Here is a 121,896-nt window from a genome sequence, read left to right on the forward strand (position 1 = left end):
TCTCCTGCCATCCATCTCCATCCTCTGACAAACAGAGGCTAGGGACACCATTCTTTACCCATCCTGGCTAATAGCCATTTATGGACTTAGCCACCATGAATTTATCCAGTCCCCTTTTAAACATTGTTATAGTCCTAGCCTTCACAACCTCCTCAGGTAAGGAGTTCCACAAGTTGACTGTGCGCTGCGTGAAGAAGAACTTCCTTTTATTTGTTTTAAACCTGCTGCCTATTAATTTCATTTGGTGACCCCTAGTTCTTGTATTATGGGAATAAGTAAATAACTTTTCCTTATCCACTTTCTCGACATCACTCATGATTTCATATACCTCTATCATATCCCCCCTTATTCTTCTCTTTTCCAAGCTGAAGAGTCCTAGCCTCTTTAATCTTTCCTCGTATGGGACCCTCTCCAAACCCCTAATCATTTTAGTTGCCCTTTTCTGAACCTTTTCTAGTGCCAGTATATCTTTTTTGAGGTGAGGAGACCACATCTGTACACAGTATACGAGATGTGGGCGTACCATGGATTTATATAAGGGCAATAATATATTCTCAGTCTTATTCTCTATCATTGGTTACACCTCCCAGTTTCAAAGAGGTTAGACCCAACCCTTCACATTATTTATTATCCATTCAGTGTAAGTGTATTTAGGTGTGTTCCAGGGAGGAAGACATAGTCTGTGCCCCAGAAGTCTTACAAAGTTGTCACTAAGCTGAAACTGGAGAGTCCTGGGCTCACATAGTTTTGGCATAGAAGCCTATACGATCTTTTTCTGCCTGCGATCTCCTTCAAAGATAAGTTCAATTCATTTCAAGAAAAATATTGGTTGTGGAGCATATGTGATGCTGATTCCAGTGGACGGTTAGAACCTGGACGACTGTCCTTCTTCAATAGCCATCTCTTTGCAATGTGTGGATTCAGAATTTCTAAAGTCAGAACGAAGTCACCACATTACTCACACTGGCTCTGATCAACCCAGACCACAAAGTCTTAATCACACAGGTAGGTTAAGCAAGAAACAACCATAATACTAGGTGTTTTTTTAATACAATACAGTTTTCTCATATTTTCTTCTGAAGATTCTAGGAAGAAATTTGACCTGGTGCAATGGTTTTATTATCCATGAACAGTATTTAAGCAGAGGGCTGCAGAAAGTCATTTATCATATGGAAAAAGTTATAGTTTGATCTCCATGGGTGTTCAGAGCCTTTGAAAATCAGGTCATAGATATATTGTTAAATTAAGGCTCTGTAAAAAAACAAATAACTTTGCTGTATTTAAAAACAAAACAATAAAATGTCATTTAATTATGGGTGCAGCAGCTTAAAGCTTATTCTTTCTGCCTTTTTGATGTTTTACTGAAACTATTCCAAAGATTTTGCAACTATGAAGAGTAAAACTGATAAGTGGAAATAGTTCCACTTATCTGGTGACCTTTTGGCACCTAGATCCATCCTGAGTTTGTAAGAGCAGGTAAGGCACAAGTGACAAACTGAATAAAAGACTTAATTCAAAATCCATTGACGTCAATGGAAGGACAGTGAGCTTTGGATCAGGACTTAGAAGAAGGGTATTTTGCAAACGTCTGTTTTAGCACATCACAAAAAAAAATCACACTAAACCTGAACTTTTGCTTTATTGGTAATTTTAGATTTCTCAGGAAACATAAGCGTGGCCATACTGGGTCAGACCCAAAGTCCATCTAGCCCAGTATCTTGTCTTCCGACAGTGGCCAATGCCAGGTGCTTCAGAGGGAATGAACAGAACAGGTAATCATCAAGTGATCCACCCTGTCGCCCATTCCCAGCTTCTGGCAAACAGAGACTAGAGACACCATCCCTGCCCATTCTGGCTAATAGCCTTTGAGGGACCTATCCTTCAGGAACTTATCTTGTTCTTTTTTGAACTCTGTTATAGTCTTGGCCTTCACAACATGCTCTGGCCAAAAGTTTCCCAGGTTCCCCAAGTTGACTGTGCATTGTGTGAGGAAATACTTCCTTTCGTTTGTTTTAAACCTGCTGCCTATTAATTTAATGTGGTGACCCCTAGTTCTTGTGTTACGAGAAGGCATAAATAACACTTCCTATTTTACTTTCTCCTCACTAGTCATGATTTTATAGACCTCTACCATATACCCCCTTAGTCATCTCTTTTCCAAGCTGATAAGTCCCAGTCTTATTAATCTCTCCTCATATGGAAGCTGATCATCTGGTTGGATCTCCTGCATAACACAGGCCATAGAATTTCACCCTGTGATTTCTGAATCAAGCCCAGTAGCATTTGGCTGAGCTAGGACATATCCTTAAGCAAGTTACAAAATCTTGATTTAATATCTCCAAGTGATGGAGAATTCATCCTTTGGCAAGCTTGGGTACCGGTAACTCTTTGTAGAACTTCTATAACCACAAACCAAAATGAGGTTAACCCCAAACATGCCTAATTTAAGATTTACACACAGAGCAAGGAGAGCGCTCCAAATTAAGAATGAGGCAATTGTTTGATATCTAACATTTTTATTTATATAGTTGTATTTACTATATTATTTTCCTGTTGAGGGAGGGAATGTACTAGAATCACTGTCTGAAAAATACATTGACTTCCTTTTGTCTTTCATCTTCCTTAATGCACTGTTACTTCTGTTCTTTCCTTGCATCACTCTGCTTAGGAAGTCCTTATATTTGGAAAGGGGTCTGCCTGGATGGATGCTGATGCACCTGCTGAGTCTCATTAGGGATTAGGATCCAAAATAGAGGGTATCGTTATCCCAATTGCTCCATGATTTCCTTATTAAGGATAATGTCTCTTTTGTGTAACTACTAACAATAATCATCATTATGTTCAGGTTTATTTTCAGTCCAGCTGTACCTTTTTGCAATCTATGCACACGCTCCCTTACCAATCCTTAGTGGAACTATACAAGTTTCCATACATTTTCCCATGCTCTCTGTGCATCAGAGATTAGTGAATTACTCCCACATGAAATTATATATAGATTTCTACCTACGTCAATCTCTGGCAGGTATTCCTGAGAAAAGATGGAAGCAGTGGCTGAGGGGAGGAGGGCACCGCCAGTTCCTCAGGTGGTATTGAATCATAGAATCATAGAATATCAGGGTTGGAAGGGACCTCAGGAGGTCATCTAGTCCAACCGACTGCTCAAAGCAGGACCAACACCAACTAAATCATCCCAGTCAGGGCTTTGTCAAGCTTGGTCTTAAAAACCTCTAAGGAAGGAGATTCCACCACCTCCCTAATTGGCATAGCTCTTTTGACTGGCCCATTGTTTGTTTGTGTGAACCACACACTGTAGTTTAAAGAAGGCAAATTTGGCTGATTGTATTTTTCACACCCTGCCCTCCCTGTTCCCTTTGAAGCAGCTGAGACCCTAGGCTTGCCAGGATGGAGCAATCTGCAGCCATACTCAGAGGAAATAAAGGCTCTTTTTACGATCTTCTATCTGCACAATTGTACAAGGGCCAGGAACAATCAAGCCCTTAATGTATACCTGGTTCAGTGTTCACTTTTTGTCTGTCCTTTTAAGCATATTGATGAGGTCTGATGGTGTCCAGTATGTATTTCCTAGGAACTCTGTGTAACCGTTGCCGGTTCTGTGTTTGTACAGAGCCTACAACAAGAGGGTTCAGGTCCATGACTAGGGCTCCTCGGCACTAGGGCGATACACATAATAATAAAAGAGAGCTGAACACAATGTGCTTCCCTTTTAGTCAGCCTTTCCTGCAAGAGCCTGACCTTATGCCGTTCCAATGCTGCATCAATCAGAGCAAGTGACATCTTATTAAAAATCCTAATCAAAATCCAGACGTTTATTTTATAAATATTTCATTGATTGTAAACAGCTGCTCTCTGGTGGCGATGCTAATAGCATTGCCCCAGTCTGCTGGGATTCTCATTTCCCTAATGCATGTTATGAGCACCACAGCTCTCTTGTAAACTGCCTCTCACCTGCATTAATAATAAGCACCAAGGGCTGTTGTCATCCCCCGGTATAATTTTGTGTCTTGTTTCACTCATCCCCAAAGCATCTACAGAGGAGTCAAAAGGTGCGAAACCCTGGGGAATGGACTGGGGAGGGGAAATGCAACCCTAGGGTAGATTTGGATTGTGGAATCCAATCATACCACGACCAAAGGACAGGAGCAGAGGGAAAGTTTAAAGCTGAAATTTTGGTTTGGCATATGGTAAAATTTGAGGCCGTTTGCAAAGTTTGTATCTGGGTTCCATTTTCAACATCCCCTAAAGTTCAGTGCAGACCCATTGTCTGTGGCAAGAGACTGTGCCTCGGTGTGTTCTAATCTATAATTTTTGCTCTGGCCAATCTCTAATATCTAAGCACTGTCTGCAAACCACATTAATTTGTTAGCTGATAATAACTCACAGAGAGAAGAGGATTGTTTATTTTAATATTTAGATACAAATCTTCAGTTCACATCATTTGGGGCAGCATGTTTCATTTCAGACTTCATGCAGCTCACTCGGGGTAAATGAACTATGACACTAGACAAGCATTAAAATGCACCCTCCCCCCCCATGACTTCATCTCTGGGTGTATCTAAACACTAGAAGGATGGCAGAGGGAGGAGAGTGACTGCTGAGCTAAGCTCAGCTCCATCCTTGCTTTCCTTCATACCACTAGAACCTGAGCCTACTTCATGTTACATCACGAACATGACACAATGCCACTAGTTATAATTAGGGCCTGCTCCTGCTCCAATTAAAGTCTGTGGTAAAAACTGACCTTAGTGGGAGCAGGATGAGACCCTTAGGGTATGTCTACACTGGGATAAAAGTCCTGCTGCATGGCTACAGCTGGCCAGGGCTATACAAGTTCAATGTAGATGTTCAGGCTTGGGCTGGAGCCCAGGCTGTGAGACCCCTGCAAGGAGGGAGGGTCTCAGAGCCCGGTCTCCTGCCCAGGCTTGAATGTCTGCACTACAATTTGTAGCCCTGCAGCCTGAGGCCTGCAAACCTGAGTCAGCTGACCCAGGCTCTGATACTCAGTGCTGTGGAGATTTTATCACAGTGTAGACATACTCTTAGTGGGCTAAGGAATGTGAGGCAGGCCTATAACCATGAACGGATGATAAATGTAGCTGACTGAAACATGGCTGCTTAAATTTAAGGTCATGTTTGCTATTGCATTTCATATTTCTCTCATTTATTTGGCTTCTGTGTTGCTGTGGTTACTAGTTACTGTTGCTCAAAAAAATTCATTTCAGTCCATCAGGGAAATACTGTATGTAGGCAGTTAAAAAACAAAACCACAGAAATACGGCATTATTTGTAGCAAAGATCTCCAGACTGGCTCAAATCTATTAGCTGAATACTGCAGGTACTGAGGTAATTTCCCACTTGCTTTGGGCTCGTAATATAAATTATGATCTTTGCTGATTTCTCTGGAGCTATACCCATCTGTACCAGCTGAATATCTGGCCTGGTAATCGAAAAGGCAATGTAAGAATAATACTGTAATTAACCCCACTTCAGTGAGTGTTGTGAGATACTGGCCCCTCTGATATTTCGTAGCGTGCTCTGTTTATCACAAGTCATAGGTACGCACTCCAGGGAATCTCACATACTATCTATATTTTTAGGCACAAGTATTTTTCTAAAGCATCTAAGACTTTGGTTGCATCTGCCTTTCTCTCCATCTGCTAACTGTAAGTGCTGACAAACGATGCAGTAGTCCACCCACTTCTGTGTTCAGTGGAGCCGCTCTGATGGCCATGCTGTCTTTGTCCAGCCTCTGAGCTACTTCATAATTCGTCCAGGTGGCCTGAAGATGCCCCAACTTCTCACAGACGTTCTCATGCATTTGCATTGCAGCAGGCAGTGGAATGCTGCTCACAGCCATTATTAATTGGACTCAGTGCCTCCAGACAGCCATAATAAAGAATTAAAGCAGTAAAGAGCTGCACAGAGGGTGCCATTTGTGGTGCACAACAGGAAGAAATGTAATTGATCCCACAAAGCCCATGAACTACGGTACATAGTTCTTCAGAGCTACCTGCTGCCACCTTCTCTATTAACGACTTAGATATATACTGACACCTCATGTGTAAAGCACTTCTTTAGCACCCTGAGGACTAGGCTGGTCCATTCTGAGTCCAGAGGATACCTTACCTAGGGCTGCGTCAAACTAAAAAGTGCAATTTCCCTAGGCACAATTACTTCAATTACTGTAACAATAAAGATCAACCCAACAGCTCCTAAACCTGTCCTTAGGGCTGTGCAGTACTGGGGTATAAAGATATCAAAATATTTGCATTCACCTCTGCACTGTCCTCCTGCTGGGCATGAGCATTTGCCCCCATGCCTCCTGTTTGCAGGCTGTGATGTCTGCTCAGCCATGAAGGGAAGGAATGAGCTAGCTGGTTCATTACAATAATATAGGCACCATTAGCCATTCTGCTATAAAGTTCTTTGTCTCTGTTCCAGACTCTGGCTCTGCCCTGTGTAGCTGAAAGTGTGCAGGCAGCTCTTTCCCCACCTTCTAAAACAGGGGTGGGAAAACTACAGCCTGAGGGCCACATTCGGCCCACCAGATATTTTAATCTGGCCCTCGAGCTCCCACCGGAGAGCGGGGTTGAGGGCTTGTCCCGCTCAGCATGGCTCCCAGAAGCAGCAGCATGTCCCCTCTCCGACTCCTATGCATAGGGGCAGCCAGAGGGCTCTGCACACTGCCCCCGCCACAAGTGCCGCCCTTGCAGCTCCCATTGGCTGGGAACCACAGCCAATGGGAGCTGCGGGGGTGGTGTCTGTGGATGAGGAAGCACACAGAGCGGCCTGGCCGCGCCTCCCTGTAGGAGCTGGAGGAGGGACATGCTGCTGCTTCTGGGAGCAGCTTGAGGTAAGCATCCCCCAGAGCCTGCACCCCAACCCTCTCCCATGCCCCTGCCCCAGCCCTGAGCCTCCTCCCACCCTCCAAACTCCTCAGTCCCAGCCCAGAGCACCCTCCTGCACCCCCAACCTCTCATCCCCAGCCTCACCCCAGAGCCTGCAACCCCAGCTGGAGCCCTCAACCCCCTTGCACTCCAACCCCCAATTTTGTGAGCGTTCATGGCCCGCCATACAATTTCCATACCCAGATGTGGCCCTCAGGCCAAAAAGTTTGCCCACCCCTGCTCTAAAGGGTTTAAGCCAGAAGCCCAGTATTTATACTTCCTGAGCAGAAGCAGGAGGGGGGCTTATAGTAATGTCAATGATGATAGGCACTCCAAAGAGGTGATAGAGTGCGGTCCATAGCCCTCAACCCATCCACATTGGCTGGCAAGCAAGACTGATGCAGACATTACACCTCCAAAACTGTAGGCCCCATTTCTAAGCATGGTCCTTGTAGCACCCTTGAGACATTCTATCTGCCTGTGTCCTCATAGTCAGAATACCTGTGGACACTGTCAGTGGTTCAATGCTTCTCTGAAGTCAGCCTTGCAACATGGCTGAGGCTTATCCACTTGCATAATAACCCTTACAGTACAGGCTGAGTGTATCACACTGCATTGGCCCAGCAGTTGGTTTGGTTTGTTTGTTTGGTTTGTTTGTTTGGTTTGTTTGGTTGTTTGGTTTGTTTGATAAAAGTCATTATTATAGGAAGAGCACTATGCATTCTCTGTTGTGCACCATGGGGTTCCCCTTTCTATTGATAACCTCTCTTCTTAGTCAGTCTTGGGGGCTGAACTCTTAGAACATCTTAGGGTGGGTAATTGGTTAAAGTACTCCATAACTATAGCTAAGGTTACAGTACATAGTAACCCTGCGCAAACCTCTCCATGCAGCAAGTATTTACAGGCTGCCTTGTAAATGACTCTGGAGATTTAAGATGCTTGCATGACAGCTGTATGAGTTAGAGCTGAAAACCTCTCACATAGCAGTAGTGCTGATACGGCTGCTCATGAGGATAAAAATTGTATTTCTATGCGGTGCCAAAATGTTGTCTGTTACACACCAACCTTTTGTCCCGTAAGGGAACCAAATCTGTTCCTAGCATCCTGTTCGTAGTATGAAATCACCTTTTTGATAGTTCAGCAGAATGTGTTATACACAGTGACAGCTACTCTGTCTCCAAAGTGTATAATGTGATGGCAACCCTTGCAGTTCTACATCTCCGCAACAAACTATTGCCTTAATGTTACGCAATATATGGCTAACAATTATAAGGAAAAAATCTAGAAAATTACAAGGATGATCACACTCCTCTTTTTGCCCCTGGTAAATTCTGTTAAGTAATGGGTGTGATGTCATACTCAAGAGCCACCAAATTCTTCCAGTGTAAAGAGTTGCACTGACAGCTTCTGAGGCTCAGCTGCCTAATGAGTAGCCATTCCAGCAGTGCATTACCTGCACCAGTGGCACATTGAACGAGGAAGGACAAGGGTTGGTGGAAAAGGAGGGAAATAAGAAGAGGGTGTTCTTGTGTAATATCCATGGAAAGACAGGACACATTTAATTAGATTGCTAGAATTCCCTCTCAAGGTTTTAGCAGATGGACAATCTTCCTCTGCTTCAGTCTCAAGTGATACCCAGGGGAGAATTCAAATAGGAGGAAGTCAAATGGGTTGAGATAAAACAAGCAAACAAACAAGAAGAAGGCAACCCTGGAAAAGGCCACGGACTGAACTTCAGGGGATGTTAGTGTGGGCTGCGGTGGGCTACCAATAAAAGAAAGCATTTGGACAGACAGGAGTAGAATAAGAAGGGCAAGGTGTCTAAGACTCAAGCAAACTGTAGCAAGTGGCTGAAGAGGTTGTCATAGTTGATGCAATGCTGGAAGTCAGGAAGAAGGAGAGGAGAGGAGGTTCCCAGGCCAGACTGCAGAAAGAAGATTCTCTAGGAGATTCACTGAGCACAATTAGAAGGGCTCCTTTGATTCAGCGAAATGGGTAAGATGGAAATGATCAAGGGGGGTTGTTTGGGAGAGGCGGTTAGCTAAATAGGATGATTTTCTCCAAAGACTTAGTACTATGGGCCTTGGTCCTGGTCCAAAGCCCATTGAAGTCAACGAGAGTCTGTCTAGTGACTTCAATGGGTTTGAGATTAAGCCCTTGGACTGTAAACTTCCTTTAATAAATTCATGAAGTTGCTCAACTTGATCTGCTGATACAATGGTGTTTTTAAAATGAGCAGCTTAAGAAAAACGTTGTTCATTTATTCTATTTGGTTTTAGGAAAGATGTTTACTGTGTGAGCAGGTCATATGTTATTGATACTGCCTCATCAGGATCCTTGGGGTTTTGTTTTATTTTGATTTTTTGTATTGCAATTGTTTTAGGAATTTGGTTTATTTAAATTCTTCTGTTTAGTTTTAGTTTGGATTACACTTGGGACATCCTCTGACTTAATCTGGATGAGTAAAATATGGATACTTAGTAATATAAAATTGCTTCAATAAGCTAATTTTGCAGGGCACATATATTGTCTTGAGTGGCCTCTGATTGGGGCCATTGCCACGCAGGTGTATGATGCCATGAAAAGGCACTCTTGCACTGGGTTACAAAGTTTGATAATGCACAGGAGATCATTGGTGAATTTGTATGCATGGGGTTCTCAAACTGTATTAGGGCAATTAACAGGACCCAGGTACCTCTTATTTGTCACCCCTCCAACCAGAGTGCAGAATTTATAAAGAAAAGGCCTATTCCTCCATGGTGCTCCAAGGGCGGGCTGGCTGGCTACCCAGCAGGTTTACAGACATAAATGCAGGATTGTTTGCAAAGGGGCACAGTGCTAGGATCTTTCTGAACTCAAGTCTATTTACCTTAATGGAGAAAGGATTCTTTGCCCCCATGTACATTAATGGCCGGGATACTGCTCCAGTTATTGGTGTGGACATTGCTCCAGTTATCCTGGGAGATCCAGCTTATCCCCTGCTTGCCTGGTGAGTGAAGCCATTCACAGGCTGCTTGGACAGAAGGAAGGAACTGTTTAACCATTGCCTCAGTAGTTCCAGCATTTGTGGAGTGGGCATTTGGCCTTTTGAAAGGAAGATGGCCCTGTTTGTGGAATAGGTTGGAAGCAAGAGAAGAAACCGTGCCGAAGATCAGAGCAGCATGTTGGTTTTTTTGCACTGATTGTGGGAGTAAGGGAGAAAGCCATAGCGATGGGTGGGAGGCTGAGGAGCAGAGACGTGCTCAGCAGTTTGAGCAGCCAGCAGGGCATCCAAAAGGAAATGGAAACAGCTGGGGCAATACTATTGGGGATGCCTTGTGCTCCTACTGTGAGTCTCAGGGCTGAAAATGTGCAGCTATACATTCAGCCATTAACCTGTGGATTGTGAGCAATGCAGTGTTGTTTATGGGCGGTAGAAGTTGAACACTGTGGCAGCCTTTACCTTGTGTCTGTGCCTACTAGATACTTTTGTAAAGCTCTATGAGTTATTTAGAATCTATGGATTTTTCTATGTAAAATGCATTGACTCTATAAATGAATTTTCAAGAGTTTTTATTATTAAACGCTGCATTATATAGCAAACCAAAAAAAAAAAAGAACAATAGAGAAACAAACATTCAAAGTGCAAAAAAGAAAAAGAAAGAACTCAAGATTGAAAGTGACATCGTGTAGTGGAAGGCAGAACACAACAAGGGGATGGGGAATTCAGGTCACAGATGAGTATATGCCAGCCTGTGCCTCGGCCTCGTCTTGTTCTTGGCCCTTCTGACAATGAGTGGCAAGCTATTAGGGGCCTTAGATGCCACAAAAGAGCTGGGCTCCCAGGTGTAGCTGATCTCACTGTTCTGAACTTAAGTCTGTGAAGAGAATGGCTTCTGGGAACACTGCTGTAGCCGTATAGCAGGGCGGAGTTGGTGTTCCTAGTACCCTGTATTGTCTAGGGCAGTGGCTTTCAACCAGCTGTACACAGAGATCTTCCAGGGGGCACATCAACTCCTCTAGATACTTGCCTAGTTTTACAACAAGCTACATAAAAAGGACTAGCGAACTCAGTACAAACTAAAATTTCATACAATGACTTGTTTATACTTCTCTATATATCATGCACTGAGATGTAAGTACCATATTTATATTCCAGTTGGTGTATAATTATATGGTCAAAATGAAAAAGTAAGCAATTTTTCAGTAATAGTGTGGATGTGACACTTTTGTATTCTTATGTCTGATTTTATTAGCATATTGTTTTTAAGTGAGGTGAAACTTGGGGGTCCACAGACAAATCAGGCTCCTGAAAAGGGCCCCATAGTCTGGAAAGTTTGAGAGCCACTGGTCTAGGGCTGCAGAATATGGCTGGGTCCTGGTTTACAGCACGGCACTGCCTGCTGCCCTAAAGGCTGTATGTGCTGCAACCGAGCATTCTGGCTCTGTATTGTCTCTAGAGTTCCGCTCCATCCCCCTGTCTTTTTCAATGGTGTCTTCTGCCATGACTACTCTATAGTTGGCCATTGTGACGCTGTCTCTGGCCACTCCAACAATCTCTCTGGAGAGCCCCATCTTTTTCTCCCTCTCTGACCCCCAAGTTTGAGAACCACTGTTCTAAACTGAACATTCCCAGTCTTTTTAATCTCTCCTCATGTGGAACCTGTTCCTTAGTTCTTTTTGTTGCTCTTTTTTGTACTTTTTCCAATTCTAATACATCTTTTTGAGATGAGGCGACCAGAACTGAACGCAGTATTTAAGGTGTGGGCATACCATGGATTTATATAGTGGCATTATAATATTTTCTGTCTTGTTATCTATCCCTTTCCGATGGTTCCTAACATTCTCTTTGCTTTTTTTACTGCTGTTGCACATTGAGTGGATGTTTTCAGAGAACTATCCACAATGACTTGAAGATCTCTTTCTTTAGTGGTAACATTTAATCTAGACCAGTGGTTCTCAAACTTGGGCCTCTGCTTGTTCAGGGAAAGCCCCTGGCGGGCCGGGCCAGTTTGTTTACCTGCTGTGTCCGCAGGTTCGGCCAATCGCAGCTCCCACTGGCCGCAGTTCACTGCTCCAGGCCAATGGGGGCTTCAGGAAGGGTGGCCTGCCCATCCCTCGGCCTGTGCCACTTCCTGCAGCTCCCATTGGCCTGGACCAGAGAATCACAGCCAGTGGGAGCCACGATTGGCTGAACCTGCGGACATGGCAGGTAAACAAATTGGCCCAGTCCGGCAGGGGCTTTCCCTGATCAAGCGGTGGCCCAAGTTTGAGAACCACTGATCTAGACCCCATCATTTTGTATGTATAGTTGGGATTATGTTTTCCAGCGTGCTTTACTTTGCATTTATCAACACTGAATTTCATCTGCCATTTTGTTGCCCCGTCACCCAGTTTTGTGAAATCTCTTTGTAACTCTTCACAATCAGCTTTGCATTTAACTATCTTGAGTAATTTTGTATTATCTGCAAATTTTGCCACCTCACTGTTTACCCTTTTTTTCCAGATCATTTATGAACAGCACTGGTCCCAGTAGAGACCCTTAGGGGACACACTATTTTCCACTATGAAAACTGACCATTTATTCCTGCCCTTTGTTTCCTATCTTTTAACCAGTTATTGATCCATGAGAGGACCTTCCCTCTGAGCCCAGGAATGCTTACTTTGCTTAAGAGCCTTTGGTGAGAGACCTTGTCGAAGGCTTTCTGAAATTCTAAGTATGCTATATCCATTGGATTACCTTTGTCCACATGTTTGTTGACCCCCTCAAAGAATTCTAGTAGATTGATGAGGCATGATTTCCCTTTACAAAAGCCGTATTTACTCTTCCCCAACGTATCACATTAATCTACGTGTCTGATAATTCTGTCCTTTACTTTAGTTTCAACCAATTTGCTTGGTACTGAAGTCAAGCTTACTGGCCTGTACTTGCCAGGACTGCCTCTGGAGCCTTTTAAAAAAATTGACATCACATTAGCTATCCTCCAGTCATTTGGTACAGAAACTGATTTAAATCTGCAATTTCATATTTATAAGAACATAAGAACATAAGAACAGCCGTACCGGGTCAGGCCAAAGGTCCATCTAGCCCAGTATCTGTCTACCAACAGTGTCCAATGCCAGGTGCCCCAGAGGGAGTGAACCTAACAGGCAATGATCAAATGATCACTCTCCTGCCATCCATCTCCATCCTCTGACAAACAGAGGCTAGGGACACCATTCCTTACCCATCCTGGCTAATAGCCATTTATGGACTTAACCACCGTGAATTTATCCAGTTCTCTTTTAAACGCTGTTATAGTCCTAGCCTTCACAACCTTCTCAGGTAGGAAGTTCCACAAGTTGACTGTGCGCTGCATGAAGAAGGACTTCCTTTTATTTGTTTTAAACCTGCTGCCTATTAATTTCATTTGATGACCCCTAGTTCTTGTATTATGAAAATAAGTAAATAACTTTTCCTTATCCACTTTCTCCGCACTCATGATTTTATATACCTCTATCATATCCCCCCTTAGTCTCCTCTTTTCCAAGCTGAAGAGTCCTAGCCTCTTTAATCTTTCCTCATATGGGACCCTCTCCAAACCCCTAATCATTTTAGTTGCCCTTTTCTGAACTTTTTCTAGTGCCAGTATATTTTTTTTGAGGTGAGGAGACCACATCTGTACACAGTATTCAAGATGTGGGCGTACCATGGATTTATATAAGGGCAATAATATATTCTCAGTCTTATTCTCTATCCCCTTTTTAATGATTCCTAACATCCTGTTTGCTTTTTTGACCGCCTCAGCACACTGCGTGGACATCTTCAGAGAACTGTCCACGATGACTCCAAGATCTTTTTCCTGACTCGTTGTAGCTAAATTAGCCCCCATTATATTGTATGTATAGTTGGGGTTATTTTTTTCAATGTGCATTACTTTACATTTATCCACATTAAATTTCATTTGCCATTTTGTTGCCCAATCACTTAGTTTTGTGAGATCTTTTTGAAGTTCTTCACAGTCTGCTTTGGTCTTAACTATCTTGAGTAGTTTAGTATCATCTGCAAACTTTGCCACCTCACTGTTTACCCCTTTCTCCAGATCATTTATGAATAAATTGAGTAGGATTGGTCCTAGGACTGACCCTTGGGGAACACCACTAGTTACCCCTCTCCATTCAGAGAATTTACCATTAATTCCTACCCTTTGTTCCCTATCTTTTAACCAGTTCTCAATCCATGAAAGGACCTTCCCTTTTATCCCATGACAGCTTAATTTACATCACAGCCTTTAGTGAGGGACCTTGTCAAAGGCTTTCTGGAAATCTAAGTACACTATGTCCACTGGATCCCCCTTGTCCACATGTTTGTTGACCCCTTCAAAGAACTCTAATAGATTAGTAAGACACGATTTCCCTTCACAGAAACCATGTTGACTATTGCTCAACAGTTTATGTTTTTCTATGTGTCTGACAATTTTATTCTTAGCTATTGTTTCAACTAATTTGCCTGGTACCGACGTTAGACTTATCAGTCTGTAATTGCCGGGATCACCTCTAGAGCCCTTTTTAAATATTGGCGTTACATTAGCTAACTTCCAGTCACTGGGTACCGAAGCCGATTTAAAGGACAGGTTACAAATCTTAGTTAATAGTTCCGCAATTTCACATTTGAGTTCTTTCAGAACTCTTGGGTGAATGTCATCTGGTCCCGGTGACTTGTTAATGTTGAGTTTATCAATTAATTCCAAAACCTCCTCTAGTGACACTTTAATCTGTGACAGTTCCTCAGATTTGTCACCTACAAAAGCCGGCTCAGGTTTGGGAATCTCCCTAACATCCTCAGCTGTGAAGACTGAAGCAAAGAATCCATTTAGTTTCTCCGCAATGACTATATCATCTTTAAGCGCTCCTTTTGTATCTCGATCATCAAGGGGCTCCACTGGTTGTTTAGCGGGCTTACTGCTTCTGATGTACTTAAAAAACATTTTGTTATTACCTTTGGAGTTTTTGGCTAGCCGTTCTTCAAACTCCTCTTTGGCTTTTCTTATTATACTCTTGCACTTAATTTGGCAGTGTTTATGCTCCTTTCTATTTGTCTCACTAGGATTTGACTTCCACTTTTTAAAGGAAGTCTTTTTATCTCTCACTGCTTCTTTTACATGGTTGTTAAGCCATGGTGGCTCTTTTTTAGTTCTTTTACTGTGTTTCTTAATTTGGGGTATACATTGAAGTTGGGCCTCTTTTATGGTGTCTTTAAAAAGCGCCCATGCAGCTTGCAGGGCTTTCACTTTAGTCACTATACCTTTTAACTTCTGTTTAACTAACCCCCTCATTTTTGCATAGTTCTCCCTGTTGAAATTAAATGCCACAGTGTTGGGCTGTTGAGATGTTCTTCCCACCACAGGGATGCTGAATGCTATTGTATTATGATCACTATTTCCTAGCAGTCCTGCTATAGTTACCTCTTGGACCAGCTCCTGCGCTCCACTCAGGATTAAATCTAGAGTTGCCTCTCCCCTTGTGGGTTCCCGTACCAGCTGCTCTATGAAGCAGTCATTTAAAGTATCGAGAAATTTTATCTCTGCATTTCGTCCTGAAGTGAAATGTTCCCAGTCAATATGGGGATAGTTGAAATCCCCGACTATTATTGGGTTCTTAATTTTGATAGCCTCTCTAATTTCCCTTAGCATTTCATCATCACTATTACTGTCCTGGTCAGGTGGTTGATAATAGATCCCTAATGTTATATTTTTATTAGAGCATGAAATTTCTATCCATAGAGATTCTATGGAACATGTGGATTCGCTTAAGATTTTTACTTCATATTTGAGTTCCTTTAGAACTCTTGGGTGAATAACATCTGGCCCTGCTGACTTATTACTGTTTAATTTATCAAATTGTTCCAAAACCTCCTCTATTGATACCTCAATGTGGGACAGTTCCCAGATTTGTCCCTTAAAAAGAATGGCTCACGTGTGGGAATCTCCCTCACATCCTCAGCCGTGAAGATCGATGCAAAGAATTCATTTAGTTTCTCTGCAATGACCTTATTTTCCTGGAGTGCTCCTTTAGCATCTCGATTGTCCAGTCACCCCATTGGTTGTTTAGCCAGCTTCCTGTTTCTGATGTACTTAAAAATTGTTGCTTCTAGCTTTGGGTCTTTTGCTAATTGTTCTTCAAATTCCTTTTTCACCTGCCTAATTGTACCTTTACACTTGACTTACTAGAGTTTATGCTTCTTTCTATTTTCCTCAGTTGGATTTAACTTCCAATTTTTAAAATATGTCTCTTTGCCTCTTCTTCTCTTATATAGGAGGTCAGACTAGATGATCACAGTGTCCCTTCTTGCCTTGGAATCGATGAATCTGTGAACTATTACAACTTCTGGGACAAATCTTGTAGTCCTTATTCAATAAAAATGTCCATGAAAACCAAGGACTACAAGACTTGGTACATAATATTTAGATTCCAACTAGTGTATAGTAGGAGAATGAAACAGGCTATCTACAGAATTTTAAAGACCAGTATTTTGTATATTTGACTTCTAAAATATGCTATCAGTGGTTCTTGACCCTGTTTAATCTGATTTAAACAGTGATTTAAAAAAAATCATCTTATGATCAATTATATCGCACAATCCTTTGCAGCTGTAAAAGCTTATGGATCATGATAAGAAACCATAGGTGGTGGTGATGGGGGGAAATGGTGCTGAAAGACGGTAGAAGGTCCTCAGGAGGGGATAGCTAATGCTGGGGAATGATAGATCTTGGGTCAGAATGGAGATGCTATTGCAATGGTGATGGAGGGGTGCTATGGCGACAGGCGCTGACTTTTATTTTTCCTGTGGGTGCTCCACCCCCACTCTGCCCCTTCCCCTGAAGCCCCACCCTTGCTTCACCTCTTCCTGCCCCTGCTCTGTCCCCTCCCCCGAGACCCCACTCTCATTCTGCCTCTTCCCGTCCCGCTCCACCCCCTTTGCTGAGACCCCATCCCACTTGCAGATTGCTGCTCTCCTCCCTCCCCTGAGCGCCTCCTGCCAGCAGCCAAACAGCTGATTGGTGGCCCCACTGAACAGCTGTGGCTGGTGGCTTCTGAGCACCTACTATCTTTTTTCCGTGAGTGCTTGAGCCCCAGAGCACCCACAGAGTTGGTGCCTATGGCCTTGCCTGCTGAAGTGAGGAGGGGGTGGGTTGTGCTGCAAGTGCTTCTCTTCCTTCCCACTCCTCACCATACTCTGAGTACTCTGCCCAGAGGCAGCAGCACTGCTTCCCCGACCCGAGGTGAGGATCATGAGAGTGGGGCTTGAGAGGCAGAGGAGCAGCCTCAGGCTTGCATGTCAGTAGAGCTGGTCAAACAATTTTGTGCAGAAAGTTGAAACCAACATTTTTCACAGGAAAATGTCAATTCTGATTTAAAAAATTATTTTTCTCATGGAAAAGCTCAAACTAAAAGTTTCATTTGGAACTGACCTTTCTAAATGCAACAACAATTTTTCATTTTGACTTAAAATGTTGATTCCTTTTGGCTTTTCAGTTTAAAAAAATGAGGCAAAACAACGTTATGATGAAGTGTTGATTGGAAATGACAATTTTCGTTTCTTTGGTGGTGCTTTGCTCTCTCCCACTCTTTGCTTGTGGCACATGGTTAAGTCTCGTGAGGACTGAAATGTTTTGATCTAACTAAAATCTCTAGGCTCAATATGGGGGTGTCGGGGTGAAAATTAATGGTCTATGTATACAGGAGGTCAAACTAGATGATATAGTGGTCCCTTCTGGCCTCATACTCAGTTAAATTATTTTGACATAAAAAGTTATTTCTTCTTAAAACTGAAAAATGAAATGACATTCTGAGTTTAAATGAAATGAAAATTGTTGTTCTGTTTAAAAATGTTGATTCTAAACAAACATTTTCCTTACAAATTGATTCAGAACTTCCTGAAGGAAACCCAAAAAATTTTGAACCTAGATTTTTCACCTGAAGTTTCTCATGAGAAAAATGTTGGTTTTATGACTAGCTCTTGGTGGTAGCCAGAGCAGGGCTGGTGCTAAGGATGCATGCGATCGATGAGGGAGAAAGACAACTCCTTCCCTCTCCTGCCTTTGCTCTTAGTGAATGTTGGAATTTGCTATTTCTCCGTCAACCAGTGGAGTATACCCCACTGGGTGGGTCCTCACAAATCCAGTCTGTTAAAATTACTGCTGCTGCTTCCCCTCCCACCACATCACCTTGCCACTTACTCCTAAATTCCACAGGGACAGGGCCTGGCCCTGGTAGCACAGGTCAGAACCAAACAGCTAGAGAACAGAACAGAAGAGAAGGGACATCATCAAGTGGGCAGTGGTCTTTGAAACTGTAATGCCTCATGCACCGAGAGGATTTTTGAGTAGCTTCCTGAAGGAGAGAGAGGGTGAGTGGCAAACACTAAGGGCCTGCTCATGTTTCTTTTGGAGTTTATGGGAGTTTTGTTATTGACTTCAGTGGGAGCAGGGTTCGGCCCTAATTGTGAGGCTTACAGGTTTATGAGGCTACATTTATGGAGGGGAGGGATAGCTCAGTGGTTTGAGCATTAGCCTACTAAACCCAGGGTGGAGAGCTCAATCTTTGAGGGGGCCACTTAAGAATCTAGTGCAAAAATCAGTACTTGGTCCTGCTAATGAAGGCAGGGGGCTGGACTTGATGACCTTTCAAGGTCCCTTCCAGTTCTAGGAGATAGGTATATCTCCAATTATTAATACATAATGGAATCAAATGGACCAGTCAATAAATTATAAAGTACAAATACTTTATTTTATCTTATTGACACGGTGGCTTTTCAATAATGAGGTGCTGTCAGCTTAGAATGTCTTTTAATTGTCAAAGCAAATTCAGAGACCTCTTGCTGATTGTTACTATGCTGAGTCATCTAACTTGGTGGGTATTTTTATGCGCTTATACCCAGACATGGTAACTATATGCAACATACACACCCCAGTGATTTATGTACCTTACCCAACTGCTTCATGTTTACCTTTGTGTATATAGTAAGAGGTCATTTTATCAAGTGGATCTTTTGGCAATACACTTCTGTTACACTAAGAACAGAGAGTCCAAGGCCACCATTGCCCAGACACTGACACTTAAAAAAAACTATTAATGAGATTTTTATTAAGAAGTCTTAAGACAGTCTCCACTGCAACAATGAATGCAGCCTCGTTATATAAGAATTACTTGGAAAGATTGCATGGTACTTGATGTGTAGTCTAGAAAGAATTTGAGACAGACACAGCAACTTTAAATATAGACCAGAGCCTTAAGTTTGAATATGTAAGGCATGGGGAGGGAACTTTGCCAGGATGTATGTGAAATGTTAGAACAACCAAATCTGTCAAAAGAAAATCAACTGGCCAACAAAACCCAGCTTTATATTTAAAATATAATCATTTACCTCATCCTTTGCCTTCCATCCTCTTTCCCTTAGTCATTAGATGAGGTTAACTCACTAGATTAAGTATCAGAGGGGTAGCCATGTTTGTCTGGATCTGTAAAAGCAGCAAAGAGTCCTGTGGCACCTTATAGACTAACAGATGTATTGGAGCATGAGCTTTCGTGGGTGAATACCCACTTCGTCGGATGCATGCTGCTTTCACTAGATTAAATAAAGCATCCTCTTTTGCTACTGCCTTTAAGGTCTTTCACACTTCATAAAGAGCAAGGATATAGCTTAGAGAGATGGCTCAGAGGTTGACCCTATGGCGATTTTAGATTGTATACTCTAAGCTGTGGCATACATAAGTCAGAAAAAGTGCCAAACATTGCATGATTTTTTTCTTTCACAGTTCAAGTCAATGAATGTTCCCCATCTTAATAATATCTAACATGGCGCTAATTAAGCTTAAGGTCTTTTTGCAAGCCTTTTAGGTATCCTGCCAGATGGCACAAAATCTAAATGTGATACAGTAGTTTGTCTCTTCTAAAGTTACTATGGACTGTATCTGCCACTCAAAAATGTTCTTCCTTTGCCAGCTGTGTCTTGTGGTGATATAAAAAGTTCTGTCAAATGAGTTGTCTCAACGTTGTCCATTGCAGGAGGAAAAATAAATTCCTTCTATCTTGATGAACATATAAAGCAGAAAGCCCTAATTAGAGTGTTATTGAATTATATTTTGTATAGTGCCAAAAAGCATGCCTGATATGTTCTAGACAATCATATATATGGGCAAGTTCCCTGCTCTGGAAAGTTTACAATGTAAAGCCCCAATCTTGCTAGCAGGACTCCATGCAGGCATAAGCCTTGACTTGTGTGCCTCTGATTGCAGAATTGGACCTTAAAATCAGATTCTGTCAACCTTATCTGCATTGACTAGTAGTTTATTCCATAAGCAGTCCCAGCGAAAGCTCACTGAGTAAGGTCCTACACCACACAAGTAAGAGTGAAGGATCTGATCCTATTTAGACACTATAGAAATAAAGGAAGGGATGCAAAAGAAGTGGTGATGTTTAGCATGTGACTGGTTAGTTCCACATTTATAATATTGTGTGTTTCATTAACACCTGAAGGAAGAGAGGGCTAGGTTTTATAGAGATCTTAAAGGAACTGTGGTTTAAAGCAGAAAGGATGGAAGGCCAAATCAGGAAAGGAATTTCAGGCATAGTGAGCTGCACAGAAGTGGAGATGAGGGTGGTGGCTAGAGTTGCTTTTACCATCATTATGATTTTTGATGCAAAATATAGTTTCTGGCAAATAAAAATTTCAATTTCACCAAAAATTTTCAATTTCAATTTTTCCCTTTGGGAAAAACCAAAAATGAAATATTTTGTTTTGGGCTGGTTTGATGCTAATCAAAATATTTCAGTGTGTTGAAGTGACCTGAACTGTTTCATTCTGAGTCAGTTCTACATTTCTCTTTGGTGCCATGTGGAAACTGCAGCGTGGGTATCTCAAATTCCCCCATCCTCTCCTATGGGCTGGGCTGGTGGTTAGTTGTGTGACTTGGATGGAACTGTATTACTTGTTCTGAAATAATGTCAGTAAATTATGGAGTACAACCTGGAGTCAGTAGCTATTAAATGCAAAAAGTTAGTGAAACATTACGGTTATGAATTTAAATGCACAACAGTCGTATGAATTTAGAAATAATTTGCGTAATCCACAGTATGTAGTTTTTGGAAATAATTGTAAGGGACCGATTTGAATATCCTTCCTAACTTGAACCAGATGCTGATACCCTGACTCATGTTGGGTAGCTCCTTATTCAATAGTGGTTGCATTGACTTAATAGAAATATTTGTGGAGTAAGATATTCAGTGTAATTGAGGTGTCTGAATTTGGCCCAATGGAGTGAGGATGGTAGAATCTTGCCCCAATTCTGTATTATGTCACACTGTTATAGTCTCTTTCAAATGTATTTATTTGATAAAAATGCTTTTCTGTATTTTAATAATATTTTTTGTTGACGTGTGTCCATTTTTACAACTGCCAAGGAGCAAAGCTAAGGTAAGGTGGGCAATATAAGTTGGGTGGACCTCAGAGCAGTGTAATTTAGGGGGAGAAATTCCACATTTGATGAGAAAATATTTTATTGCAATTTTTTTACTGGCAACTCTTTCAAGTAGCTCAGGGGGTTAGAATGTAAGAGAAGTTCCCAGGGAAATGGGCTAATAGGCAGAGTGCAGGAGAGGCAGTTAATGGGGCATGGCTAATGCAACTGACCATGATTTTCAAATACTTTAATTTATTCCCAAATCCTTATGTCCAGTAAATATTATTTTATTTAATTACTGCATATCCAAGTGCAAAAATATTTTGCTCTAGCTGTCTCTCTGAGACTAAATGTATAAGAACATGAGAAGTTGTTGAGACTATAATAACTATGTAAGCCAGCAACAGGTGCCTGTGCTTGTAAAGTAAACGATGTAGTCTGGACTTTGTTCAGTTGCTAAAGACTGGAAAGCATCATGTACAGATCCAGAAAATGAATATGGAATATTTCAAACACCGGTTTTTACATTACGGATGAAGATCTTAACTGGTGAATTTGAAGCACAAAAGAAACGTTTGTAAAATCCAGTTGGTTCCAGTGGGTTTGCACATGTCTTTAACATTAAAGCAACTCATCAGAGGAAGAAATGAAATGGTCATATGTAAATCCATCCATATGCCCAAATGCATAAATAGCCCTAACTGAATCCTGAGGCCCAGCATAGCCTTTTTAAAATATTTAGTTGGTGATGTCATCACTTTTGTTGCCAATACACTTGTTGCTCTCCTCCCTCTGACTACTTTAGTTCCAACCCAGAGACTGGGAATCCAGACTGCACTGGGAGCTAAGCAGAAGCTGAGGAAGAAATAATATCTGATTGACCTAGGGTTCCAGAAGCTGTAATACCGTTTCATTTATCCTCTTCAGGTAAATCATGGGCTACTTTTTAGATCTACTTTTCCTTTGTACAAATAAAATATGAAGCTGACAGAGAAACATGAGGACATGGGAATTTGTATAACTGCATTACCATGTATTGAGTTTTTAATATTTCATTAGTAAACTAAGACAATGTCCAGTTAAAGCCTTCTGTCTTTATTATGGTATGATACTGAACTTGCTCTTGTTTTCATCATAGATGTTACTTTCGAATCTAGCTTCTCCTTTAAGAGTTTGTTTGCATGGCTGCATTTCTTTTTTTGCCCAGAGCTTATTTCTCTCTTTATTTTTTAAAAAAGTTTTCATTTTTATTACACAGCATACAAATAGGATTAGGCAGCAGGGTACTCGTCACAAACGTTTTCACTTCTCCATGTGTGTCCTGAGAAACATACACAAATCTGAACTTTCTGTGATTAAAGTCAATCACACAAAAACAATAGCTGATTAAAAGTTTTGGAATATATCTCAAAAGGCATTACTACTTAAGAGAACTGTAGCCACTTGAAAATGCAGGAGAGTCAGAAGAGTTCAGAGAAAATCCTATTTAATTTACTAGCATTAGCCCATGAATTTTGATGTTTTTCAGAAACAAAACTATATAACTCTGCCTCTCCCTTTTTAGTCATAACAAAAATCCTTCAAGTTGTTTTCTCTTCCAATAACTGCAAAGAAAGATTGAATTTAGTGATTCTTACAAGTTATACTTGCAGCATTAAAGTAAACCTACTATTAGGGAATGAAGAGAGAGAGAGAGAGATGTAACTATTATAGAGTTTAAGATTTGAATATCAGAGAAAAAATTGAATGCTAGTAATTTTTAATAGTAATATGTTTGCAGTAAGTATCACTTCAAAAGAATATGGCAGAAGTTTTTAAAAAAAAAATAACTGTGCAAGTCAAAGCTGACGTCCAAGGATTGCTTGTTATGTGAGATGTATTTTGGGGTGACACTGAGAACATGTTTTCTCAAATGGTGGAAATCAAAGAAGGTGATAAGCTGGTAGAGATACTCTTTGCTTTTTAACTTCTGCAGCACACACTAACTTTTAGCAATAGAAATAACATTTACTTCTAGTAATATATATATAGCTGTTAGGCTTCCTAGCTTCATGTGTCTGTTCTGTTGGTGTGTTTTTTTCAGGCGAGACTCTGTCCTGGAGGCTGATCTCAAGGACACTCTTGGCGGATTCCCTGAGGGTTTCCCTTTGCTTCAGCTGTTAGCCTCTGTGCTTCCCCTGATCATTCCTGAAAATGGACCGATCCACACAAGAGCTTTTCCTCAACTTCATGATTGTCCTCATAACTGTGCTCCTCATGTGGATTCTGGTGAAATCTTATCAGGAGTAAAAGACTGTGCCATATGCCATGAATGAGTTTAAGTTTGTGTCTGCAGAAGTATGTGACATCTGTACACCTGTGTGATTAGCTTCATGTAGCTCTAGAATGTAATCTTTTTTACTCTAAAACACCTGTTGCCTGAGATAATCTGTATGTTTTTCATGGGTCTATGATGATGTAATTATTTTATTCTTTGGCAATCCAGCTGACATGTACAAGGCAAGATCCGCAGTAGTTGTTACATATGATTGTCCCTCCAACAGTTACTGTCTCCATAAAGTGAGACAAAAGAAGCACAAAGCTACTGAAGAGCTGAAAGAGATGTGGAACCTTTTCATTTGCTCACCATTGTACTCTCCTGAATAAAGAAGAAAATGTAAGACATGTTTTGTAGTTATTTTTATCCTTTCCTTGATCTGATATGGTGTGTTTACTTGAGAACTACAAGACAACAGCCAGGAAAGTTTGGTGGCTTGATTGCCTTTAGTTAAAAAGTACAAATAAAGGTCCACTTAATTGCTACTTAGTCCCAGTGGAACTCATACTGAGTCACATGAATACCAAAGAGTTCATCACAATAGTTAGTACAGTAAAATAGCCAGAGAATTTTCATGGCTAGACCATTATTTATGCTACCAGTTCTGTGAACATAGACTTTAAAGAGCTCCTTTGCCTTACTGTTGGCAGTGCCATATAATTGCATCTTCTAGAGATGGATTTCAGATGTCACCTCTAGGGTCTAATTCTTGGATTTCATAGAATCATAGGGTTAGAAGACTGTGCAGGGGGCATCTAGTCTAGTCCCCAATCCCACAGTTTCACCAAACTGTGATTGGCACACGAGGTGGAGGGAGCAGAGGCATGGGTTGGTATCAATTATTACAGCAGCCCCAAGGCTGCTCTAACTTCAAGAATCTAAAAGGTTCCACTGCAGCAGCCAGAGATCACCAGAGCACAGAGGCACTCCAGTCGTATCTCCTTGCCCTCAGCAGCTCCCCTAAGCAAAGGGCTGCAAGGGAGTGCTGTAGCGTAAATAGGCTGGTTTTATGCTGCTTGGAGGCTTCCAGCAATAGAGGACTCATCAGTTATCTACTTTGGCCAACTTTGGGACTATTACACAACAGTGCTTAGGTTTGGACCCAGACAGGCCCTTCCAACCCTCTCATCTGTCAATCAGCAGCTAAAGTCTTCCTAAGAATTCAAACATGCCATCCTAATGGCTTCAAAAGATGCAACCTTTTAGATAAAATGAGGCTTGCATTAAGAAGTTTGGATCATTTAAATACATCTCACTGTACTTACATTGGCTCGCTTCCTGACTAGGACACTTAAAGGAATGAGTAAAGGTCAGGAGATTAGGTGTATGTTATCCAAGGATGATTTGTTTTACTTTTATTTAGAAGCATAATGATAGGCATGTTTTGGGAATCAGGTTAGTGCTTTAAAGGACAATACTGAAAATCTCAGGCTGCATGGCATTATTCCATCTGCTACAGTTATCTGTTGTTTAAAAGTTGATATTAAGTAAGTGTCATTTTTCTGTTTAGTCTGTAATTTCCACGCTCTTCTATACTTTTCCTCCTCTTCTGTTTTCTCAAAGATGATTGCAAAGCTGTTTCTGCAGTTAATAGACTATATCCTCTCCTGTAAAGAAATCCTCCTTTAGCAGGATGCTTATTAAACTATGCAGTATAGTTGTAGATATGTCGGTCCTAGGATATTAGTGAGACAGAGAGGGTGAGGTAATATCTTTTATTGAACCAGCTTCTGTTGGTGAGAGAGACAAGCTTTCAAGCTCCACAGAGCTCTTCTTCCGGTCTGGGAAAAGTACTCCATATGTCACAGCAAAATGCCAGGTGGAACAGATTGTTTAGCATAAGCTATCACATATTCCTAAGGGACCATTCAGGGTGTAGTGGCCCGTTAACCCCTCTGTAATCTTAAGACAAAAAGAGGGAGTTAGTAGGTTACAGATTGTTGTAATAAGCCATAAATCCAGTGTCTCTGTTCAAGCCATGATTTTTAGTAGCTAGCAAAGTTGTGAATTTAAGCACCCAGACTCGTCTTTCAAAAGTGCTGTGCATGTTTCCTTTGAGGATGAGAGTTGCTCGGTCAGATATAGAGTGAGCGCTTTGTGAAAAGTGTTCACCCACAGGTGACAGAGTGTTTTTGTCTTTTATCATTTTCCTGTGTGAGTTCATTTGAGAGCATAGAGATTGTCTGGTTTCACCCACATAGTTATTATTGAGGCATCTAGTGCCCTGGGTGAGGTACACCACGTGATGCTGGGAGTATCTTTCTCAGACCTGACAAAGAGCTCTCTGTGGCTCAAAAGCTTGTTAAAATGTAAGTCTTGTTTGTTCTTGGCTATGACTGAACTCTTTTCCATTCAACATCTTCAGGCAATGTCTACCCTAGAGACCTTACAGCAGCACAGCTGTACCACTGCAGGTCTCCCGTGTAGCCGCTCTATGAGAGAGAGCTCTCCCATAGGCGTAATTAAACCACCCTCAATGAGTAGCAGTAGCTATGTCATCCGGAGAGCATCTCCTGCCAACATAGCGTTATCCACACCAGTGCTTCTGTCAGTGTAGCTTATGTCAGTCAGGGATGGGTTTTTTCACACCCCTGAGTGATATAAGTTTTACCGACCAAAGTGCTAGTGTAGACATCCTCAGGGATGTGAAATTTCTTGAGAGAAATCTGAGATGGCATTAAATTAGCCTGTGCCAACAAAAGCCGCAACCTTGGGTTTTGACCCATCTGACACCAGGAGCTGCCACGATTCCACTAATTTACACAGTTTGTTTGCATTCCAAGGACACATCTGAAGGCAGCGAAGTCTAGGGAAGGACATGGAAAATCTATTTTTAAATATAGTGAATACCTGATAATTCAATATGATTCTCATCTTTCACATACTGTGCCTTTCTATCCCGGCTGGGCCTCTCGCATCCGGTATTATCAGATCTACACTGTGGCTTAAAAATAGATTTTCAGATTCTCTTGTGCATCACAGCTTAGGCCTTAGGACATTGCAGCTGTACACCCAACTCTTGCCACTTCAGGGGTGAGAAACACACTGCGCACCACTTGGGTTGGAAGACTCTTTCCTGTTGATTCGTATACTGCATAGCAACACTTTGAGTGGCATAAGATACTGACCCATCTTACACATTTGGTCTTGTCACAAGACACAGTGATAAAAAATTACTGATACTTCACTGTTGAAAGCGACAAAGACATAAGCTTTCGTGGGTGAATACCCACTTCGTCAGATGCAATGCTCCAATACGTCTGTTAGTCTATAAGGTGCCACAGGACTCTTTGTTGCTTTTTACAGATCCAGACTAACACAGCTACCCCTCTGATACTTCACTGTTGAAGAAGCTGCTAACTATTTTGGCCAGAGTTTCAGAACTGCTGAGCAACCCAACTCTCCTTGAAGTCTATGACAGTGTTAGGTGTGCAGCACCTTTGGATAAAATGGTCATTTTTTCAAAATCCAGTAGTTCAGAAAAGACCAAATGGAATATTCTCAATTTTCCAGAGTTAAAGCAGGATGTTCTAGTGGTTGACACTAGGATTCAGATCTAGAATCAGTTCTGCCAAGTCACTTAAGCTGTCTGCTCTTCATTTCCCAATGGATTATTTCTAAAACTTCTGACCTGAAATGGAAAAATACTTTCAGGAAGAAATTTGCTTTACAAACACAGTTTAGCCATTTGAAGATAAAGATGCTGTGCATGCAGATATTGGAAGCATTATATACTGAATACACTGCATGCATTTATGTCGTGTATTTGCGTTTGCCATCCTATATGAATTTGAAAACATTCAAATAAAGATAAGGCCATTTATTTGAGTCTGAAATCACAAACTGAGACATGTTCATGTGAATGCTCATCAGTTGTGTGATCCTTCAAATTTATCTAGGCCAAAATTTTCAAACTGGGCATCCAAATTTAGGGACCTAAATTGATGTGGCTAGATTTTTCTGAGAGGCGCAGAACATCTGCAGCTGCCAAGGTCAATGGGAATTTACTTTGGAAAATCAGGCCACTTTTATTTAGGTGTCTAATTGTAGACATCCAGATTTCAAAGTTTTGGTCTCAGGACCCAATTTTAAGAAGTGTTGAGCACTCATAACTTCAGCTGAAGCACACTGGAGCACAGGGTGCTCAGTGATTTTGAAAATCAAGTGACTGATTTAGGTGCCTAAATATGGCCAAACTTTAGTATTTGAAAATTTTAGCTTACAATGAAAAATTGGTTTTTGACTAAATTAATTTTTTTTTGCAAAAAATGTCTGCTTTCTGTGACAAATTTCACTTTTTCTTTGAAACACTCAACCGCTGAAAGCTGAAATATTCAGCTTTGAATATGCTGCCACAGTGCTTCATGGGAGTTATAGTTCAATTGCCTCATATCCCCCTTCTCTTCTGTTGGCTGAAACCCCCCAGCCAGAGTACATCTCCTGTGAGGCACCATAGTCAATGACTCCCATGATGAAGTATCAGAGGGGTAGCTGTGTTAGTCTGGATCTGTAAAAGCAACAAAGAATCCTGTGGCACCTTATAGACTAACAGACGTTTTGGAGCATGAGCTTTTGTGGGTGAATACCCACTTCGTCGGATGCAAGTAGTGGAAATTTCCAGGGGCAGGTATATATATGCAAGCAAGAAGCAAGCTAGAGATAACGAGGTTAGTTCAATCAGGGAGGATGAGGCCCTGTTCTAGCAGTTGAGGTGTGAAAACCAAGGGAGGAGAAACTGGTTTTGTAGTTGGCAAGCCATTCACAGTCTTTGTTTAATCCTGAGCTGATGGTGTCAAATTTGCAGATGAACTGAAGCTCAGCAGTTTCTCTTTGAAGTCTGGTCCTGAAGTTTTACAAAGGAAAAAGGACTGTAAGCTGTCTAAACTCCTACCTGCCACATGGGGCCACAACCGTGGTACCCCTAACCCACCCAGCAATATCATCAATCTATCCAACCACACACTCAGCCCAGAAGAAAAGTCTATCCTATCTCGGGGACTCTCTTTCTGCCATGCCACCCCCACAAACATGATACAGTTCTGTGGTGATCTGGAAGCCTACTTTCGCTGTCTGGCCAAACTGGACAGTCTCTACGGAAAAGGATAAATGGACACAAATCAGATATTAGGAATGGCAATATACAAAAACCTGTAGGAGAACACTTCAACCTCCCTGGCCACACAATAGCAGATCTTAAGGTGGCCATCCTGCAGCAAAAAAACTTCAGGACCAGACTTCAAAGAGAAACTGCTGAGCTTCAGTTCATCTGCAAATTTGACACCATCAGCTCAGGATTAAACAAAGACTGTGAATGGCTTGCCAACTACAAAACCAGTTTCTCCTCCCTTGGTTTTCACACCTCAACTGCTAGAACAGGGCCTCATCCTCCCTGATTGAACTAACCACATTATCTCTAGCTTGCTTCTTGCTTGCATATATATACCTGCCCCTGGAAATTTCCACTACATGCATCCGACAAAGTGGGTATTCACCCGCGAAAGCTCATGCTCCAAAACGTCTGTTAGTCTATAAGGTGCCACAGGATTCTTTGCTGCTTTCCCATGATGAACTGCTTCCCTGCTCCAAGAGAAGGAAACCATGGTGCATCATGGGAAATGTAGTCCAACCTTGGAGCCTAGCCTATAGAGAAAAAATAGGTCATGAAACATGTGGTCTTCAGCTCCTATGAGGCAGTATAGATACCTTTTGATTTTTGGCCAAAAATTTTTAATTTTCAAAGTTTCATTAAATTTTACCATGGAAAGATTAGAAAATTATTTTGTGTCTGTGTGGTTTGGCAAAATATTTCACATGGAACCCCCTCTCACCCCCAACTTTCTGACCTCTTCCACTGGACATATCAAGATAGCACTACAGTTTAGGTATATCATTTCTTTCTGGACCAAACCAAGAAAATGTTAAGTATTTTGGTCCAGCTCCCCAAAAGGATCTGGACACCTAATGTCCATTAAAGCCAATGGGAGCTAGGTACCTAAATACCTTTCAGGATCTTGACCATTTGAACTACTGTGGCACAAAACAATGCAAGCATGGTTCTATTTATACAGGTCTGTTTGCAAGTGCCTTATAGGCACTGGAACATTCTTTCAATCAGCAAACAACTTTGCATAGTAATCGATTGTTTTTACTGGGGTCAGGAGTTAAGTAAGATCAGAAGTATGACAAATGTTGACTCTCTTGGATTATATTGCAAGGGGCATTAAATCTTTCTTCACTCATACAGCTGAGATGGTTTGTCCCCTGTGCACAAGGCTTGCTCACAGGTTAGCATCTTAAAAGTCAGGACTGGAAAACCATTTGGCATTCTTCCCAAAGCCATAAAATACAGATGTGCAAGCCAATCAACTCTGACTTCACAGTTTAAAGGCTCAGCTTCTATTTTTAAAGCAGGAACAGTTTTGTGTGGCCAGTAACTTGCTACAAAACTCTCCTTTCTACTCACAATAAGTCAGATCTTTGGCTGGTGTAAATCAGCATGACTTGGAAATGAATTGAGGATACATCAACTTTACATCAGCTGCCCCTTCATATAGAATGAGTTCTCAATAGTTCTTCATTTTAAGGATTAGCATGAAGAAGAAGCTAACACTTTAGTGCTGATATAAATTTTAACTGTGGCTGCCATTATCTTTTCTCTTACTGCAGTTAGTACTTTTGCTGTCTGGGCTTTGTATACAAGAAACTCAGGAGCAAAGCTCATTTAACTTTGTGCATATTCTCCACATACATGGGCTGACCATGGGCTCAGCATGAGCCTGAGAAGAACTGTAATCTTGATCCAAAATGCCCATTTTCATTTTGTGGTATATCCCTCGCCTTTGGAAAGCAAACAACAGCTCTTCACTTTCTGCCTTGAGAGGACGAAATCAGCACATCGGCCAAGAGAAGTATGCGATCCACCTCTTTGAACTACCATGTCCCATTCACATCGCTGTACTGCTAGCCCTGCCAACTTATAATGAGGTACGGAAGGAGTGCAGCCCAGATGGCATATAGCTTGAAGTTCAGCTGTGTCATAGCAGTCGCCATTGACCCAGATATTCAGGAACTTTCTCACTTCCTTAAAAGGGGTTTACTAGTCTACAAAGTTGTGTCTAGAGCTATGTACGCCTGGAGTGCTTCCCATTGGATGCCTGTTGGAATCTGCACATTCCTTCAGACACACTATGTGACTCTGGCATTTCACTTTACTAAGACAAACTGGCCTAGGCAAACAATTCTAACAGCAGGAGTGACTCAACTTGTCAACCTAAGCTATGGAAACAGACTGAGTAATAAATATCTAGGATGGATTACTCTCTGATGAAGTATTTATACAATTTAAATTAAGTTTCTTGTCCTTATTTACTGCTTTCAGAGTGGTGACATTTTTTAATATCTGACTTGTAGTTTTGCTGATGGCTGCATAACTCTGTATGAATAATCTAAGCCTTTCAAGAGTGATGGGAAAGCTTCATTTCTATGAACTATGGGCCAGATCCTGAGCTGACTTCAGTGGAGGTACACTATTGTACACCGGCTGTGGATCTCTGCATTTGTCTTTTTGTGGTATTGCTTTATTTTCAGTGGAAGTCTATGCATGTATCAAATGAAGGAGATAGTTTGGGCTAGAATGTAGGATCAGACTTGCTGCTTTAATGCAGTGTTGAATAGACAGGATTTAACAATAGGAGCACTTATACCCTGTGTTCATTAAACTAAATTCATTAATATTTTAATGAATGGACCTACTCCTGCTGCCCTGAATCCTTCTTGAATTTCAGATCTTGGCTTATGTCATGGCAGCAATTTCTCATTCAGTTTGGATTGTTTGGTACATGTTTAGATGCTGAATAAAATGTGGCCTCTAGTGGAAGGTGTGTCACTATTTATAGTGGGAGCAGATTCAGAACTTTTAAGGCCAGAGAGGACCATTCTGATAATCTAGTTTGATCTTTTATATAACACATTCCACACACTTTCACCCAGTCATTCTTGCATCATGTCTACAACTTCTGGTTGAGCTACAGCATATCTCTTAGAAAGATATCCATTCTTGAGTGAAAGACTTCAAGTGATGAGGAATCCACCATAGCCCAAGATAAATTGTTCCAAAGGTTAATTATCTTCATTTAAAAAAAATCTCACTTGATTTCTAATATATTATGCACTTAATTATATATTATAAGATACTTTGCAGTTCTACCTTCATTACTAAGCATCCATATTAAAACATTAATCACAAATAACTCTTGGATACCAGTTCCAATACATTTCTTGCCATGGTAAGAACTTAAAATAGCATTGTAGTCATTGTTAATAAATGGCCCATTGACATTATAGATAGCATTATAGAGTTGGAAAACTACTAGATAGATTGATTTCCTAGTATTTTCTTCTTGCATTGAACAAAGAAAATATAATTTAGGGAAGCATTGTAGGAGTAAGATATTTCCCAGGGACAAACCAACCACAGCAAGTAGTATGCTGGTGAAAAAATATTTTTTTCTAGGCAGATGGTTACTATGAATAACCATGATGAAATTGTGGTGAAGTTCTCACTGCACATTGAATGGTGGTATGGATGGAAATTGTTTTATGGGTTTCTTTTTCTACCAGAATTAAATGCTTCAGAGAAGCCAATATCATAAGGACATTGGGAAATGTGTCTGGAAATTCAAAGCCTCCTTGATTCAAAGACCCCTTTAATATCTCCTTTTATGAGGAGAGATTAAAAAGACTGGGACTTTTCATCTTAGAAAAGAGATGACTAAGGGTGAGGGGATATGGTAGACGTCTATAAAATAATGAATGTATAGAAAGTGAATAAGGAAGTGTCATTTACTCCTTCACATAACACAAGAACCAGGGACCACCCAATGAAATTAATAGAAAGCAGATTTAAAACAAACAAAAGGAAGTACTTCTTCACACAACACACAGTCAACCTGTGGAACTCTTTGCCGGGGGATATTGTGAAGGCCAAAACTATAACAGGGTTCAAAAAAGAATTAGATAAGTTCATGGCTATTAGACAAGATGGTCAGGGATGCAACCCCATGCTCTGGATGTTCCTAGCCTCTTGCTGCCAGAAGCTGGGAGTGGACAATAGTGGATAGATCACTGGATGACTGCCTGTTCTGGTCATTCCCTCTGAAGCAGTTGGCTTTGGCCACGGTGGGAAGACAGGATACTGGGCTAGATTGCCCATTGGTCTGACCAAGTATGGCCATTCTTATGTACGAGGGGTGGGAAAGGGACACATTATTCTTGGAGAAAAGTCTCCCTATAAATATTGCCAGATCACCCCAGTGTAAGCTGATTACAGCCATTACAGTATTCACTGTGTTCAGAAGTAGGTAGTAAGCATAAAAAGAGGTGTTTTTGATGATCCTTTCTAGACAGCTTGTAAAGGATGAGAGCAGTTTGCTTTACTCTCACACACAAAGGATGCTATTCTGGATCAGCCTGCAGGTGCCACTGTAGCAAATAGCAAGGGTAACCCTCTCAGCTTCTTAAAAGGTCCCAGATCCCATCAACTCAGTTAGCAAGAGAGCAAGAGACAGGAATATTTGAGGCTAGGGAAGTATATGAAAGGAAAGCAGCACTGAGTGGGTTAAATCAGAGAACTGAATACTCTAATAGGATGATGAAGGATTGCAGTTTTCTTGATCGTTTGGACAAGCATTTAGCTGATTGAGAAGTCATTCTCTGCAACATCAGAAAATAATCTAATTTGACATGGCTGACTTCAATCCAAAAAGCAACCAGTCTAAGGCAGACATATTAGCTATAATAAATCTGAACATAATATGTAGTTACAAAATATTCCTTTTTGCTATGATAGGGAAAATAATCTTTAGAAATGTGGTCGTTCCACCTGCACACAGATTTCCTACCCATTAGAGATGGTGCTGCTGCTCCCATTTGCAGCAATAAGGCAGAGAGCTGGCCATGGTACTGAAACAAAGAGTACAATGGCTACCTTGTTACGGCTATTTCTGTAGTGCAATAAATAAGCATGGCACTTTTTCTGACAAGAAAACAAAATATATATCTCAGTGCGATTACAAGATATATAATTGTACAGACATGCATTAGCCATAGAAGGGGAAAAGAGGACAAGGGGTAAGATAATGTGGTTGATAAAAATGTTGATGCATGCACCGTAGAGGTGGTGTGTTACATTATTTTCCATACAAAAAATATCTTTTATTGGACCAACTTCTGTTGGTGAAAGACACAAGCTTTTGAGCTTACACCTGAAGAAGAGCTTGAAAGTTGTCTTTTTCATCAACAGAAGTTGGCCCAATATAAGCTATTGCCTCACCCACCTAATATCCTGGGACCAACACTGCTACAACACCTCTGCAAATTACTTTCCAACACATTCTTAAGTGTATGCACCCAAACACATGTTCTAAAAGCAAAAGAATAGGTTTTGGAATTCTATGAGAGGAAAATGTGTTTTAAGAAGAGTCTTATAGATTCGTAGACTCCAAGGCCATAAGGGACCTTTGCGATCATCTAGGCTGACCTGCTAGATATAATTCCTAGCTCATATATTTTAGGAAAACATTATTTTTAAAAAATGGTCAGTGAAGGAGAATCCACCATGACCCTTGGTAAATTACCCTCACTGTCATAAATGTATGCCTCATTTCCAGTCTGAATTTGTCTAATTCAGGGACATGCACAGGAATTGAAATTTGACCTCCTTTTGAAGGGGCACATTCTGTTCCCCCCCCCCCTTACCCAGGGTTTTCAGAACCCCTAACAGTGGTAACTTAACTATTTCACGCCAGGCAGTGTCAGGAATAAATCAACAGCAACTCAGCAATTCTGTCTGATCAAAGGATTAAACGAAAGTAAACATGCTCTTGTCTAACACTGCAGTTTATTAGATTTAAGCACACACAAACATAAGCAATAGGTTTAGAGCATCTCAGATATTTACCTAACATCTGGAATGGTATTGAGTAATTAACAGCAGGTTTGCAGTGGCCAGTTGCTCATCCACCGGGGAGAAAAGGTGTCAGGAAAAACATCTCTCAAGATGGCTTCAGAGGACTGCTCCAAAGTACACTTTATTAGCTAATCTTTTATAACTAATGTCTACAAACCACATAATGACCCCTACTGGATCATCAGTTTTCTAACTTTCAATAAACTTTTAATATCAGAAGTGTCTAGATTCAAGGTTTTCCAATCACCAAGGTTTTCAGTCTCCGTTGTTTACTTGTCTGTCCCCTCCTCCCATTCTGATTAGCAGAAACTGTAGCTAATTTTGAGCTTGATTCTGAAAGCCTGTCTTCAAATTAGCCCTTAACTATGTGGTGTTCTATTTCATTAATTCAAAGTGGCTGAATGCACATGATATGGTTGCAATTAGCTTGATCACATTCTGGGATATACACACCCCTCAAATCTAGGGCAGCACTCCTGCCCCAGGAGGAACTTACTCTCCCCCCACCCTGGCAGGAGCTTAATCTTCCCTCCCACTCTGCCCCCACCCCAGGAGGAGCTCACTTTTCCCTCCCCCCTCAGTCCTGGGGCCAGAGGAGTTCTGTGCCCTCAACGATTATTGGGGGTGGAGTGCCCCTTCTTGTCCCTCCTTGTGCACACCCCTGGTCTGGATCACGTTATACCTTTCTCTGCCAGCTTGAAGAGACTATTATCATATATTTGTTCTCCACATAGTTACCTATAGACTGTAATCAAGTCACCCCTTAACTTCTCTTTGTGAAGCTAAATAGATTGAGCTCTTTGAGTCTATCACTATAAGGCAGGTTTTCTAGTCCTTTAATCCTTCTTGTGGCTCAACTCTGAATCCTCTCCAATTTAGCAACATCCTTCTTGAATTATGGGCACCAGAACTGGACACAGTATTCCAGCAGTGGTCATACCAGTGCCAAATACAGAGGCAAAAACCTCTCTACTGCTACTTGAGATTCTCCTGTATGCATCCCAGGATCACATTAGCCCTTTAGCCACAGTATCACACTGGGAGCTCATGTTCAGCTATCAACCATGACTATTAACTCTTTTTCAGTGTCACTGTTTCCCAGGATAGAGTCCCCTATCATGTAAGTATGGCCTATATTCTTTGATCCTTGAAGGAGGAGAGGATGAATCAATTCAGGCAGCAAGTTCCAGGCATACAGACTACAGGGAAAAGGTGTGGCAACAAGAGTGGAAGAAAGAGACAAAGGGATAATTAGTTTATTATTTATCAGCACTCCAAGAATATGATGGACAGAAATCATAGAAAAAACATGGTCCCTGCCTGAAGGATCTTATAATCTAAATTTTAGATGTTACTCAAGGGAGGGATTCAAGATTGTTGTTGGTTTTTTTTGGAGGGGAGGGGGGGTAGAGGACATGGCCAGAATGACTGTCAAGAAAAATTATCATTTGTATCTTGTATAGACTGGCAGGGGTAACATGAGCTTTGGGGAATCCAGAGTGGAGGTGGTTACAGTAAGCAAGATAGATGATGAGTTCTACCTGCCTTACCAATGACTTTTCCAGATGATCATAAAGTGGAAATGATGGCCCTTGAAGGGAGTCCTAACCACTCTTCCTCTCCTGCAAAGGCTTTCTCATGGCTAAAGCAATCAGGAATCCTGGGCTTTAGCCCTGATTCTACCAGGGACTCCCTGTACAATGTTATGGCCAAATTAACCCATAGACTGTAGGCCACTTTTCCCTCTGCCTTCCAACTTCCCACTCTGTAAAATGCAGATGGTACTCATTGAATTAATTCCCAGCTGTAAAGCAAGGTGAAGTCCTTGGTTGAAAGATGCCATGTAAGTGCCCAGTATTATTCTTTATAAATTAACGGGCACATTTGTGTTTATTTATATTAAGAACATAAGAACGGCCATACCGGGTCAGACCAAAAGGTCCATCTAGCCCAGTATCTGTCTACCGACAGTGGCCAATGCCAGGTGCCCCAGAGGGAGTGAACCTAACAGGCAATGATCAAGTGATCACTCTCCTGCCATCCATCTCCATCCTCTGACAAACAGAGGCTAGGGGCACCATTCCTTACCCATCCTGGCTAATAGCCATTTATGGACTTAACCACCATGAATTTATCCAGTTCCCTTTTAAACGCTGTTATAGTCTTAGCCTTCACAACCTCCTCAGGTAAGGAGTTCCACAAGTTGACTGTGCGCTGCATGAAGAAGAACTTCCTTTTATTTGTTTTAAACCTGCTACCTATTAATTTCATTTGATGACCCCTAGTTCTTGTATTATGAGAATAAGTAAATAACTTTTCTTTATCCACTTTCTCCACACTCATGATTTTATATACCTCTATCATATCCCCCCTTAGTCTCCTCTTTTCCAAACTGAAGAGTCCTAGCCTCTTTACTCTTTCCTCATATGGGACCCTCTCCAAACCCCTAATCATTTTAGTTGCCCTTTTCTGAACCTTTTCTAGTGCCAGTATATCTTTTTTGAGGTGAGGAGACCACATCTGTACACAGTATACGAGATGTGGGCGTACCATGGATTTATATAAGGGCGATAATATATTTTCAGTCTTATTCTCTATCCCCTTTTTAATGATTCCTAACATCCTGTTTGCTTTTTTGACCGCCTCTGCACGCTGCGTGGACATCTTCAGAGAACTGTCTACGATGACTCCAAGATCTTTTTCCTGACTCGTTGTAGCTAAATTAGCCCCCATCATATTGTGTATAGTTGGGGTTATTTTCTCCAATGTGCATTACTTTACATTTATCCACATTAAATTTCATTTACCATTTTGTTGCCCAATCACTTAGTCTTGTGAGATCTTTTTGAAGTTCTTCACAGTCTGCTTTGGTTTTAACTATCTTGAGCAGTTTAATATCATCTGCAAACTTCGCCACCTCACTGTTTACCCCTTTCTCCAGATCATTTATGAATAAATTGAATAGGATTGGTCCTAGGACTGACCCTTGGGGAACACCACTAGTTACCCCTCTCCATTCTGAGAATATACCATTAATTCCTACCCTTTGTTCCCTGTTTTTTAACCAGTTCTCAATCCATGAAAGGACCTTCCTTTTTATCCCATGACAGCTTAATTTACATAACAGCCTTTGGTGAGGGACCTTGTCAAAGGCTTTCTGGAAATCTAAGTACACTATGTCCACTGGATCCCCCTTGTCCACATTTGTTGACCCCTTCAAAGAACTCTAATAGATTAGTAAGACACGATTTCCCTTTACAGAAACCATGTTGACTATTGCTCAACAGTTTATGTTTTCCTATGTGTCTGACAATTTTATTCTTAACTATTGTTTCGACTAATTTGCCCGGTACCGACGTTAGACTTATCGGTCTGTAATTGCCGGGATCACCTCTAGAGCCCTTTTTAAATATTGGCGTTACATTAGCTATCTTCCAGTCACTGGGTACCGAAGCCGATTTAAAGGACAGGTTACAAATCTTAGTTAATAGTTCCACAACTTCACATTTGAGTTCTTTCAGAAGAATACCATCTGGTCCCGGTGACTTGTTAATGTTGAATTTATCAATTAATTCCAAAACCTCCTCTAGTGACACTTCAATCTGTGACAGTTCCTCAGATCTGTCACCTACAAAAGCCGGCTCAGGTTTGGGAATCTCCCTAACATCCTCATCTGTGAAGACTGAAGCAAAGAATCCATTTAGTTTCTCCACAATGACTTTATCATCTTTAAGCGCTCCTTTTGTATCTTGATCATCAAGGGGCCCCACTGGTTGTTTAGCAGGCTTCCTGCATCTGATGTACTTAAAAAAACATTTTGTTATTACCTTTGGAATTTTTGGCTATCCGTTCTTCAAACTCCTCTTTGGCTTTTCTTATTATACTCTTGCACTTAATTTGGCAGTGTTTATGCTCCTTTATAATAATAATAATTGGGAGATATACCTATCTCCTAGAACTGGAAGAGACCTTGAAAGGTCATTGAGTCCAGCCCCCTGCCTTCACTAGCAGGACCAAGTACTGATTTTTGCCCCAGATCCCTAAGTGGCCCCCTCAGTGATTGAATTCACAACCCTGGGTTTAGCAGGCCAATGCTCAAACCACTGAGCTATCCCTCCCTCCGTTTCTATTTGCCTCACTAGGATTTGACTTCCACTTTTTAAAGGAAGTCTTTTTCTCTCTCACTATTTCTTTTACATGGTTGTTAAGCCACGGTGGCTCTTTTTCAGTTCTTTTACTGTGTTTCTTAATTTGGGGTATACATTGAAGTTGGGCCTCTTTTATGGTGTCTTTAAAAGCGCCCATGCAGCTTGCAGGGATTTCACTTTAGTCACTGTACCTTTTAACTTCTATTAAGTATGTTCAGTAACATATTAGCCAGGTTACTTCAAAATCCTACTTTTTTTTATTGCCAGAGGTCCCATGCATGTTTTTCTGCTGCAGGGCTTGCTGCAGGTAATTTAATAAGAAGGAAGATAATTTTCCACAATCTGTTTTGATTCTAAAAAGCAGTGAGTTGAAGTGTCCTGGAATTAATTCCTGGCAGTTCAAGGCAGGCATAGAATTGCAACTGTCACATTCAAGCATGCAGATAATACATCATCTGCCATTTCAATTTGCCTATGGATAATTCAGACCCACCTTCTTTTAAAGAGATACACACTCTGATAAACATTTACCAAAACTTCTGATCTGAACCAGATGGACATCAGACAGGGCCGCCCAGAGGATTCCGGGGGCTTGGGGTCTTCGGCGGCGGGGGGGCCCCTTACGTTCCGGGACCCGCCGCCGAAGTGCCCCGAAGACCCGCGGCGGGGCCCCCTCGCCGCCGAATTACCGCGGAAGCGGGACCCGCTGCCGAAGTGCAGCCCGGTCTTCGGTGGCGGGGGGCCCCCGCCGCAGGTCTTCGGGGCACTTCGGCAGCGGGTCCCGGAACGGAAGGGGCCCCCCCGCCGCCGAATTACCGCCGAAGACCAGGCTGCAGTTCGGCGGCAGGTCCCGCTTCCGTGGTAATTCGCGGGCTGGGGGTCCTTCCGCCCCGGAGCGGAAGGACCCCCCGCAGGCAAAGACCAGGAGCGAAGAAGCTCCTGCGCCCAGCCCCGCAAGAGTTTTCCGGGCCCCCTGGAGCGAGTGAGGGACCCCGCTCCAGGGGCCCCAAAAACTCTTGTGGGGGCCCCTGCTGGGCCCGGGGCCTGGGGCAAATTGCCCCTCTTGCCCCCCCCCTCTGGGCGGCCCTGACATCAGATACCAATGGCATACTATTATGTATGCAAGGTATGCATTGCATGGCCCAGGACTTTCTGTGCCTGCAGGATGAATCCATATGGCCTCTGAACATACATGGAGGATGCCATTTTGAAGAACAAAATTCTGCAAAATGGCATCCTTTGCACAGTTTGACTTTGCACACACTGCACATGTAAGGTCAGCAGGGGCGGCTCTAGGAATTTGGCCACCCCAAGCACGCCGGTCCCGTGGCTCCGGGGGACCTCTTGCAGACGTGCGTCCGGATGGTCCGCTGCTCCCGCGGCTCCGGTGGAGCATCCGCAGGCACGCCTGTGGGAGGTCCACCGGAGCCGTGGGACCAGCGGACCCTCCGCAATCATGCCTGCGGGAGGTCCACCGGGTCCGCTGGTCCCGCGGCTCCGGTGGACCTCCTGCAGGCATGACTGCGGAAGGTCCGCCGGAGCTGCCTGCCGCCCTGCCGGCAAAATGCCGCCCCAAGCGCGTGCTTGGCGCGCTGGGGTCTAGAGCCGGCCCTGAAGGTCAGGCTGCATGGAGAATGCCATTTTGCATGCAAGGGTACAGTTGCATGCCTGACTAAAAATGTCACAGCATGCCTCTGCTAGATGTCAATTTTATATAGGTGGTTACATTTTTAGTAGTATCAAATTATATTCCCCCAAGTAGAATAGGCTGCATTTCTTCACAGTGCCCTTCACACTTACTGCCAGTCTATCTTGGCTTTTTTTCCTATAACACCTGTCGTTTTAGTATCCAAGCGCAGTCACCATCTGTAGAATGATGAAATAGAGCACATGGAACAGAACATACTTAACAGAATACACAAGAACGGTAGATAATCATTATAGGCAGCCATACTACATTTAAGGTAATTATGTACAATGCTTCTGCTATATAATGGTGTTTCATCTGCATGTAATGTAGAAGAGGTAGCAGAGTAGGTGATAAAGATTTAGTCTCTGCACAATTCTGCAGTTCAGCCATGCGAGTGCTGTAGTTTTCCAACTGCACTGCCAAGTCTCAAGGTAATGCTCGGTTGTTTATGGAATCTGAAAGGAGTTCCGCATTCATACAGCACTGGAATTCCTACAGGATATCTGAATCACTGAATGGCTTTTCAAGGGGGAATCAAGTATTCATGAGATACTTAACTCTCATACTGCAGCTCAAAGACACTCATTTTCTAATCATAGGATGGGGAGGGGAACCTCTTCTGCTCTAGTGAGCAGATATTTGACATTTCTATCATTGCCTGGGGATGTAACTTTTCACCTGCCCGAGGGAACGAGAGTGCTGTGTTTTGAATGCTGCTCCTTAAACATATTCCTGAGCTCATGGAGCTGCAACTCCAGTTATGAGCTAAGTGACGATTACCTTGCCATCACCTGTATCTGCTGATACAAGGCCAGATCTGCACGTGGTGTGAACTGGTAGTGCTCCATTGCAGTCAGTGAAGATTTACACTAGCAGAGGAGTTGGCTCATGGACTGGAAGAATGAGTCCTCTCTTCAGCTGCTGAAAAGGGCTGATACCCCATTACTTAGGGCAGGAGGATGCTTGGGGAGGGGCAGCGCAGTACCAAGCCGTGTGTGACCACAAGTGCCACACAGCCTGCAGTGTCAGTGATGGAATCCACCTTCTCCCCAAGGGAACCTCTGAACTCCTAGAGCTGCCACTAGCCCTTGTGAAGTAGGCAGAGCAATAGGATGCACCAGCCCTGAGAGGAAGTAGAGAACAGAGAGACCAAGATAGTTGAGCTGCAGCAGCTCTTCTGCCCACACTGCAGCTGTGACCCACAGGTGGGGCTGATGCAGGGTGGGAGGGGAGAGCATCTGACAGCTCCTGCTAAGTAGCGGACCCATCTGCTTTAAAGCAACTGGTCGTTGTGGGAGCAACACAAGAGGGGATGCTGCCCAGACACCCTTTCATGTAGAACTCCTCTTTTCTGCTTCCTCATGAATACCCAGGTGCCCCTCCTCCAGAATGGCTCTCTTTGCAGAGGTTGGGTGTGAAAAAGACAACGCAGGAAAGCTTCACAGAGGAGGGCGAGGAAGCCTGGAAAGCCAGAATAGATATTGCTTCCTAGTTTATTCTTAAGAAATGGGGGACAATAGGAGAGAGAAAATGAGAAGGCAAGTGAGGGATAGTAACAACTGCACTAGGGGATGTGGCGGGGCACCAGCAGCTAACCAGTGCAGTGGCACACGCCAGCCAGTAGAGGCTGCTGATCACTGAGCTATGGCCTCTTGTCTACATCCCTTTCTGTTTCCTCCCTCCCCGCTATTAGCAATTCAGGTGAAGCTTGGTCTCTAGTGGACAGAGTGACTCAGTTTTGGAGTCCTGTGAGGTACGGGGCACATTTAACTTCCACTAACTTTCACTGCAATTGAGGGGGATTCAATAACCTTCAGAACTGGGCTCTAAGGCCTTGATCCAGCAAAGCATTGAAACAGGTGCCTACTTCTAAGCCAGTGAGCAATCCCATTTGCTTCAGTGTGACTACCCACGTGAGTCAAGTTAAGAACCTGTTGCGCTGAATTGGTCCCTTACTTTGTAAAGTGGAGATGCCTAGGGCCCTTGAGACAGCACTGAGTTACTGTATTTGATGTAAAGATTTATTTTGGTTGCTCTGTGTGCGTACTATTGATTCAGCTATGGTGGAACAGGAATGGAGAGGGGGTTTTTGAAGCTGCTTTCACGAGGACTAGGTAAGTAACATCATCCCTCCCTTTTCTTGCATCAGTGCATTGCAGTGATTCACAGCAACTGTCCCTATGGCTCGAGGCCCTGTGCTGCATTGTTTCACTGAATGTTTCATCAAGTTATTGAGCACTTATTAAAAACGCAGCCAGCCCATCACTCACTGGGCTCCCACGTTTCCACCTACCCATTGATTATGTCCTGACATTATTTCACTCCACACTCATGTCATCTCTTCTGTGCTCCCTTGTCTCTTCCCTTCCAGCTGCCCCTTCCCATTACATTCCCCCCTGCACTGCTCCCACCAGCTCCACCTCCTCATTTCCTTCCCATCTCTATTCTCCTGCCCTCATCCCATCTCTGCATCTTTCTTCCTCTCCTCTCCACCTTTGTGGCTGGTGACATCTACTACAACTCCAGCTCTCCATCCCTGACCTTACACCATCAGCTCCCCCACCCAACCTTCCCCCTGGCCATGTGGTCCCTCAGGAACGCCTCCTCCATCTCACAAAAGACCACAGATATCGATGACCTTTTAATCTCTTGCTCCCTTTGTTTCCTAGCAGTTGCTTAGGCCTAGATCCCTCCCTCACAGTCATGCTCTTTGCTGCTGCAATCGTCTACGTCTTCTTGCATGCAACCCACTGCAAGCAGTCAGCACACAGGGGTTGCGGCTGCTCTTCTAGCCCATTGAATAGCAGGTGCCAGAGAGTGGGGGAAGGGTAGGAGTGAAGATGGTTAATGGGTAAAGGAGGCTCATTGGCTTTGAGTTCAGAAGAGGGATTTCAACTCTTCCACCCACCATCACCATTCCTCAGGCTTTACAATTTGGAATAGATTTCAACCCTACTTATTTGGTGTGTGTACTGCCCTTTGGAGATGAAATACATTCCTCTACATGTTCACTGTTACAGCAACAATGCACTAGAGACCTGATTCAATTCAACGGCAGTCACTCCATTGCTATAAATAAGTTGGATAAGATTCGAGATGAGCTATTTCTATTTCTTCTCCACTGCTTGAAGGATTCTCCTATTATTAAAAGCTCAAAACCAGATCTCCATCCTCATCTTCCTTGACCTTTCACACCATTGAACACATTCTTCATGAAATCTTGTCCTCATGGGGCTTTTTTTATTCTTCTCTCTCCTTGGTCTCTTCCCATCTCTCTAATAGCTCCTTCAGAGGATCCTCCTCATCCCCTTCCTGCTGTCTCTGCTGGTGCCCCTCACACTTGGGAGGAGCTCCCCGTAAACACCCACCAAGCTACCTCAGTCTCCTCCTTCAAAACCCTGCTTAAACTCTCCTTTGCTGTGATGCCTACAAAAAACTTGACAAGGGTTTGGCCACTGGTGTACAGAGACCACAGCCTGTCATGATGACCAGTACTATCTCGTTGTTTCCTTGCATCCCCCAGCTGCTGTTTTATACTTAGATCATAAGATCACTGGGGGCAGGAGCTGTCTTTTTACAGCACCTAGAGCACAATGGGTTTCTGGTCCATGACACGGGACCCTACATGCTACCGTCATACTACTACTAAGAAAAACTAATTGTTAAGGGGAGTGGTCTGGTCTAAGCCAATTCCTATGTGTCTTGCTCTTGGGCTTTTTTGGCCAAATTTGTATTTGCTAATGACAGTTATACATTAAGAATATTTTCTCTAGTTGAATCATGTGATCATGTGATTGGTATTGAATGTAGCCAGCAGGAGAATGCACACGACCAGCCCTGGTATCTTTCTACAACACCTATTGTTGAAAAATATAAGGGAGGAGTTTTTCTAAGTCTTGTATCAACCTTGGACCATTGCAAAGGAAGGAAAATAATGACATTCATGTTCTTAACCCATATGTTTTAGGGTTGTTTTCTACCTCTGTTTAAATAATTCATATGATTTTTAGCTGCACTGAGTGGCTAAGACAGTCAGACTGAACATAAACATTCTGTATTGTTCTCACCATAGCCCAGAGGTTTCATTAGCACAAAATTCCAGCTTATATTTGGCCAAAATCGAATTTAAACTACAAATCTCAAGACACTTAGGCAGATGTAAACATGTGAAAACTGGGACAGTTCTGTGCAGCAGCATTAAACCATAGCTTGGGACAAGCAGCCAATAAAGAGTTTTCCAAAAGGGCCAGGAGAAGTCTTATTTCATCTGGTACAGAGCCAACTAGGGGCCAGGGGTTTGGGGGACAGCATTATCTCTCCCTGAAAAAAAGAATGATTTCTGATATAACTGCCTCCCACAGTCTGATGCACAGTACTCAGATCAGAGTGGCAGATAGATGTGGATGCAAGTTGGTATTTACTCTTCAGCTCACACCTAGAAATCCACAGCCTGCTGGGACAGCCACCTGTGGGTCAGCATGACAGCAGGGTTGTCATCCTTAGAGAGAGAGACATAAATAAAGCCAAAAGATCAAAACAAAATTACATTTTGAAGCAAGTGCACAGACAGAAACAATGTTAAGGATGCCCACCTTGGGCCAGAATGGAGAACACCTGACAGTGCCTCATAAAATTCATTGCCCATTGTATAATCAAATAAGAGGGCATGGGGGAAGGGAAAGGAGAAATCACGATTTTGGTGAGCTCTCAGGTGCAGCAAGAACAGTGATGCAAGATCTAGATTCGCCGATCCCAGATCACAGCCACCCAATTCACCACAGTTTATACACACACTCCATACTCCAAACACTGCAGCAATCTCAATTTACAATGTGCTGAAAATTCCTCACTAGCCAGTGTTTCCACTCCACCATCTCCCCTGCAAGGTGTCTTGGGGCAGATGGCACAGCATCTCCCATATACACCAATCACAGGGGCTCTTTAAATCAGCTGAATGCTCAAACCTATGGTAGAACAACATCCTGCACCTCCCTCCCTCCACCCTGGGCAACTCTCCCACGCAGCCCTGGTGCAGGAAGAATCCAAGGGACAGCATGTTCCAAGAGCTAAGGCGCCTTCTGGAGACAAGTATCTTTTATTTATGTATACACAAAAGTAGACTGGTGCCAGCGAATGAGTAAAAACTGCATTCCCTTGGAAAAGAAAAGCAATCAAAAAAATGTGAGAATAACTCCTCTGAGCTATTGGACAAAATAGTAACAACTTACTAGAACCCGAAGAAAGCTAGAACTCCAAATGAAAGGCTGATACCTAACAGCAATACCTCCCACTCACACGCACCATCTATGTATGGATATAAGAAAAACAAGGGCCTCACACTGTCTCAGCTCTGTAGTAGTCAATGTCCTGCAATGCTATAGGAGCCCTGACAACAGCTACAATTCAGAGCACCACAAAAGCCATTTAAGTCAAGGGCTTTATGTTGTGGCAGCTGAATTAATCTTGGCATGGTCAGAAAGATGGGAAATCCTCATGCTATTTCACACACTTAATTTAATGTGATGTCACTTATTTCCTATTACTCTTTCATTGTCTTCCATCAGTAGCTAGCTCCATGCTTCCATTTCTGCATCACACCACAGTAAACCTTTCAATGCCAGGGCAGTTTTCCCATAGCCACACCCAAAAAAGATTGGTGTTATGTAACACAAAGCAGTCTGTAATTATCTGCCAGTGCAGAGACAGAGAAAGCAGCCCTCTGGGCAGAGACTCCTTTCACAGCACTGGGGTGCTGCTGTAGAGCACTTGGCAACAACAGTCTCTGGGATCTCTCTCAGCATCCTCTTTACTCTAGCACTGGTGGCTGGATATAAAAATACATAGGACTTATTTAGCACTTGTGTTGAACTATGGCATCTAAGCTTGGGTAGCTTTTAAAGTGAGATCCTCAGTTCAGCCAGAAGTTACGGGTTGCACTGGATTAAATTCTATAGCCTGAGGTATACAGGAGGGCAGACCAGATGACCACAACAGTCCCTTAAAATCTTTTATTCAAATTGAAGGCACAAAAGCCATAGATGCCGAGAAAGATAGGATCTAAGACATCTGATAATAGTAAGTGAAATTAGCATTTCACAGCTAAGGCTTTTCTCTGCTCCAGGAGTATGTGAGATATTTTCAGCACAGCAAAATGGGCCCAATTCTGTCCCATGGAAGCCAGCAGCAAAAGATGAGACAAACCCTTTAGTTGCTTACATTCTCTGTTTTCTCTCCCTGCTTACGAGAAGCTAGCATCCGGTCAAATGTCTCCTGTAAAGAAGGTTAAACACAACAGACTAGAACACAATAGGGGAGTGCACAGAACAACAAACTTTCAGCCCCCAAAACGAAGCACCAAAGAGGTCAGAAAAATAAAAACATGAATTAATTTAAGTCTAATACAAACACCTCTCTGGAATGTTGGTGACAGACTGTGATGGAAGATGCTTCCTGGTTAGAAAGATGGTGGCTTTAAGATCTCAATATTTATCATTTATATTGTGGTAGCACCTAAAAGGGCACAAGTAGGTTAGGACCATTTGTGCACAGAGCTGTGCAAAACGTAAAATAAATGACCTCTTCTCAGCAAGCTCAGTGCAAAGACAGCTGCTGCACCATTTTCCGGGGATGGATGGAGAGGAGCAAGACTGAACTCGTTTTCTTGTGTGGCAGGCTCTGAAGTCAGTAGGAGAAAAAACACACATTCCCTGAGCCACCCTCTCCTAACAGCTCACAACCATCTTGATGGAGCCACTCTGTGCTGCAGATAGGACAAGAACGAGAAGACCAAGGGTGCTGCCCATCAAGACTGAGGAAAACGTGGACTACAAAAATACATAACTAAGTAAAATAAAATACACAAAACAAAAATAGTGGGGCTTCCTGGGTGGCAATGGGGATATGAAGGGTCTCCAAGGAAAAGGGAAATTACATGTTTAGCACCATTAAATCCATCTCTCTGCACATTACTCACTTTGTTATTGGACCAACTTCTGTTGGTGACAGATACCAACTTTTAAGCTTACACAGAGCTCTTCTTCAGGTCTGGGAAACTAACCCAGACCTGAAGAAGAGCTCTGAGTAAGCTCAAAAGTTTGTCTCTCTCATTGACCATGGTTGGTCCAATAAAAGACGTTATCTCACCCACCTTGTCACACTAATATTCTGGGACTGACACAGCTACAAAAACACTGCATACCACTCTCCGTAAGATAGCAGAAATATCACAAAAGCAACTGGGTTATCATTACACTGACACATACCTAGATGTTATTTTCTGAATGTAAAGGCAGCAGGCACCTGGAGAAAAGCCATACCATAGTTGTTAAGGTCACACAATTAGGGCTTGTCTTCTCTACTGGGGTACATCAACCGAAGTTACGCTACTCCAGCTATGTGAATAACGTAGCTTAGATTGACTTACCCTGGTGTGTTTACTGCACTTTGTTGATGGGAGATGCTCTCGTTGACTTCCCTTACTCTTCTCGGAGAGGTGGAGTACTGGGGTCGACCGGAGAGTGCTCCATCGATTTAACAGGTCTTCACTAGACCTGCTGCATCAATTGCAGCAGCGTCGATCTCACCGTAGTGAAGACCAGCCCTAGAAAGGAAACACTGACCTGGATTTTCTCTTGCAAATTCAGATTTAGAGGATCGAATGTTGTATCTTCTTTTAAGATCTCAGCAGGCTGCAACTATGTGCAAAATATTTCAGCCTGAATTTGATTGTTTTGCTCAATTAAATGTGTGGGAGGGGGGAGATAGAATTGTAAAACATCAAAAGTTATAATCCAGACCCTGTTTTAGATGCTTTTTCCAAGTTTGAGAAAGAAAAAAAAATCATTTAACTATAACGTTGCTGGCATTACATGCATTGTTCTCACCAATACTGTAAGTAATCTCTCTCCAAATCAGTGCTAACCAAGTACCAAAATAATTGAACAAATATCTTATTACTCCCATTTTCATGAACTGCCCAGAGGATTCAGGGGGCCTGGGGTCTTTGGCGGTGGGGGTCCTTCTGCTGCAGGTCTTTGGGGCACTTCAGCAGCAGGTCCCAGAGCGAGTGAAGTACTTGCTGCCAAAGACCCGGAGTGGAAGGAGCCCTCGCCACTGAAAGACCCGGAGCAGAAGGAGCCCTCGCCATCGAATTTCCACCCGGAGCGGAAAAAGCTCCGGGTCTTTGGCAGCAGGTCCTTCACTCGCTCCGGGTGTGCTCGGCGGCACTGAAGGACCTGCTGCCGAAGCCCTGCTGAAAACTCTTGTGGGGGCTCCTGTGGGGCCCAGGGCACATTGCCCCACTTGCCTCCGCCTCTGGGCAGCCCTGTGTGCAACAATGGGTATTCTGAGTTTCTCTAGTTTCTAAAGTCATTGGGTAAAAATTGCGGTCCTCAAAGTCAACCGGAGATTTGCCTATGAAAACAGAGCAGGATGTGGGTGTCTAGCCCTATGTGGGAGACGCGATCCACATGTGTATAATCTTTGCGAAGCACACGAATGACAACACCAAAATCTAGATAGTTTCCTAGAAAAGGCTAATCCCCTCCTTGTTTTCTAAGTGTCTGGTCCAAACTATAAGGAGCAATAGCTACTTTTACAACACAAATAGACTTTGGAACAGAACCTGTGAAAAGACTCCCACAGGATCCAATGGGCTTTGGATCAGGCCCATATTGCTTTTCACATTGGCCAGAGAGAAGTGCTGCTGAGATGGTTATGTTCCCTTTCACCCAATGACATCCCTGAAAGCACAGGATCATTCATTTTAATTTACATGTATGTACCTTAGAAATAAAATCCTATGCTGCTTCCCATTTGAGAATGACAGATAATGTATTCATATAATTCACATAGTTGGGCAATAGTCAAATTTAATCTCAATACTGTGACAAAGTTCCTCCTCTACCTTGTTGGGTCTTGCACTTATTGGTGGATTTGCTCGTCTCACAGATTCACCCTGTGGGTCGGGAAACAGCCCAGAGACCTTCCCCTCTGGAAGAAGCCACAGTCCAGGTCAATTCCTCCTCTGTTTGATCAGGAGTTGGGAGGAACCTGGGCCCACCCTCTACTCCGGGTTCCAGCCCAGGGCCCTGTGGACCGCAGCTGTCTAGAGTGCCTCCTGGAACAGTTGCGCGACAGCTTCAACTCCCTGGGCTACTTCCCCATGGCCTCCTCCCAACACCTTCTTTGTCCTCACCACCGGACCTTCCTCCTGATGTCTGATAACACTTGGACTTCTCAGTCCTCCAGCCGTATGCCTACTCACTCTCAGCTTCTTGCACACCTCTTGCTCCCAGTTCCATGCACGCACACACTTCCTCTCCTCTGGCTCCCCCTGGCCTGACTGAAGTGAGCCCTTTTATAGCATCAGAGGGGCCTTAATTAGAGTCAGGTGCTTAACAGCCTCACCTGACTCTTAGCAGGTTAATTGGAGTCAGGTGTTCTCATTAGTCTGGAGCAGCCCCATATCTGGTCACTCAGGGAACAGAAAACTGCTTATCCAGTGGCCAGTATATCTCCCTTCTACTACTCTGCTGTTCCCAACTGGCCTGGGTCTATTACAATATGCAAGTGGTAACACAAACTTCGACTAATAATAAAACTGATTGTTCAGAAGGTAAAAAAATACCCAGGGTATGAAATGCCATGGTAAACACTAGTCAATCATAGTGACAGACACCTTTTTTAAAGTGATCTGGGAAACTTGTGAGATTTTCCTCTAAACCTTCTAATCAATTATTTCTCACAGTTCCTGGGAATTGATTTGACAACACAAAGCAAATTTTTCAATTCTTCCAAAAAACTGCACCAAAAAAAGACTTTTTTTGCTCAACTGAACTTTCCAAGCAAAACATGATCAAATCATGCTGTAGTCAGACATGTGAAATATTAACCCCTTGTGCACAGGAATTTAGATGTGCTAGTGCAGTGGTTCTCAAACTTTTGTAGTGGTGACCCCTTTCACATAGCAAGCCTCTGAGTGCGGCCTCCCTTATAAATTAAAAACACTTTAAAATATATTTAACACCATTATAAAAGCAGGAGGCAAAGCGGGGTTTGGGGTAGAGGCTGACGGCTCACGACCCCCCATGTAATAACCTTGCAACCCCCTGAGGGGTCCCAACCCCCAGTTTGAGAACCCCTGCACTAGTGGGTGCTGGGTGGCTCTAACCCTATGCAACTTTTTGTAAAGATGGCACCTGAGGTGTTCAATCATGATGAATATATTTGCTCTTCACTATGAATGCAGCAGTCTTCAGCTCATTTTGTATTCAAGTAGCTGTGGAGTCTCATGGCAATTCTGCATATTTTAAATATATTGTTCCCACTGAAGTTTGTCTCAAATTTTCATTAATTTTTCATGAAGCATGAATGAATGCATGGAAAAAAAATTGGTCTTTAATGTGTTTTTCTGCATTAGATTAAAGTTACATACATTATCTTCTAGATGAAGTCCAAACATGTACTTTGCTTGAAATGTCAGTAGTTATCACAAAACATATCAATAAGTTAAAAGGCTTTCACAATACAAGATTCAGATAATTATTCCACATATACAAAACACAGCTAGAGAAATACAGTTCTTCAATGTCGAATTATGGGAAAAAAGGTCTAAAAAAATAGAAAACTCTTGATACCTGGACATCAATTTAGAACGTAACACTGCATAATGCCGCAATATGAGCACCCATTTAATGAGAAATCCCCTGGAAAGACAAGTGTAAGGGGATCTAATGTTTATGACAAAAAGAGATGAATACTGCACCAAAAGGCATGCATACAATCGCCATGGTCATTCAATATGTTAGTGATGATCTAAAGTGTGACCTAAGAGAAGAGTGAGGCAGTGTTCTCAAATCAAATCAAGTGAATAACTACATGTTGATTAAGCTTTCTGAGGCAGCAAAGTGAGGGCACAGAGCCATGTCTGGATTCTGGAGCTGTTTTAAAATTCGCTTGTGAAATTTCTCTCGCACACGGTTAAACTCCATTATGTCCAGTGGATCTTCTTCAATCCAGAATTTATGGAATTCATGCATCAAATAGCCTAATAAGAATTCAATATATAAAGAATTAGAACACAGGTGAAGTTGTTCCCTTTAGTCTACAGAATAGCAAGCACTGCAATCAGAAATCATAATGCACATTGTGGGGTAGGTGAAGCTAGTACTATTGAAGTGTGATGTATTACAGTATTTAATGAAGTTGTGTTAGTCATACTAAGAAATGAAGCACTACAGCATACAATATTAAAACAAGCCTCTAAGAGGCATCTTCAAATAATTAAAACAAAATAACTTATATAGATCTGCTAGCAATAGTAATGGAATTACTATAATTTACTTAACAGAAGAAAACGTACTAATTTTATGACACCAAGAGCCCCCATTGAGGAGGACACTTACTCATATGTTTTAAAGCTTTCCCAAATTGGGATGTTGTCTTGAATTAAGGCCTGAATTTAGAGAAGCACTTTTGAAAGATTACTCAATTGCCTAATGCAAACTTTAAACAAATTTTTTATTGCTACTTATATGAATGAAATGACCTAATTTTACCAATAACTAACTAAAATGAATCCATCAAATTACCAGATCTCTCCTCTCTTGATATGCAGTTACAGAATTGTTAACTTGTGCCTGGATAAACCAAGTGAAATACAAAATATATTTTAATATTAAACTGCAGGCTACAAGCATTAAGAGATGACATTATTAATAAGAATCAGTCTTTACCAAGCATCTTTTGTTTATATTCTAATTATTCTCATGCTCAAATATCTATGAAACAACACTTACTCTACATTATAAACAGCCTCTAGGGAAGTGTCTATTATAAAATATTTACTGAACAAGCCCTACACTTAAAAACCATTTAATTTATGAATTGCGAGTTAACATAACTTACAGTCTGAAAACAACTAGTTACTGGATCTTTGCCAGGAACATTCAGTCTTACACTTGTCTTTCTAAACATGAATAAAGGATTCCACCATATTGGGTTTGCACATAATCGTGGCTAGACAAATGCCAAGGGCAAGAAATAATTGGTGTTGGCAAACCCCCCTTGTGTAGGGAAAAGGCATGAGAAACATATACCCTATGATACCTGCCCTGATAAAGGCTTTTTTTTTTTTAAAGTCTTTTTTGTTTTTATTGTTTGCTCCCTCTGTGACCATCTGTGATTTCTGCATCACCTTCCCAGCAGTGGTCTGGAGGTAGAACATTGTCAACAAACAGCTGTGTCAAGAAATACTATGGGTTGTGTAGTCCAGCTCAGCAAAGCACTTAAGCATGTGCTTGAAGCCAACAGGCCTTACACATAACCTTATGTGCTTTCCTGAATAAGGACGGACTTAAGCATATGCCATGGGCTTTGCTCAATCAGGACTTATTCCAGGACACTTTTGTTATGTATTTTATTCCATCTTTGGTTTGATAAACATCTCACTCAGTCTATTCACTTCCAAAATGGTACTTTATTGCTAGACTTTACAAGCTACACTGTGGATTCCATGGTTAATTTATAAACTAAACCATTTTCATGTACTTGGGCAGACAGATACTCCTCCTAAAGCTGGAAGGTTTCTCTTTGAAGGAAAAACCTAGCTCAGCAAAATACCTTTAAAAATTATTATTAAAGGGAAATATATCCTGGTTGGGATTCTCAGACAGATCCAGGCGTTTCAAAAGTATTATTTATACAGCGTGAGAAATGGCTTGGTGTTCAGCATGTAGGGTCATTTTTATTCCATCAAAAGGAATTTCATATTAATTAATGATATAGAATTGAGTGCATTGCTTGTAGTATCAAGAGATTTCAGTACTGCCCTGGGAATAGTCAGTCAAATTCTGCACTCAGCTACACCCAGGCAAGCCCACCAAAGTTCAGGAGGACTGGATGGGTGTAGACGAGAACAGAATTTGGCCCAGTGTTTGAGAGGTCAAATCAGTACAGCTACTGTATTCTTTCACCTAGAAACAGTGCTTGCTGTGCATTGTAATTTTGACTTTCAGATTCAGACATGCAGCCTGCAGGCATTTACTGCGGCCTAATTGTGTTTCAATTTTTCTCAGCTGAATTCAATTAGTTGAAACCTAGGATGACTAAGGCCATGGGGGAAAAGTGTCAGTGTAGTGGGGAAGAATACAGAACTGTGTGAGTGAGTGAAAAAAACAATTAATAAGGCCTCCCACTTCCCAAACAATGAGACTGGCATTACAACAACATATGTTTGGGGTGGTCAGTCTGTCAGATATTTGATCATAAAGAAAGCAGCACTCCTTCTCCACATATATCCTGACTTTCTTCCCCCACACAATCCCACCATGCTGGGACTACTCCAGCCATCCTACATCGCCAGCAGCTCCACCACCTCCCCACCAGCATGGGAAGTCTTAGCCCTGTGGTTTTTATCCCACTGCAGAATTAAGCCAGGAGAGAGGGTGGTAAATGTAATTTCTTAGCCCTACTGGGCCTACTCCCAAACTATCTCCATGTCTCTCCAGGGAGCTCCCCTGTTTTTGTAGGCACACAGAGCAGGCAGTGAAATAAGATGGAATTGTAGGGTAGCAGTAAAGATGGGAGCAGAAAAAGCATCTGCGATGGGATCAACAAGCAGAACAGTGACACCTGGTGGTTGGATCTGAGCACTGGCACACAGAAAACAAGCATTCTACGCATCTGAAAAAGTGGGCTGTAGCCCACGAAAGCTTATGCTCAAATAAATGTGTTAGTCTCTAAGGTGCCACAAGTACTTCTGTTCTTTTTGCGGATACAGACTAACACGGCTGCTACTCTGAAAGAAAACAAGCAGTCACCTCCGGAAAGGCATTTCTAAAGTGTAAAAATTACTTAAAACTTTGTGGATTTCACGAGACTTTGAGGATGCAGCAACATTGGAGATGACAGACAATGTGAAAATAACATGAGCCTATCCAAAAGATCCACTCACTCATTCAAAAAACTAAGGCACACTGGCCAAGAAGGGATTTGCAGAAACTGATGACTGGACAGCGTCAATGAGAAAGACTCTCAGAGTCTTCTGAGAAAGGGCCTTTGAAATGTTGACGCATCTGTTTCTCTTTGTTTGGCAAACTACTCATTGTAAACTTACCTTAAACACACACATTCAACTGTAGTCTGCAGAGATTATAGCGGAATCTTTGTATGTCACAGGCCACACAGTAAAAATGTTAGCTCCCCTGAATTTATGCCAGCCAGCTCCAGTAAGCTATGACAGCCCAGAATCCATCACAAAACCACACGGGCTGATGCTTGCTGATGTATGGAGCTTGCCCACAGGGTAATGACTCGTCTTATACAGTAGCACAGTTTCGAAGAGAGTTAGTGAATATTTGAAGCGCTTTAAGATTTATTATTTACTGTATCTAACAGCCAGAAGCATGTTAGGCACTTCACAGACATAAAATAAGACAGGTCTCAGTGCCAAAGATCTTATTGTCATCTAACCAAACAACCTCAGAAAGGGGGAACAAGCAATACAGTTATCGACACTATTTCCATTCCATTTGTCTCTGATGATCCTACTTGACAAAAAAATTTAACACCTTCAACTTCCTCTTCTTACCAAATGCTTGCTTATATATTTTCCATTTTATTTTCAGCTACTTCTCATTCTAACCCGCTTCCCCCAACCCCTCCCATCTTCATCCATTAATTCACTCCCTTTCCTACCCTCACCCATCAGCAGCTACCGACTGCTGCCTACTAGTTAATTCTAGATCTCTCTCTTCATCATTCAGGCAGACCCTTCTCTAGTTACTTCCAGACCTCCTTTCCCAAATAGAGGGGAATGATCACATCCCTCGATCTGCTAACAATGCTCCTACTTATACAGCCCAAAATGCCTTTAGCCTTCTTGGCAACAAGGGCACGCTGTCGACTCATATCCAGCTTCTCGTCCACTGTAACCTCTAGGTCCTTTTCTGCAGAACTGCTGCCCAGCCATTCGGTCCCTAGTCTGTAGCAGTGCACGGGATTCTTTCTTCCTAAGTGCAGGACTCTGCACTTGTCCTTGCTGAACCTCATCATATTTCTTTTGTCCCAATCCTCTAATTTGTCTAGGTCTCTCTGTATCCTATCCCTCCCTCCAGCGTATATACCACTTCTCCAAGTTTAGTGTCATCGGCAAACTTGCTGAGGGTGCAATCCACACCATCCTCCAGATCATTAATAAAGATATTGAACAAAAACAGCCCCAGGACTGACACTTGGGGCACTCCGCTTGATACCGGCTGCCAGCTAGCCATGGAGCCATTGATCACTACCCGTTGAGCCCAACCATCTAGCCAGCTTTCTATCCACCTTATAAACCATTCATCCAGCCCATACCTCTTTAACTTCCTGGCAAGAATACTGTGGGAGACTGTATCAAAAGCTTTGCTAAAGTCAAGGAATAACACATCCACTGCTTTCCCCTCATCCACAGAGCCAGTTACCTGGTCATAGAAAGCAATTAGGTTAGTCAGGCATGACTTGCCCTTGGTGAATCCATGCTGACTGTTCCTGATCACTTTCCTCTCCTCTAAGTGCTTCAAAATGGATTCAGTGAGGACCTGCTCCATGATTTTTCCAGGGACTGAGGTGAGGCTGACTGGGCTGTAGTTCCCCGGATCCTCCTCCTTCCCTTTTTTAAAGATGGGCACTACATTAGCTTTTTTCCAGTCATCCGGGACCTCACCCAATCATCATGAGTTTTCAAAGATAATGGCCAATGGCTCTGCAATCACATCTGCCAACTCCTTTAGCACACTCAGATGCAGCACATCCAGCCCCATGAACTTGTGTTCGTCCAGCCTTTCTAAATAGTCCTGAACCACTTCTTTCTCCACAGAGGGCTGGTCACCTCCTCTCCATACTGTGCTGCCCAGAGCAGTAGTCTGGGAGCTGACCTTGTTCGTGAAGACAGAGGCAAAAAAAAGCATTTGTTAGCTTTTTCCACATCCTCTGACACTAGGTTGCCTCCCTCATTCAATAAGGGGCCCACTTTTTCCCTGAATGTCTTCTTGTTGCTAACATAACTGAAGAAACTCTTCTTGTTACTCTTAACATCACTTCCTAGCTGCAACTCCAAGTGTGATTTGGCCTTCCTGATTTCACTCCTGCATGCCTGAGCAATATTTTTATACTCCTCCCTGGTCGTTTGTCCAATCTTCCACATCTTGTAAGCTTCTTTTTTGCGTTTAAGATCAGCAAGGATTTCACTGTTAAGCCAAGCTGGTCGTCTGCCATATTTACTGTTCTTGCTACACATCGGGATGGTTTGTTCCTGCAACCTCAATAAGGATTCTTTAAAATACAGCCAGCTTTCCTCGACTCCTTTCCCCCTCATGTTATTTTCCCAGGGGATCCTGCTCATCAGTTCCCTGAGGGAGTCAAAGTCTGCTTTTCTCAAGTCCAGGGTCTGTATTCTGCTTCTCTCCTTTCTTCCTTGTGTCAGGCTTCTGAACTCGACCATCTCATGGTCACTGCCTCCCAGGTTCCCATCCACTTTTGCTTTCCTACTAATTCTTCCCTGTTTGTGAGCAGCAGGTCAAGAAGAGCTCTGCCCCTAGTTGGTTCCTCCAGCACTTGAACTAAGAAATTGTCCCCTACACTTTCCAAAAACTTCCTAGGATTGTCTGTGCACTGCTGTATTGCTCTCCCAGCAGATATTGGGGTGATTCAAGTCCTCCATGAGAACCAGGGCCTGTGATCTAGTAACTTCTGTTAGTTGCCTGAAGAAAGCCTCATCTACTTCATCCTCCTGGTCTGGTGGTCCATAGCAGATTCCCACCACGACATCACCCTTGTTGCTCACAGTTCTAAACTTAATCCAGAGACTTTCAGGTTTTTCTGCAGTTTCATACTGGAGCTCTGAGCAGTCATACTGCGCTCTTAAGACGTGCAACTCCCCCACCTTCTCTGCCCCGCCTGCCCTTCCTGAACAGTTTATATCCATCCATGACAGTACTCCAGTCATGTGAGTTATCACACCAAGTCTCTGTTATTCCAATCAATTATGATTCCTTTACTGTGCCAGGACTTCCAGTTCTCCCTGCTTGTTTCCCAGGCTTCTTGCATTGTGTATAGGCACTTAAGATAACTCGCTGATCATCCTGCGCCCTCAATATGAGGCACGAGTCCTCCCCTCTTGTGCTCTCCTGCTCGTGCTTCCTTCCAGTATCCCACTTCCCCACTTACCTCAGGGCTTTGGTCTCCTTCCCTCCTTCCACCTAGTTTAAAGCCCTCCTCACTAGGTTAGCCAGCTTGCTTGCGAAGATGCTCTTCCCTCTCTTCATTAGATGGAGCCCGTCTCTGCCTAGCAATCCCTCTTGGAACACCATCCTATAGTCAAAGGATCCAAAGCCTTCTCTCCGACACCACTTGTGTAGCCATTCGTTGACTTCCACAATTCGACAGGCTCTACCCGGGCCTTTTCCTTCCACAGGGAGGATGGACGAGACCACCACTTGTGCCTCAAACTCCTTTACCCTTCTTCCCAGAGCCATGTAGTCTGCAGTGATCCACTCAAGGTCATTCTTGGCAGTATTATTAGTGCCCAGGTGGAGAAGCAGGAAGGGGTAGCGATCCAAGCATTGGTGAGGCCTCGTCTGGAGTACTGTGTCCAGTTTTGGGCCCCACACTACAAGGAGGATGTGGAAAAATTGGAAAGAGTCCAGCAGAGGGCAACAAAAATGATTAGGGGGCTGAATTAATGACTTATGAGGAAAGGCTGAGGGAACTGGGATTGTTTAGTCTGCAGAAGAGAAGAACGGGGGGAGAGAAGAGGGGGGATTTGATAGCTGCTTTCAACTACCTGAAAGGGGGTTCCAAAGAAGATGGATCTAGACTGTTCTCAGTGGTACCAGATGACAGAACAAGGAGTAATGGTCCCAAGTTGCAGTGGGGGAGGTTTAGGTTGGATATTAGGAAAAACTTTTTCACTAGGAGGATGGTGAAGTACTGGAATGGGTTACCGAGGGAGGTGGTGGAATCTCCTTCCTTAGAGGTTTTTAAGGTCAGGCTTGACAAAGCCCTGGCTGGGATGATTTATATGGGGATTAGGTCCTACTTTGAGCAGAGGGTTGGACTAGATGACCTCCTGAGGTCCCTTTGAACCCTACGCTTCTGTGATTCCCTGTACCATCACCAGGACCTCCAAACCATTTACAGGATTTCTCATCCTGAAAAGCCCATTTTTGCAAGTTCAATTTTGAATTTTTCTTTAAAGCTAAAATTCAGATCCTAATCACCAGTGTGCTGCGGTAGTGGAAGGCTGTCTGAAGAGAACAGGATGACTATACCATGTGGGTGACATAAGAACTGGGAACATTCACTTCTGAACACTATACTTCTGAAAAAGGTCCAGCTGCCAATGTGTCAGTTCACCACTCCTGTTTACAGTGCTGAGTCCCTGCTCTGTAGTGTATCCCTATCACAGATGTTCTGCAAGTAAGCTTGGATAGATGGGAGAATTTCTTTTGTATTGCTCTGTCAAAAAATTTTTTTTTCTTTTTCCTGAACTTGTTCACCTGTCTGTTTTGCACACCATCATACACAGTATGCTCCGGGGTCCAAACATCACAAAGATAAAATAATAAAGTTAGGATGATGCCCATCCATGCTGCACCAACGTTGTTCCATGAAATTCACCAGTCCTGCGTGATTTTAAGAAAGGTGTTACTGGTAATGCAAACAAAAACAAAAACTTACAGAACGTCTGTTGGAAATGGGATAACGTTGGAGCCTCTGGAGCAACATTGTAGAAATGGGTCTTCAGCGCACCACTCACAAGCAGGTTGTATGCAAGGTCAGTTATGTTAATGCCAACAATAGCAAAAGAGTAGCTGGAAGAAAAGTAAAGAGTAGGATTTATAGGAAATGCTGGTGAAACTAAAAGGCTGGGGGAAGTAAATGTAGCACAGATTTTGTTTTTAAGAATAATGCTTGACTTTGGTTAATTTTCCTCTTATCTGACAAGTTCTTAGAACAAAGTAAATGAAAACAAAAGAAAATATTTATCCTCTTTTCTGTACATTTTAATGGCAGTGTTACACCTATGATATCTGCCTGTACTACACTGAAAATAATAGTTTCATCATCTTGCTAATCATTCCCACAGAAGCACCATGGAAATATTTCTGTGGAAGAGGAATAAGACCTGCTTATTAAACTCTCAGTGTTCTTGAACTTATTGTAGAAAGGGAGTACTACACATGATACAGTTTTCATTATGACAAGTAATTTATTATTACTGCCCTGCTACACTTTAAACTACCACCTGTATCGTATGTACATAGTTACCCCGACAGTTAAGAACGTCAGAAATGGACCAGCATGAGATTAACAAAATGCTGCCTAGGAGGGTATTACACAGTCTCTTTCAACATATAAAAAGAGCTGGTTGAAAAATATGCATAGGCTCCCTGCTCGTCCCAGCAGACACTGGAAATGATAAAAAGGGATAAAATATTCTTTGAATGCCCATAGGTTTACTTTGCTGTTGGGAAAAGCCAAGACAACATGTAAATAAATCTCTAGTATAGTGATTCAGTTACCTCACTGTAGATCAAAGACCTGTTTGAAATGGAAATGAATTATCTGCGTAATGGGGCAACATCCTACACAGTCATGAAAGTGAATGATCAAGGAAGATGAATTTTAGTGGGCAGTCAATATGGTCCTTGTGTTAAGAAAAAGGACATTATCCCTTGATTTGTGTTTCTCATTAAACAAAGGAAGTGATAGTCATGCCAAAATCATGGCTAAGAAATCCCACATCACTTATCCCAGGCCACTCATCCTGTTATTACAGTTGCTGGCAAGTGGCCTGTTCATAAATCACAACTTGTCTATGCCACAGTCAAAAGTGAGACCCCACCTCATGAGGTTTATTCAATCCTTGATATGTGCAGTTATACACAGTTACAAGTAAATGCTTATAATTTTAAGAAGTTCTTCCGGTTACTAGGAAGCAATTAGAAAAGTAGTACATTAGCTATAATCAATGTATGGCTAAGATAAGCATAAAATAGTAAATGGTGTTGTTAATACTGAAATTTCATTAAAAATTGAATTTAAAAAAAATTAATGAAGAGAACTGATTTTTACATGCACAACAATCAGCCAGCATAATTGTACTTATGTCAACTTATTTTTAAAGATCTTGTACTTACCCAATTGCCTTATCAAACCTTTTCTTCTCCCATTCAGCTTTGCTGAATTGGCTGAAAAAATGAATTCAGATGTTACCATACACGGCTTTCCAATTTGTTTTATACTGTAATGTTATCTAGCACAGGCTGGGGATTTTAAGTGCAGTTGAGCTGTCTAGTAGTATTTTACTTTGCTTCTATGATTTTGCCGTAGTTTGATCAAACTGGTATAATAGGTTTGAAGTGAGATTAGCTTCCTTGACTTATAGCATCATCCATGTATTGTTCTCATCAGTGCAATCTGAAAGGAGGCTGTGGCTATGCTATTCTCCCAGTCAAAATCAATTTATTCTGTATCCTCTTCAAAAAGATTGTCCACCTCAGTTAAACTTGAACAAGTGTTGAAAACTCTACATTTCTTTTAACTTTGATCAAGGATGACTTTAGCCTTTGGTGTTCTCCAAGATATATATGACATGAACCACTTGAAACAAACATGAAAAATAGTACTTCTCCAGTAGCGAATGGATAGGGGAAATGTTATCTTAAAGAATATGCTTTTTATTAATCTGAGTAAATTAGCAGCTACAGTTTAAGCAACGTTAAAAAGCAGCCATATTTAATGCCTAATTACAAGGAAGTCTAGAGCAGTTTATAGATGCTTACACATCACTCACAACAGACAATTAACAAAGGAACTTCTTTATCTTTCAGGATGTAAGATAATACAAACTAGGGTATGACAATGGAAAGACTTATAGAAAAGGTAATTTGATACCATTTACAAGTGTCAATTAACTAAGGTTTCACTGGCATAGCTGAACTGCATATGCCAAATCCCAATGACATTAATGGGAGTTTTGCTTGAATAAGCACTAAGGAGAATTTTCAGAATTTGGACCCACTATAGGGAAATATATTTGACTGCAAAAATACAGCCACATGCCATGTTTAGATTGCACCTGAATTGTGAGAACTCAGACTATATTATACAGCACACACTTCCGTGTACATATCATTTAGAATAATTTTTGCACGATTAGAAATATCCACATTTAGTCCTCCAAAAGATATTAGCAGAACAAGGATTTGTGCACACATTCATCAGTGATCTGCTTATCTTCCCAATCGCCAAAACTTTGTTTTCATCTCCTGCAATTTGGTGAAAGGCTGAAGGGGGTTTATTACTGGCCCAATGAAGGAGACACCACGTTTAAAAGTGTTCACATTTAGTCTCATATTATCATAGTGGAAGGTAGAACAGGCTCAGTGGTGTCTTCAAATGAAGGTAACGAATTGCTAAATGAAAAGATAGACCAGTAATACAATTTAATAGAAACAGAAGCAACATTCATCATCATCACATGAACACCAGCACAACCACTAAACAAACACATCAGCAAACACAAAGAGCATCACTAGAAGCATTTTACCCTCTCTGGATGCTCTGTCAAGGATGGAGCGTGCATGCTCATATACAGCATTCCAAAAGGTTTCTAAGTAACATAACATGTAAATGAAGAATACTAATGGAATTCATATTCCCTGTCTCACAAATGGGCCATTGGAATATACACAGTGCTTGCGTAGCTACGTTGGTGCAAAATTCCCTAGCCTAGAAAGGCTCATAATCCAAATTTAATTTGCCATGTAAACTAATGAAAATTGTAATTAAGATCTTTATTTTTTTTACACTGAAGGACAAAACCATTTAAAAATGAACATAAAACACCCTGTTTATTAGCAAAGACAAATTTCCTTTCATGAAGATGGTAATGTTAAAAACAAACAAACAAAAAAACTGTCCCCCATCCATAGGGTGAGCAATATAAAGATTAGGTAAAATCAACTGGAAATGAAGCAAACTCTGCTAAAAATAAAACAAACTAAACTTAATAAAGAGATTAAAAAGAAGCTGTGTACAATAATAATTGAAAGATACAAAGCTAATGTCTGTAGGAAACTGCTCTTTTCAGATTTTGCTAAGATATAAATGTCTTTGGCAACAATATAGTGTGGTCATTTTGAATCAATTTTATCTAACATTAAATATTACTACTGGCTACTATGTAATAGAAACATTTCCAAGAGAAAGCTCACATTAGGTGTAAAATATTATTTCCCTTGGGTATAATAATTGGTTCTACGTTTACAATATTGTAAATTAGGAAGTAGTTTTTTCTTTATAGAAATTATTCATAATTTATCGAAATTAACGAACAAAACAAAGCTTTCACAAACTAAGGTGGGTCAGGCCAGGGTAGTCTTTATATGGAAGACTTTTAAGGAAGGTGCTGGAGGAAGTGGTTTTGGCAATTCAATAGCAACACACACAATGAATCAATACCAAACCCATGAGCGGAAAGAAAAGCCATGGTTCAGATGAAATATAAAATTAATATCCTAACCAAATTCTCATTGAAGCAGTCACACTTTGGCTACCTAAATACCTCCTCTGCTGTCTTCACTTCCAGCCCTACACAGCTGTGCTGTGGGACAGACACTGCATTCCATCTAAAGGTGCGCAAATTATTGTCTGTGGCTTACAACACTAACAGCTGGTTTTAGCTAGGATTGCTTAGTGCAATTTTTCTGAGAACTGAAAATTATTTGCACTGCAGCACTCAAAAAGGCATGTTTGTGATAAAATTCACACTTGTTTAGTATGAAGAGCACTAAGAAGAAGTGGGGCTACCAAAAGTAGAGAGTCCGGAAAGGAGCTTTCCTACTGGTTTGATTTAATGGCTGGCTGAGAGCATGTGTTACCACTTCTGACTGGTTAATGCAGCTGACAGGCTGAGATTATTTATTATCTATTTATGATTTTATTTAAAACTTCTTGGTGATTATGGCTGACCCTGATGGTGTGGCTGATGTGATTAGGTCCTATGATGGTGTCCCTTGAATAGATATGCAGACAGAGCTGGCACTGAAGTTTGTTGCAGGGTTTGGTTCCTAGTTTGGTGTTTTTGTTGTGTGGTGTATAGTTGCTGGTGAGTATTTGCTTCAGGTTGGGGGGCTGTCTGTAAGCGACCCTGCAACAAACCCCGGTGCCAACTCTGTCCACATATCTATTCAAGGGACACCATCATAGGACCTAACCACATCAGCCACACCATCAGGGGTTCATTCACCTTCACAACTACGAATGCAATATATGCCATCATGTGGCAGCAATGCCCCTCTGCCATGTACATTGGCCAAACCAGACAGTCTCTACGCAAAAGAATAAATGGACACAAATCTGACATCAGGAATCATAACATTGAAAAATCAGTAGGAGAACACTTCAATCTCTCTGGTCATTCAATAACAGACCTAAAAGTGGCAATTCTTCAACAAAAAAACTTCAGAAACAGACTCCAACATGAAACTGCAGAACTGGAATTAATTTGCAAACTAGATACCATCAGATTAGGCCTGATTAAAGACTGGGAGTGGTTGGGTCATTACAAAATCTGAACCTATTTTCCCCAATACTAATTTCCCCCTACTGTTACTCACACCTTCTTGTCAACTGTCTGAAATGGACCACTCATTACCACTTCAAAAGTTATCTTTCCTGTCTTGGTATCCTGTTGTTAAGTGATTTATCTTATTAGACTGTCCTCACACTTGGTAAGGCAACTCCCATCCTTTCATGTATTTATACCTGCTCCTGTATGTTCCACTCCCTGCATCTGATGAAGTGGATTTTAGCCCACAAAAGCTTATGCCCAAATAAATGTGTTAGTGTCTAAGGTGCCACAAGGACTCCTCATTGTTTTTGCTGATACAGACTAACACTGCTACCACTCTGAAACCTATAACTTCTGTATGGACTCCCCCCACCCACCCACTGCTTAAATAAAAATAAATAAGATATAAAAAGACTACTGACCTAGGAGTCAGGTAGTCTCAAATCCTATTGCTGGTTCTGACAGGCCTTAATAATACTTTGTGCTTGCCTTGTATACTACACAAACATTTAGTGATGTGATGAATTAAAGGGGACACATGATAGATGTATATAAATTAAGGAACTGCATAGAGAAGTTAATTGATTGCTCCAATTTTCATATTCTCTTACTACAAGAGCAAGGAGATGTCCATTGACACAAACAAATTTAAAAATGATAACACGAAGTGATATTTTATGCAATGCATGTGGAACTCATTGCCACAAGGTATTACAGAGGCCAAGAGCTTAGCAGGACTAAAAAATGGATTCTTTTTATGGATAATGAGAACACAAGGGATAAACATTTTTGTTCTTTTGGGCAACTGCCTGCCTGAGCGTTTGGGGAGGGGCAGAAACTTTCCCTACAGATAGGCTTTTCCATTATTACCCATTAGATTAGCTTCTTGCACCTTCTTCTAATGTATCTGACTGGCCACTGGTATGGCAGTGCTAATGTAGCCAGGTGATCACAATTAAGAAATAGCAGACAGTTGATATGAACAACTTGTAAGCTTAAAACTCTTAGCCCAAACTATTCGGCAAATACTTCTGACTAGTAAGTCAGGGTCACAGAAGTCTGGAACTGTTTGCATGACCTGAGAGTTTTAATTAAAGAGCTAAATTTGTCACACATTTTATTTGCAACAAATAATTTGTCCAGTTGTAGCTGCAATATGCAGAATCTGCTTTAAATATGATGAAGCAAGGCTGACATTTGATCTTATACACATCAGCATGTTTAATTGCACCATATCCTTGTGCAGCCAGTAAGATTTGGTGACCACTGCAGCATTGAGCTAAAGAAGGGAATACATCAAGTACACTCTTGGAGAATACTTGGATAAAAATGTTGGGTTTACTCCAAATATGGTTTGATCTTTATTTACAAGTAAAATCTTACAAAACTGAAAGGAGAGAAAACAATACCTCAGCTCCTCTTTAGTGATGTCCCTTCATTGTGAAAGACGAGAGAGAATTACAGAAAAACACATAAAAAGATAAGTAGCTTAAAATTAAAAGAATATGGAATAAAATGAAAATATTTAGCAATAAAATAAACTGTCTGATTCAGTACATGAAATACATGAGTTTGTCCTCTCAATCTGATTAATTTACAGTAGCTAGCTGTTTTAATTTAGAGACAGGGCTTGCCTATAAGGACAGTTAGCATTTCAAACAGCAGTAGGTCAAAGCGCACTAGGGAACTTTTGGTACATGACAGCAGGGTCTATATGGCCAGTTAGTGAGCGGCAGGCTAGGGTGCTGTAGATTTACACCCCACTGTACCGTGCATTAACTCTCCACATAGACAGCCCCAGAGACAGCATATGGCAATACGCGAGCACACAAGTCTAACAAAAATTTATTTGAAGCCAATTTATTGTTAGCCTCAAGCATTACCTGTATTTCGGCTGAAGGGAATCGGAGAGAACTTGCTGAGCTACTGCAGCATCCCGTTCAGCAAAATATCTGTAGGTGCACACATTAAAATACTTAATGCAATTTGTGATCAAAGTCAGGAAATTCTTAATGCTGGCAAGCTATGCTCATACAATAGTCCCAGTCCTTTCAAATATTGCCAAGGGCAGTTCTTCATAGGTACGATGGTATAGAAAATGCTTTAATATATTGATAATATATTTTTAAAACGATCAGTGTGTATATATAAAGTATCCAGATATCTTTATGTACATATTAAGGAGTGCATGTTACATGTCCCACTTCTGTCCCTGATAAACACAGGATAGGAGTCTGTTACAGCCCCAGCTACAGAGCCATGGTACTTGAGCTCAAACTGTAGCAGCTCCTGCTTTTACTTCTGAAGAACCTCAGTTCAGTTCCCAAATTGTCAGCTAAGACTGTGGCCGTCACAATACCAAAATGCGAAGTAGAGCGGGAATGATTTATTTTGTGATTAAAGCTCAGAATTCAGAACCAGGAGCCGGAATTCTAAGATAAGCTCTGCCACAGATCGACATTGGCTGAGTCACTGAACCTTTCTGATTCCCACTCTGTACCATGAAATAAACATTTCCCTGACCTCACAGGGATGTTGCGAGGAGTAGTTTATTAAACAACTGTAAAATACTTAGATATCTTTAGATCGAGGGACAGGAGAAGCACAGGATTTGTGTGTTATTTAATACTGACAGATGTCAAAAATCAAATGGACAGATATTATGTTAGCAAATAACGAAAAAATAAATGGCTATTTAAAATTCACCAAAGCAATCATAGATTTTTTTTTTCAGGATCTAATTATAAGGTTGAATGTGATCTAACTACATACAGACAATAACTAACAGTGATGGCATTTTTTCAGTTCCAACCAATAAGTCAGAACAAAACTCCTCAAAGGAGCAAACATATATAGGCAGACAAACAAGTTTTTTATATTTTTTACAGAGTATATCTTTACACACTCAAAAAATACTATAAAACAAAATAAATGCTATATGCCTAACGGAAATGTTTCTGTTCTCATGTTTGTTTAATGTTTCACAAAAGTCCAAACTCAACATAAGAAACAGAATTACCACAGTAAACCATGTGCATTGTCTAAATTTCAAGATTTGTGGCTTAAGGTTTTTAAGAAATATTTCCATCTCAAGAGAAAATTGTTGTTATTTGGCACAGTTTTCTGAGATGAGTCTTTAGTGTTTCAGGAATTATGCCTATAAACTGTTAACAATATCAACATTTGTGTTATATTAGTAGAAGTAGCATTACATCTTCAAACTCAAGTATCTGTATATCTACTTACAACAGGTTATATAATCCCAGGAGGCCCATCCCTCTAAAATCTGTTTTAGGATCGTCTCCTTGGAAACCAATTTCACACCACTGCTTCGAAATCCGAGCTTCCAATGGGCAATCAGGCTTCAAACATTTCCATAACTAGGAATATTACAGAGAAGTTAATGATTAAGTTTTCCATGTACATAGTAGGTCTTTATTTTTATGAAATTCTCCATGCAACCTAAGTGCATCACTATGCATAGCATCCAGCAACAAGAGCCTGTGGCCAGGTACCAGTCCCTAAAACTTTGTCTTTAATACTGCGAACAATTCAAATACTACCCTAGGAAACCCCCTTTGACATTATACAAGAGTTGTACAAGCCCTCACAAACACTCGTTTCTTTAGACTTTATGCATCGAAATAGAAACTGCCTCCATAAGCAGAGTCAGAAATACGTTAGCATTTTGTTGTAAATAACTGACATGCCAGTAGGCAATCAGCCCTCTCAGTTCCATAAGGCTCTGCAGCAATCTTTTCTCATACATCTTTTGCAATACTCTAGAATTATGAGAAATTGAGAGTGCTGACTTGGCTAACACTGCACTGAAAATATAAAAGAGAAAAACCTAAACAGGAATGGCATAGTTCACCTTCATACTTAATTCAGGGACGAGGCCTTCACTGAGCTCACATAAAAACAACAAAAGAAAAAGTTACCATGATTTAACAAGCTGGTGTAAATCAACCCAGCTTCATTGGTCCACAGTATCTAGTTGTGGGTATGGATAGTCAGAGAGATGGGTCATTTTCATAGGCATTTTAGATGTCTTTTCTCCTACATATCTTTTTACAGAATTGGGAGGGGGAAGGGATAGCTCAGTGGTTTGAGCATTGGCCTGCTAAACCCAGGGTTGTGAGTTCAATCCTTGAGGGGGCCACTTAGGGATCAGAGGCAGAAATTGGTCCTGCTAGTGAAGGCAGGGGGCTGGACTCAATGACCTTTCAAGGTCCCTTCCAGTTCTAGGAGATTGGTATATCTCCAATTATTACCTTTATTACAGTCACCATTTTAAAGCCATTTATGAAACTACATCCACAGTGAATACCATGCCTAGATACCACAGTGATGGACACCCAATAAAATGCTTAAATTGGCAGGATTATTCAAATAAGAGGCACACAATGTACATATTTATGTACCATGGCATAAAAGAATACATTTGCTCATTCTGATCTGAATAAGACAATTGTTGTTAATCTAAAATCTACTATCACCGTATCATCAGCTCACTCATATACTCTTGACCGATGTCTCAGGGAGCACTCGTATGAAAAAGCATTCTTGAAGTGCAAAAAATCATTAAATACTAGGAGGGGAAATGAAATTCCAGAACTCATAATTTATAATATTACAGAAATTTCACATTCTAGAATTCAAAATGCATTTTAATTTTTAAAACTTTATAAAACCATTTTTTCAACTTCTGAAAAAAAAAAGCTTTATCTTTATTAACATTTCCTGTTTTATCATGGTATGCAACAGCATGTAATATTTTAAGCACATTTCCTAATTCTTGCTTATACAGCCAGCAACTGTATTCACTGCATCAATATTATTTTTCGCTAGTTCAATCACATTGGATAAATCTTTACCTTATCTCACAAAATGTCCTTCTGGTAACATGAATAAATAATAACCATTAAGAACTTGGAGAATTTCCCACTGGAGAGATCATTTAATCAGAATCTCTAGAAACAATGAGGAGGAATCAACCTAATCTTCCCTGATGTGAACTGAAAACAAATCGAAGTCCCAGACAGACCGCTATTTGGTATTCACTAACTCTTATGCTGAAAGCATGCTGTAAACTGATGCTTGATAAATGGTATGGGAGGCAAATAGTGGAGACTGGACATCAATGTCCTTATTTTAAAAACAGGAAGAACTTTACTGTTTAAAATGAAATTTGCACAAATATTTTTCTTATTACAATCAGTTTCCATCTGGCTTTAGTTCTAATTTAGGAGAATTTTTTTTCAAAAGCACCTATATGATTTAGGAGCCTACATCCCAAAGAGATTCAGGCACTTGGGGGAGGCCAGGTTTTTTAAATTGTTTAGGGACCTAAAGATGCAGATAAGTGCTTACTGGGATTTTCTAAAGCACTTAGGCACTTACCTCCCATGGATTTCAATGACTCCCAAGTGACTCCTTGAAATGACTCGCCCTAGGCTATCATTCTGCAAAGTTACAAATGATGTTGCAGATGATGGTGGTGCTATTCAGAGATACCAATTATAACTTTTAATAAAACAATCAAATGTTTGTTTTTCAAAGACTGTTCTAGTTTATTCATGATGAGAAGAGCTCTATTTCAGGAATTTGCTGGGTGAAATAGGTGTGTTAGGAGGAAATTTTTCCTTGGGGGCAGGTTATCCCCTCACCAGTTATATTGCAGAGCTTCTTGTACCTTCTCTGAAGCATCTGGTCCTGGCCATTTTCAGAGACAGGATACTGGACTACATGAAACATTGGGCTGAATCATTATGGCAATAGATACTTTCCCCATTACTCTACCCCTTCTTCAGCTCTGACTGCTACAAGGAAGGTGTCTCTGCTACCCTATCCCATCCCACAGCTTCTGTTTTTGAGCCCTGTTCTTTAGTGAATAAGGCGAGTGCCTGCTTCTGCTTAAGCACAGGGCTGTCCCCAAAGAATTGCACAGTGATTCTGATCTGATTCCTATCAGTTTCACTGCTGCCAACAATGATTCTGAAGAGCAGCACTGAAAACTCATTAGACTAGTCAGTTTTGGCTCTATGTAACCTGGAAACCAGAGCTGACTGACTGCAACATTACTTTAATTGTGTATTATTATATACGAGTTTTTAATATATATTCAACCCCCACACACCTGATTTTGAAATAATCATAGCTGGAGGTCTGCTTCTGGTGTAAGAAGTCAACACATACAGAAACAAGAGAATTTACTTTGCCTAATACTGGAGAAAAATAAACTTGGTTCTTTGCTTGAAGGAAATGTTCAGACATTCCTTCACTAGAAAAATGACAGCTCAGTTCTATTGCCAAAGGCAGCAAGAGCGTGGGATTGTCAGTCAGGTAAGTGATAGACATCTGTGGGCACGTCCAAATGGCAGAACATATTTCTAGGCTTTGTGTTGGTGACAAAAGTGGGAATTTTTGGCATGATTTTTGTGAACATGAGTCTCCCCCATCAAACTTTGCATTTTTACCTACTGGGAGCAGAGGAGTTAAAATGCTTCTCCTAGAACAAAGGTCTGACACTGGCAGACCTGGTGCCAGGCCATGCCAAGGTCCCCCGCCCTCCATTGAATACTGACAAATACACAGCTGAAATCAGTCTGGCTCACCTGTGTGTTAGTACTGTTAAAATAGGTATGAGAATTACAAGCACGTGTTCAGACTTTACTGAATGCTTGTGAGTTGCTGCATGCACTAATCTCACTTATAACATCTGTATCCCACACTAAGTGTTTTCACTGTAAGCCTCTAACTGTGTAGATCACCAGACAGGAGAGAGACATTAACTACAGTAGAAGCTCAGAGTTACGAACACCAGAGTTATGAACTGACTGGTGAACTACACACCTCATCTGGAAGCAGAAGTACACAATAAAAAGCAAACACTGAACAGCACAGTACTGTGTTAAACTACCAAAAAATAAAAATAAAGGAAAAGTTGAAAAAAAATGCGACCATGTAAGGAAACTGTTTCTGTGCTTGTTTCATTTAAATTAAGATGGTTAAAAGCAGCATTTTATTTCGGCAAAGAAAAGTTTCAAAGCTATTAAGTCAACGTTCAGTTGTGGACTTTTGAAAGAAAAAGCATAACATTTTGTTCAGAATTACGAACAATCCAGAGTTACAAACAACCTCCATCCCTGAAGTGTTCATAACTCTGAGGTTCTATTGTAGTGTGAAATGCTGGTCTCCAACAGAAGATGTTATGTCCTGCCCAAGGAGGAAGGTCCATTGACACCAGAAGGGTTACAGTGGAACATTAAAGAGGACAAAAGACTTTGTTGTTTACTCTCCCTCCCCCATGAAGATGAGTCTTGCAAGTGGATTCCTCCCATCAGCCAAGATTGCCGCTCAGAGCAGAAGGAGGGAAAAGGAATAAAAACCTCTAACAAGGAGGAACTGTGTGTTTATGCTGCTCGAACTCTAGGGAGCAAGGATTATTAGGCATAAGCAAAAGATCCCTAGTGCTTACCCTGGATTATCCCTAAAGGACATACAGAGCTTGCTTATTATAGAGAAAGCTCATGTTCCAATACCTCTGTTAGTCTATAAAGTGCTACAGGACTCTTTGCTGCTTATTATAGAAGTTTCTATTACTTTTTTTGAAACTTACGATTGGAACTCATTTGTCGTTGTATGTTTTTCAGCGTTAACCTTGTAAGTAACTCTCTAATTTCCTTTTCTTTTTATTAAATCTGTACATAGTTTATTGTAGGACTGGCTACAAGAGTTGTCTTTGGTGTGCTATCTAAGGTGCATTTGACCTGGGGAAAAAGTAGTTGATCCTTTGGGACTGGAAGTAGCCTGAATATTGCTGTGATTCATGATGTAAGGTACCATCTCTGTCACAAAGGGAAGCTTACCTGGGTGGCAAAACAGATTGGAGTACACAAGATGACAGTCTGTGACTCCATGTTAAGGTTGTTATAGTGCCCCAGGAGTTTATACTTGATGATTTGTTGGTGAAATCTAATTACAGAACCCACAACCAGTTTGGGGTTTGTAAGCTGGTTGGTAACAGGCTGCCCTGAGGTTGGCACTCACGCTCTTGAGTCACAGCATGACAGCTTGACAAGAGGAAAGGCATAAGGTGCTTGGATCATGTAGGTGTCTGGGGTGGTATGAATTCACTATCAAGAGCTGGCTGGAATCAATATATTTGAATGGAAGTTTCTACAGTAAACCGCCATGACCGAAGATTAATTCATAGGGCAAATTACTTCCTTTCCTCCACCTTTCTGAAGGGAAGCAGAGCTCAAATCCCTAGCCAGAGAACAATGGAGTGAAGGTGTCAGGGGCCTGTAACAAGTACATGGTTCTCAGACATACAGGCGCTTTCACTTGGGACTGAGAGACAAAGGGACAGTGTGAGAGTGCCAAGATGGATTCCAGAACAAGCTGGCCTAATGGAGCCCTGGCTTTAGCCAATATGAATCCTGTCTTAACCTTTCGTTCTCTGTGCTAACCTAAGGACTTCCCAACACTGTATTCCAGCTGACTATTAAAACCTACCCTGCTTTGGAAAAGATTTCCTGTTGTTGCTGGTTCTACTTACTGATGTGCACTGATCCCCAAAGGGAATGGAAAATCTCTGAACAGGAGTCTACATCAACTGGATTCACAGTTATGAGCTCATGCCAAGAAACAGGGATTGTTGGATCCCAAAGGCCAGTCTCAGAGAAGTTGAGGCCAAGTGGCCAGCCCTTCTGGAAAAGTGTGAGCCCCTGAAGGTCTGACTCTTTAAAGACTGGGGCATAGCACAGAGCCTGTAAATCCATGATAGTGTTCATAAATAAGTGCAGGGTAGCTGCATGCCTAGCAACTTACAACCTGTGTTGATGAATACTGCTGAAATATGCCATTTTAAGAGAGCATGGAGGAAGTTAAGGAGTACCTGTGGAAACTGCGTATGACGCTTTTACAAATAGGGCATGTGGAATCACCAGGAAGCAAGTGTTCTATGTCAAAGTGATTTCAGCGCTCACCTTTAGAAGCATCTCTTCATGTTGGGGATTCTCTGACTCATATGGCTCTCTGCGCAGCTTTTCAACCTCTGCAATCAGATTTCTGTACCCTACAATCTGTAGGAGACAGGCCTGAAGAGATACTCCTAACCTAAGCAAAAAGAAGTCAAACAATGAGGTAGGGTACTATACTGTACACAGACACTTAATGTATATATTTGGGCATAAGCTTTCGTGGGCTAGAACCCGCTTATGTCCAAATAAATTTGTTAGTCTCTAAGGTGCCACAAGGACTCCTCATTTTTTTTGCTGATACAGACTACCATTTAACATGGCTACCACTGAAACCTTAAATTATATGAATATCCTCAAAGAATCAAAAGCTTTAATAAGTTTAATTATGGTGGAAGAATTTTAATGGGGTCAATTCTTCTCACTAGAAAAGCTACATTTAAAGATAGGGTTACCACATAGTAACTGTGAAAAAACAGGACAGGGGGTGAGGGGTAATAGGCACCTATATAAAAAAAAGTCCCCAAAAACGGAAATGTCCCTTTAAAAACGGGACGGATGGTCACCCTATTTAAAGAGATCTTGTACATGGCACAATTTTGCCATTTACTAGCTCTCTTTAGTATTTGGACTTTCTTTGTAAGTTAATTCCACGCCCCCTGTCCCCCAAGAACAGCAGTGAAATCTCTCACGTTTGTTAACATCCCATTCTGACTGTATACAGCAGCCGTGTGGATGCCTGCTAAAAAGGACGGCATCAGATCTTTCCCTTCACGCAAACCACAGCTTCTCAAAAAAAAAAAAAAATCTGAGACCAGCGATGAACTAAAAAATTCACATTGAATTAATCACTAAAACTATGTTTTGTTTCCATGTCACAAAAGCCCACACAATACAGCAAAAAACCAGAACTAATGCGTCTTATGCAACCTTTATGGGATCTGCCCTTAGGTTGTCATTTTTTGCCTCACATGCTGAGAACTGCTATAATGGTTCTGTTTTCACTCTATTGTAAGTCAAAACATTTTAGGATTTTTATGCACCATTTAAAAGTCACTAGGTTTCTACTGCTTTAAATTACGGCAATTTATTCAAGTGTTAGGTTGGACAGTCTACAGCATTTTATTAAATGCAATTATATACTAATATTATTGAATACCAATACCTTTCGTATCGCATATGGAAACAAGCTATGAATATTTAGGCAGGTATTTAAAAAACATTTCCATAAATCTCAAATTAATATAATCCCTAACATGAGTAAGGAAAGCACAATCCCCTTAATTTCAGTGCTGTTTGCATGCCACTAAATCATAGATATCAGAGATGATAAGATCTATTAGGTCCATTTCTCTAAAAATGCAAGACTGTCCTGTTCAGTACTTCGTTTAATCTATTGTAGTATTAAATTACTTGAACATAAAAACTTCCACTTCTTATCTTTGAAGACTATTCCACTGACTGGAACTGATATTCATTAGGATATTTTTCCTTGCCTCAGTTTCATACTATGATTCCTAGTTATACACTCTTGGTCTACCCTAAACAATTCTCCTCCTCCTTTGGTGTTTATATGCTTCATTTTTATAGTACCTTCCAATCCAAAGAATGAAAACGTGCTTTAGTAAACTACATATAAATGCTTTCACCTCATTCTAAAATGCTGCCATAACTGGGCTTAACTACAGCAATGACACATCATAGTTTAGAGCAGGAAACGAAGAATACCACTGGCAGCTGAAACCGCAAGGCTAATTTAGATAGACAAAAAGTAATTATTCAAATTAGAATTACTTTTTTTTTTAATTATATTTATACAATCTTATGGGGACACTCTTTTTAAATCTGTCTGTAGTATACACACACTATATCTATCTATACATAGATGTATGGATAGATTCCAAGGTCAGAAGGGACCATAATGATTATCTAGTCTGAACTCTGGTATAGCACAGGCCATAGAACTGCCCCAAAATAATTTGTGTTTGAACTAGAGCATACCTTTAAAAAAATGCCAATCTTGATTTAAAAATTGCCAGTGATGAGAATCCACCACCATATATACAAAGTCTCCTCTTCATCCCCTCAGCCCCTTGTCCCAGTCTTCCCCCTCATCTCTCCATTCCCTGACACACACACACACACACACACACACACACACACCCCCCAGAGCTAGCTCCTCACACCTTTGCATTCCAATCAGGCTCTTTCCTCTTTCTCATCCTTGCTGCTAGGGTAAAAGCAGGGGGAGCACTGAGGGCAAAGGACCAGGAATCTTTCTTCTCTTAAGCTCCTTTTCTTGGCACCAGTAACCCCTAGCTAGCAGGAACAGCAATTGCAGGAAAAGTCCTGTTCACCTCCGCAGCCCTGGGACGGAGTACACACAGCAGAGACGGAATCTTTGGAAAAAACTTTGCCACCAAATTCTAACAAGTCTCTACTGAGTAAACGTGCAAACAGATTTTCAGATGTGCAAACTTGGCCAAATTTGAACGAATTTTTACAGAGATGGTAAAAGGCATGTATCTCCAGTGCTAGGACAAGTCCTTGCTCCAAAGCATTGGGGCACTAAAGCTTCTCAGTGATGCAGGTTTTAGATTATTTTTTTTTTTTAACATGGACAGAACAATATTTTTCCTCATCTCATTTGGAGAAATAGCTGAACAATTTTCCCTGAAATTTCCCCAACAAAATTCAGCCTGAGGTATATAGCTGGCATGTAAATTTTCAGCCCAAATGGTTAAAATTTGACAAATTTATAAGCAACTAAAAACAAGGTCTTATAACTGAAAGCGTTTGGCAACCTTAACTATAGTCCTTGCTACCTAACTAACACACACACAGTACATACGTACTCACACACTCCTCTATAAAATATGCCTGCTGTTGGAGATATTTAATCAAAGAAAAATTATGTTCACTAAGGGCTCAGACCTGCAAAGTGTGGAGCATACCCAGTTTTAATTCAGACCACATCACACAATCCATTGTCTACAGCCAAGCTCAAAGATACAACTACATAGGCTCCAATCCCTCAGACAGAGACAAACACCTAGAGGATCTTTATCAAGTGTTCTTAAAACTACAATACCCACCTGCTGAAGTGAAGAAACAGATTGACAGAGCCAGAAGGGTACCCAGGCCCAACAAAGAAAGTAACAGAACATCACCAGTGCATCATCAAGGATCTACAACCTATCCTGAAGGATGATCCCTCACTCTCACAGACTTGGGGAGACAGACCAGTCCTCGCTTACAGACAGCCCCAACCTGAAGCAAATACTCACCTGCAACTAAACACCACACAACAAAAACACTAACCCAGGAACCAAGCCCTGCAACAAACCCCAGTGCCAACTCCGTCCCCATATCTATTCAAGGGACACCATCATAGGACCTAACCACATCAGCTACACCATCAGGGGCTTGTTCATCTGCACATCTACCAATGTGATATATGCCATCATGTGCCAGCAATGCCCCTCTGCCATGTACCTTGGCCAAACCGGACAGTCTCTACGCAAAAGAATAAATGGACACAAATCAGACATCAAGATTTATAACATTCAAAAACCCAGGGCTTTGGAGCTGTGCTCCGGCTCCACTCCAGCTCCAGGCAAAAACCTGCAGCTCCCCTGCTCTGGAGCTGCTCCACGCTCCAGCTCCGGGCTCTGCTCCAAAGCCCTGCAAAAACCTGTAGGAGAACACTTCAATCTCCCTGGACACTCAATAACAGACTTAAAAGTGGCCATTCTTCAACGAAAAAAAACTTCAAAAACAGACTTCAACAGAAACTGCAGAATTTGAATTAATTTGCAAACTGGACACCACCAAATTAGGCCTGAATAAAGACTGGGAGTGGATGGGTCACTACAAAAACTAATTTCCATCTGCTGATACTCACACCTTCTTGTCAACTGTTTGAAAGGGGCCACCTTGATTGCATTGGCCTCATTAGCACTACAAAAGTGATTTTCCTTCCCTTGCTATTCACCCCCTCGTCAACTGTTGAGAATAGGCCGCTTCCACCTTAACTGAATTGGCTCGTTAGCACTGACCCCCCCCCCCCCACTTGGTAAAACAACTCCCATCTTTTCATGTGCTGTGTATTTATACCTCCCTACTGTATTTTCCACTCCATGCATCTGATGAAGTGGGTTTTAGCCCACAAAAGCTTATACCCACATAAATTTGTTAGTCTCTAAGGTGCCACAAGGACTCCTCGTTATTTTTGTCAAAACCAGGAAATCACTTAAGCATATGCTTCAAGTTAAGCACATGAGTAGCCCTGGGCAAAGTTAAAAATGTGCTTAAATGCTTTTCTAGATTGGGACCAAAGTGCTCAGTGCTTTGTAGGATGGAGCCCTGAAGCTCTGATTGATTGATCACTGCTCATCTGGACCTTGACTTTACATCTCTTCTGAAAGATGGCATCTCTAGTAGCATAGAGCCTACAACACCATGTTGCGTCTTTGCCACCAAACACCATTTCCAACTGAGCTATCCCACCAAAGTAAGCACGTGAGAAAAGTGATTTACCTGAATTGGCCTGGCTATCGTATCAGCAGTTAATCAAGCCAAACCTATCTTTCTTGTAGTATTTACACAGTCTTGTCTGACCCTTTACCATTTCGCTCCTCTGAATTTGCTCCAACATATCAAGATCTTTCAGAGATACTGAGGTGTTCTGAGCACTGCACAATACCTGAGATGTGCTCTCACCAGGCACAGACAGAAGGTGTGGCAAATGAGATAGCATCCATCAACACATCATTTTTGCTATAGATGAAGTTACTGAACTGAGGATTTTAAGGCTTTGATGCAGAGGCTGACCTGTTTCCTAACAATTATGCTAGGGGCTTCAGAGACACCCTATGGGGGACAAGGGAAAGAGAACGTTAATTTGGTTGGAGATTCACAAATCAGTCTGGGACATGAAGGGATGTCTACTTATTAATAAACAACCCAAGCAGAGGAGAAGAAAACAATCTCAACTATACAGATAAAATGATGGGGATCTTGGAGTCATTGTGGATAGTTCTCTGAAAACACCCACTCAATGTGCAGCAGCAGTCAAAAAAGCTAACAGAATGTTGGGACTCATTAGGAAAGGGATAGATAAGACAGAAAATATTATATGGCCTCTATATAAATCCATGGTATGCGCACATCTTGAATACTGCATGCAGGTGTGGTCACCCCATCGCAAAAAAAGATGTATTGGAATTAAAAAAGGTTCAGAAAAGGGCAACAAAAATGATTAGGGCTATGGAACAGCTTCCATATGAGGAGAGATTAATAAGACTGGGACTTTTCAGCTTGATAAATAGATGACTAAGGGAAGATATGACAGAGGTCTATAAAATCATGACTGGTGAGGAGAAAGTAAATAAGTCTTATTTACTCCTTTTCATAACACAAGAACTAGAGGTCAACAAATGAAATTAATAAGCAGCAGGTTTAAACAAAAGGAAGGATTTCTTCACACAACGCCGAGTTAGTATGTGGAACTTTTTTTGCCAGGGGATGTTGTGAAGGCCAAGACTATAACAGGGTTCAAAAAAGAACTAGACAAGTTCCTGGAGGATAGGTCCATCAATGGCTATTAGCCAGGAGAGGCAGGGATGGGGTCTCTAGCCTCTGTTTGCCAGAAGCTGGGAATGGGCAACAGGGGATGGATCACTTGGATTGCCCTGTTCTGTTCATTCCCTCTGGGGCACCTGGTATTGGCCATTGTCGGAAGACAGGATACTGGGCTAAATGGACCTTTGGTCTGACCCAGTATGGCCATGTGTGAGTGAGAGTGAAAGATGGGGAGAGGTGGGGAGAAAGGCAGGTAACTGTACAGTAGAAAGGAGCTTTCAAAATGGATATGGGAACACTCGAAAGGCATACAAGTGCCTGTTTACTCTGGGAAGCAGAGGTACATATAGCACTGAGCAAAACTGGAACATGCTGAGCAGTTTTGAGAACAGATTAAAGCACTGACCAACACACGACATCTGTGCAAACACTGGGGTGACTACACAGATACAAGCTAGGACTCCACAGAAAATATATTAATGCAAGCTCATACCTGCCTGTCTGAAACAGTGTGATGGCTATAACTGGCAGGGCTGAGGAGCACGGAGGGTACACATAGAGGGCAGAACACTTACTCAGTGGGAGAGCTACCAAGACACTGAACTGCTGACAGGAAGAAAGAGAAAGATCCTGATTTCATACAACACAAACAACTGAACCCTAAGGTGTAAAGTAAATACCTGCTGAAATCGCTGCGCTGTCACTGCAAGAGCTGTAAACTACAACTCACTATTAGGAGAGAGAGAATTTTACACTGATCACTGTTTATTGCATATGATTTTCTCTCACCTCTTTTCTATGAACTTTGTTTTAACTAAGATCCCTGGGGTTTAAAACCACTGGGAGTGGGAATATTCCCCATCACATGTTCCCAGAAGTAAACGGGAGATCTGGACTGTAATGTCCCTCAGGTCCCTGGTTGAAAGTATGGAGCAGAAGGTCTTGTTCCCACAGTTGATGTTGCTGCCCAGATTAGAGGGAGTGTAAGGCCTGGGGAAAGCTGAAATATGAGGGGTGAGAAGAATTTGAATGGGAAAGGGGCTATTGCCTCCCTAGTCTGGAACATGCCATCATATCACACTTATTATTACTGTAGTGCCTAGAGCCAGGGGCCCCATTGTGCTAAGCACTGTACAAACACATAGTGAGAGAGTCCCCAAACAGACAAGACAGACAAAGAGGTGGAGGCCAAAGACAGGAACGTTGAGGTTAAGTGATTTGCCCAAGATAAAGCAGCAAGTCAGTGCCATGTTTGGGAATACAAACCAAACCTCCCGAGTCCCAGCCTATTCTTTGAACCACACTGCCTCACAATGCAATCTCTCATATCTATTTGTATTAATCCTTCTCCTCAACAATTCTCAGTCTGACACTGTCTGTGAATTTTAATCCATGTTGTATTTACTACCCCTTCTAGATGATTGATAAAGATGTTTAACACCACTGGACCTAATACCAATCAGTCCCTACTAGGCATCTTCTTTCAACTGGAGTCATTGACATTTACCTTTAACCTTTGTTTATGGTCTTTTAGCCAGTTTTCAGTCCACACGGACAGTGTTAACACCCAAGCCAATTTAAATTTATTCTCTCTCTCAAATTAAGCTCCAGAGCTCAACCCCCACATCCCCAGCAATTGGTGTAGACATATTCTAATGCTGCTCTAATTATTGCTATTATTACTAACAGGATTTGAACCTATAATGTGATGAACATGATGGCATTCTTGCCTTCGAGTTCTTACTGTACCAAGTCCAGGCAACAACCCAGGGGTATTCTGCTGTTGAACACATTGACCAACATTTTTCAAAAGCGGCTAGTGATTTTTGGGTCACCTAATTTGAATCACCTTCACAGATTTTTAAAATCAGAAGGGACCATTGTGATGCTCCAGTCTGCATAACCTGCAGGCTACATCTGAGTTATACAGATGACCTGCATAACACAGACCACATTATTTCACCCAGGGATTCCTGAATCGAGTCCATCCACTTGTGGTTAACTACAGTATCTCTTCCAGGAAGCATCCAATAATTGGCTTAAAGAAAAGAATTTTCAGAAGGTGCTTGTCACTTTCTTCAAAATCAAGCCCCTGTAGGGTGTCATAAGTTGGACACCCAGAACATCGAGGTAACCCGAAAATCATTACTCTTTTTTGAAATACCATCTTTTGCATGAGAAATAAAACCAAAGTCCTGAACATTTTTGGTGAATGACATCTTGTGGCATTTAAATTAAAAAAGAGTGTTAATCACGTTGCCCCGGTCAAAATTCCAACTTGGGTAAGTTAAAGGAGAATTTTAGTTAGAAATAAGAATATTGTTTGAATTGCTTATGTATGCTTCTTTCTTCCCTGCACTAAACTGCTCTGTAATGTTGCTGTGCATTGCTAAAAAGACATCATTTTTATTGCCATGAACACCAACTACAGCTGCATTTCATCCCAGGGGGAAGAGACTACTATATAGTTTGTATATCAATTTATAAAAAAGACAGCAAGATTCAGAAAACAACCAAGTAAAGAGGCACAGGACTGTTGCAAATTATAGGCACCATAAAAGATTACTTATTTTTCAGTAGCATTATTTGAACAAGAAGCACAGAGCAGATTCACACTGAGAAATAAAACTAAGCATGAAAGCCTGATTCACAGTAAAGACAGCAACAGTTCCTAATTTTGTGATAAAGAAATAAAAACTTACTGTGGATTTATATCTGGATTAATCTTTTTCAGTTCCATGATGTCATCTATAGTTTTTTCAATGGCATCTGGATGAATACTTACTGAAGTTTGCAGCAGCTGGAAATATGTTTTAACATAAATTAACTACTATCTGATGACATTTAGTGGATACTCATTGTGGTGGAATATGATGCACATGAGAACTTCTAGATTGACAGCCCGGGAAACCCAACCTTTCTATCTGCACACAGAACAAATACACTCTGTGCAGCCCCTCCAATGTGTTTAATCTCTCACCTTGATCCTGATCATCCTCCCTCCTAGTGAGAAGCCAGTTTACTTTCCCAGGCTCACTCAATCCTGTACATCTCTATGGCGGCTGCCAACTGTGAAGATGTTTTGTATTGTGGACTTTTGTCTAATAGGAACTAAACTGAAACCACTAATTCAGAAAAATATATCTGCATTTCTGGCCTCCATTTGGTATAAAAGTACCAAAGTACATAGTATATTGGAGTGTTGTGTAAGGTAAACTGACACACTGGGCATATAGCAACTGAGCAAGAATTTTTTTTTTCATGTATTCCAAGTGATCCCACTACAAAGATTAGAGATGCACAATCTCTAGAGTGAATTAATAGGAAAGAACCTCTGAACCATCAAATGATCAAAATCTAGCAAGAACTCAGAGAAGATCAAAATGAATTGAATCTTTTGAGAATTTGCTCTGGCAACCTCATTTGTCACTTGCACGTATGTAGGTATTCAGTATGTAGAACAGAATGACAGAAACATAGGTCTGGAAGGAACCTCAAGAGGTCATCTAGTCCAGCCCTGATAGCATCCAAGCTGTTCTTAAAATCCTCCAAGGATGGGGATTCCACAATCTCCCTAGGTAACTTAAAACTATCCTTACAGTTAGAAAGTTTTTCCTAACACCTAACCTAAGTCTCCCTTGCTTCAAGCTAAGACCATTATTTCCTGTCCTACCATTGGTGGATTTGGAGAAAAATTTATCACTGGTCTTCTTTATAACAACCTTTCACATATCTGAAGACTTATTACATCCGCCTCAGTCTTCTCTTCTCTGGACTGAACATGCCTAATTCTTTCAAGCTTTCCTCATAGGTCATATTTTCTAAATGTAGAGCCATACTTTCCATTTCCATTAGTGGCATAGTAATATGTATAAAGTAGATGCCATTTAGTTTATTTTGTGAAATTTTTTTAAAATGCAGATATAAATAGCATGCTTTCCAATGACACTGGATTTCCCTTCCCAGACAGAAGTGTATAGTTTAAAAATATAGTTTTTATGTTCTCCTGCTCTTCGTTTTAACTTGTGCAATGTATTCTGAAGAAAAGGACCTAGGGGTTACGGTGGACGAAAAGCTGAATATGAGTCAACAGTGTGCCCTTGTTGCCAAGAAGGCTAATGGCATTTTGGGTTGTATAAGTAGGGGCATTTCCAGCAGATCAAGGGATGTGATCATTCCCCTCTACTCAGCACTGGTGAGGCCTCATTTGGAGTACTGTGTCCAGTTTTGGGCCCCACACTACAAGAAGGATGTGGATAAATTGGAGAGAGTCCAGCGGAGGGCAACAAAAATGATTAGGGGGCTGGAGCACATGACTTATGAGGAGAGGCTGAGGGAACTGGGATTGTTTAGTCTGCAGAAGAGAAGAATGAGGGGGGATTTGATAGCTGCTTTCAACTACCTGAAAGGGGGTTCCAAAGAGGATGGATCTAGACTGTTCTCAGTGGTAGAAGATGACAGAACAAGGAGTAATGGTCTCAAGTTGCAGAGGGGGAGGTTTAGGTTGGATATTAGGAAAAACTTTTTCACTAGTAGGGTGGTGAAGAACTGGAATGGGTTACCTAGGGAGGTAGTGGAATCTCCTTCCTTAGAGGTTTTTAAGGTCAGGCTTGACAAAGCCCTGGCTGGGATGATTTAGTTGGGTTTGGTCCTGCTTTGAGCAGGGGGTTGGACTAGATGACCTCCTGAGGTCCCTTCCAACCCTGAGATTCTATGATTCTATGATTTAGGATAATAGAATTATAATTTTACAGTTTGAGGAGAAAAGACTGAGAGGCTGTTTTTAATATTTTTATGAACATTCATGGAAGTGAGGGACAAAAAACACACTGCCCAGGTACTTCTACATGTCCCCCAATCACCATTAGGTACAAAAGTAATAATCCCATTTTTACAGATAGGGAAACTGAGGCACAGGGTGATTCAATGAATTGCCCCTGGTCACACAAGAAGTCTTTGGCAAAATCAGGAACAGAACCAAGGACTCCTAAGTCTTAGTCCAGTGCCTTAACCACAAGATCATCCTTTCTCCCTTTTCTTATTTGTCTCCATTACTGCCTACAATGTACTAAGCATTGTATAAACACAAACAGTTTCCCAATATAATTTTGTTGAACAACTCAACCTTATCTTGCAAAACCACCTGCTACTCTAGCCACAGACTTCTCCTGAGGAGAGGCTGCTATTTATGCTAACGTGTCAGTCTTTATATAGGTTTTGTGAGGTGGGAAAACTACTGTGCTAATTTTGACAAGTGAACACTGTGATGGGGTGCCTACCCCACACAGGCATAGAAGGGGTTAATCATGCCCTGCCCCGGAAGGAGCAAGGGAGGTGAGTCCTCCAAGCAGCCCAGAGAGGCTGTGTGAAGCACAGCCAATCAGAGAGTAGTTGCAAAGAGCACCCAATCTGGGCCCAGCAGGCTGAGATAAAAGGGAGCTGCAGGGTCAGTTGCTGCTGGCAGCTCAGGGAGTAAGGACTGTGTCCCTGGAGGGCTGAGAGAATGAAGCATCTTGGACAGAGCAGCTGCCAGAAGGGACTGGGGGAGGGAGAGGGACTCCTGGCTGGCTGCTGGTACTGAGCAGTGCCCTGAGGTAAGGATGAAGATGGTGCTGGGGCTATGGGGAAGGGGCCCAGGGAAACACAGCAGCATTGACAGAGGTTACAGAGGAGCACAGCAGGAGGCTGCTATTTCCTCCGCACTAAGGAAATGGCTGGACTGTTGGACAGTTACCCCCTCCCATCCCTCGGAAGGTGGAAACACAGATTATGGCATAGCCTGAGAGCTGAGTCACAAAGAGAATGCTGCAGTTCTGGGAGCTGAGAGAGGAGCAGCAGGGAGGAGCAGAGAATGCCGGTGTGCAGACCACAGACGTGGGCATTGGCCTTGAGCTAATCTGCAGCAAGACTAGGAGGCAGCAGCGCCAGTCTGGTGATGAGGGTTGCACCCCGTGACAAACATGTTTTCCTCTACTGTTAAATTTCATTTTACAAATTGGAAAGAGGCATGCTGTGAAATGCTGAGTGGAAAAGTATATGGGAGAAAGAGGGAGAGAGAAGTTCACTCACCTTATTTTTTGAACCCCTCAGTGATGTCTCTGTTAAGAAAACAATTATTTAAAAATGTAATTATCTCAGTTCATTTTCAAGCCAAACAACATACACTGTGCGTGTGTCGTGGCCACACTTATGGACAAAGAACAGGAATGTGAGGAATACCAGGTATTTTACACTTACCTATCTTCATAGTTCTGCTAGCCCCAGGCTTGATATTGTAACAGATCCTTTGTAATTCACATCGTCCCGTTAATTTCCTCACCACAAATTTCAGACAGCGCCACAAACATTTACAGTAGAAGTACAGGCACACCTGGACAAACATTCTGTCAAAGGAAACCTTAAAGTGAGAATTTGTCTAAACAAAACAGATGATTAAGACACCTAACTGTATATCTGAAGGACAAACCTTTTATACATATGGAACATATGGAGTCTTATTCCGCAATAGATTATACTTATACATGTAAGGTTTGCAGAATCAGGCCCTTCAGTTTTACCCAGCAAAAAAAAGCCAAACCATGAATCAGAAAAGAATCCCCAAAAAGAATTTTACTTCTATGAAGTTTTTTTCCCCTTAATATATGAGTTTGTGTGCATAAGTCTTATTAATGTCAACAGGAATTATGCCCATATAATAAGGGATGTACAGACCTCAGAATGATTATAGTACTGTAAAGTCTAGTGAGCCACAACTCCTTAATTCTATATCCCGCTCTGATACAAACTCTATCCCCTTGGGCCAGTCACTCAACCTCTCATCTTGACTGAGAAGTTAAAAGACTATTAATACTCATTAATACAATGATGATACCTAATTCCCAGGGGTGCTTGAGAACGAATGGCCCTGATTAGGGAAAGCACTGAATCTTCCTTTAACTAGGCCTTTAAGTGGCTGTCCTGAACAGGGATGATTCCTGAAGAAGGGCCAATGTTTGTTCAGCCCTTTGAAGATGGGGAGCAGCCATACAGCAGAGTTTATAATAACCACAAGTCACAGAAGTCTGGAAATGCTGCAGTTCTGAAGAGGATGCTATTTTATTCATGTTAAAATTTTATTACTAAAATAAAAATTCTAACAATGTATGTTATTGCATTTATTATGGTGCTGCTTAAGGATCAACCAAGGATGGGGACTGTACAAACACAGGGTAATAAATGGCCCCTGCCCCCAAAGAGCTTACAGTCTAAATAGGTAAGACAGAGAAAGGGGGAAAAGGGATACAACACACAGAGTGAACTATGTGATGGCAGCAAGCGTTCCACAATTATTATTATTAGCTGTGTTTAGTTAGGAAGGGATAAGATAATTAAAGCCACAATAGCATGACTGCAGTTAAAACAATTGTCACAGAACTGTGACTATTATGTGCAGAAAAACCCTCAGACCCAAGAAATACATTCTCTGAGCAAATTATCCATGTAGCCCTTTTATTGCTGTGGATCTGAAGGGCCAGATCCTGAAGAGTGGAACTCTCAACTCCCATTCACTTCACTAGGAGTGGAAGGAAGTGCAGGAAGCACTCAGCACTCCAGAGAATCAGGCCCTAATTTTGGAAGCAACAGTCTAATTACAAAAATAGTCCTGATAATTGGGAGAATGACTCATTAGTTTTCAATTGTATTATGTTAGAAGGGCTCAAGAAGAGCAACCCGTTAAGTTCCACGTCTCTCATTCTACTATAATTTTATATAAAGGAAGTAATGGGATGAATGCTATGTAAGTGCCAAGAATATTTGGAAAACAGATTATAAAGAACCTGCATATTTGGCAACAGACCCCGAATTTAAGCTTATATATCAAGTTCTTGAAATTAGTTATACTGAAATACTAAAGCCTTGTTTACACTTCATATGCTTTGGCAGTATAGCTATATAAGCAGAGTCCCCTAATGTAGACGTGACTTACGCTGCCAGAAGGAGTTTTCTGTTGACACAGTAACACCATGTCCCCACATGACAACAGCTATTCCAACAGAAGCACTATTCTCTCAGCATAGCTGCATTTGCACTCGGGGTTTGCAGGCACAGCTATGTCAGCTAGGGTTTTTGTTTTTTAAACACACTCCAGACCAACACAGGTAAGCCAACAAAACTTTGTAGTGTAGACCTGGCCACTGTGTAAGATACTCAACCAGTGGAAACTGGCTCAGCATTAATAGAGCAGCATCAATTCACAAGAGGTAAAGATCAGTCCCTACTGGCACATTTACACGGAGACGCTAAGGTCTGCTCTACAACAGAAAATTAGATTGGCATAACAAGGTCACTCAGGAGTGTGAAAAATCCACACCTCAAAGTGGCCTAGTTAAACCGACCTAATCCTAGTTTCCTCTGGGGGAGGTGGTTTATCTATGCCGATGTCAGTGTATGTAGTGTCTACACTGAAGGGCTACAGCTGTGCTGCTGTAGCATTTTAAGTGTAGACATACCCTAAGGAAAATTAAGCCACAATAACTAAAGGTGTGAAGATAAAAAGTGCATTAAACCCCTGTGTAGGTGCTTCGCTTGCTTTAGTTTAATTTAATCCTCTTTGAAGGAGGATTAAGCTAAAACCAAGGAAGGCCACTTTACATCTGAATAGGAGCATCCACATGAGGGTTAAATGCACCTGAACTAATGTGCTTTGACTTTACACCATTAGTTAATTTGTCTTAACTTGCCTAGGTGTCCCCTTAGTGTTTATGCCACAGGAAGTCGGTATTTGGGATTCAGTCAGAAAGCGTGAAGACTTCTAAGGGCTTGTCTATACATACACCGGTGCAACTGTGCCACGTATGGTGAACATGCTCTATGTCAATGGCAAAACCTCTCCCATCGACATAGCGCTGTCCACACCAGCGCTTATGGTGGTGTAATTTAAGTCCCTTGGGTGAGTGGTTTATTCACACCTCTGAGCGACAAATTATGCAGGCATAAGCTGTAGTGTAAACATAGCCTAAATGTGTCCCCTCTGGTATCTGAATCAAATATACACAGATATGGAGAATACCCCAGTTGCTAGCACTAAAATGTTCTTGCACATTAAAAAAAGAAGTGAGGATTTACTCTTAGTATTAAGAGAGCAAACAAAACAGCAATCAGGAAAAAAATCCCACCATTAAGCAGATGCATAGACATTGTTAAGGTCTTTGCAGCAGTCAGAAGTATAAATCAGGCGAAAGGAGAGAATAAAATGTGTCACGCAAAGGCAGCCAATGTCTTCATCCATAATCTTCAATTCTGCTCCTGCAAAAATAGTCTCTAAAGCTGGACATTTCAGTATTCCTGCAGTCACATATGCCCCATGAGTCATTGTGGTTGTTGCTATCCTGGATTAGGTTACTATCTTCAAACAAGAAAACAAGCACAACTTAGCAACAAATACACGATGAAGCTGAAGGAACATTAAAGTGCTCTGCCTCATTCCTACTAAGGCAAAACTCCCAATGGAATAAATTGGAGTTTTATCTGAGAGCACTGATGGATGGGACCCAAATGGAGTAAGACAAAATTTTGCTTTTTGATCACTGATCTGTGCTGTAAATTAAAATCACATACTATTGGTGTGCAGTGAATTCCGTGATTAAAATATACTCCTATTTCAGCAATGTCTGTAGGCCACAGTGGTCGTCTCTTCTTTGCATAAAGAAAGATCCATTTAACTTCAAGCAAGCTGCTCAATCAAAATGTTTATTTCCAATGTATAGAATCACTCATACAAACAGCATAGCTCCTTTATAACAACTGTATGATTGTAGTTAACTCATTCCCTTGGAGCTTAAACATTACAATCCATCTTTCATTACTGGTAAAAATCTGGTTTCATGGAAAACAAATGTTCTTGGAAATGGATAAAGTGTCAAAAACTTGCTAGTTGTGACATGTTATTCGGTCACTGCCTTTAGGTTCAATGATGAAACATGCTTATCATTAACAAGGAGTTTGGACTCCAGAGCTGTTTTTCCCTGGTTCCAATTTATGTTCATCATTATAACTTTGTGTATGGCTTTTACTACACATGACTATTCCCGCCTATAAAATGTGGATAATGATACTGACCTCCTTTGTACAGCATTTTGAGATCTACGGATGAAAAGAGCTAGATAAATCCTAGGTTATTTTTATTATTAACAACCAAAGTACAGCTATTAAAAATGGATCACAGTGCTACAGAATGACAAATATACTGTATATGTGACTTACCATAACACATTTGACAGTGGCTGTTTTTAATAAAGCAGACAGCATTAATTATAATTATGCACCTAAAGTTTAAAAAAAATATCTTTGTTTGGTAGATACCTGTAATGTTACACTACTCGTCCATCTTAACTTTTTGATAGCGGAAGTCTTCTTTACAACGAGAATGGTATGAACAGTTACTGAAATTTGTTTTCAATTATTATTTTTTTAATAAAAATGAATTCTTGCTTGCAGAAATCCTGTAATGAAAGCACACTGCTGATGAAATGGGCTAGATTTTTATTTTAAAGTGAACTGACAAATTCCTAGACACCCACCATGTGAAACAAAGATTGAGCATTTAAAAAAAAAATAAATCTAGTGTGGCATTCCAGCATGATCACTGAATTAGGTTGGATGACACACAAGTGACTGCCTCTGGCAACATATGCCAATACCTTCCAAATTCTCATGGAAATAGATTCTCCTTCCTCCCATCTCCCAAGCTTGCTCTAGGCCTGGCACATGTTTTCTTTGCACAGAAAATGTAGAGCCTGATTCACCACTGGCTTGTGTAGTCATTTACACCTGCTCAAAGTGGGTCCAAAATAATACTAAATCAAACTTCTCCACTCAAGTGAGGATTAATTCAACATTAAGGTTCAGAAAACCAAGTATGCAAAAGTCAGGACATTTCTAAAAGGTAGGGTTTGTTCCCCCACAGCATGAGCTCCACAACACTGCAGACATGCACATTATATATAAATACACATGCGTATAGTCTGCATTATGCATACTTAACACAGAAGGAAAGCCTTCCGTCTTTTTTAACCCAAAATTCCTAGTTTTACAAAAGCTATTTGCTTTTTTACCAATTTTCACTCTTATTTTGGACCACCAAAGTCCATGAAAATACTGATTTTATTATGAAAATCCAATATGTTCCATTAGGTAGAAAATTTTATGTTAATAAATTAGTCTAAGTGTAAATGCGAGACAGTCTGTTAAACTAAGGCAATGTAATGGAAGACATACACATTCATGCATGTCATATGCATACATTGGTGATTGAGTCTGGATGGAGAGATGGTGGCTTGGCAACCTCGGCCACTCAGTACCAAGACACCATCTCTATTTATTGCTTTTTTTAGTCCTTCTGTCCCCAGTATTTACCCAGAAAACTATTGTTAATTTTTTGCTCTGATTTTAAACTTTTTTAAAATTTTTGTAGTAAGCACTGATAAATTCCTAGGAAACTTTAAACAAACTAAAAAGCTAAAATGAAGGGCCTCGCCCATAAGTTAGCGGTATCATTTAATCAGGAAAACACACAAAAAGAAAATACTGTACAACATGCACATGGCCATGTTAACAGAATTAAACTAGTAACTGTAAATGTCTTAAGGTTCAGGCATCAAGCACTGAAAATTAATGATGCATTAATACTAGTACACACATGTCCACATGCACACATAGAAGCACACATTACCTGGCATAAATCTCTCTCTCATGGAGTGCACACACACACACACACACGTGAACTCCATCCCTTAGCCCAAACATTTTGAGTATTCAAAGTGATTTGTTACATGCAGAGTAATACACTAATGAAGCTCAATGTAACTGGGAAAACATGGCTTAGAAAAACGTTACTCTGACCCTAAGGAAGCGTTTATCTCTATTTCGGACTCCAAGGGAGGGTTTGGGGGCAGAGTGAATGATTCAGAACTCTCTCCCTCTCTTCATTCCCTGCTGCTGCCTCCCACACCATCTCCCCCTTTACCCATGAATGTTGCCCTAGTCCATTGTCTTCCTGCCACACCCACTCCTTCCTCCTGGCACAGCAGTTCCAACATGCCTACCGCAAATACTTTATAGCTTGAAGGGTTAGAATTCTTCAAGATCAGCCAGTGTTCAAAGGGAAGCATCAGTATCAAGCCTCCCATCCTGTCTCAAAAACCAGTTTGATAAACTGTAACCTGCACATGGGTAATGTACGCAAGTTAAAGCACATTAAAAGCCCATGTGGATGTTCTCATTCAGAAGTAAAGTGGCCTTAGTACACTGAAACTTATTCCTCCTCAGATTGGGTTACAGCAAACTAAAAACACAACTTCTGAATTAGAGCTTCCAAATGGGGGTTTAGTGTGCTTTAACTTGCGTGCATTACCCACGTAGCTAACCCCTTACACTATTATGATCTCATAAACTAAGCTGAGTTGGTCCTGGAGAGTAGTGGAATAGGAACGCTCTCAGGAAGCCTACATGCAGCAGAGTGTGGTGATAACTTGGAAGATTATGTTCTTCATTCTGAAGCTGTCCACATGAGCATTTCCAGCTGATCTTGCAAAGGGTGTCACATATTTGATCTCAGTTAGCCTCAGGGTCCTTTCAACTGGTGTTAAACATTATTATCCTAATGGAGTGGATAGTGTCCTCTTAGTTCAAAATAGTCATAGAAAAGCATATTTGATGTGGTGGTTTCTGATCAGCTCAGTCCGACTTTTATATAAAGGGTAGTGGAACTCAGCTGATCTTCTCCATCATAGCAAAACATGGGGACCCATGTTTGTCATCCATTGTCAAACAGAGACTGAAAATCTGAGAAAAGACTCAACCAAAGTTAATACTGAAGCCATATCTCAACACTGTGTGGTCAACTTGATTAATAATCTATACAAAGTTTCTTTGGTCTTCCCCTCTGGTCCTAAACCATTGTGCAATACAGCAGAACTTCAGATTTATGAACACCTCAGGAATGGAGGTTGTTCATAACTCTAAAATGTTTAAGTCTGAACAAAACATTATGGTTGTTCTTTCAAAGTTTACAACTGAACATTGACTTAATACAGTTTTGAAATTTTACTATGGAGAAGAAAAATGCTGCTTTTCCTTTATTTTTTAGTAGCTTATGTTTAACAGTACATTATTTGCTTTTTTTTCCTTCTTCTTCTTCGTCTTTGCTGCTGCCTGATTGTGTATTTCTTGTTCCAAAAGAGGTGTGTGGTTGATTGGTCAGTTCGTAATTCTAGTGTTTGTAACTGAGGTTCTACTGTATTCCCATGCCCTGTTAAACAAATATTATGTCCCATCCAAAACATGGCTGTATGTCAATGACTGGTGAATTAACGGCCGTTCAGCACTTTCAAATATTATGAAAGGCATGAAAAATGCAAGTTAATCATGACTGAGTTCTGTTACTGCAAACAATACTTGTTTTATACATGTTTAAAAGATCAAATCCTCTTTTCGCTCAAAGATTTCCAAATTCCCTAATACATCTGAGAAAAATCCTATCCTGCATGAAGTAATCCCCCCCCAAGAGTTTAAAGGTGGGATTTTCAAAAATGCTCAGCATTTCATTGATTTCAATGGGAGCGAGTCAGGCCAGTGAGGAGAGCTTTTGAAAATTCCACCTTAAATTAATGAATGAAACAAGCCCAATTCTTCTTGTCTCAAATGATTTTTCAGAGCCACAGGAAGATTAGTATTTTCAAAGCCAAGAACAGATCAGTATTAAACAAATTCAATTGTCTGAGTCCTTGATAAACTGAATGCTTTTTTAATTAGATGCCCAGTACTGATGACCAAGTTTGGTATAAATTAAAACAAACTTTCTAATTTAAAAATCCATCCCATAGATCCAGTTTGCCACCCTTACTGTCTTCCCTTCATGCCTAGTTTTACCTACTGCAGATACACAAGATACCTATGCAACTATTTTGTTCCCTGCAGACACACACAAATCAGTGGAAAAGATGTTATTTCTGTCACATCAGAAAATGGATGATGTTTATTCATTTTGTCTGCTGGATGCTGGTGCAATACACTACGAGCTGCTCACTGTGCTGTTACTGGGTAGCTGCACTCCAATTTTAGCTTGGAAACATAAGACTTCTACATTCCATCCATAGAACAGCAGCTTTTCCAAGTAAGAAAAACCCTTTAAAAATGTTACACTGTACTTTTATGAACAATTCAATTTGACTGGTCCTCGTTTTTATTTGTGTAACTTGCAGCTGTAAATAAGGATCACCAGTAAGGTTCTCTGTTGGCCATCGTTACAAGAATTATCTGTCTGCCCCACACAAACCTGATAGCTCCTTTTTTTAAAACAATTGTACGACATATCAGACAGTTTTTCAGACATATGGAAGACTGAACTCCAATTTGCCCATCTGCTTATACGTGGAGGAAAATCACTATAGCAACCAAGGAACACATCAAGACAGAGTCATTCAAAAGCATTCTATACTGGGAGCTGCACCTTCGCATTCCTTACTTTCAACTGCCTCTGTGATTTTTAATTTACTTGATGGGATCAGGGCAAGACATATAACATATTGTAAAAATCTGCTAGTGCTTGGAGGCTGTTTACCAGTAGACCGAGGGAGGGTGACAAATTTAAGGGATTTACTGAGAAAAACTGCACTCCAGCCAACTCCAGCAGGTGTTAAGTAGAGTAAGTAAGTAATTATATTTTAGTATCTGAAATAACAACAACAAACAACAATAAAAGGACGTGACATCTTGGCAGCCTCACCAAGACCCAGTTGTGAGCAGGGCTGGTTGAAAAGTGGAGATGTTTTCTAGGAAAATCTTTTCCCATTTTTGCCAAAATGTCAAACTTCAGGAAATTCTCCAAAATGTTCTTGCTCGTGTTGAGCCAGGAAATCAAACTGAAGCAAACAGAACCCAAGACTGTGCATGTGTAATAAGAATCAGAAAGTGAGAGAAAGAAACAACTCTCCCTTCTGGTTGGCTTATCAAATTCACACTTACCACTAAATTATCTGATAACTGAGTGCCCAGATCAAATGAGCATTTCACATGGGTTTGTCCAACAAATGAAGGGGAGGAACTAATGAAAACAAAGAAAGCTCTGGAAAGGTTATATTAATCCCTCCATGAGAATGCTCTCTGCAATATTTATAAGTCCTCTGTTGGTGCTGCACAATAAGAGAGTGAAGGGTCAGGTACATACATAAATCTGACCATATGGACAGTCCCAATTCAGGAACAGCGTCTGTCCAGTTTTTAAATCCTCAGGGAAGTCTTCCCAAAGCAAAAGGGCTGTTAAAAGGCAGAATGTGGAAAGTTGCAGACCCAAGCAGATCCCTTATATACAATGAATATACATTGTCTTTAGTTGGCTGGACCACGGTTGGAATGTGGAATAGCCTCACACTTTCACAAGCAGAGGTTACTTTCTACCCCTCACCCCCCAAAATCTGCCAGAGTTTCAGCATTGCTAAATGGTCATTAAATGGATTGGAGTTGGTTACCTGAGAACCCAAGGTGCAGAACTACAAAAACTGTGATCAGCAGAGACATTTAAGGTGGAGTCCCCTTGCTTTAAGTAGGATGGACTGCTGGCAGGGCATTCTCCATGAGAAACCTTTGGCTCTGGCATTTGCTACCCCTTTGGGTTGCCAGAGGCAAATTGATTGCCTTTCCAAACGCCACAAAGTCCATTTTCTCTCATTGGCAGAATCATGGGAAGGGACTGAACAGATGAGTTGATCAAGTGGACAAGGAATGTCTGAAGGAAGGGTTTAAGATCAAATATAATATATACAGAGAAAGACTGATTGTCCTTTTTAATCTCTCAAGCATTGCAAGACTTCAGTTTATTAAATGAAGTGTCACTGCACAGCATCATAACTAATTTCTTCATAGGAATCTTTCTAGCTTAGCCCTACATATAATAACTTAGTCTCAATGTCAGCAAGAGTTACTATCATTCACATACAATGCCAAGTTTTTGAAAACTTTTCCAACACTAACCCACCTTCCCCCCTCCAGGTGGAAGACAGATTGCTTCACAGTGAGGAAAGGTAATTTTTGAGTTCAGCCATTTCTGAGTTGTGTGTAAGAAGCGCCTTTGAAGGATATTTTCTACTTGAGCTTTTTTAAAGTGATCAATTTTTTAAAACCTATTTTGATAGAATACGCTTTAAATAGCATGCCCTGAAAATTTTGATATTTAATTAAAACAAATCATATATGCAACAATCACCACATCAAAGGAATAGCTCAGGATTTTAAACAGATTATAAAAATAACCCACAAACAATACATCAGCAGAAAAGGAACAGATTAAAAACCACACAGAACCCAATATGCAAATTACAACAACTTCATCCTTATCTGAAAACTTGTCCTATAACAACCCTTATATGTGTCTTGTTTAGCCTCATCAGGACATGAATTAATGTCTTGTACTTCCGTAGCACCTCGAGGCCCTGTCATGTATATGTACAGCATCTAGCACAATCGGAGACAGCCCCTATCCTGAGGGCCTCACAGTCTAAGTAGACAAGACAGACAAAGGTGGAGAAAGCAAGTATTGTACTTCTCATTTTACAGACTGAGAAGAGACATCGAGCAATTATGTGATTTGTCCATGGTCACACAAAGAAGTCTGGGGCAGAGCCAGAATGGACTAGAGCTCCTGAGTCCCAGTCCAGTGTGTTAACCACAAGGCCATCCTTCCTTTCCACAAGACCACTCTAACGCTATATTTCTAATACACACCCTAAACCTACCTCAGTAATTAATGGAGAGAATCTCTCATGCCACAGGCTCTGCACTTACACAGACATGTTTTATCATATCATCTGCTCTTTCTAGAGCCTATTCTGGTTCTCCCTCTCTCTCCCCAAGTCTTCTTTATAATGGCTGCCACTCTGGGAAGTCCATAGGGATGGAGTAGTTTCCATTTTGCTTCAAATGAACTCCCTCAGCAAGAGGCAGCTTCAAAATACCTTTATCATCCTCAGTTTCTACCCAGTCTCCTTACACTAAAGCAGTGGTTCTCAATCTGTGGCCCAATCAGCACACAGCTGCAGCCCATGTGACAGCCTTAGGGCCATACAGGTAATATATATATATTGTGTGGATGCAACCCCCATAACACAAAGAGAGCTGCATATGTGGCCCACAGTGGTAAATAGTCTGAGAAGCACTACCCTAGAGCCTAACTGGAAAAATGATTGCAGGAGGCAGTTCTTTCACCTTGGCAAACAGTAGATATCAACTTTAGAAAGCTCCTGTTCTGCCACGCTTAATTCTATCACAGATGTCTAGCATTGTGCACAGTTTCAAGGTGTTGTCTCACTAGTGTTATTTAAACCGAGATTATCACCTCCCTGGCCTGGAGCAGGATGCCTCTGCAGCTCCAAATTTCATTGCATTTTTGCAATATCATCACACTACATGCTGGTATCTAGTTTGCTGCTCGCTATCACCCTAAGTCTCTTTAACAAAGCTAGTTTAAATTTTTCAACTGAAAAACATGTTAATATTGGAAAATTATTTTGACAAAAAAATTCCAAGAAAAATGTCAATTTAGATTAATGTTTTTGATTTTATGATGGGGGAGATTCAAAATGAGATGTTTCATTTTGAAATGTCAATTCAAAAATGAAATATTTCATTTTGAAACATACTTCAAAACTGTCCACTTTTTCCACTTCAACATTTCCAAAACTGAAACTTTTCAGAATTTTTCATTTTGCTGAAACTTTTAGCTATTTTGACTTTTCAATCCAAATCAGAATGGAAAGTAATTTCAAAATGTTAGACTTTCCCATGAAAGGGAAAAACTGTTTCCCAAACAGATACTTATTTGGCTCTCACCGGTACAGCATCTGAGTGCCTCCCAAGTGCCTGAGAGAAATAGTGACGGAAAACCATTTAAACAAAAGAGCATCTGAGTGCCTCCCAAGATACTTTAGGAGTATCATAAAATGAAGTAGAGAGATGGCAGTTTCCTTCTGGCCATCTACAGGAATTTATTTTAATTTCAAGTGTGCCCATCAGCATGCTAACCCTCCCCAATTAGTCACCCAACAGGAAGAGAATAAGAAACAACAGGGAAGTGATTATATGAGTCAAAATGAAGGCATTGTCTATCTGATTTGGGCTGGACTAAAACAGGAGCTTTACTAATAGCACATTAAAAACAGAGAGCTGGCTGCATGCATACAATTCTAAACCATCAGCCTCGTTCCCCAGGGGGCTTGTATACAGTCAGTGACAGACAGGGTGTAGTGCTGCTGGAGTAGTCCAGAGTGTTGATCTGGCACCTGAAATCCAGGACAGAGCAGCCCACTGCCACTCCACCTGGTGCACTGGGTTGCAACGCCATTCCCATTTGACCCGGCCACCCTTCCGTCAGGACAGGGAACAGCCTGGTCAAATCTGAGCAAGTGTCATTGCGACCTGGCATGCAGGGTTGCAGTTTCACTCAGGTTTGGCCTAGCTGCTCCTTCATCACCCCTGGCCACCCCTCTGCCTCCACCCAACTGGACTGGCACTGTGACCCCATGTGCAAGGCTGCAATGCCATTCACCACTCAAATTTGGCCTATGCTGCATGTGTTAGCTGGGTGATGGAAGCTAACGAAGCTTCTGGGTGGTTGCGGTTGAGAGGAGCCCCCCTAACCTGGGACAGAAGCAGAGTGCTGAGCCAGGGATGCGCTGGTGAATGGCCAGGAAAGTCCCAGGGGTAGTGGGTAAGCAGCAGAGGGGAGAGTTGTTGATGGGCTAAGGAGTGAATGAGGAGTGTTGAGGGCCTGTGGGATGAGGGACTGGAGGGCAGGGGGGCTGCAGTGAACAGGATGTGTGTTATGGCTGCTGGGATGTGTCAGCAGGCTGTCAGGGTAAGTGGGGGCTGGTAGAAAACTACTGTCCCCCGGGTCTGATTAGCCAGTCAAATCAGGTTTATATGGAGCAGCTCAAAAGTAGCTGGAGCAAACCAGTGAATCTTGCCCTCATATGAAGTTTGCAGAGAATATGAATGTTGTAAAGACAGTATTTTACATGTGCTGCCAATGGGCTTTTTGATTAACGATGTGTGTGCTTTGACCGTGCTTTGCTACCTAGCTTAAAGCTTGGAAAATAAAAGCTGAATTATGCGTGTTTCATGTTGAGACGTATGTGTATTTATTACAAATGCATGAAGGCTCACAATTGCTGTTGTGCAGATTTTCAATTAGATAAAATTTCTTGGTAAAACATTAGCCTCCAAAATCTAAACAACCTTGTGTCACTGTAAGACAAAGCACCCATATTCAAACCCTATCGCATGTGACAGAATTACTAACCTGAGATCACTTCTCAAGGCTCCTACACTATAACATTTAGCACTACATCACTGCTGATAGAAATAGTGACGGAAACCCATTTAAACAAAAGAGTGATGGCAGTGAAATTGGCTTAGGTACCAGACCATTATGGATGATCAACCTTAAGTAACAATACTGAAATCTGCAGTACCAAAGGGATTCTCTGCCATTAACGGATCATTCTTTAGTTGTCCATTTGTGAGTTTCTTCAACCTTCCTCTGAAATATCAAGTACTGGTGACATGCCACTGGATTAGATGGATCACTGATCCGATTCAATAGGCCAGTCCCTATATTCTGTACAACTGAAAATGAAGTTTTAATACAATCTAGCAATTTGACATTTTTAATTAAACGGTGGTGGCAAAGTGTCTGAAAAGCAACCAATAATAAGCTATGTTCCACTAGTTACATAGAAGATAAGGGTCAAAATACAGCAAAATTGTTCTACAAGGAAATGAGTTATCACTAGACATAGTTTTGGAGAAGGGTTACCTCAGGAAGTGCTTCATTGTGGTGGCTTTGATGTTCCAGACACGCAATCCTCCTCAACCAATCACAGATAAAGTTGTTCTTGAAGAAAAAACTGATGCTGTAGAAAAAAGATTAGACCTATTTACTAACAGAGATATAATAGTGTCTCAACAGTCTCAGTTGTCAATGTATTTTTTCTACATACCTCCTGCAATTATTTTAAGAATTCTAATTCCAACAAAAATAGTAAGTTTATGTTCAAGTCCTCAGCCTGAAATCTTACCTATACTACTTTGCTCTATGCCTTTCTTTTTCAGATTACAGATTTTCTTAGATAAAGCCCAGGACTAAGAGCAAGAATGCTCCCCAACAAAAACTCTTTCATAGACTTCCTTGGAACTTGGGAAGTTGCAACATCGTCGCCATTTGTAACTCCAAAAAAACATGCACCTAACCTCACAAGGGCATTGTAAGCCTCTCTTCTTAAGCATCTATTTGATGCAGTATTTGAAGATCCTCAGATGAAAAGTACTAAATAAGTGCAAAGTATTATGACTGGATCCTGATTTGAGACATACATGGGAGACATGAGACAGTAACAACCCTTCCAGGCACCAAGATCCCTGAGGTGATATGTTTGCTGTCTTGTAATTTACTTCCTCACATTTTAATCAGCATCTCCACTAGACTCTTCCAAGACAGGCAAGCCTAGTTAAGTTCCATTGTGATTACCAGTTAGCTGAAAGCAGTGGGTGGAATTCAGATAAGAAGTCTGTTTCTGGGAAGCAAGCCTGTACACTACAGATTTCTGGGACTCTCCCCAGCAACCTCTTTTCTCCATAAGCTTCTAAAATGTAGCATTGTTTTCACCCTGAAATAATACTTCCAATAAGATGTAGAATTCAACTATCAATTTTACACAGCAAAATACTCAAAAGGATCAATAAAACATCTCCTATTTACCACCTTTCATCCAGAAGGATCCAAAAGCACTTTACAGACTTCAAATATAGGGACCATTCATCCATTACGGAAAGGGAACCGCCAACAGGGTGGCACATTCTGTGCCAGTAATAGCTGCATCACAGTTTTTAAAAGGCAGAGGAAGCAAAAATGTCTAAAAAAAAAAATCTAATTACCTACATGCCAGATTTTCAAAAGAACTCAGTTCACATTTAGGCTTCTGATGAAAGGCCAGATTTTCACACAATTGGGCACCCAATATGTTGAAGAGTTCAGCATCCTTTTGAAAATCTTGCAGCTTTTTGGGGGGGTTCAAAGGGAAGCTGAACCCTGGAAAATCTGACCCCAGGTACTTTTGCAGGATCAAATGATACTGCTAATCTGATGCAAACTTCCCCCTCCCCCACTCGCCTTCTTCCACCTAGTGATCATTTTCCTTTCCTTTTTCTGACATCTCTGAATATTATACTGTCACCTGCTGCAAAGAAAAGATCAAGTGCTCCATTTATAAAAACACAGCTATCCGGTTGGATCACATCATGCTGCTCGCTAAAAATATATAATCCCTAAACTGTGAAAGCTTCAGTCCATTTAGATTGTTTTTGACTGGCTGAATCATGCTGCTGTCCCCTGAATACAGCTGTAATTGCTACTGCCTGCTGTGACATCTGCTTGAAAGGATGGACAGAGGCTAACAACAAACTCTGGTTCAGGCAGGCTTCTAATGCTCCCTAGGGAAGCTTTTCATGTTCCTTAGACAGTATCAAGTGCAGGTGAAATGGGAGAGAAGGGCCAAGACTGGAGGGGACGTAAACTGCCCTCCCCCATAGTTTTCTGTCTAAAGATATAATTTGTACAGCACTCTCATTGCTGGGTCTTAGCATGAGATAAATGAAACAGTCTTTAGTCTTAAAATATTCTGACCCATAATGACAGTAGGAGCAGGAACAGGACACAATCTAGGCCCTCTACTGGCTGTCATACATCACCCCTTGCTAAGCATATATGTTGCCCTCTGAGCATCCCCAATCAGTTCCTTCTTGAACTTGGTCAGTGAAGGAGCTTCCTGTTGGAGACTGTGCTTCTCTGTTACCAGAGCTCCAGATGGGAGACCAAATGCACTTATGGTTCTGCACCCAAAAATTCAGAGCTGCAGTGCTAGGAATCCTTAGTATTACGGGTTTGTGAAACCTTCTGTCTTCATGGGCCTCAAGGTCAGGTTCTGTGGAAAAAGTAGAGCTGGTCTGAAGTTTTTGAAAAGTTTATAATTAAAAATTGGTCTGTTTCAAAAAGTGGTTTTAAAAAGGTCAATACTGGTTTGGGGTTTTTCTTCCTTTTTTCATATCAAAGTTACTATTTTAAAAGCAAATACCTCAACAACATGTGTTTATGAAATACTCAGTTTTGGCAAATGAAAAAAAGGTTGATAATTAGGGCTTTACCAAATTAAGGGTCCATTTTGGTCAAATTTCATGCTCATAGGATTTTATAAATAGTTAGCTGAAATCATAAAATTATTTAAATATGAAATGTCATGGTGGTGTAACTGTAGGGGTCCTGACCCAAAAAGGAGTTGGGGAAGGTCATAAGGATACTGTGTATGGGCGAGGGGGGGTGTCGCAGTACTGCTACCCTTACTTCTGTGCTACTGCTGGCAGCGGTGCTGCCTTCAGACCTGGGCAGCTGGAGAGCAGTGGCTGCTGGCCGGGAGCCCAGTTCTGATGGCAGAGCCACTGCCAGCAGCAGAAGTAAGGGTGGCAACCGTGACATGGTATGGTATTGCCACCCTTACTTCTGCACTGCTGCTGGCAGGGCACTGCCTTCAGAGCTGGGCACCTGGCCAACATCGCCACTCTCTGGCTGCTGAGCTCTGACGGCAAAGCAGATGTAAGGGTGGCAATACCGCGACCACCCTAAAGTAACCTTGTGACCGCCCTGCAACTTCCTTTTTGACGCCCCCAATTTGAGAAACGCTGGTCTCCCCTGTGAAATCTGGTCCACAGATTTCACAGTCCATGACACATTTTCCATGACTGTAAATCTGATAGGGCCCTATTGATAATGTTTTAGATCAGTGTTTCTCAAACTGGGGTCCGCGGACCCTTGGGGGTTCCCGGGGGTCCATGAGTCCCACTGATCAACTCCTTTCCCTCCCTCCCAGAGCCTTCTGCACACTAAAAGTCTGGTGGCGCAGTGGGGTTAAGGCAGGCTTCCTACCTACCCTGGCTCTGCACCATTCCCGGAAGTGGCTGGCACGTCCCTGTGGCCCCTGGGGGTGGGGTGGGCAGGGGGTCTCTGTGCGCTGCCCCCACCCCGAGCACCAACTCCGCAGCTCCCATTGGCCGGAAACTATGGCCAATGTGAGCTGTGGGGGTGGTGCCTGCAGCTAGGGGCAGTGAGCGGATACCACCTGGTCCCCCACCTAGGAGCCACTGTCAGAGGGATGTGCCAGTCGCTTTCGGGAGCTGCCCAAGGTAAGCGCCTCTCAGCCAGGGCTCACCCCCCTCACCCCCTCTAATCCCAGCCCAGAGCCTGCAACCCACACCCAAACTCCCTCCCAGAGCCCACACTCCATCCTGTGCCCAAACTTCTTCCCAGAGCCCACACCCCCTCCTGCACCCCAACCCCCTGCTGCAGCCTGGTGAAAGTGAGAGAGAGTAGGGGAGAACAAGCGCAGGTGGGGCCTCAGAGAAGAGACGGGGCCAGGCCTGAGCAGGGGAGCTTGGAGGTTCCCACATTTTTTTAAATCAAAATGGGGGTCCTTGGGTTGCTAAAGTTTCAGAACTGTTGCTTTAGATAAAAATGTCTAAAAACTTTAAAAGAATCGGTCCACTTAGAATTATTTGAAACTTAAATGACTTTGAAATTACTCACAAAACTAGCTTTTTTCTTCTTTAAACCAGTTCTAGAAAAAAAGAAGATAAAGGTTAGGACTGAAATTCTACCCCCATTGACATCAATGGCAAACTCTCATTGACTTCACTGGGTCCAAGATTTCACCCTAGGAACTTTAAAAAGCTAGTCCCCACATGCATAGATCTGGCTCAACACCAAGTATGGGAAGCCTTTGGTGTGAATGAGATGACAGCAAAGGCTACTGCCTCAAGAATGCACATCTATTGCTCCTCTTGGCTACAGGCAGGCAGCCAGACTCCACCCAAATGGCCAAAGAGAGCACAGCTGGTAGAGGGTCTTTCAGCAGAGGAGTCTCTTGGTCCTGAATCCCATCTCCCATGTAGGTGTAGAAACTTACTGTGATTGGTGGGTAGTATCCATTCTCAGCATGGGATGGCCAGTCAGGGACCCAGACTTTGCTTTTGCTGCCCTCAAGCAAGTTAACCGACCCCCACGACACTAAGACATAAGAGACTGCCGCTACCACACCCATGCTGGGAAACTAGGTCTGGGGCTGAGAGTTCTGTAAAATGGTATCGTCAGAGAAGTAGAATTACAATATCTGTATCACCACCTTAAATACTGTTCTTTTTGAGGAGCCCAGCAGTATTCACTTCTAGAGAGTGGTTTCTTACACTGCAGAAAGATGAACCTGGTCTTGACTGGATACATACTAGGCTATTTATGAAATTACAACAAATTAGAACAGCCAGAACTATTCCCTTACAATTTATTTTCGCCTAGAATCTTTATAATGCATTTCTGCAAAAATGTAACAACTCAATAGTATATCAGCTGCTTCCAGCAAAACTAACTTGTCAATGATTTTTTAAAAAGCCACACACCATAATTTTAACTAAAGTATGCTACTTATGAACAATGTGATTCGATTAGCTTGAAACATTTCATCTAAACCTACTTCTATGTTTGGAAAAGCGTCCTGCGATAGTGAAAGAGACTCAGCTTGTGGTCTCCTGTTTTCTGATCAAAGAGACATCAGAAGGAAATTGATAATTTCTCTTAAAATTGGTTTCCTGTAAGTCAAGAATGCTTACATTTCTGTCTTTCTGTGCAAAAACAAGAACAAAAAATCTCCATGGGTGGTATGGTACAAGGGCAGCACACACTACCAGATTTGTTGGAAGATCCAGAGAGAAGAAAATGCTATAAATAAAGGTTTACAGCACATCTTGGATTAGCAGCAATGAGACACTTTTTAAAGAAAAAAAATATTGTTTATAGCAAATATTGACTTTTAGCTCTTAAATGATTCTTACGGTTGATTATGTCTTGCCATGCTAGATGGAAACCAACAGCAATCTGAAAGGTTAAGATTTGCTAAAGGCAGAGATAAATGAAAGGTAAACTGCTAGATTTCACATCTTAACTCTAAAGTTGTGGTTTTGTTTAAGGAAAAAAAAAGGTCCCCTGGGCACAACTGAAGAAAGAAAGTCACCCTATTCAAATAAAATTTAATTTTACAAAGAAAAAGAGAAAAAACCAAGGCAGTTTTGTTTGTTTCACAAGAGGCCCAAGCATGCATTTGACTAGCAAACTCATCTGACTCACTAATGCTTATTGTAGAGTTTCAAAGACTTGTTTGAGTCATAAGAAAGCATCAGTGCTGAAAATGCAGTGTACTGACAATACACAGGTGACCCATGATGAAGACAGAGATGACTCCACATCATTAGAAAACTTGCAATTGTTGCTGGTCCCTTTTTTTAAATGGGATGTAGATAATCAGCACAAATCACATCATTTGTTGTTGAAACTGCCTCACTGAAGAAAATACGGGAGTTGTACAAGGATTTTGTTTGTTTTGGTTTTGAGAGTCAGCCATTTTAGAATCTCCAGAACCTAAACTTTTTCATTTAAAAAGTATTAAGTCTAGTCCTTATGGTTGCAAAGTAACCGTCACATCATGAACTACGTTTAACCAACATAGTGATCTCTGTCTCTGACATGGTCCACACTAGCAAATTAGTCAGTTTAATGACATCAGTCAGGGGTGTGAAAAATCCACACCTCCCTGAATGGCATAGTTAAACTGACCTAAGTCCCCATGTAGACAGTGCTAAGTCAATGGAAAAATTCTTCCATGGACCTAGCTACTGCTTCTTGGGGAAGTGGATTACTTATGCCAAGGGGAGAACTCCCCCTCCTCCCATTGGTGTAGGTAGTGTCTATGCTGAAATGCTGCTCTGCTGCTGTCGCATTTTAAGCGCAGGCAAGCCCTCTGGCTGCAGACAGTCTGGAGCAATATCTGTAAAAGGTGTGATGCCCCTCATTCACCTCAACAGTGCTTGTGAGGAAAGGTTGTCCATTGGTCAGAGTGCTAGCCTAGGTTGTGGGAGACTGCGTTCAATTTCTGCTTTGCCACAAACATCCTTTGACACCCTGGGCAAGTCACTTCATCTCTCTGAGCCTCCATTCCCCATCTGTAAAATGGGGATAACAGCACTTCCTTGCCTCACAGGGGCGTTGCAAGGTAAGTATGTTAGACATTGTGAGGTGTTCAAATACAATGGGGCAATGCAAGCACCTTAGATAGGCACATAACTGAAACCTAATGATGTTCGTGCAGCAGTTTTTAAACTGTTCTTAATGGGGTCGCCAGAGCCAAAGCCCATGGTCCAAGCCTGAGGGCTTCAGCCCTAGGTGTGGGGGCTCAGGTTACAGGCCCCCTGCCTGAGGCTGAAGCTCTTGGTCTTGGGCTTTGGTCCCCCACATCCAGGGCAGTGGGGCTGGGGCTGGGGCTTTGCCCCCACAACACACACACGGGGCAGTGGGGCTCGGGCAGGCTCCAGTCTTCCTTCCTGGGGTCATGTAGTAATTTGTGTTGTCAGAAGGGGGTCACAGTGCAATGAAGTTGGGAACCTCTGTGTTAGTTAATGCTGTTGACGTATAAACTATTTCACAAATAGCAAAAAAAGAGGTCAGCTGACATCACTGCATGCAAGATATAACAGGGAACTGATTTATCAGGAAGACAATTTGCAGGCAATGGTGTTTTGGCATCTCAAGTGGCTGGCAGCAGCATGGTTTGCGGCTGGAGCTAAAACTACACAATTTCCTCCTCCCTCAATTTGGCCCCTGAGCAAACAAACTGTATTAGTTGCTTCAAAATGGATACAATATTACCACCAAGGCAACAAAGAAAATAATCTAGGGATCTTGGGTAGCAATGCCAGGCAGTTAAACAGGAAATCAAAGTTTAAATTTAGACTCATTCAATCTTCTATTTCCCAAATCTGTAGAATACTGAACATTTCAAATTTATCCAGCAGCATCAGAGCTTAGGTTCAAACACTGCATTTCCAGAGCACCCCTTTGTCAGGTGGCATATATAACGTCACAGATGATGCCAGATTTAAACTCAAGCTTTCCTATCCCTATGCAGATTTCTCCATGGCAGAAGAACAGGTGATGCATGATTTGACTGGAACCGTTTCTGACAACACTGGTTAGCTGAGTAACAATGACCAGGTTTTACATTGTGAGGTCAAACTCTTTTTCATGGCAAAGGACAAAATTTGCCTACGTGAAAGTTTATTCTTCAGAAAGCAGGAAAAATTTCAGAACCTGACACTTTCAACACTCTTCTTTCATAACTTGTTTCTCATGCTAAGTAATTTATAAAGACATTTTATAAATATTTGGTTGCATTTATGAAAGTCACAAAGGTGCACTCAAAGAAGTTCATGGTTTTCATGGCTTGTTCACTACAGTAGGTTTTTTAAAAATTAACAATTATCATCCAATGTGCAATATTCCTGTCATTTGTACTTATATAAAGGGAATGTTAAATTGTATTTTGCATACAATGTCTGAGATTTGACTTGTTTAAAAATATTTTTATATACACACACACACATACACACACACGCCCATGAATTTTGCCTCTTTTATTCTAACTTCACTGTGTCCTCTGTTAAAGATTGCCCTGGCAAAAGCGTAGCACAGTGGTACGGGGATACCATCACAAGCATCAAACAGCCACTTGGACAACTGTTCCAAACTGCAAAACGCTGCTGCCCAATTTTTATTCATTTATTTTGCGTTCTTGGTCCTCTGCTTACTGTCTACAAGAGTTGAAGGCATGGTACCTTTGCTCCAGTTTTGTCCTCATTACTGACTCTTAAAAGCAACTGAATTCTAGGACTGCCTGAGAGCTTTGACAATTCCTAGTACACAACAGTTTATGGAAATGAAACATTGGCATCCTTCTGCTAACAATGGGTCAAAGGGCCAAATGCATCCCTGGTGTAACTTAGCTGAATTCAGCAGAATTATATAAAGGACAAGTTTTTACTAGTATCTTCTGTGAGGTTTGCTTGGAGCAAATAGGATTAAATTAATCATTCGATTAGCACAATGCTGAACCAGTTGCCAGTCAATAAGCACTTTAATTGCCTTCACACTGATTTTGTGTAACAATTGACATGAACATCTAAGTCTTACCAAAAAGAGATGCAACCGGACAATGCAGGACAGCCCTTTGAGGCAAAAGGAAGATAGCAGCATCAATCTAGAAATTCAGGGAAACTCCAACATGATCCATACTGATTGAGCAGAAATCCTTCCTATGGTAAAAAGCTCTCGTACCATTGCATCCAGACAGCTTTTGTGGTAGTGACAACTTTACCCTGATGCTACAAGAGGCAGACAAGCTGAAAAGGGGTGTGAGAGAGAAAACTATCCTTGTGTTAACATTTCATGGAGCCAAATGACTGCAACAGGACCCAGGATATACCTTATTCCAGTAAAATGAGCCACTATACAACAGTTCAGCAGAAGGATGGCACAGAGGAACGTTATTTTTGTGAAGCACTGAGATCCTCTGATGGAAAGTGTTATGTAAGTGTTAACCTCTTATCACGGTCCCTCTGAGGATTGCAGGACCCCAGACACAGCTAAGGAGCAATACAATGAACTCCTGATGAGTCTGCAGTTGAGCTGACTCAGAAATGAGAAACAGTTATTTAGGAAATTCTATGGCCGATTGATCTGGTTCCTACTTGGTGCTCAACGAACTGTTTTGCATGCTGAGGAAACCAGAACAACTCTGTGTGTATGTATGTGACCTTGCTGGGAGCCCTGACTGTGTGCACAATGCACAGCAAAGCACATTTTATGGATTACATTGTAGAGCAAGCTCTATGTGTTTTAACAGGGTTTGAAAGAGTTCTATATGCCTATGGAGAGTAGGAAGTTTTCCCAAGCAAGTGCTTTCAACTTCTGCAGCCAGTAAGCTTTAATTTTATTTGAGAAGTTTGTAGATTGTAAAGCAAACGTGGCAAATGTGAACCTGTTATAAACTGATTCAGGGGCAACTTCCCAAGGCTGCAAACAGGCTCAGTGCTTCTGCTGCTCCTGATCATTTCTCCCAACCTACAGCAATCACCATAGTCTTGTCAGTTTTCACTGTCCCTATTCACAACCCTCTGACTAACCAGGAACTGATGCGAATTAGGTCAATTTCACTCTTCTGCTGCTTGAGATCGCTCTGAGCAGCATCAGAGGCAGGCATTGAAGCTAGTCATGGAAGAAGAAAACCTGAACAAGGAAGCTATGACCTGAGGTGGGTACTGGGAACATTTACAGAGAGTAGCAGAAACAGCCCACCCTAACAGCAGCCAGGCAACTGAGGCCTCAGCGAGGCTTGACAGGAATAAGGGCAGAGACACAATGCTTTGTCTCCACTGCAGAAGAAAGAAGGTTTTGGAGACCAGGAAAGAGATTCCAATCTATCAGTCAACTAACAGGCAGAGACTGATATGAAATACAAAGTCATCAAGCAGGGTCCAGGAACAGCACCCTGGTAGGAAATCACACCCCATATCCTTTTCCCAACAACCGGGAAAGGGGTGTGTGGAAAGAAAGGGCTGTTTCTCATCAGGGTCTTATCTCTGGGCAGTGACTATTCCCACTCCCACACCCCTCTTATGCTGTTAAGTGTCTGGTAAAATTTCCAAGCTACTTGAAAGAATTGGTGTGGGTGTGTGTGGGGGGAATATAGTGTTGACAAATAGATTTTTGCTGTAAATAGAGTCAGGAAGGAGGCAAACACCACAACATGGCAGGGGGAAGAGAATGCTGTAAGTGATTAAAGGAAGATAAAAGGAATACAAGATACACAACGTGATTTACTGAACGGAAGAAGAAGCGGAGTAAAGTCAGGAAGAGTAAGAAGCTATAATTAAAGCAAGAGACAATCAGCAGTAAATGACTTTTTTAAAAAGTTCATTAAATAGAAAGTTGATTGACAGCATTACCATTATATTACTCAAAATCCAATTGTACACAAACACAACTATTACACTGCAAAGGATACGTAGGTGAAGATATTTTCAGCCCACCAAGTAGGCAAAGTGGGCAACATTTTCAAGCTCCTTTTTAATCACTTTACATAGTTGTATTTTCAACTTTAGTTTCATTGTCTTATTTTTTATTGAAAAGGAAAAAAAGGGAGCAATCACAGAAGCCCAAGTCTCCCGAAAATTTATGACAGGAAATATGATGAGAATTCAGTAAGGATGTACAGTCCATGCCATCTTGGAGATTGTGTCCTACATGCTGAAGCTGATAGCGATAACTTTGGCAGGAGAAAGATCTTACGGTTGCATTGTAGCGAATGATGCTGTGATCTTGCATCTTTGTCATACTATGGAATGAGTCTTCTTGGACTGTGTATACAAACCAAATAATTTCTCCATAGAACATAGTAACACCGATGTAGAAGTTCCAGACATCACAAGAATAGGAGGGTAGAGTTTCTTATGAGCACCAACATCACTTGTGAAAGAGAGGCTACCACGTCACAAATATCTCTAGGGAAAGTGATCTGGGCTTGTGTCACGGAGTCACCGGGCCGATGCTCTGGAACTACTCCATATGAAGCCATTCAGGACTCTGGTGTAGCATGCCTCCTCTCTCTGAGCATACTGTCTCCAGGGCAAGAAGCTTACACAGCTTCGACCTTCCTGGCTCTGATCTTGGAGAATTCAGCATCCCCTTCCACACCCTGTGCTTCCTGCACCGAGTCCGCCCAGGCTCGGCTCCTGGGGAAGCCAGAGGGCCCTGTGCCCCAACTCCTGTAGTCAGCAGTGACTCTCAGCCAGCATGTAGAACAGAAGGGTTTATTAGCTGCGTAGAACAGGAACACTGCGTAGAACAGAGCCTGCTATCATAGAAATCAATTCCTTTCAGCCAAATCTACCTTGGGGAGTCCTGGGCCAGACACCCTGGACTCCCGCCCTTCCAGTCCCCCACAGCAGACTGCCGGCTTCCACCATCCTGACCTCAGACACCCCCGTTGCTCCTCCTCCTTCTCTTTGTCTTGCTTCCCGGGGCGAAGAGTCACCTGGTCGCATCCCCCTATTGGGTCTCAGGTTACAAAGGGCACTGGTCATAGCATACTTGCAGACAGCTGGTGCAGCCTCACCTGCCCCAGAGGTCTCATCCAAAGTCACACACCCCATTCCCACCACCGAGGTATTTGTGCAGCACACAGGGAAACTGAGGCACACACTGTATTCATGCAAAACAGTAAAACTCATATAGGCTGACATACAACATAAGGGAAAATCCCCATTTTGTTACAGCCTGATCGCCTCACGAACTTTTACAATAGCTTATGTGATAATGTACATGACATGAGCTATGTTCCAGCAGCTGCTCGTGGTGAGGAAACTCTGCAAGATGAAACTCAGGAATCCTCTCCCTTTCACTTGGATTTCCCCCATAGAAATGATCAGATGCCTCTTAGTTTGTAAGTTTCAGTTTCATTCTGCTTACTGTGATTTTTTTTCCTTCTCTTTTTCATAGGAAGCAGCAATAGTTGTGCCCATGCAATCTGTATGTAACACAATGAATGTTTCAGTGCTACATTTCCCCTTCTGCACAATACAAAGCTGAATAAGGTTTTTCATTTTATCTTTATCCAGTGCCGGGCGCGATACAAACACATAGTGATAGTTCTTGCCCCCAAGAACCCAGAATCTACATAGATAAGACAGGCAACGGGTGGAAGGAGAAACATGGCCACCTCACAAAGGCCCCTGCAGTTTTGACCAGGGTGCCTTTGGGGAATGGCTTCCATACACAGTAGATGCGTGGGAGGCTTGTTGTGAAGTCACTGTTCCCTTTTTAGCTCAAGCCCAGGGTTTAAAGGATATGAGGGTGAGCACAACTCCATATCTCCTGCTAGAAGCAAAGGAAGAGCTCCCCTTCTCCTCCCTGGCTTGGGCAAGCTGTGCTCCCCTCTCCTCTTTGGCTGGTGCGATGAGAGTTCTCCTCATTCCTTCCCCCACACCAGCTCTCCTCATGTCTTCTCACTGTTGCCTGTGCCGGGGACTATAAAATCCCAAGAAATTAACAATGGGGAAAAATCTGCCCAAAGAAATAATGCTCTCAGTTATGTTCCAAAGAACCAGAACCTGTTTCATTGCACACGTCCAGCTCACCAATATTATTGATACCTGCAGGAAACAGGGTAACTGAACAATGTCAGTTATCAGCAGGGCTGTAGTTTTGTCAAGGTATGTTTGGGGAAAAAGCTGACCTGTTTAGTTTGATGATCGCCATGTCAGAGTCATAGAAACTGAGCAGAACTTCCAAGAACTACAGGCACTGGTTTGTACCCAAAGTGTTTCCATTCTTAGCATGTGCCAGTCCTCCTTGTTGGTACTGTGATCATAAAGGATAGGTGACATAGAAGTTGCCACACTACAGATGGATGTACTCTCATGACCTGAAACACTGTGGAGGAGGGTGAGAAGCACAGATCCCATAATTTTTCTTTTTCCATCATATTTGCATGGTAACCAATACCAAGCCCAATGCAAAGACTTCCATTAATGTCTTTGTATTTTGGAAATGGCCTATAAAGCAACCTGTTCCTGGTTCATGCACCAGCAGAGCAGCATCATGAACATAGAATGACCTGGATCCTATATGTGTTCTTTTTTTTTCTCTAAACTGAATGACTTCAGACACAGACACATAGTATTGGCTGTAATTAGAGACTTGTTTACATGTATTATGTAAGAGGTAAATGGTATCACTATTTATTTTAGGTTTAAATTTCACAGGCATGCTATGTTTTCCCCAGTTGATGTCTTCCTTCCCCAATCACCTCCATAAAAGCATTAATTGTGAATGAACATTGAATTAATGAAGAGCCAGCATCATCCAAGGGATTTTGGTCTGGGCTATGAGCCAGGAGTTCCTGAGTTCTAATCCTGCCTCTTGCATGGATTTGCTCTGCAGCCTTGGGCAAGTCATTTAATCTCTGCACCGCAGTCTCACCAGCTATAGCTGACAGATAATAATAATTACAATTACCTACCTCACAGGGCTGTTGTGAGGATCAACCAATAACAGTAAAGCACTCTGTAAGTATTATAGCACTTGGGGGTGTGTGTGGGAGATCTGTGCAATTCATTTTGGGTGCAGAACCATGATTCCAGCACCCCGTACCTGCTAGGCCCCCTCCAAGACAGTCCCACTCTTCCAAGCACCTCTAACAAGTCACAATTTCCCTCTCGTCATACATCAAGTCTGCAAACCATCTTTTGAACCTCTCAGCTCCTTCTCTTCACCTCCCGACACCACAGACTTTCTTCTCAGACCCTCATCAACCTACAACTCTCAGTGTTACCCTCACCAGCATCAGTTATCCCCACTCTCCATCTTATTTCACCTAAGTCCAATCATCCATCTTCATTTTATTCACTCCTCATTTTGGATCTCCCCAAATCACCTGGTTTCTTTCCCAGCACTCTAGCAAGTTCATCCGGATTAGGACTCTCCTTCCTTCCATAAACTCCTGAGAAATGTTCTGCTCTCCCTGGGCTTGTGGTCTTATGATGATCTATACCATCAAGCAACAAAGACCACTGAGGAGCATCAGACAAACCACCTTCTCAATGAGGCTTAGCAGACATTCATGAATGGTACAGAGACCAACTCTCCCAAAGACCCAGTGGCATTTAGAACCAGTAGGCCTTGCTCTCCAGCCAGCCCAGATTTTTCTCTTTGCAATTTTCTGCTAGTGCTGCAAGTGGCCCATGGAGCAAATAAAGCTCTCCTGGGTCTGGTTTTGTGCATCTTATACCTCCTCTATATAATAAAGCAGGATCAGTGCTAATAATGATTGCAGCTGGGCCAGTGCTGATCACAGTTCAGCTCTGAGTACAAACCTACTCTGAGCAGGTTTAGAATACAAGGTACTTAATTTGCCAGCAGCCACCTGGAACCTTGTGTACCTTAGTGCTCCCACTACTGAGCTACACCTGCTAGCAACAATGGGAATTTTAAAAGAAAAGAAAAGCTAGTGCAGCACAGCCTTGAAGTGCTTAAGTATGGTTTAGCATTCTGGCTGTGTTAGCAGTACTAGTCTCATCGGGTTACGATTCTGTGGCAAGGTCAATAGAAAAAGATCTTTTGTCACTTAACAAAATTCTTTGCTACATAGAACTAAGGACAGTATCTATCTACTAAAACTTTGTGCAACACCTGTCCTGTGGGCTCTGACTCCCAAAGGGTTAAGAGGCACTTTCTACACTGCTGACATGATAACAAATAAATAATAATATATGGAGATACACCTATCTCATAGAACTGGAAGGGACCCTGCGTTCACTAGCAGGACCAACTACTCATATTGCCCCAGATCCTTAAGTGGGCCCCTCAAGGACTGAACTCACAATCCTGGGTTTAGCAGGCCAATGCTTAAACCACTGAGCTATCCTTCCCCACTTTATATAACTTTATATACAGGCCTATTCCCTGAAATGCACCAAAGCTAGCAGGAAAGTTAGCAGTGTTTTGTGGGAAATCTATAGCATTCATTCATATTCAATGGTTTCCTGAAGTTTTTTCTACAAATGGCTATTTGTCTTAATGTGAAATACAACATCTCTGAAAAACAATGCCTATCAGTTTCAGGCAAGAATCTAGGTAGGCAATAAATAATCTATTCCAAAAGTGAAACTGACAACCACACTTAACATTTCTAGCAACATTTTTCACCAACTCTAAAAACTAAGACATTAAATTCAAATATGTGGCACTGCATCTGGATTCTCCATGCTTGGCTTAGAAATGTGACTATCCCAAATATATTTTAAAGGTAACCACAGAAAGATGCTATTGTCTACTGTCATCACTGCTCCTAAAATCTAATTTATCACCATGTAACAGGATGAAAAGCATGCAATACATCCTCACAGAAATTACTACAAGTAGGCATCCGTGCTCAATTAAGCAAGATGAGCAGCACATGCACATTGAACCATTTCAACTATTCATGGCTGGACAAGTACACAAAATAGTTCTTTCACTGTGTAACCAGATGTTTGAAACAGGAGATGACAATAAGCCAGCAGCAGTGCATCTGGGAAATATATGCTGTAGTACAGAAAGGAAATTTAACTTTATTTCCTCTATTTTATTTCTCTGTTACTTCAGTTTTCTACTCTCCAAAAAGGTACCCCCAGTTTAAAAGTGATCTCTTGGTTTACAACCACAAAAGCAAGGAGATAAATAATTTCTCTCAAGCATTTTCTAAAATGGCTCCTTTGTTTCAAATGCCTTTGTCACCAGAACTGTTTGTTATCTGAATGTTGAGCTGCTGGGACTCGACAGTAACAGTACTTCTCATCAATTATTGAATACACTGTGGCCTCTTTCCTCTAATACCTTTTTTTAAAAAGGCAGGAGGGGGCAAAGAAAAGGGTAGAAGTTGGTGGGGGATATAAACTTGAAAATTACAATTATGTTGATTCCAGAGCAAACTTTAAAATGAATGGAGGTTTGCATGAGATAAACACCCCAAGGGGCTTGATTCTGATCTCACAGCAGTATCATTCCATTGACTTCAGTGGAGTTATTCACAATGGTGCAATTGAGATCAAATCTGGCCTCAGGTATTTCTCTCTGCTTTCCACCATATTGGCAACTCCACTTGTATTAGGATGGTTGTCAAACCATCTGCATGACACAAACACTGCAGAGCTGCAGAGCAAGGCACCTGGATATCTGCCCAGAATTTGCTATAGTCCCTCTCAGTGCTTTAGGGTGTTTTGTTTGTGTACTTAAGTGCAAGAAGCAACCTAATTTCTCTAACACATAAAATCCCACTGAAATCCAAAAGTCCAAAACGTAAAGGGACAAACTTTAACTCCAATGATTTTAATGACAGTTACTCAAGTAAATTCCAAAAGAAAAGGAGACTTTTCATGCCAGTTCTGGGGGATTACAAATGTGTGTCACTGGGCTACACACAGTCACTATAAAAACGTAGAGCATTCTGCCAAGGATAAAAATAAAAGCCTCTTTTCTCCAGCACTTACCTTCGCTGGCTACTCCGCTCCTGCCAGTGACCTGGGAAAGGCGATATGGCCGCGAGTTGCTGCCCTAGCACGAAGGCAGGCTGTAACCACAGTCACCAAAGAAACTGCTCCACACACTAGTGTTTACAGCCCTGCCACAAGCCTACAGCGATCACCGCAGCATCCCCCCATTCCCGGCCCATGGAGCAGGCAGGGAAGCCGCTGCCCTTCTGGCTGCGATGCGGATGGCACCGGGGTGCTGCCAGGCGAGACCCCGCACCCTCTGCGCCCCAGGAGCTCGCGCCTCTCCAGGATCAGATGCACCGTCGCTAGGCGACCTGCACGGAGCTTGCTGCTGCTGCTGCTGAGCCCAGGTCCAGCCACTGAGAGCAAAGAGCGGGAGGCGGCTGCTACCGGGATACACAATGCACCACGCCCGGGAGGCTGCACAACCACAACCGGGGAGAAATGCAAAATGGGCGGGGGAGGGGGGGGCTTTACACACTGTTGCTGGGTCTGTCTGGCAGGGCACCCTGCTGCCGGGCTCCGTCTAGGGCAGCGCGGCCGCGTGCAGAGGGGGGTTTACAAGGCGCCCGTGCGGCTCCCTCACCTCTCTGCTGCCTGCGGTGGGTGCTACGGTCCCATAGCGCCGCAGAGCCGCCGCCGCCGCTCGCCAGCCTCTCCCCCGCTCGGCAGCTGCCGCACTGAGCCGCGGCGGGTTCGGCTGCCCCGGGCACAGGCTGCGCGGCGGCGCTGCCGGAATGTGGGTCAGGAGCTCGCGGGGAGGGGGAGGGGCCGGGGCCGCGCGCGCGCTGGCGGGGCGGGCGGAGGAGCCGCGGGAGGGGAACAGGGTGCGGCTGCCACCTCCTGGCGAGGGCTGAGAAAGGGGGTCAGGCGCCGGCGCGGCTGCGGCCCCTGTGTGCGCTGGGGCAGGCGGGACGTTGCCCGGGGCCCCTGCGTGGGATGGGGAATGGCTGCCATCGCACCCCCCTGGCAAAGGAAAAGGTAAAACTGACATGCCTTGAGGGAGAGCTTTTGCCAGGCTGACATTAGCCCTTGACATGTCCCCAGCGCTCTACAGGCATTAAGGGATCAGCGCTGCAAGGTGAGACCGCTCTGGCCCTCATCCAGCAAATCACTTAAGCACCCGCTTAACCCTGAAATTAATGGGCCTACTTGAAGTTAATCGTGTGCTCAGATGCTTTACTAGATGGAGGGCAGGGGGCTCAGCACCTTAAAAGGTTGAGGCCTGAGCGAGGGTCTGATTTTGTGGGTGTGGTTTTGCACCAGGGATAAACGGCATTCACTGTTCTGTGCCCACTGTCAGTTCATGCTTTTTCACTGGCAATGTGTTGCATGCACAGTTTTTTGTAGGCATTGAACTGCAAGCTCAGCAAAGATGAGATAAAAATGCTACATACAAAAATAATTCTTTGCATAGTGGACTACAGCAGTCTTAATTGCATTAGTCATAGTTACTGCATGCAGGCACTAAAATGTGCTGCTGTACTTTGTATTGTATATAACCTTTTGGTTCCCTTTTCCCTGTGCTACTACTGAATACACTTAGAGGGTTGCCTTGGCTGAGTGTAAGAGGTATCCCCAAGTGCCCATCTCAGGAAGGGGCAGAAAGTTCTCTGCTCTTCAAGGACATAGCACAGTGACTGAACCTTAAAAACAATCTGAGGTCACAGTTCTGCATTCTGATCTATGTAAGCATTCTGCTGCTCCCAGGCAGAGCCCCATTGATTTAAATAGGCTTCAAGTGGGTGCAGCAGTTTGCTCGGTTAGGATCGATTTGCTCTAAATAGAAACGAGGATAGAGGAAAATAGGATTAAAGCAAAAGAAATGGGCTGCATAGTATATTTAGTCCTACAGCTGGCAAAAAATAAACTTCTCTTGGTACAATTCATGTCATTACAGTAGAGAAGCATTTATAAAGACCAAATACATTCTAGCCAGCTTGTCCCTTTCTTCTATGTTCCCTTTCTTGGCTAACCTGCCAGTGCGATGCCCCTGCCCTCTAGCTAAACTGCCATCTTCTGCTTTCCCCTGTCTCCCACCATCACACATATCAAGTGTCTTGGATCCCTCCCCTTCGCCCCACCCCTGTGGTAGGTAGCCTGTGATCCTTTTGATCTTCAAAATGCCAACATCATCCCAGGCATTCAATCAAAGCTATTTACGTAGGTATCCCCTTCAAGGGAAGATGACAATTGTTTCTTTCATGAAATGTCCACAGAATGCTTTAAAGTCTCTTACTATTATGATAATTGCCATTGGGTAAACAGAGTAGGTTCCAGCTTTTCCTCCAGTTACATAGATTTCTCCAGATGTTTCTCTGAAGCTGTATGCAGACTTTCAGCCCACATTGGCATCCATCCACTGTCCATTTGGTTGTCTGATGTTGGAGGAAATCACTAGGGATGCTAATTAACCTCTTTTCAAATGTTTTCCATCCCTGACCAAAGATGTGAACTTGAAAATAGCTCACTGCCTGCCTGTTAAAGAGACAAGGCTTATATTTCTTTTAATTCCTTTTTTACCAGTTATTTTTTCTCTATATCAAATATTATATCCACAAATCTTTGCTAAAAATGTTGAGGTTGCAAAATCAGGCACTTAGAAGTTAGGAAATGCTGGTATTAAGACTGCATGTGCAACTTTAATTCGGCTCCCTTGTGCGTATGCATTATGACAATCTTTAATTAAATGATCACATATTGTGTTTTTTACACAGGAGTCCTGCTCTCAGTTCTGATAACTCATCCCCAGCAGCTGGGAAAAGCAATTGCAGGGAAAGTCCTGTTCCACCTTGTGCAGGCCTAGGCTGGACTCTGGAGCATAATCATTACAGATGAACACTTTGAGAAATTTAGCTGCCAAACTCTAACAAATCTTTACTGACCATGTACAAACTGGGATATTTCAGAGGCCTATAACTTGGCCAAATTTGAACGAGTCTTCACAGAGAGAGAGCAAAAAGCACATCCCTGACACCAGAGCAACATTCCCAACCCCTTCCTGAAATGTCAAGCCCTTATTCCAAAGCATGGATGTGCTAGAGCTTCTCACAAAAATGGTTGTAAGGTTTTTGGGCTGTTTTTTTTTTTGACATGGGCAAAACAGTGTAGTGTTACCCCTTTTGATCTGAGTGGCTAACCAAAAATTTGGGGGGTTGTAGGTGTTCCAGTTGGGAATAGAAATTTACAATGAAGTCTGGTGTTTTCTTTGATGCAATCTTGTGTTTTATAAGCAACATACAGTCCTTTTTCTGTGACCTCACAGGGAATCAAGTAGCAGGATACAAACAGTTCCCTTGTTTGTGGTTCCAAGCCTGCCTTTCCAGTCAACAATCTGTGCCCAAAAAGCATTTTCTGTTAGCTTTATCTCGAGGCTACATCATTGTGTTTCCATGCTGTATCTGCTTGGCTTTTTCTCTCTGCTGTTTTGCTTCTGTCTGCCTCTGCTTGTATAGTCTCTTTCTGTCCCCCCCAGACACACTCAGATATGCAAAGATTGTGGAGCTCTCTCCTCAAAGTCCAAATTATTGAATGGACTTGCAATCCCCCTTGTTTTGGGTGGGGCTTTTTAGCTATTGCTCAGCCATCGTAAATGAGGGGTGGAGGTCAAAATAGTTTAGAAGAGGTTTAACCCAATCAATTTAACAGTATTTCCCCCTACATTAAACATTCCTTTGTTTTAACTGAAATTAAAACGAAAAACCTTAGCTTGAGGCAGACACCTGGCATGGAGAATTTCAGCCCAAATGGTTTAAGTTTGGCAAAGTGATAAGCAACTGAAAACAGATTCTTATCATGGGAAGTGTTGGCCACCTTAAAAATAGGTGGTGCTTCCAGGCCCTCCTATAATGAATCATTCACAGATTAAAATCAATAGGCCTGACCTTCAATTACACTACTACACACCCTTTCTACACCCTTGAGAAGACCCTGCACATGGAGCCTCCTCAGTCATTGTAGAGCTGGCATAAGGGTGCTATGCCAGCCTTGCTCCAAGCTCCTGCATGTAAGGGACATATCAGGAGCATGAGGAGCACACTGCACTACAGCTATTCTGTTCTTCTTGAAGCCTGTAGGAAGCTATGAGAACCAGAATGCAAGTTAACCAACTCAGTGCTGCTCTAATTTGCACTCGTCAACACAATGGTCCCTGAATAGTTCCATGACTCTACAGGGAGCAGAAATGTGACTTAGAGTCACTTTCTCGCACAACCCAAAACCCCTCCCCTCCTTTCCAATTAATGGACCAAAATAACTGAGAATCAAGTCCAGTCTGTCCCATTGACCATCTTCCAGCCCAAAGAACAGCCAAAATCTCCCAAGGCAGACTTGCCATCCTACAAAATCTGGTCCCTAACATAGCAGATGTTGATAGGTAAACAGGGCTACTAGGATGTTCATAAAACTCCCAATAAGAAACAGAACACCCCAGACATCTGTATAAAATCTTGTGCCCAGGAAATTTGTGGCATGTCTGCCTACACCCAGGCATTCAGAAATGGTAAAAACTGTAAAAATAAACACATTCAGCAGAAAAATACAAGCCCCCAGTAGATGAGTAATGTCACACTCTCCCAGAAATGGCTCATGGAACCTGCTAGGAGTCATAAGGAAACAGCAAGGTCCCCCACAAGATTAATTTATTGTTGGAAAGAAGGTGACAGGAGCAGCAACAAAAGCATATACCAGCACAACTGGTTCAGATGTTAATGTAAATCAAAAGGCAAAGATACGTATTATTTTGGATGGGAAATTTTTGTTGTTGCACATTTTACTGATGGAGACAAGGTTGATGCAAACTGTGTATAATATGCCCCTAACAAGAACTTATGATTTTAACACCTACCAGCAATGTTCCTTCCTCATTGCCAGTGCCACTCAGCCACCATTAAAGCATTGTTTGAAGTTGCTATTCAATTAGTTTTCATGGGAAGCCAGCGCTTATATAGCTTTTATTTCCTCTTTATCAAGTATAAAGTAACATTTTACATTTTGTAACAAATACAGCTTGTATCTGAAATATTTTAGTTGTATAATCTGTTATTTCAGATACACTATAAGAAGAAAATATTTTGTCCAACACTGAAGTACTCATAAGAACTGCAATAGGAAAAGGAAACAAGAGTGATGCTAGATGAGTGTAAATGCTTTCCCTCCTGGAGGGAGCATACATCCCTCTGGAGATACATTTTCTTACTTTAGTTTTTATAAACACAGTCAATAGCCCTGATTCAAACCCCACCACCTTTGCACCTGCCCTTATTCTGGGGGCTGGTGGGGAATTGCCCATCAACTAGTATACATTTGAGCAGCTTCAGGACTTCTTTAATTTACACTCAGCTGCCTATGGCTTCAAGGGGACATTTTGTCAGCCGAGAATAGTCAACACACAGCTGGTCACACTCTCTTCCTCAGTCATTCTACTGACACATTTCCTGTGTCAAGAGCTGTTTGCCGTCCAGAAGTCCTTATTCCCTACTGACCAGATCCACTGGCTTTATGTCATAAGTGATTTAATGGATCTTAATGCAACAGGCAACTGGGCCTAGTTTTATCATACATTTAATAGAAGTGTGCTGCCACATACAATGAAACTGCTGATAGTGGAGAAGCAGCAGTGGAATAAATACAGCTGAACTGGCAGCTTGTGTCTTTATTATTGCAGCAGTTCCCTAACTGTGAAAGACAGATTAAATTAAGGTGATGATCAGATTTCCCAGATTGAGGGAATATTCTGCTTTAGCAAGGCTGTCCTGGTATCCCAGCCTGTTGAAATATGTTTTGTCCCAGTTTCAATCTGAACAGACATATGACCTCGGCCCATCTGTCAATGCACAGCTTCTCTTTCCCTGCAGCCACCCAACCCAAGCCCCACGTCAGGATAAACTAGGTGCAACTGTGCTGGGTCCTGGCATGATGGGACCTTCTAGTCAACAGCGGAACTCTGATGTGTGATGAAATTAAGGCACCCCAAATCCAGGTGCCCACCAGATTGTAAAAGACCATGGTTTAGTGACTCTCACACCAGCGTGCGCACAATAGTTCACTTGACACTAGTACTCTGCACAGACACAACTGGGCCACAAGTTCATTGTTTGAAGAGGAAGAAAGAACACCAGGGGTCACTGCAGAGGAGAATGTATGGTCTCCAGGAGGCTGGCAGGATGAACAGGACCCCCTACTAAGGACACTAACCATCCAAAGCTCTATAGTGAAACATGTTCACAGCCAACTCAACTCCCAGCTGCCAAGCTTGGCCATATACCCCAGTGACTAGTACTTGTAATATAACCAGACCCCTCACTCCACTCCACCAGTGAAAGACTTCTACATCCTCCCATAACAAGTCCTTTATATTAAGCTCTTTACTATTTGCATAGGCAGCTAGAGCTTTAGTTTATACCAGAGTAGATTGATTTAAATCAAAACAATTTAAAATCACTGATTTTAATAATGATTTAAATCAGCAATCAGGAAACCTTGATTTGATCATCAATTTTAATCTTGTTTTGCATTTGTACTTTTTATTTATTTTCCTAACGAAAAAGATGGATTCTCATTCATCAGTAACCATTAAAACATTATTTGCAACTAACTATAACTTTTCCACTAATTTTGGTGCTCTTTTTTTGCTAACCAGGAGGACACATTATATCTGTGCACATTCATTTAAGCAAATATGTATCTTTACTTACATTTATTCAGATTCTTACTTTTACATGTTTTATTTTGTTAGAAAATGGTGAATGCTTCATTTCTTATTTACTACAGTATGATTTATATTTTACTTGTGATTTGTGACAAGTCCTCTTTGGATGGAAATTCATATTCAATTAAAATGCACAAAAACAACATTTTCATTTTTTTAAAATAAAACTACCTTGAAAGTGCTGATTACATAAGAGAAAGTTTATTAAAAGATGTTTTACATTAAAACTAACTGATTTGTTAAACAAAAGAAGCATTATCTGTCATTAATTAATTGAACTGATTGTTTCTGGTCACCATGTCCTTCAAGATTTTACGACTAGTAGATCTCATCCTCTCACATCTATTTTTTATTCATAGATTGGAAAAGGAAATCAAGCTTTCCTGCTTTTTCAACTCCAAACTGGTTTCTTAACTTTGAATGAACTAGTCATTGAACTGAACTAGTAGGATAAATTGAACTGAAGAAAATATTCGCTTTGCACCTGCAGGCTTGTTTAGCACTTCAGCAAA

General features: G+C 41.8%; 2 protein-coding genes across 13 annotated transcripts; one reads left to right on the forward strand and one right to left on the reverse strand.

Moving 5' to 3' along the window:
• Positions 1 to 11,588: 11,588 nt before the first annotated feature.
• On the forward strand, positions 11,589 to 23,895 carry SLN (sarcolipin). 3 transcript variants are annotated; one of them, XM_045011114.1, is made up of 4 exons: positions 12,152 to 12,185; positions 18,119 to 18,273; positions 22,131 to 22,252; positions 23,409 to 23,895. In XM_045011114.1, exon 4 carries the CDS (start codon positions 23,519 to 23,521, stop codon positions 23,612 to 23,614), a length of 96 nt encoding a protein of 31 aa, XP_044867049.1. In that variant the 5' UTR covers positions 12,152 to 12,185; positions 18,119 to 18,273; positions 22,131 to 22,252; positions 23,409 to 23,518; the 3' UTR covers positions 23,615 to 23,895. The 3 variants fall into 3 exon arrangements, with proteins under 3 accessions (XP_044867133.1, XP_044867201.1, XP_044867049.1); XM_045011198.1 differs by lacking the exons at positions 12,152 to 12,185; positions 18,119 to 18,273 and adding an exon at positions 11,589 to 11,645; XM_045011266.1 differs by lacking the exons at positions 12,152 to 12,185; positions 18,119 to 18,273 and adding an exon at positions 12,045 to 12,096.
• A 26,950-nt stretch (positions 23,896 to 50,845) lies between these two features.
• ELMOD1 (ELMO domain containing 1) lies at positions 50,846 to 115,419 on the reverse strand. Of its 10 annotated transcripts, XM_045018535.1 has the most exons (15): positions 115,262 to 115,416; positions 102,293 to 102,323; positions 100,610 to 100,640; positions 98,477 to 98,573; positions 88,972 to 89,111; positions 84,868 to 85,013; positions 84,700 to 84,728; positions 81,333 to 81,430; positions 73,057 to 73,186; positions 67,310 to 67,443; positions 65,947 to 66,015; positions 65,473 to 65,496; positions 60,627 to 60,677; positions 59,164 to 59,297; positions 50,846 to 51,493 (listed from the first exon to the last, which is right to left on the reverse strand). In XM_045018535.1, exons 6-15 carry the CDS (start codon positions 85,010 to 85,012, stop codon positions 51,321 to 51,323), a joined length of 987 nt encoding a protein of 328 aa, XP_044874470.1. In that variant the 5' UTR covers position 85,013; positions 88,972 to 89,111; positions 98,477 to 98,573; positions 100,610 to 100,640; positions 102,293 to 102,323; positions 115,262 to 115,416; the 3' UTR covers positions 50,846 to 51,320. The 10 variants fall into 10 exon arrangements, with proteins under 10 accessions (XP_044874470.1, XP_044874445.1, XP_044874478.1 ...); XM_045018510.1 differs by lacking the exon at positions 88,972 to 89,111 and having other exon boundaries at positions 115,262 to 115,419; XM_045018543.1 differs by lacking the exon at positions 100,610 to 100,640.
• Between the last annotated feature and the right edge of the window lie 6,477 nt (positions 115,420 to 121,896).

Source organism: Mauremys mutica, chromosome 1 (genome assembly GCF_020497125.1).
Source record: "Mauremys mutica isolate MM-2020 ecotype Southern chromosome 1, ASM2049712v1, whole genome shotgun sequence".
Classification (NCBI taxonomy): Eukaryota; Metazoa; Chordata; order Testudines; family Geoemydidae; genus Mauremys; species Mauremys mutica.

What these genes read in the sequence shown, in the direction of transcription:
- SLN (XM_045011198.1), top strand. Translation starts at nt 23,519, where the DNA reads ATGGACCGATCCACACAAGAGCTTTTCCTCAACTTCATGATTGTCCTC.
- ELMOD1 (XM_045018488.1), bottom strand. An exon ending in TGAGGGGTTCAAAAAATAAG is followed by an intron (nt 81,431 to 84,699) that starts GTGAGTGAACTT and finishes ACATATTTCCAG; the next exon opens with CTGCTGCAAACTTCAGTAAG. An exon ending in CCATTTCCAACAGACGTTCT is followed by an intron (nt 51,494 to 59,163) that starts GTAAGTTTTTGT and finishes AATTCTTATTAG; the next exon opens with GCTATTTGATGCATGAATTC.